General features: G+C 46.4%; 4 protein-coding genes across 5 annotated transcripts; 2 read left to right on the top strand and 2 right to left on the bottom strand.

Moving 5' to 3' along the window:
* Window positions 1-11,791: 11,791 nt before the first annotated feature.
* On the bottom strand, window positions 11,792-64,397 carry GTF2E1 (general transcription factor IIE subunit 1). Of its 2 annotated transcripts, XM_037389717.1 has the most exons (6): window positions 64,286-64,317; window positions 61,101-61,191; window positions 56,580-57,057; window positions 21,728-21,929; window positions 16,687-16,934; window positions 11,792-13,458 (listed from the first exon to the last, which is right to left on the bottom strand). In XM_037389717.1, exons 3-6 carry the CDS (start codon window positions 57,025-57,027, stop codon window positions 13,028-13,030), a joined length of 1,329 nt encoding a protein of 442 aa, XP_037245614.1. In that variant the 5' UTR covers window positions 57,028-57,057; window positions 61,101-61,191; window positions 64,286-64,317; the 3' UTR covers window positions 11,792-13,027. The 2 variants fall into 2 exon arrangements, with proteins under 2 accessions (XP_037245614.1, XP_037245613.1); XM_037389716.1 differs by lacking the exon at window positions 61,101-61,191 and having other exon boundaries at window positions 64,286-64,397.
* Window positions 64,398-64,619: 222 nt separating this feature from the next.
* On the top strand, window positions 64,620-76,338 carry RABL3 (RAB, member of RAS oncogene family like 3). The gene is made up of 8 exons (XM_037389301.1): window positions 64,620-64,738; window positions 64,928-65,019; window positions 66,168-66,297; window positions 69,197-69,311; window positions 70,886-71,036; window positions 71,705-71,776; window positions 72,876-72,914; window positions 75,533-76,338. Exons 1-8 carry the CDS (start codon window positions 64,693-64,695, stop codon window positions 75,596-75,598), a joined length of 711 nt encoding a protein of 236 aa, XP_037245198.1. The 5' UTR covers window positions 64,620-64,692; the 3' UTR covers window positions 75,599-76,338.
* A 10,919-nt stretch (window positions 76,339-87,257) lies between these two features.
* HGD (homogentisate 1,2-dioxygenase) lies at window positions 87,258-113,574 on the top strand. Its single transcript, XM_037388326.1, has 14 exons — window positions 87,258-87,412; window positions 92,948-93,019; window positions 95,504-95,592; window positions 97,271-97,376; window positions 101,290-101,349; window positions 101,827-101,918; window positions 102,520-102,554; window positions 103,748-103,827; window positions 103,962-104,061; window positions 107,083-107,207; window positions 107,787-107,891; window positions 109,061-109,187; window positions 112,447-112,628; window positions 113,226-113,574. The coding sequence occupies exons 1-14, from the start codon at window positions 87,398-87,400 to the stop codon at window positions 113,355-113,357; spliced, it is 1,320 nt and encodes a 439-aa protein (XP_037244223.1). The 5' UTR covers window positions 87,258-87,397; the 3' UTR covers window positions 113,358-113,574.
* A 3,274-nt stretch (window positions 113,575-116,848) lies between these two features.
* NDUFB4 (NADH:ubiquinone oxidoreductase subunit B4) lies at window positions 116,849-119,297 on the bottom strand. The gene is made up of 3 exons (XM_037388327.1): window positions 119,046-119,297; window positions 118,687-118,833; window positions 116,849-117,000 (listed from the first exon to the last, which is right to left on the bottom strand). Exons 1-3 carry the CDS (start codon window positions 119,244-119,246, stop codon window positions 116,941-116,943), a joined length of 408 nt encoding a protein of 135 aa, XP_037244224.1. The 5' UTR covers window positions 119,247-119,297; the 3' UTR covers window positions 116,849-116,940.
* Between the last annotated feature and the right edge of the window lie 13,355 nt (window positions 119,298-132,652).

Raw genomic sequence — 132,652 nt, 5'->3', positions numbered from 1 at the left:
CTCCCCACCTGGCTGTGCTCAGAGGACAATTCGATTACACGGCCGCTTCCCTTTCATTGTGATCCAATTTACGGGGGAATTAATGGGGGCAGAGGAAGAGGCCCAAGGGATGAAAAAGCCAGGGCAACTGGCAGCTCCCAGCCTTCCTGAAAAACGCAACGCTTGCCAGGACGACTGTGTTGGAGGGGAGGGGGCTGCTGCAGCGGGGGGAGGCAGGTGCAGACGCCAGCCTTGTTTACAGCGGGGATTTTGCAGGGGTGCAGCTGAAGTCTGCCGTTCAGTGTCCCCCCCGGGCGGCTGCCACCAGCACAGGCTGGGGAAAAATCACAGCTGAAGCTTCTCGGTGGCTGCACGAGGAAGGCAGTCTGCGATAGCAGCGGGGTGTCTGGCTCGCTTGCCTGTGCAGCTCCGGGGCTCACGCAACGCCTTTGCCGATTTCCCGTTCCACGGCTCCCCTGGGCTTACAGCATCACCGTCCCCACGGAGCAGCCGGCAGCAGCCCACTCCCCCACTGGCGGTGCCACCCTGATGGGTGACCGAGCGTACCACGGTGCCCGTACCCCGGTGGGACAGCGGGTTGGCAGGCACTGTCATGAGACACTCATACTTGGAAATACAGTAAAATCCCGGCCTCATTTGTCCGGGCTGTGGGTTTGCTGTGCTGCAGGTAGAGACGTGGGAGCTGGCTCCTGCAGCGCTGTCGAAAGCCCAGGCTGGTGGTAGGCCGGGTGCCCTGCTCTGCAAGGCCAGCCCAAGCTGCCAGTACCAGCTGCAGTCCGGAAGCGCTCCGGAAACTTTGCTCAGCATGGAGCCACAGCGATTGAACCGACTGAACCGTGGGGCCAGGGAGCTCTGCACAGGACACACCTGAGGACCCTTTGGGAGATGATGACCTGTGCAAAGCCAGATGGACTCCAGAGGCATCTGGTCTGGTGGCATTCCTGCTGCTCCAGAGCATCCCCCAGGTATCTCTGTGCCACGCTGCCTCACGCCGTGGGAGCAGTGCTGGGTGGTGGCACTGGGACAGGCCTGTGCTAACAGGGAACTGGGGGATGCAGGGGCCAGTGGGAACAAGAGGAACAGGGAAGAATTATTCCCAGGTCCACACTGCCCCTCTGCAGAGCCCCCGTGGCACCTTTGTGCTTTGCTCTCTGTTATGTTCCATGTTATTGAAGGTTTTCTGCTCACCTGAGTAGCTGAGCCCTTGGATGATCTCCAGGATCTTGGAGAGCACAGAGTTGATTGCACATATCCATCTTCCAGTGTGCAGACTGAGGAAGGATGGAGGAGACATGGTGTCCCAGGGAAGCTATAGCTCAGGTAGGTGCATTGGTTACATCCTTAAATTTACAACGCCGGTGCCTTGGGTGCTGGCATGGCACGGTGGTATTTTTTGCAGCTAAATCCTCTTTGAAAGTTCACATCTATTCAAACTGTTGAGATGTGCTTGAATCCCTCGGCTCATGTCAGCTCCCTTCTGTGTGGGGGATAATCTCTCCAGATGGCGGATCACACGACAGATGAGCAACTTCATTGTCATTTCTCTCCAGAACTGGAGAAGACTCAGATCAATGGAGAGGTTCTGAAGAAGCTTCCTTCATAAGGACTTGTCCTGGGCACCAGGGCAGCGATGGCACAGCCAAGGACCAAAGGAAAGGGCTAATTCCCTCCTGGGGCTCTGGGGGTAGAAAACAGAGTCTAGTACGGAGCAAAAAAAAATGGGGCAAAAACATTTCTGGAGTTTAGAGGGGCAGGAAGAAGATGATTCCATAAGTCAAAGCAGCTAGGTCACCAACCCACGAAACTGAGATGGTTAGAAAAGTCCAAATGGTAGCCTGGATGAGGAAGAAAATGACACTAAGCACCTGCCTGAATTACGTACCTTTCACATGCTGACTATCATAGCTGCACAAAGGTGTAACTCTGCTTCTCGGAGGAGTAGTAGTGAGCTAAAAGTCACTTGCACTGGGAAGAAGCCAAGGACCTACAATTGTACAGTGCAGTGGTGGGACTCTGTGTGTTACAGCCTAATGGGACGCCAAAGCCTGCCTGTATCTGATGAATGAATTAGCTGTTACTCCTTAATTTCCGTGCCGGTCGCCTTCCATCCCGCTTTCACCTGGGGCCGCCTCCTGCGCATGCACGGTGCGGATCCAGCCTTGCCAGTGGGGCCCGTGGGCTGAGTTAGCTCAGGGGGCTGAGAACAGACGCTCTTTTGAAGCAGGTCCAAATAATACCCTGCTGCTTTGTTTTAATTACTGTTGCTTGAATTATGACATGAGGGCTCCCGGACGGGGTCAGCTTTACTGTGCCGTCGCTGTCTCTCACGGTCCCACAACAGCTACCCAGCGCGGCTCCTTGCAGACCTGACCTTGACCTTGACCTTGGCTGTACCTCCTCGGCCCAGCCTTTCCCCACTGATGATGTGGTAGCCACAGCAAGCACAACGTGGTTTTATCTAAAATGCAGGGGGGGTCTGTACTCCCAGTAACGCTCAAGCAACCTCTGATGACAATTTGGCACCTAGTGCTGGTGTAGCACAACCAGGAGGTGTTAATGGTGTGTGTTAACGAAGCAGGGCTTCTGCGGAGGTTTTATTTAGGTGGTGATGGCACGAGGACGGTGACCCACTGAAAGGAAGGGGAAGTGCGCTAGGAAAGGGAGAAGGAGCTGGAGAAACGAAATGTCACTGACTTCAAAGATGAAGGATTCTCTTTATAGTCTGAAAGAGGCTGAATAAAGTGACTGGCATTGTTTAGCTACATAGGATTTTCTGCTTGTGTCAGATTATTTTAAACGTCAGTTTGATTAGCCTGATTGCTCTTGATTTGTCCCTAAGAAATGCATTACATTAGTTTAGCTTTATATTGAGAAGATACTTTGAATTATACGCTTACACAGACATTTATTGATGTGATTTCCTTTCTCCCAACAGATGTGTTAGCTTTGCCCACAGCGCTTGAAGTTTAGTTTTAGGCGTAGAGCTCACAGCTGGTTCCGGCTGCGGCAAAGCTGCCCTCTCCACAAACACCTGGAGCACCTGCTCACGAGGAGGCTCCAGCCATCCCCTCCACTTGGTACAAGAGAAAGCCGGTAACACTGCACCCAGCTGTGCCGCAGGCACCTGAGGGGCAGGGCCAATTCGCACGTCAGGGTAAACCCCTGAAAATAGGAAAAGCACCCCTTTTGCTAATGTTTTTAAGGAGAAGGAGTTCCCAGGAGAGGAAGGAGGAGGAAGGCTTGGTGCACCCTCGTTGAAAGCACCACCAAAGGTGAGATTCTACGGCCCAGGAATGTAGCCAGCATTAAACCCCGTTGCACTAAGGTGTATGATTAACAACACGTTGTTCCACCTCCACTTCGCAGTTGTGAAAAATGGATTTACTCACTGAAGCCTTCCTGGTGAGCTCCCCCACCCATGGCACCAGGACAGAGATCACTCCTCATCCTCAGCCATACATTCTGGAATGTTCCTTCTGATAAAAGGGACCTGGGGACTCAAACAAGCATTTTAAGGATACCCTTGCCAGATTTTGTGCATGTCGTATCAGTGACCGGTCAAGGCATCTCTTAGGATGCTGCTGGAATCTGGCTGCGAAAGAGCTGCAGCTCTTTGCTCCTGTGCCTCGTGCACGGGGCCCAGCCCTGGAGAGGGACAAGCACACAGCAAATCCCCACCATGAAATAACCCACAGACCGACCTCCTCCTCAGGCGGAAAGCAGCTCGGGAAGGAGCACCCTGTTGGGTGCCCCCGGAATCGCTGAAGGACAAGGTCAGGAAGTTTCAGGGTTGGCCTTGGCACCAACAGGGCAAAGCCAGGTTATTAAATCCCATGGCCAGAAATGAGCAACCTCTGGCCACCTCCTACAGCCCAGCCGTGCTGGGAGCGCTCCCTCGCATCATCAGCTTCTCGGTCCTGCCAGGTGAGGGAAACATTTCCAAGATTTCATTTAATACCTGTATTTAATCCATTAGTTCTCCCTGCAGACTGCCTGAAGGCTGGGCTGCGATTAAGGACGAGATAAGTGCCCTGCTTATTGCTCTCCTGATACTTCACTTTCCTCTCCACTTCCACGGGCAGTTTTCACCCCGCAGTTGTGCAGTGCCTTGGTAGGGCGCGTGGGCCCCGCTGCCCTGTCCTCTTGCCATGGGTTGATGAGGAGAGATCCCCCCAGCTCCAGCAATGCAGTTCCCACCCTCCCATGCCTGCAGCAGGGTAAGATGCTCCACTCATAGAGAGGGAACTCTGTGCACTGCTGGGCAGGAATGGGAGGAGAGCCAGGAGTAAACCCCTTGCTCCAAGCATCCATACCTCCGAGCAGACATCTGTACCATCAGGAGTGGCCAGGATGGATTCACCAAGGGGAAGTCAGGCTGCACCAACTCGATAACCTTCTGTGAAGATGGGACTGGCCTGGCAAATGAGGGTTGAACTGTGGAAATTGTCTACCTGGACCTCACGAAAGGCTTTGATGTTGCCTCCCGTAAGATCCTCATATGGAAGCTGATGGAGTACAGGCCGGATGAGCAGGGAGTGAAGTGGACTGAAAAGCGGCTGAAGGGCTGGGCCCAGAGGGTGGTTATCATCTAGGTCTAGCAGGAGGCCAGTAACTAGTGGTGCACCCCAGGGGTCAGTTCTGGGTCCAGTCCTGTTGAACATCTTCATTAACGATCTGGATGATGGGGCAGAGTGTGCCCTCAGCACATTTGCTGATGATGCCAAAGCGGGAGGAGTGGCTGATACACCAGAGGGTCCAGAGGGACCTCAACAAGTTGGAGAAGTGGGCTGACAGGAACCTCATGCAGTTCAACAAGGGCAAGGGCAAAGTCCTGCACCTGGGGGCGGAACAACCCCATGCACCGATATACGCTGGGGGCCACCCAGCTGGAAAGCAGCTTTGCAGAAAAGGACCTGAGGGGTCCCTGTGGACACCAGGTTGAACATGAGCTGGCAACGTGCCCTTGCCACAAGGCAGACTGATGGTATCCTGGGCTGCGTTAGGTAAAGTATTGCCAGCAGGTCAAGGGAGGTGGTCTTCCAAGCCACACTTGGAGTCCTGTGGCTGGTTCTGGGCTGCCCTGTGCAAGAGAGAGATGGACATACTGGACAGAGTCCAACAAAGGGCTACAAAGGTGAGGCAGGGACTGGAGCAGCTCTCCTAGGAGGAAAGGCTGAAAGCTGGGGCTGTTCAGCCTGGAGCAGAGAAGGCTCAGTGGGGGAACTTATTAATGTATATGAACACCTGCAGGAAAGGTGTGAAGAGGATGGAGCCAGGCTGCTCTCCAGTGACAGGAACTGAGGCAACGGGCACAACACGGAACACAAAAGGCTCCAGCTGAACATCGGGAAATGCTTTTTTATTCTGAGGGTGACCAAGCCCTGGCACAGGGTACCCAGGGAGGCTGGGGAGTCTCCATCCTTGGAGATATTCAAAAGGCATCTGGACATGGCCCAGGTGCAGCTTGCTCAAGGTGGCCCTACTTGAGCAGGGGGTTGAACCAGATGACTCGCACAGTTCCCTTCCAACCTCAGCTATTCTGTGATTTTGTGTAGTTACAGCCCTTGTTGTCAGGAAAAGTTATCAGCAAGATGGACAAAGAGTCACCTGCAACCATCTGTTCTCCTTGATTCCTCGCCATTAAGCTATAGGTTTGGGTATCATCTGTTTCATTCTCCCAGTTTAAAGGGAAAATTGGGTGGGTTTTTTTCATATTTTCACTCTTCAAAATACAAGGGGAGGGCTGGGGGAAGTGGCCAGGCTAGGAAGGAATGGGAGTAACCACCTCCCGCAGACCGTGCCCCGTGTACAGCTCTTCCCACTGATGCGCTGCGTGAATCCTGCAGCGCAGCCACGGCTCCTGGGAAGACCCGAGTGGACAAACAGCACCAGCATCTGCGGCCCGCCAGCTCCCTGCGCTGCTGCAGCTGTCGCTGCTACAGCACAGAGTGCACCAGTCCCACTGAACGTTTGGCTCCCAGGGCTAAAAAAGGCTGGATTTCCCATTCAGAGTGATCCATCAGTGGCTGTGAGGCCAGAGCGGTTCCCGTTTCTGCTTCCTTGTTACATCCCCAGGTGCCAAAGGGTGTTTCATATGGGACAGGGAAATGTTCTGGTTCACCTCCCCTTTCTAGTCAACAAACATGATAAATAACACTTCGGTAATGCTGTTCACCTCCTGTTCGTTGGTTTCGACCACCTGAACAAATGTGCTTCCCCGCACAGTGTTCACCAGGCTTGGGTTTGGTATTTCTGATGGTTCGGCTCACACCTTTCCCGGGGCAGGCTCCATTAGCATGGGAATGGGCACTCCCGCAAGGGGCTCGTTAGTACAGTGCCAGGCCAGAGCCCTTTAGTTCATGGCAGCACCTGGTCCATCAATGCACCAAAGATGCTGGTGCCCACTGCATGAGGAGCAAAAAAATGCAGGTAAAAAACCCCAAACCCAACATGGAAAGGGCTGAACACATGGCGTCCTGACACCCGTCCGACTGGAAGAGTCCATGTCTGCAGCCGATGGAGATAAGCTCTTTTATTCCGAACTCTAGGCAGGCTGCAGCGTGACTGTCCCGATAACAAAACCTGCCACTATTTGTTGCTCTTGGCAATAGTTCCTACCTAAACCGTACAACATCCCTTACCTGTTAGCATTCCCAATGGGAGATGCTTTGGGGGGCTGGGCAGCACCCTGCATGACTTTATGTGCTTGTTTCTCATACACAGACACAACACGCGCTCAGATGAAACGTTCAGAGACAGCGGCACTTCTGAATGCAGCACCAAACACATTTTTGCAACTCACTGCTGCGAGGCGTTCTTGCACCAAGAGGTAGGAGTCAGATCATTCCAACGGACCCGCAGGCTCCTGCTGGCGCTGGTTGCTAACGTGGGACCTTCCTGATGCCTTTGTGTAACTTCCAAGGGGTTGGCACACTCGGAGAGTATTACCCTTCCCGACGGGCTCTGCGGCAGGGGAATACACCAGGATAAAGGCACTGCAAGCCAAGTCCCTTTGCAGCACGTTGTATGTGTCTTTGCTTGGATATGGCACCCGTGTGGTCCGGGAGAGTATGCGGAAGGGACATTTCTCCCAAGATGTGTCATTTCCTAAAGGCCATATTTCCTTCTAACCCCACTTCCCTCTACTCTTCCCTGTTGTAATGGGGATAGTTTTCATCTCCTGACATCACCAGAAGGGCTGGGAGATGCTGAAAGCTCTTCTTGGAAGGAAGCATTGTAAGGCAAAGGGAGAGCAATCGTGGTGACAGCACAGGGAGAGCAGATACACATCCCTAAAAAGATTTCACAGCCTCATCTGCATTAAAAAAAAGGTTTTGTTTTTGTTTTTTTTTTCTAGAAGCAGCAGGAAAACATGACAAACTCAGCAACTCAAAATATTCTCATGGGATAAAAAGAAAAAGGGTTAAAAAAAGAAAAAGATCAAATCCAGTCCTACCAAATCACATCTGGTTCAAGCAGCAAAGATCACGTGTAAGAAAGTGACCAGCCTGGGGCTGGTGCCAGTTCCCTCCCTGCTGCAGGGAATTAGGGATCCTGGGAGGCATTGCCCCGAGCCCAGCCAAGGCCTCATTTCTGGAGAAGGCACAAACGTGCCGTTCATGAAACCTCTGCCAGGACATGGTGTGGCCTGAGGCAGCCATGGCCCAGACCAGCATGGTGGAACTCAGCACCACAGTGCCACCAGCCCCAGGAGTGGACGGGGCACAAGCCAGAGCTGCTTGGGGGTGGTGGTGGTGGTGGTGGTGGTGGTGATGGCGGTGGTAGTGATGGTGGTGATGGCAGTGGTGGTGGTGGTTAAAAGACTAAAACTTCATTTTAAATTGACACCTGCGTGCAGTCACAGAGGGGTTGAGTTTATGAGTGCCCATCAGCACTGACTGGGAGAAGAATCACCAGCACCTTCGCAAAGAGCCGGTACGGACAACCTGACCACAATGACCCAACCTACCATTCCCCTCAGGGCTGGTTCAGACGCTGCGACCTAAGGGTACGCAGGTCAGCTGGCAGCAGCCACTCAGTGGGGTTTGGCAGGACTGTACCCCCATGATCTACGTTAACAGGGCACAGGAAAAGCACACACTCTGCTAAGAGAGCCCGGCAAATCTGGCATTGGATCAGGCAGGTTCCATTGTCAGAAGTGCAGAACAGAAGTGTTCAAGGCTCGGAGGATCCCTTTACCGGGTGGAACCGAGCCAGGCTTCTCAGCTCTACGCACAATTTTAGCTCACTGCAAAACTACCGCTGCTCACCCTCCTTTCAGCAAGGAACAGGATGGCAGAGGCTGGTGATATGGGTTCCAGGTGAAAAATAAGCAGGAGCAATATGTCAGGGCTTTAATCACATCTATCCGAGATGTGATTTTTCCTCCTTGCCAGACGTACCTCTTTTTGTACACAGACGTTAATGCTCATGGAACAGTATCTGATCAGCCTTAATTTCCAGCCTGGATCCCTGCCTGTTCCTGTGGCTGAGCAGCCCCAGGTCTCCTCCCGCCGCCGTGGCAGGATTTGTGCATTCATCGCTGCATGCAGCCGGGGCGATGCACGCAGGGTCTGTAACGCACTGCAGTGGAGCCGAGTGGCTGCTCATGCGGCTGGCGCTGCCTCCTCTCTGCCATCCCTGGCTGGTTCATTAGCATCAAACTGTTCAAAGGGATGGAAATTAAATTATATTTAGGTCACATATTTTAAGCAAAAATACCTATTATATTTAAAGCATCTTGTTCAGAGACTCTCTGCTGCTTCCAGGATGGTTGCACAAATACTCACTGTCCTTAATGTTTTTTAATGATACAGCAGGTGCTTCCAGAATCTGATTTTTGTTTAAATACAAATTAAGTTCATTCTCTCTCAATCTGATTAATGCTGGTAAATAAGAAACCACCTTCTGGCAGCTCATTTAGGTACCCCAAACAGTCAAAAGCCCAGATTTCCCTGGATAACTTTGAAAGAGGGAGAAAATAGCTCTGCCATAGAGATGGGGTTGTAGTCCTGGACAGCCTGGCGCTCTGCTCTGGGCTCCCTGCTAGGAGAGTGCAGGCAGGCGGGTGGGCAGGGGGACACAGAGGCAAGCAGGCAGACAGGGGGACATGGAGGCAGGCAGGCAGGGGGACAGGCTGGCAGGTGGACAGGGAGAAAGGGGAACAGGCAGGGGGGCATGGAAGCAGGCGGGCAGGCAGGGGACAGGCAGGCAGGGGGACAGGCAGGCAAGCAGGCAGCAGGTGGGCAGGCAGGCAGGCGGGCGGGCAGGTGGGGGGGGCAGGCAGGCAGCTTTCCAGGAGCACCAGCAGCCAGACATTGCTCCCCATGCTTTGGGCTGCCGCTCCTTTTCTCCATGACTCTGTGCAACCACATCTTAAATGGCTTCAAGCATCTGGCTACGCCTCCTATCAAGACTGGATGAGTGATGATCTCCTTGGACTTTATAAATATCGATCATTGTTCTGGAAGCAGCTCAGCAGACAGGAGCTACTCTTCAGCCCCAGCTCCTGTGCTCCTGGAGAAGAGGCTGTGGTGACTCACAGTCCATACACTTTAAACTGGAGTGTGTGGTGGTGCTTAGGGATCCTTGGCTGGCCATGCTCACTGCTCCAAAGCCTCCTGTGAACAAGCCAGGAACATGGTTACTTTGCCCACAGCTTCCAGTGGGATAAGGCACCACCGGCCCTAGCACAGTCCAGTGCAACTTCCTGCAGCGCTGCGTGACACCCCCCCTCCAAGGGACCAAGCCCACAGCCTCACTTGTTTATGCCAACACACGCCAGTGCAGCGGAATGGGGCTGCTGCTGCATCTCTGCAGCCTGTCTGGTGGAGCAGCCTGGACAGCCTGCTGGCTTGCCCTGCTCCTGAAACGCCCTTCCACCTGCTCATAAACTTTCCATTTCCATGAAGGCTTTGTCTTGCATTTGATCCCTGAGACAATTTCTTCCTATGGGGGCACAGCAGGAGAGAGAGCCAAGCGCAGCTGGCTGCTCCCCCCCAGCTGTCGGACGTGCCCGCAGCATGCGCTGGCACGGCAGGCATCACCCAGGCAGGGCTCCTTAGATGTCTCAGGGAGGAGGTGATACGATTTTCCTGCCCTTCCTCCAGGGGATCTTCAAATCCCTCGACTCTCACAGAGCAACACTGTTTCATCTGTTTGAAGGAGGCAGCAACCCAGGAAGAGTTGGATGGAGGAAGCAAAGTTTGGGGAGCTCAGCAGAAAAGATTAAAACATCCTGTTTTCCAGCGTTGATAGCTATCTTCCCCTCCATCAGCAGCTCTGCTGATCTGCTCTGTGCATCACTACCATGGCGTCCCTGACCCGCAATGGGCGCAGGGACAGAGGCACCCCTGACCTCCAGGAAGAGGAACATGAGCAGCTTGAGAAATGTGTTTTTCTTTCCAGCCTGAGCTGCAGTGCCCTGGCCTCAAGTGCACTTGCCAGCTGAAACGCACTTCAGGCTGAAAGCAGACGCAGAAACTGCTCTGAGTGGGGTTAGCGGATCACTCACCCAGGAAGGCTCCAGCATGAGGCCAGGCTCGCGGTGTCACTGGGTTGCTATCAGTGCCACATGTACGGCCCAGCAGCCAGAGGGAACAGCCAGGCCCTTCCTCAGAATCCCCGGCTTTCTCCCGTGCATTAGCACCAACCTGCTGGCCGTGGGTGGCTTTGCTCGCAGCAGCGGCCGCTCCTCATCTTCTGGCACACAGAGCCCTGCCTCAGCTGCAGGGGAAAAAAGGCCCTATCGATTGTACGTGCCGCTGTTCATTCAAGCAGCGCTTGTCGTGACAGGGCAGCAGCAGCTATAGCTGTCCTTCCCCTGGAACAGCGCAGAGCAGCCGTCCTTCCCGAGAGCCAGGAGCTGCTGGAGAGGGCAGGACACACGGATGGCGTCTGCTCGTGTACTCTGACCTCCCCAGTCCCGAGGGCCGCAAGCGGTGGGCGAGGAGGGGAGGCATGCCCTAAAATCTGCCATCCCTGGTGCGCAGAACGTACCTTACTGAAATGACAAAAATCACAACCGCGGTACAAACCACAGTTAAATGCGCTTACAAAGTAAAACCACTATTCATACGTGATTATACTGGACACAGATGCAGTATCAGCGCTCTTAAAGGAAACGCCAGTATTTCTTCACTTAAGCTTTAACAAACCTCCAGTTTGATTATGCAGACTTAAAACTCAGTATATACTGGTGAGTTACGAGCATGAGGAGCTGTGCGGTGTTCAGGGTTAATCCTCAGGTTCTGTCTTCGGCTCTTTGTAAATCTACCTGCTTTTCTCCAGTGTTAACCTTGAATTCAACCAGATGAAATCTAGGCGCAATTGGTCCCCTGCTTCTTTTCCATTAGCTGATGATTGAATCTGACTTAGCAGCTCCATGGCTTGACCTCTAGAAGACTGACACCAGATCTCGGAAGCCTGTCTACACAAGAGTACGATTTTAAGTAGCAATAGGATGTCTGTGAGAGCTCCACCGCCAGCCTATGCTTCCCTCAAGGAAGGAGGAAAGGAATGGAAGTGCTGATCAAAAAGGGCCTCCCCACAGTGCCAGGGTAATGGAACATCCTTCCTGGAAGTGCGGAGAGTCCAGGAGGCATTCAGGGAGGCTCTGGTGAGAAGAAACAACGAGCAGTGGGATTTCAAATAGTCCTTCCCTCAAAGGAAAGCCGCAAATTGTTTTTTTTCTTGAATGGAGTAAATCAATATGATAAGCAAACAACTCTCCAAAGCAGGCACATGACAAATTGGAAGATGACAAAGGGCAGAAATTTCTGTTTATTTATTCCTCTTTAAAATTACTTAAAAGGAAATGTAAAACACTATTTAAAAAAAAGAGGGGATTCAAAATATCGAGAAGCTGAAAATAAAACCACAAAGGAGGCATTACAAGGTTAGCAGAGCATAGAAAGCATAGTTAGTATAAAACAGATTTACAGTCTCAGTGAACAGCAAATTCATGGTGCCCATGTAAATGGAACAGCATGTGATCTGCCCCTACCCTCTGTCATGAAAAATTATTTTGTCATTTTGTTTTATTGTAGTACGGGATAGGAAAACACAACAATTTTAAAAAGCAACATTTTCAACTGGAAGAGAGAAACATTAAAAATATGATATTGCTCTGTAGGCACTGATAAATATTTTTCTATGGTGAAAGAGCGTGCCAAAGCAGAATTCAAAACTGCAGAATTCAAAATTGCATAATTCCTTAAAATGATATGGCCCTGGTGTGACTGCAAAGAACAACTAGCTATGCCATTTCTCTGGCACTGCCTGACCGCAGCCCTGCCCACTACGAACCATCTGCAACGCTGGAGTTCGGACAGGGCTAGGCAGACACAACAGGCAGCAATACTGGAAATCGAGAGCGTCCCCTGACAAGTCAGAGCGCTCTGACAGCTCAGAACCAGGAACGAAGAGCAGCTGTGTGTGCCTGCCAAGGCTTTCACTCGGCATCTTTCTAGTTACTTGAGGTGCTGAGACCTAGTAAGGAGCGAACAGGAGCATGAAAAGGTGGCTGCCCACAGGTCTGCTTAGAAATAGCTGCTCTGGTGGGCAGCGGTGCTGGTAGGGCAGCTGCAAGTGCTGCCCAAGCTCGCCATCGGCAGACGAGCGCTTCCCTCTCCCCTCGCTGAGCACAGGCAGCTGTAACGTGACTTAAGCCCTCCTCTGCAGAGCGCTCTCACCAGACTACGGAGCCCTTCTGTCCTCTGAGGGCAGGGATGTGGATTTCACTAGGATCTGCAAAAAAATCAGCTCCAAGCAATTGGGGGAGGGCACCCCAAAGCAGATTTTTACCTTGCAAGCATCCTCACTGCTGAGGCTTGTCCTCCCCTACCTGTTTTGGCACGCGCAGTGCCCGGCTCCCCCGCACTGGTGAGCACGATGCCTGAGATTAGCAGTCCCAAGCCCCAGGGTCCCTGCGCACAGGGGATGAAAGGTGCGTGTCAGTCTTCTGTTCTACTAGGGACACTCTGGCTTGAAAAAGTCAGTTTTTAAAAGACGCCACGGCAGGAAGCAGTTAATCAAACATGTCCTCAAACATGCGCTGCCCCATGGCTATGTAAACCTCTTTTTCCTCTGGCGTCATCTGGGCCACCAGCTCAGGGCGCTGGCTCACTTGGCTGTATGAGTGTGGACGCCCAGCCACTGTGACAGTGGGGTCTTCTGCCACCACCTCAAACTCTTCATCTTCATCCTCATCCTCCAGCCCGTATGTTGTGGTGGCCGTGGTGGGAGGGCGGGGAGGGGATTCCTCCTCTGACTCACTTGTCTCACTCTCGGAGTCACTAGCGTTGGCACCAGAGAGAGGAGCAGCACCTCCGACGGTGACTGTTGAAGCAGAAGGCGTCTTCTTCTCGTGGATAAGCAGGGCACGCATCACCTCCTCGTTATCATCCAGAGCTGCCCGGCCCTCCTCACGCTCCTGGAAGGCACCCAGATCCCGGCTCCCTGCAAACAGACAAAGGGAATGATTGCTTCCTCACAGAGATCTGCCTAATGGCCCTGAAGGCTTTCTGCACCCATATGAATTCCTGCCACAGAGCACGCCTGGCCAAGTCACACCCGCTCTCGATACCTCCTCTCCCTTAAAAGCCAGAGGTAGTCATGTTTCTTCTCATAACAGCAGAGCAAGTATTGACATGTCCTGGGAGTTGGGAGGTCTGGAGTCAGTGCAGCTCCCAGCTGGGAGCCTCAGCCAGGAGCACATCACAAGAGAAGACAAAAAACGTATGGGGAGCAGGCACCTGGAAATTAGCCCCTCGCGGGAGATGTCCAGCCCAGGTGCCCCCCAGCCGGGCTGATGCGCTTCCCTGGCTGTGGAGCAGACAGCAGCCCTGGGGACCTGCGTCTGCCCTTCCAGGCACCCACAGCCCATGCTGCCACTTGCCAGAGAGACAGCGAGTACCTCGGTGCTGTTCCACAGGTGACTGAGCACAGGCTGTTTCCTTTGTGTCCCTTTGCTTCCTCAGCCTGGAGGACTTGCGGTCAAGACCAAGACAACTGTGTTGTCGGTGGTTGTTGTCTGTGTGTTGCCAGCACAGACCATAAGTGCAGCCCCCAAACCAGGCTGAGCTCCCCACGTAAGGATTAAAATGGAGAAGCAGATGAATCCAGGCGGATGGGGAGTACATGGAAACTGTGTGTTACAGAACAACGTTCCAAGCAGGTGTCTCTGGTAAGCTCAGAGGTGCACCTACCAGGCAGGAAGGGAAAAAGCTCATTACAGGAGGAACGTGGCTGTGCTGTCGAGCAGGACCTACCTCATCAGGCGGATGCAGCGTACAGCTTGCAGCCAAGCTGCACAGCAGCTTAAACCAGCTCCGGCTCTCCAAGCTGAAACAGCCCAGCCAGCCACCCTGGCTCCCTACCCGACTTCTTATCTGCAGGGGACCGCGGGCTCCCTGCTGACGGACACGCGTGTCCTCTTTCAGGAAGCTTGGCAGCACAGTAGCTGGGAGGGTTTGACGTCTGCAGTTCATGGATTCAAAAGGTAAAATTCTGTTCAAAAAGGGGGCATTCTGCAGAAAACCTCTCCTAATCCTACATTGGATGAGAGGGCTGTGAGTCCACCCAGGACCAATAAAACCTGCGGCAGTATGGAAAGAAAGAAAAAAAAAAAACAAACCAAAACAAATAAAAAATAGAGAACCTTATGTAAAAACACAGCCTAAAAAGTAGGATAGATTCCTTGTGGCAAACTTTCCATCTTGCACCAAAAGACGTTGCCTATGAACAACTGCTGGAGCTGAGGTGACGGCATTCTGCCTTCATACATTAATGCCACTTCTCCAAGGCATGGACCCTCGTGGTTTCAGCTCCCCATCCAGGCACCTGGCACCCAAGCCTATCCTCCCGGGGTCAAAAATGCACTGGTTATTTTTTTCAACCCGAGATGAAAAAATGCTATGAAACAGGTAAACTAGGGAAGTAAGTTATGAGTTTAGCAGTAAAAGCCAAGGGAGTTTGTGGTCACTCCTTTCCTGCAGTAAAATAAAGGCCAAAAGACCCACCCTTAATGTCACTGGACTTGTGTTTTCCTTGTAAATAAAACTGTAGTAATGGGTGACAGCTACAACTACTAATATTAGCACACTGGCAAAATTCTTGAAAGGAAGAACAAAGGTGTTGTGTTGGCAGCCTTGTGCTCAGCTCGTTGCTTGTGCCTGTCGAGCCTCAGAGGCTACTGGAGAGCATCTCTGTGAAATAACATCGTAGCTCATTGCACGGAGAGCTGTGAAGTGACCACAGCCTGAGGGAGCTCCGCAAGGTCTGGCTTTGTGGCTCAGGAACGGGGCTGTGTCTTGCTTGCAAGCACTGTTCCTGCCACATCCAAGCAATGAATCTTTTCTGCCAACATTCACAAGTTTCTGTCCTCCCCGTTTATGTCCCCCAAGAACTACCGAAATGTGTGGCAGCAGCGATTTCAGGCTATTTCCACAAGTCCCCTCTTTGACCTTCAGTAGCGGCAGAGGTTAAGCAGCGATGCCATGGTGCCGTAAGGAGATACACTCCCCCTCCATGTCCTTTAGTGGCATTTGAGGAACATTTATCTGTGTAGACTGAAAGCCATGCTGAGGAGCCAATATAAAACTACAGGTGAACTGAATGTCTAGCAGAAAAATGGGGTGAGAACTCACCATGGCTGGTGAGTAACAACATCTGCTACAGACTACAGAGGAGGCTGTTTCAGTCACCTCACTTTCCTATTTGGAAAATGCTTTGGGATCTGTATGCTTGAAAGATGCTGCAGGTGAACAAGATCATTAGATATATTCTGACCGTGATTTCACATCTGTTTCTTCACTTCCACTCTACCTACATACTCCACTCCTCTCCTGATCACTGCACTGGTTCCAGGGTCTCACACTCACACGTGCGGTTCCCTTTGCCATCTGCTCTTCCGAGGGCATCAACAGTTTCAGTCTATAATCTTTAAATGACTTGGAAGATGGCATCTATTTATTCACTCTTCTAACAATCATAAAAGGTCTCTATTTTCTATTTGTAGTGTGTTAGCTTAAATAGCACATTTACCAAAGCAGAATATTTCTACTAGCGGTTACAAGATCTTGACTATGGTCTACAGACAGTCTGATACCAACACAAATGAAAATAAAAGCCAAGATAATGAGAAACGAACAGAAGACTCACCTGCCACGGTGACAGACCTTCCTTCCTACTCTACTTCCAGAAGCTTTATTTCTGACGCAGTCTTCTTATAAAACACATTTTGAAAAACAATTGGCAAGAAAAAGGCTGAGAGCAGAAAACCACTGCTGGTAAATCTGGTGGGCTTCAGTCACTGAATGATAATAAAAGTTATTTTTCATCAGTGACCTATCAGAGAGGCAGTTTTCTAGATAAAGCTGAAAGACCTTCACCTAGAAGCAATAAACTCTCAAGGTGGAAGATGTAACAGATAATTAACATTTTAGAAGCCCAGAAACGATTTTGCGGACAGCTCGGCTTTACTGACCTAGATTTTAATCCTGGATCTAATAAATCAGATTTTTTTACGTCTGCCTACACACAGGTGCTTTGCACAGCAGAGGGGAGCAGAGAAAATCTGGAGTGTTGGGAGCAGCAGCTGTACACACACAGGGGAACATGTTTTTGACAGCACTCTAAAAGCACCACATAAGCAGAGCAGTACTTCTGCCCTGTGCGTTTTCTTACCATCTTTGATTTCATCAGGGTCATACGCTCCCTGCACCGTGCTCTCCCGTAGCCAAATTGGCCTCTCTCTGGCTGGCTTTCCTTCACTTGCAGACCGGTTAAGATCTTCCTGGTCTTCCATGTTGATGACAACGTTCTGGGTATACAAGTCCTCGTATGATGGTCCCTTTGTAGACCATGCTTCCCGATGGTGTCCACCTGCAAGGCCAGCTGCTGTCCCCGAGCCAGTTCCAGCTGCACGCTCCTTGCTACATAAAAATTCAAAAAGAGAAAAACAGAGCGCTCAGAAGCCTTCCTTGGCCAGCCCTGCAACACTTCAGCTACGATTACTTATCTCCCATGATCTGCACCGAGAACTTGCACTCTCATTTCTAACATGTGGTGCCAGGAATTTCTTCACCAGCTTGCTGGTTTGGAGAACGTGGGGATCTCTAATGGCAAACCCCGCATGACTCCGTGGCAACATCCACAACAGACACTGAAAAGAAGAGGCAGCCCTAAAGCTGCTGGCGCACTCGTGTAAAAACAAACATCAAACCCCAGAACACCCTGAAATAAAAGCCACAGTAGCAAAACATAGTCGGGCAGTGATCTGGTATTTGGAAAAGCCTCTTATTTGGCCTTCACACAGCAACCATGTACCACTGGAAGAAAGCACTGAAGTTTAAACAAGTCCGATGGCAGGTCCAGAGACCCAGCATGCTCAGATGTGTGAACCACGATGAATCACAGGACTCGTGAAGGAGTTAACCCACCATGAAAAACACAGTTCAAACCTCTGCTTGAATCGTGAGTGACGATGGACACGATAAGCCGCGTCTCCTGCGTTACACAGGAGATATGTACTGCCCACAGGCACAGCCCTGGGAGGACTGGGGAGGCCAGGCAGAGGAGAAAGATGGGAGGGCACCTTCAAATCAGAGACCGGGGCAAAGGGCTTTGTGCGGTGATGGTGTGTGGGAGGAGGCAAGACAGAAGTGCTGTTACTCTGGAAAAGCTGGAGAAAGAAAGGCGATGACCGTCACCAAGTCACCAAGCCCTCCTTTGTTTCCTGAGAGGAGCTGCCACCAGCACATTCTCCAGGGCTCAGGGAACTGACGAAGAAAAGAAACATCCCTGCTTGGATCTGATGGGAAGAGGACATCAGGTGGAGTATTTTCTGCACAGTGATGGCAATGAGCCTAAAATACTCTGGTCTGTGCTGCTACATATGCATCGATCAGGGAAAGCAGCTGAACGGAAACTCACTACGTTCTGGGTGGGGAAAGCCAAATGTGACCGTTCCTCTACTTCAGGATCACATTTAATCTTCCCAGAGAGATGGATCCGCTGCAGCCTGCCCACCCTTAGCCACATCACTTCAGTCATCTGACAGCCAGTGGTACCTACGGATTTTCACAGCTAACAGTCCTCCCTGGATTCCTCTCGTCCAGAGCAAATCCATCAAGGATACTCGAAGTGTCCCTGTTCTGCTGCCAGCTGAGGCAGCAGGAGCTGCCAGTAAGCATGGCTCGGTCACCGCTTTCTGCCCAACAGCCCCTCCTCCAACGGAGCAGCTCAAAATCAGATTGCCGTTGGAGAAGACCTGAGTAATGCGCAACTTTTTTAATCAGCAAGGACTTAACCGCTACTTGATGAGCTAATTCTGCTGAATTTTTAGGGGCAAACAGTGAGGGGAAAATACATAGGGAGATGATCATCGCTCTTCCCCAGATCAAAAATATTGGTGTGTTCAGCTGCAGGTCGGATTGAGGGCTACTCGCAGCCTCCCAGCAGTGGCTTTGCTGGGGTCTGTTCGCAAAACACGTGACAGCATCCATGTTAGCGCGTGTCCACACACTAACTGGTTCTCTCCTGCAGCCAGCCCTGCCAGGAGAGCTTCACAGCAGCCTTGAATTTTGGGGCAGAAGATGCATGCACACGTATTGCTTATACAACCTAAGGAACCACACAGAGACCTTCTTCCCAGTGTGTTATTTCAAGTGCTGGTACCTTTCAGCTCTCCAAGACAGGCGTGTGTTCTGTGAAAAGCACCACTCTGCTTCCCACACAATAGAATTCTCTAACTAGCGTTTCCCTGACGATTTTATGTAATCCACTTTCCTCACACGATACACAATGCAGCTCTCCCTCCCCACGACTGCAGCGTGACAGCTAAACCCTCAGCAGCGCCAGGGACTGCCTAATAACGCTTTTGCACACAGGTCCCCGTAAGCATGCTTGAAATGGACTTTTTTTCCTACATAGTATCATTTAGCAGCAAAACACTTATTCCATGATGGCAGGAACATTTCAAAAATGAAAGTAACAAGCCTTAAGAGACACCTACAGTACCCATGACTTTAAGCCATCTACTGCAATGTCCTACACTTAGGTGGAACCATCTAGATGCTTTCTGACTACTTTCAGACCCCAGTGAGCTTTGCCAACGTGCATCAATTTCCTTCCTTGTTTGTGGAACTGCATCTTCAGCGACACTGTTGGTAGGAGCGAGCAACCCCTTGAGACTACGTGACTGGGGGAATACTCCTCAGGGCAAGAGGAGACCTTGCTGCTCAGCGACCCCGTTCCAAAGTACAGGATTGACCACCACAGATCTGGCGCTGGCAACAAACCAGTTGTGCGAGCTGCCTTACAAGCAGCACGGAGTAGGTGAAGGGAATGCACTCTTAAATTCTCCCTCTCTTAGATCCAGGATCTGCTTTCTCTCCCCTCGGTCCAGACTCCGCATGGCCATCCTGCAGTCGGCAGCTGCGGCAGGTCAGTGGCCCAGGTGTGGCATGTGGCTACATTTGCTCAGTTACCCGCCAGCTGGTTTACCTTGATGGAAATCCCTTAACGAGCAGTTAGCTGCCTTTAGAGGCAACATAAATAATCCTTGCCATAGGTGAGGTATGGACCACAGAAACCACACTGTGCAATGGGGAAACAGCTTGAAATTTTCATCTCAGTCCTGCTCAGACTATTAAGAAAAGGTCTCGCGTAATGGGGATAAGTCTTTTTGTGCCATGTTTGAAATAAAGCATTTTTTCACTGCTGCTCTTAAGAGCTTCAACTTCACAGCAGACAACCCATGGTCCTTGATAGCATGACCACAGAAAATTAATTCTGTGAAGATTTTTCTTCTATAAAATCATGCTATTTTGACATAAGAAAATGGAGGGGTTATTAAGGTCCATCTGTTTTAGAAAACCACAGAGAAGGGCTTAGGTAAAGCAGGTTTTTTTCAAAACCTGTGGGGCTAATTCATGTTCTGCCAAGATTAAGAAAATTAATGACCTCCTAGAAAGATATAAATGAAGATCAGCCCAGTTTCCCACAGCAGGTGAATGACAGTTATGCAATGTCAGTGTGGTCGCTTCATGCTGTAAGTCTCCTGAAAACACACGAAGCCGCCTGTGTTGGCGCCAACACCAGACACAGGCACTTCGTGACCTTTTCTGTTTGTTTCAGAATCACCAAATGTCAGTTTTGTCAATGCTTTCAGACACTCAAGAGTCCATAAAAATAGAGAGAATAAATAATCCAGGGTTTGGCACTTTCAAAAAAAATCTCACAGCGGTGCTTTCATGCAATTGGCTGCTTTGCATTAATAAGTGTTAATAAATAATTAAATCATTGTATGTGCTGAAGCAAGTTGTGTTCAAGTAACCATTTAAAAAGCCGCCTATTTATTTTGTCATTCCTTGCACAGAGTAATTAATCATTTACAATGTTTTTAAGTATTTAAGAGTCAAGTAAGTGGGTGCTGGTTTTAATCATGGGACTGCACTGGACTTCTGCTGTGATAATTTCTTGGGCACAGAAGGGGAAGACTGAGAAATTACCCTCTTTTTGGTGGGGTTATCCCAGTTCTACTACTCAAACTACAGAAAAGGGTTTTTAAAGCAAAGTCTAGCGATTCAACTTGGGCATAAAGGCTTCAAAGAATTCCCGTATCACCAAAGACATGTTGAGCGACCTTCGAAAAATCTCTTCCCCTCTCTATATTGCTTCTGTTTTTCCATCAGAACGATGAGGAAAATTAGCTACCTTCTTGGCTAGAAAAAGATTATAAATAGATGAAGAAATTTTTATTATATTAATTAGAAACTGTCTAGCATGAATATATGAGAAATATTCTCTCCCAAGGTTAGCCTGAGAGGAAAAAAAAAAAAAAAAAAAAAGGGTATCCTGCTTGCTCTGCCATTAAGTAAAGCCAGGCACCCCAAGGCTCTGTGGGAATGCTTCCCCTCATGGTACATCCCCCCCTCCATGCGTTTAATTTATTTATTTTAAACACAGAGAAGCGCATCACATTTCACCACAGCTGACAAAACTGACAGCTCCCCACATCTTTCTGCATTATTTAAACATCATCTGTTTTTCTACAGCTAGGAATGTTCTGAAAGAAAGTGTCATTTCCCATGGGTAGGAACATTTTTAAAGAGTTTTTGACGATAACATAGTCTCCTCCCAAAAAGAAGAGGTGTGTAACAAGTAGGAGAAAATCAGAAGAAAAAGGCACCCTTATTATAAGTAATGCCTTCAGACTAGAATGATGTTACATGTGGGTTTGAAACGCAAGGTATAGAACGCAGATAGCTTAGTTTCAAAAGCTGGATAGAAGCAAAAGGAATAGATGAAAGAAAGATAAGGGTCTGAGAGAAAGACGACAGTGTAGATGGCACCTTCATGAGAGCCTTGCCGAACGACTGCACTTTGCATTTCTTAAATACTGCGGCAAGGGCTTGGTATACCTACCCGCTGCAGCACAGCCAGCAGCAGGTAATTCGTGTACCCCACCCCATGGAAAACTACAGGCAGGAGGCTGACCAGAAGCATAGTCATCTGCCTTGTTTAGCAGAAACTGGTTATGGCCCTTTGTATCCTTCTAAACATACATTCCTTGGGGAATCTGTCAGTTGCTTGCACAGCTGGTGCTGGACAAGGAAGTCCTCAAGGCAGCCAGAGGCTGCACCAGGTCTGGGAAAGCCTCACAGAGCAGAGGGACCGACTGCAAGGAAGCAGCGCAGCGAGAGAAGAGCAGGCGCGTTCCCACCTCTGCTTCAGGGCAGGAATCTCTGTGGGTTCTGGCTCCAGGATCTCATAGGCTAGGTTAACGTCTTCTGTCTCACGAAGCAGCGCATAGATGGGCTCGATCTGCTCATTAAATCTTGCCACGAGTGTCCTTGCATCCTTTTTGGGCATGGCCGACTCATCTTCTTCCACTTCAGTCTCACAGAAAGTACAGCGGAAAGTTCCTAGAATGAGAAAAAGTTGCTAAGCACTGGAAGGAGAGCAGCAGGCCCGGCTCTTACACAGCCTTTCAAGAGCAGTGCTTTGCTCTCTCCTTAGCTCGATGCTAAAGAGCCTTTCTCCCCCTGACGATCCCTTCCCACACGCAGTGTACCTGGTTATTATTTAAGCAGACAACAAAGCAAGCATTTTGATGCCATCCAGTGATACCCAGGTGGGTACAGTTCCTCGCTCTGAAAAGCCCAGATGGGTTGCAGTACCTCTACTGAGACATCTCCTAATCTTACTCCCTCTTTCATGCTGCACATTTTAAATGTCAGCTACGACTGGGCTGTGATAAAAGGCTATACAATATACTCTTAGGAATTCACATATCGTCTGTTTTTCAGGTGCTTGTGCTGGCATCTCCCAGGCCACCTGAACAGGCTAATTTCACAATGAAACAGGGTATAGTTTTACACTGCACCAACCAGCCTGCAGTAACTGCTGCTGGTATAACCATTTTTATTCTGCAACTACTGGAGAGAGAGAGAAAAAAATAAAAAATAAAATAAGAGGCTTCTCATCATGTTTCAGGGCCCAAACATGCAAAACAGTCATTGCTGCAGAGCAGCAAATGCAAAAACTTATCCCACCTAACCTCCAACTTGACTTTTCCAAATTAAGAATGGCAAGATAAGAATTGTATGAATGGCAATTAAGAATAAGCTCATTTTACAGACTTCACCAGGATCTATAAAAACAGGTCAAACAGAAAGGCAACTGAAATGGTTGCATGGCAATGCAGTTACAAAAAACCTACTGAACTCCTCCACAGCAGGCTTATTCATTCTCACCGCTCCATCTGCAAGTAGGACCCTTGGGGCAGTGCACGCACAGTAGGACTTTACCATATGGTCCACTACGAGGGGAGCAACACGGTGTAATGACTTATCCTTGCAAGTGCTGGACTGAGAACATACCAGTGCCGCCTCAGAACGCTTACATCCAGAGTGATGCTCACAGGCTTCTCGACTTCCCTGCTCCCTGTGGGATTGTTTAATTTAACCGTTCTGTGACACCTCTACACATCTAGCATCATCTCTCAATACCCCAGCGTAGAAAGGAAAAGATCTTTTTACCAACGGGGAGCCTGAGAACAGGTCGTATCAGGGAAACAATAAGCTTATGTATAAAAATCGGAATTAGAATCAGTAATGAAGCCTACTGTATCACCGATGCTATGTACAAACACAGTCGAAAGAATGGGGTTTGCCCAGGGCACACAGGCACAACGTAATGAAGGCTTCTGGTATCTTGTTTTGCTGCTTACACAGACTTGCTAGTCTTGTCACTTCATTTTTCAGTGTATCTCCTTCTCTGCCTGTAATACAGTGATAAAACCAGACCTAACTTCTTCACTGATTGCTGTGAGGGCTAGACAATGCTTGCATGCTTCTTGGAGAGCCCTCAAAAGCACTGTTTATGGCAGAAATCAGATCTGTTGCCTCTCATCACAGCCTGTAAAGATGCAGTCCTCTACCCTGGCAAAAGTAGCTCTTGCTCATCGTTACTCATTAATTAATGTGTGTTGTATACGTGACCTGTAATACGTACACACTTCATGCAATAGACTCTTTAGGAAATCCGCCTTATCTACATGTAAAAGCCAGAGCACCCAACAACAGCAGTATGTAAAGGAAAGGATAAGTGGATAAAGTCTTCTTTTCTCCCATCCAAGCATGAAACAGTCTGCTTATTTTTTTTCAGGCTATAAAGATTGCCCCTACTGATTCAAAACCTGTACATTATATAAGCTGTCAGCCCAGCAAAATCTGAAGCCAAAGTTTGATCTCCTTATCCCACATCTGAGGCTATTGGCATGACATACTGGCAAACAAGTTGAATCCATTTAAAATAATTAGCACATCTCAGTTCCCATAATGGACTAAGTGAACAGACGCAGATTAATGAGGAAAACTCCCCTCTTTTTACACCCCCCAAAAGTCCTGTTACATGTTCCTGAGACAGCTCAGACTTTTCACACTTCGGTCTGTGAACCCCATGAGTATTTGCAAAAGATTAAGATCGTAGGGAGAATGGTTCCAATTCAGAGCACCAAAAAATCAGAAAGTAAATACAGCTCTAATGAAATGGAACTCCTAAAGCTATCATGGATTTGCTGCAACTTCCACCCCTCAGGGTTCTTAATAAGAAAAAAAAAAGTTAATAGATGAATTATGTAAAGAACCTGGGAATGACTGAAATGACAAGCTTCCTCCATTAATATGCTGGGTTTTTTTGAAGTGATGCAGCATTTCACAAGAGGCATATGTGATTAGAGAACCAGGAAGTTGCTTTGCCACAGCAGATGGCATTTATATGTTGCAAACCTCTTTCGTTAGACTGTAAGAGGTCACAAAATGTCACCAGAGCTTTTATGACATGGCACATCACATCAGCAGTGACACATGTTCCTTACAGATATGGACTCAATGTGACAAATGTGAAGTGGAGGCCATCCAAAGGCTCAGAATGGCAATGTTCCCACTGCACCGATGTATTTCCTTCTTCAGCCCTTACACAACTAATAGTTTTCCATTCAAATATGCTGCATAAACCAGGACAAGTGGACATCCTGGAGCAAACAGACATGAGGCTTGCCTGCATCTTGGAAATGCTAATGGAAAGTGCATCTATCCCCTCTTTCCACACATGCTCAGGCCCTCAGCAGACATCTCTGGGTACACGTTGAAAACCAGCCATCTGAAAGAGATCTCCTCATCTGCTCCCAGACTCTCCAGGGCAGGTACGCTGGTAATCTGGCTCCCCAGGGCACAATAAGATTAAAGCAGCTCAAGCTTTGAAGTATAGGGCCAGAATATTTCGAGATAATTCCTAATGACTTGATTTCACTTGAGAGAAGGATAAGGTCAACCACCCACACGCACTGCATGCATGATGTCCAAGCGTGCCTGCTGCATCTGGTACAATTAACACATTTAGCTGGCTACAGCCTCCTGAGTCCAAGCCCAGGTCCTGCTCACACCTTTTGCCAAGGGTTCAAGCTTCACCTCCGGCCCAACAAGGTGTCTTCCACTGTGCCCTTTGCGATACTGCCCCACACCCTCACTACTCTGATGCTTACAAACTCTTTTTCAACCTAAACTTACTCTCATTAATTTCAAACCATGCCCAAAAAATGCCCAAAACCACACCTCAGCACAGCTAGCTGCCATCTTGCTGTTAATCCTTCAGGTCTGTTTACAAACTGCTGTTATGCATCCCCCCCATCTTCATTTTGCAAGTCTCAATAAGCCCCGCGTTCTTCTTTGCCTTTTCAAACCAGCCACCCATTCCCCCGCCCATGCTAGCAGCCTCACTGGGCACTCTCTCCAGTTCGATCCCATCTTTCTGCTGTAAAGCTGGAAGTATACACAAGCATCCAGACGAGTTCTCCCCAAAGCCCAACACCATTAGTGCTTCTCTGATAGCCTTTGAGACCTTTTAAGATCGCAGGGTAACATCATGAAAGTGCTGCCTCAATTATCACAAAATCTCACGACACCCCCAGATCTTTTTTGCTCCTTCGTAGTTTCCAGTTGATGAACTCCAGGTTTATAGGAGACATTTGCATTAGATGCTAGGTGCATGACACTGTAACTTCATACTATAACCTTTCAGCACCTTTTTATTCCTCCAGCCTTCATCCTCATCATATACTTGATTCTTGACTGTTGTGGCACAAAACATTAAGCTAATTTATTTTCAAAATCTCCCACAACCTTCTTTTAGAAGTAGCATTATTGCCATTACGTGGAGAATGAGCTAAGGCACAGATGGCAATATTTCAGCAGGATCTGCTGATTTGAGCAGTACTTGATTTGAGATGCCTAAGAAATGCTTTTCTGAAACTTCTGTCTCAGAAAAGAACGTGCAGTATTTTTATCATTCTTCTTCCAGGCTCTAGAATCAGGCATCTCAAACGAGTTAGGTACAACTGCTCATGATAGCCTTTGCAAAGTTTTACTCAAAATTACTAGTCCAATGCCACACAGAAACCAGACCAGATCTGGAGGACCAGATCATGTTCCTGTGGCTACTACAGTAATTTTAAGTAATTCCCCGAGTCTCCCACTGCACCTTTTTCCTTCTTCTGCAGCAAGCCAGACAAAAAGTGCACTGTATGTGCACAGCTCTTCTCTCTCACTAAGCAAAGCACATGTTTTCTGGGGGGAAAAACCCCATTATGTCACAGAGAAAAAGTTACAGGATGAATAAGCAACTTGAATTTCAGCATCCCTAACTGTGAGTGCTTCATTTACTGTTGGAAAGAGAATATTAAGACCCTGAGGAAAGGATAGCAGTTGCTGACAGGAATCCGGACAAACGCCTCCTGCCACGTGCTGTTGTGCCAACAGCCACATGGTTCATCTGCAGCCACGACGCCCTCGGTTCTGCCGAGACCTCTGCCACTGGGCTCAACAAAGACGAGATGACAACCTGCTGTGCCGCAGGGGCAGCAGGACACCTTGCCTGCTTGCTTCCTGGCAACAGAGGGAGGATGAGAAGGAAACACCGTGGGTCCTGCTCCAGGTTCTTGAAAGCAATGTGCTTTGTGGGAACCTGCTACCCTACCTGCCAGCCCCAAGCCTGAGGTTTCCTACCCAGTGCTTCCCATCTGGTCCCACCCCAGTTCCAGGCTTCTCCCCGCTCTGATGGTCCTAGTCTCCTTGCTAGCGAGTCCTGCTTTCTCAGCCCCGGCTTCTATCACTTCTCCATCCACCCTTCTTTTCCTGGGCTGCTTTTTCCAGCCTCAGCCTCTCCCCACTCCCATGCCTCTCTGCCCCACGCTCTTTGATCAGCTAATCCTACTTCTTAATTTGAGCCTTCGTCATCAGATTAATTTCCTGTTTCAAGCCAGAGAGGCAGAAGATCTTTTCACAGCACAGGCCGTCATTCGGAACAATATAACACAGGCTAAGGAACAGACATTTCTCCAGTCTCCTCTTCCATTTTCTCATCAGCCCATTCTTCAATACAGCCAAACGGGGTTTTGATTAGATTTTCCTAAGCAATTTAAACTTAGTCAGATGCACAGAATGGGAAAAAGTCAGCATGAAGTAAGTGTCTGACAAAGTGAACAGAAGAAAAAACACAGAGCAATTCCTGTGCCCGCCCTCCATGAACGATCCAAGCTCATGTAATGGAAATACTTAGTAACCTAAGTAATAGGCACTGCTGTCAATACAAATTATAATTAACTGCCTGTCATTTCTCATCGATTTTCAAGATTTACAGGACTGTTTACAACAGCACCTAAAGGCATTTCTCTCCTGAATCATTAAAGACACAAAGAGTAGGCCGACTGGCTACAACAGGCTTGGATCATTAGTTACTGCAACATACTCCACATCAGGATATAAGGATACTCACCTACTAGAAGTACCAACCTGAGGGGTTAAAGTGAAGCAAAAAGAGTTGTAATTACCTTAATGGATTGAGCTCATAACAGCTAATTGTTAAAACTGTTGATTGTTAACTGGATTAATGATGATGCAGATTAGACTGTAAGAGCTGTTGATCTTTAGTGATTCCCAGACTCAAACAGACTTCTTAGCCCTCATTAAACTGTCCCTGTTAGCAGCCCAGCGTCTCCAGTGGCAAATGTGCTCCTGCCCCACCAAAAAGTCTCCTGTTGATTTTATCCAGTAGCCTTCCCTGGCCCCATCTCTCTTTTCTCCCAATACTGGAGACCTGTAGTCCCAAGTACATTTGTATTCACATTCAGTTTCCAAAACCCCAGTTGCTTTAGGGAGAAAATGGAGAAAGCCACCAATAAAATCTCTCCTGAACGCTGCAGCAATACCATTCTCTCTTGCAAGTAATTCAATGTTGCTACACATGCATTACGAGAGCACAGTGTTACATAAAATGTAATGCCACAGCTCATCTTCCTAAGACAGGTTTCATGGTCCACTGGATCTCTATCTCTTGAGGACACTCCACAGCCCAGGGCTGACTGCAGATACTCTATCCTGAAATGTGACACAGAAAGTGTATGGTTTTATATTAGTCCTGTTTGGGATGGACCAGAGCAGACACTGCTGTCACAGCTTCTCACAGTCAAAACCAAACACTGGACCACGTGTAGGAAATGTCAGCATTTTGGGAAGATTTGCTAACCCCACTTCTGGAATAAAACATCCAGCTTTGCCATTGAAACCTCGCATGCATCAGGTTTCATCCCAGCAGCCTGAAAAGGCTCGCTTCAACATTTCTGACTATAGGGAAGATAGGTGTATTGCAACTGAGATGAGTAACCTCAGTCAGGGATGGTGCCAGAGCAAAGCCAGAACACGCGGGTGATACCTGGAAGCAGGGAACTGGAAAGTATGTGGGATGGTGCTGCCCCAAGGAGCTGGGCAGCACAGTGGCTGCGGTTTGGGGCGCAGGACGCAGCACCCCTACGAATGGCGCTGCAACCAAGTGGTGACACTCACCAGGTGAGGTCTGTGCAGACAGGAACGTGGACTGCTAAATGCAGCATCTGCCCCCAAAACTGACAGCTCTCTTCATAGCAGGCTGAGAAAGTACAGCATCTCCTCTGTCCCTTCGCATGCTTTCCTGAAGAGGTACCACCAGGTACACACAATTAGGATTATGGGCAGGAAGGACACCAACAACCAAGGCTGCCATATGCATCCCATTATCAGATCCTAGACTGACATTTGCTAAAAGATAATGTGATATAAAAGATATCACAGTTCTGCCTCAGATGAGCGAGGAAGCGTGTGGAGTGCACGTTTATAAAATGTCAGGCACGGCAGTTCAACTTAAAATGGGGCTAGGAACAAATACTGTAACTAATACTGTTATCTGAAGAGAGACTTTAATCTCCATGAATTCTTCTGCAGTATCTGAATTCCTAAGAAAGTTCTGTTATCTACTGTTTACAAATGGGATCAAGACCCCAAAATGGAGGGAGGAGGGGCGGGGAAGTCTTTAAAATTTTATATGCCCCAAATCTAGATCCAGTTTCTCCCAGGTCTGTATGTACTCTAGCTTAAATCCTACCGAGTCAACAGCTATGAGATCAATACTTCTCAGTACCAGACCATAAGGTTTTAAGACAGGTTTCTGTGAATTAGAGAACGAGCAAGGGCCATTCACCTGCAAACTGCTTGTTTTCACGGACCTATTCAATAAGAAACAGGACTGTACAGTAGAGGCAGCAGGATAAAATCCAGGTCCTTGGGACAGCACTCAGCTGTGTAGCCCACGTGTAACAGGTTTGGGAAGGAGTCTTACATACTTCTGCCCTCCAAATCAGCCTTCAAAAAAGGTTTATTCTATGAATTCATTAAGTGCAAAACCCAGTATTTGATCATACAATTCAACACCATTTCATAACCCGTGCACATCAAGATACAGCTCTGGCTTTTGAGTACCTGATTTTGAGCCTTAATAATGCCTCTTAAATGTTTTTCTTGTTTAATGCAGATTCAGAGTATTCAACTGCCCACCAGGTATTAAACAGAGTAAACATTTCATTTGGGATTAATGTCAATCAGTTTCTTTTTAAAGGTTCTATTATTGTAATATAGACATAGCAGACACAGCATTTAAGGGCACTTATGCAGTAGCACTATTTCTGATTCAGATGAGGTAATTCTGCCAGAAAAGTGTTCAAGAAGGTTCAAAACTGCAACTCACCAACATATGAAAAATGATCAAAACAATTTGTTTAAAAAATAAAAACAAGATGGCAACTTACAACAGCAACAACAAAAAGATAAAGGCATACTCTTAAACACACAGCAGGATTAGCAAGAGATGAAAGAAAGGTATTTTATAATTGCCATTAACCAGTGTCTCACTATAATCAGAAGGAAATTTCACTTAGCCAGTGCATATGTTCATGTATTATTTATTCTCCTTGACAGCAGTGTGTAAATGTATAAAAATTGAGGGACTGGCAGTCCTGGAAACAGAAGGTCTCTCTGTTAAGCTGAAGAGCGGATTTTACTCAGGCAGTTACATTATCTTAGGCATAATTTGGAAAAATGGTGGTGCTGGAATGTTATTACAGATGGCCAAGAAGAGTGTCCAGCACTTGTTCTGGACTCTCTTGGCAGAAAATGAACCCTGCTGGCAACAATAAAAGTAGGAATTGCTGAGATAAGACACGCTTCAACACCTTTGAATACATATGGACAGCATTTTTCTTCCCTGAAAATCTCCAGCATTTAGGGACAGGGAAACAGAAGGTTTCAGAGGCTCGTTCCAGCCTCTCCTCCTGTTTCAGGCAATAGCAAACATAAAATCCTTCCCATGCCTGAGATCCATTTCTTAAACTACACCAGCACTTCTGATTTTCTGGAAGAGATCTCTTCTTCCATGCTTGCTGCCACTGCCCAATCCCTTCAGTAACAGATTCCCTGAGGAGAGAGATGTACCACTCTGGCACACCTACTATGCTACTTGTAGTCAAAAAGGGATCCCAATTCAATAGGTGGAGGCTCAGAAATGCCAACAGCTGAAACCCTTTCTTTTCAAATTCTCCTCAGAGTTAACATGTAGCAAGAAAAAATCCCTACTGCATGAGATTCCTCCACAAAGCTACTAGGGCCGCCAACAGAGAACAATACAGATTAATAAAAAGATTTAAAAATATCATTTTCTCTCCATTATAATAAACTCCAGTTAAAAAGAAGGGTACCCAAGGGAATATGCCATGGATGCCAAGGTTTTGCATTTCACACAAATCTGCTCATGTACATACAAGAAATCTATTAAAAAACAAAGAGCAAGAAAGAAATCCTTAAGCCACGGTCCCGAGGCAGTATCTGAAAGGCTGACAGGGCCAGTGTCAGAAGCATGTGTTTCCATACCGGCGCCTCAAGCAGTGGCCAGCCTCGGGATGGCAACAGCTGACAATGGCACGAAGGAAGAAGCAAGGCAGCGAGCTCCAAGCCAGGGCGTTGTTCCCAGCTTTATTTTCAATGGCACCACACAATGGGCCAACATCAAGAGGACAAGCTGCTTTTCGGTCCACTTTTTCCTTTTTGTTTTCCAAAAGGCTTTGAAAGCCTTTCACAACGAACAGAGCAGGTTTTTCAGATGCTGGTTACTTAAAAACAAAGACTACAACCAGCATAGACATCATGTCAACCTTCTTGCTGAAGGTCTGGAATAGCTCATGGGCAATACTCGCCAGCTGTTTAGTGGCGTACGAGATGATGCTCCTAGCCTGCAGTTTTTGAAAGATGCCCCAGCAATGCAAAAATATGCAATAATATGTGATAAGCACAAGTATTGCTCTTCAGCTGACTTTTTGCAATTCGCTTGTTGCTGGACATACAAAGAATACATGTTAGCATTTTCTACTCGGCTAACCTGTGTTCGCAGCTACACAAAAAACATAATAGATCCCCTCCTGAAACTTATGCGTGTACGCTTTGCCTGGAAGTGGCACCTTTAAACTGCTGCCTTACATAGTATTCTAATAAATCTATTGATTCTTTTCGTATTTCTCACATTTTATCACATGAAGCCTCGCTTGTTACCTGCCATCAAGAAAACTGGAATATCCATGTATTCTTTTTTGTACCGCCCTTCTACCCTCTCCATCCATGTAAAGCTATCAGAGCAATGGGAGCAGCACAGAAAGCTGGGGCATCACTTTGCAGCTGAGGCCATGGCTGGCAAGACAGACCCCGTTTTCTCATTAAATAGAAGAGAAAGCAAATGGAAACAGCAGCTCCTCAGGACCAAGCTGAGCTCCAAACAGCAGGATGGTGCCAGAATTGCCATGGAGAGAAACAAGCTGGCGGTTTCTAAGTCAGAATTGCACAGATGCCAGCAGGTAACCTGGAGCACAAAGGGAATTTAACACAGGCTAGGCCTACAACAATGTTGGGAAAAGAAATTGGGGCAGGGAATAACAGGGCAGCAGGTGAAATGTGCGGGAGAAATTGCTGAGGCTGCTCAAATGCTGGCCCACAACACTGAGCAGGGTCTCTTGTGAAGCCAGGAACGAGGTCTGGGTAGCTCTGTCCCAGCTGCCTCAGAGAAAAAAAAGCAACTGGGGAGATTTATTTTTTACCTTACCAGAGAATGACCTTATCTATCCCTTTTCTTCTGACTTGTGCAATGGGAACCACATAGGCCTAATAGGCGAGAGGGACTAAAACAACAGCATGGCCTAGTGGGACCCTCACAAGTGCCATGGGCAAATGTTAAAACCCAGAATTTCTGCCAACAACCCTTCAGCGACTGAATTCCCGGCACTCTCACCTCTACTGCCTGCATGGAAAGGAGGTGTTGTTTTCAATTACTGCTCTTTTTAGAGGAAAAACGTCTTCTACAGCTAAGGGCAATTTTTGCCTTGAGTACTGCAGTCTCCCATCACAGGTTTCATGGTAAAACTGAGTAATGCTCACCGACGGAGCCAGGCACCTCCGCACTGCAGGGTTTGCACAGAACCTTGTCTTAGCAGCATCCAACCACTTACAAAGATTTAAAGAGCAAGCCAGCCCATGTGCACGTAACTTTCTTTAAACTGTGCTTTCACTCCAGCAACTTGCATGCCAAAAGAAGCAGTTTGGAAGGGCAAGGGCAATGCAATAAACCGGATCCTGAGATTCTTTCTATATTAAAAAACCAAGTAAGACAGGGCAATTCAGGTCATAGAGATACAAAATACCAAGAGTCCATTCTTCCTGCAGGGCCACAAAGGAGAACTGGTCAGAAACAAAGCCAGCAAGACTAGCTTTCCCATTCAGCCTGACCTACACATAACAAGAAATAAGCCAGTAATTTATTTCCACGCTCATCATTTGCAACACTAGCAATACAAAAGGACTTGTTCATATCTGGTGTATTTTAACAGTGTTCCTGACCTGAAGAATACTGCTGTTGCAGATAACCTACTAGTGATTTGCCTTCTTACTCAAGGAACTGTTAAGGAGGGACACTGATGAAGCTTATAGTAATGACAGACAAAAGCAATAAAAAGCCTCCTTGACATCTGCAAATTTTGAGAGTCCAGAGAGACCACCTCTCTTTATGTCACTCTACCTTATTTCTGCATTAATTTCTTCTTACTGCTAACGTCTCAAATTAGATCACCTGAAAAATAAGAGTTGAAGCTTAATTCAGCCTTGCCTTGTCTCCCACTCACTGCTACATACAGAGCCCTCAGATTATTTTGCATAGCAAGTATCTCTTTAACACCCTAAAACAGCACTACCATTTAAAAAAGTAAGTATAAAAGACAAGAAGAGCTGTTAAAAAACGTGAAGAAATATCCAACTTCATCCCACCTTTTGTATTTTACATTGTATGTTTGTGGAGAACACGCTATTTAGGTTAGACCGTATGGACCTGACAAAGTATTTAATGTATCACCAGAAACATCTTTCAAAACAAAACCCACAATAATAACATAAATTACACCATAGCAAAACAAAATGTATCTTCGAACATCAGACTGGACATACACTGAGATGCCATGACAGCCTGGACAACAGAAGCTGAAGACACAAAATAAGAAATTCAGTTTAACAAATGTTACTAGGTTAACAAAATAACTGACAGGTTACCTAAGAGGACTTAGCGATTGAAATTTACTGTTGATTTTCGTTACAAAACAATAATGAAAAGGTACTCCCTATTTTATTTCTTAATATGATCAAACAAAAAACCTACTAATTATTACACCATTTCATTAACCTCTCAAGTCAAACAGGGAAAAAAAAAAAGCAAAGGTTACATGGATAAACTACCCTTCAGGCTGCTAAACATCAAAACTCTGGAGCTGTACCTCTGGTACTGCCTTTCACCTTAATGTGATGAGTCAGTTTTTGCCTCATCTGTTTTGTGAGTGTATAGAGAGTGGTTGTGAAGTGTTTTGAGCACAGCAAGTACCAAGTCCTTTCCTCTGACACACACCACAAACCCAAACCAGGCACATCCATGGATAACGTTTTATGCTATCCATACAGATAGTGCTCGTAAAGTTCCTATAAACCTCTTAAATGTTTTTATTTCTGATCATCTACAATTCCACCAAGCAAATCAAGAAGAAAGTGACCGAGTTTTTCCCAGTTGTTTTGTAGGAGCTAGGCATACCTGCAGACACAGAAAAGAGCATGAATACATTAAAAAAAACCACAAAACCAAAGCCTAAAAACATTCATGTTTTTCTCTTTATATAGTCTTTTTTCCATCAGAAACTTCTCGTATCTTCAAAAGCAAGCGCTCCTCCGATACCTCACTTTACAGAGCTGCTTCTCTGCTCTTCCTTCCCTTTTCCCAGGGGGAACAGTGGCTTCACTGATCATGTGCCACAACAGCTCCTGATTAATTCTGATAGACAACCAGCAGTTAGCTGGCACATCATCATCATCGCCCTAGGATGAACAATAATCTGCCTCGCCATCTGCTCCCAGATTTATTTTTAACCTGTCATCGCTCCCTCCAGTGCAGTGAGCGTGGCAGGAACCGCACACGGTCCCCTGGAAGTGCTGTGCTGTAAGGCGGTGGCGGGGGGCAAGGGGAGAACGTCCAGTTGTGTGCCCCTGAGCATCATGGTGGATAGGAAACAGATGGATAAATGCAGGATCAAAGAAAAATTGCTTCTTCACCATAGGGGTAGGCAACTGCCTGCTCTCCTCCAGCAGACAGAGCATGCCTGCTGTTTTTTCAGTTCTTTGGGCAAGTTTGGTAACATTAAATGGTCAAAGTTAGTAGGAGAAGTAGGGTGATGTATACTGACCATTTACAGAGGCCCATGCAAAATTTCAACGTAAAAGCTTTTTTGATCACTTTGGTTCACCTCTGAAAGTTAGAACTATACAGCGTTCACAGACAGACACTGCCCCGAGCAAGCTGTGCTGTTGTGCCGGTTAGTCTCAGCCTATGTCATCCTTTGCGTTGTGTGGACTTGACTCATTAATTTCCTTCGAAGAGGTGCACCAAGATGTTCTAGCAGCGCGGGAAGCCAGCTGGAAGCCCCGGGAAGGACATAAACACAGGCTTAATAAAGTGGTAAGGCAGTAAGGAGGTTCATTTTGTAACCACATGGCCATGCTCACTGCCTTCGTGCTCACTTTCAGGTACAGCAGTACAGTCCAGGAGGTGACAATTACAGTGTCACTGTAGCTATGCCACTGCTGGGCATGACGTACGTGGATACTGATGTCGTGTTGTAATAAAGACTTAGAATGAAATCAGGTGGAGCCCAAAGCTTTGCATGGCTGGTAAGATGAGCTACGCATCTTTGATATACTGTCACAGGATCTGACGGTGATTACCCCACAGAAAGTGGAACTGTTGAAAGCAATCTCCAGGATATGAAGAATTGTCAAGATCTCAGAATGATGAACACAAAGGGCAAAAAGAGAAGCTCTGAGTGATCTGAGAAAGAGCAGAAACACAGAGGGACCTTAACAGGTCTCCAGTCCAGCCTCCTCCTCAAACCAGGGCAATCAGACCTGCCTGCTCCCGACTTTATCCAGCCATGTCTTGAAACCTTCCAAGGGTGGAGACTGTACAACTTCCCTGGGCGACCTGCTGCACTTGCCTGACCATCCTCATGGTGAAAAGGTCTTACATCACGTTGGAGCCTCTCATTTCAATTTATACCTGTCAACTCTTTTCCTCCCACCGGGCACTGCTGTGAAGATCCTGGCTTCCTGGTAATCTCTTGTAAGGGCTGAAGGACAACTATTGGATGTGATGCAGTCTGACGCTAGGCTGTCCTGCAAAACATCCTCACAAGCAAACCAGAGAGAGAGGCTAAAGGTGAACTGACAATAAGGAGGATGCACGACTGAAAAATCTGCTCAGTGAGTAGGTCAGTATCAGCTGGGATAGCCCTGTGAAGTGAGGCCCTGATAACAGGTAATATTTTCCAGTGACTGGCAGATAACCAAGTTCTGTGAATTTAGTTCACAGTTTAGAGGGCAGGAGGAGTTACAAACACTTGGGGAGGCAGGACTGCAAATCCAAATGGAGAAATGATTGGAATAAGTATCATGAAATTCAGTAGACAAAGGTAGAAAATAATGCACTTGAGTTAAAAAAACAAACAAGGGGTGGGTGAGCGGCCAAAAGAGGATAACTGTTCCAGCAGCAGACTGCAAGCAACTCAGGTTTGTAACAGAGGAAAAAACCAGGAACCAACAGCGTTGTACCACAAACAACGTAAAAGAAAATCCAGCTGCAACATATATTAATAACTATGCTGTGCAAAGCCTGAGACAATAGTACGTTAACCTGCTTTATTCTGCCCTATGAATATCTGCTGACAAACTGGGTGCAGCTTCAGATCCCATACTTGAAGATACAGACTAACTGTAATAATTCCAAAGAAACAAAATGACACAACTTAACACATTTCATTAGAGAAAAATAGGAAGACAGACTTGTTTGGTTTTAAGAAAGTGGTGGTAGGGAACAGCAAATTTTGGTTATTTAGTATGTTACGGTAATGAAAATGGTGACAAACTGTTCTTCAATTTCACACATACACACAAAAGATTACTCACAGCTTTAACTTGGGGTAGAAAAAAAAGCTTTAGGTTAAGGTATTAAGAAAAACCAAGGATGAGAAGCCTGGAATATACTAGCCACGGAGGTTAAATTTATCCTGCTTCAGAACAGGATGATGGGCTATCTCTTCTAGCCCTGCACTGTATCTGAAAATAGCCTTCAGCATATTCTGAAATGCAGGTGTCTTAAATTGCATACTCATTCCCTACTTCGAACCTACTTTTCAAAGCAGAAACAAACATAACATTTTTAAAGCTGCAAACATAAAATTGTGAATTGAGTATGACAAATTCAAACAGAACTTCCCTTCCACCACTGATGACTGTTTAGTAAGTGATTGCTAACACCAGTTTTCCTTGGAAAATTTGATTCTGCATCATCGCTCTCGTTCTCAAACCCTTCCTCTCTTGTTTCTCTTGTACCTTTTAGCCAACAGAATGCCAATTTTAGAATATAAATTTCCCACTATGCTTGTGCTGAAAGCCAGTAAACCAGGGGGACAGTAATTTAAGGGTACCAAACTGCACACCACTTCTGGAGCCCTGTACTCCCCACTGAAACTAACCCATCAGCGGTACAAAAGCAGTGTCCAGAAAGAACTGGTTCGATACGCAAACTCCATGCAACAGCGTGCATACAGACAGAAACTACGGCTCTTTTAGAAGACACTGGAATCACTGCAAATGATCAGCTCAACTGCCCTTTTGCAAGCAGAGCAGTGATTTACGAGCTGTGAGGTACACTTGTCCCTTGCTGCAGTAAGGAACAACGCAGGCTGCCCAGTCTGAGTGGTTGCGTACTGTCGGGATCCTAACCAGGAGGCTACTGCCTGGAGTCAGCGACCCACGCAGCCGCCGGCCTGGGCAGCAGCTCTGTGATGTGCTGCCCTGTGCTGCACACACACCCTGGCCGCAGGATAAACCTGAAAATCAGATGTCAAAGTTAATCATATCAGAGGACCCCAAGGCAGCTCTCGCACTGGCAATTACACCACCATGTCTTTATCTTAAAGTGAAGCAGCATACTGTCATGCAAACTTTCTGTTGCTCAGCAGAAGTCAGTAAAATTTTCATCAAAGAAGCTCCTGTAAGAACACTGAAGACCATCATGCTGGCAAACCTCTCCATGCATGGGGTTCTGAATATTGTCGTGCACCCAACTGGAGGTGTGTCCCATGCTGCACAACATGGGATTCCCAGCATCAGAGGGGTTGTAAGATCATCCATTCCCCCTTTCTTTCTTGTTAGTTCCAATAAATGATACTTTAATCAATATCTCACAGAGTCTGAATGCTTTTCTTACTTGGATCATAGCAAACACTTGTACCAGTGCCTTACACATATGGCTGACACAGACCATCTGCTAACCTGTTTAAGTGAAAGTCACAGCAGTGTTTTTTACTTTAACACAATATTTCACGTCTGACTTGGCACTGAACATCTCATGATGCTCTTGTCCTGTTTTCCCCATCTTCAACAGACGCAGGCTGAGGAGTGTAAAATTGCAGACTGATTTTTACAAGAAATTCTTGAACCTCACGTTCTTTCCTATTGCTCCTAGCATGCTCACTTCCAAGGTATGCTGTCAGGTGCACACTCACCCTTCTAGCTAGCATGAACTTGCTGATCTGAAAGTGGGTGGAAGACAGCTTAATCCAGTTTGAATTCATTTAAGTGACTGCCACTAAAAAAAACCCAAACCAGTAACATTCTTGGTCCTTTGCACTTCTAAGCAATTTCGGGAGTGAAGACAAAACATTTACAGATGAGGAATGTTACTAAAAGCTACCTTCACACTCAGGACACTGACCAGAATCCGAGACATTTGTCATGTCAGTTTGCTATAGGTGGTTTTAACAAATCAAAATAAAGCACAGTAGAATAATAATGATTACCATAAAACCCATTTTAAGATCAAATATTTGTTTTTATAAATAAAAATGTTTTTTAAAGACTAGTTTTACTAATGAAAACTAAAACTTAGTAATTTTTTTTTTTTATGATAGTTCAATGTTTCTCCTGGATTGGCCTGTTCTACACAAGAGTTTACCATATACCAGACAGTATGTGAGCAAAATTTGAACATGTGCCAGTCTTCCAGAGTCACAGAATGAAACTGGCATTTATATGGTGCACACGACAGGTAGAGAGGGCTCTTCCCACTGGACTTCAGACACTTAACTCAGACAAGAACAGAGGGGCTACTAGTCCGAACACAGGGGCTCCCTTGACTGGCAGCGCAGAGAGCAGCTCTGTTACAGACCACTTCTGCCTCGGTGTCCATGTCTGGTCTATAAATGCTTTAAGTTAGAAAAGATGAATACCCTGTCCAGTGTCAAGGCCCACTTGAGAGGAATCCCTCGCTCTCCTTTATCAAATTGTATTATTGCAATACTTTTTAAGGACCTGCAAACACACTTTTAAACAAAACCAACAGTGAGGCTAATTTTGGCTTCCTTACGAAGTCTTCAAAAGAGTAGAGAAGTTAGCCGCATCAGTTTCCAGAACTGCATTTTATTTTAGCAATAATAACTAATGAAGAGTGCCACCCTACATTTGGCATTTTGCAACACAGGCAGATGAAATGTTTTACAGTTTCAAACTATGACTTGAGAAGGAAAATAACAACATCGCAGCCTTTCAGGTTTTCTCTGAGGAGATTTTGGAAGTCTGAACTCAGAGTCTCTTCATGGGTTTGTCACCAAGTTATTTCCAATTAGGAACACATCATATACATATCCATGCAACTTAGGTTTACATATTTATCTAACTTTGCCAGACCTCGCTGTAACATTGTCAGTTATCGCCATTAGAGAAGAACATTGACAAAATTATTAGTTCTTTTTAATAAATTAATTTTGCTGCCTCTAAGTGCCAGCATATTTTAACATTATACATGAAAATACAGTCTAATGCAAGCGTACACTGTCTGATACCGCATAAAAGGCAGTCAACTTTTGCAGAGAAACAACATATCGCATTTCTTCTGAGAAGAAAGGGCATTTGTATGTTGTGTCAGATGCATACATACAGAAGAAATAAAGCTGTCAATCTACCTTAACATTGCTAATTTACTGGTGTTTGAGTATCGGTTATTCACTCTGTTTCAATCAAAGCCAGAAAGCTCCAGTACTGTTCTGTTCAGATCTTTCATGTCCATCACTGCAGTAACTTCTAGATTCTGATGTCAATAAATTTTCTTCTCTGCTATTCCTTGCCTCCTGGAATATATGCATTTTTGAAAAATCTAACAGAAACAGCAATCCCAGAACTTATCTATTCTTGTATTAAACATACTTTTTTTTTTTTACAAAGCAAGTTTCCATCACAAATTTCTCTTCCCACTCAGATCAAAGGTCTTTCCTTATTTACACAATCCAGGATACTCTCTATGACTTTTTTATCAGCTTTCCTTTTTACGAAAAAAACACCTTCCCTACATATTTTCAAATTCATTTTGCCTCATTCACAACAATCTAGGGAATGAAGCAATTTGTTCTGGTTCCCTTTGAGCACACAGGGACCAAGGGGTATTTTGCCTTACAGCTAGAACTAAAGGCGGTGAACAGAGAATAAAAACAAAAGCAAAACCCCAAAGCGCATAACCTCACTCTGCTGGCATCTGCAAAAAGATGAGCTTTTAACGGGAAGTAGACACAAAAGCAATCACCCCAATCCCAAACGAGAGTATTCTCAATTCTCCTTGGGCACAAGATGAAGAACAACACTACAAAGTTAGTGGTACCTTCCCTGTGCTCCAAGGACTACCTTTCAGCTAGTGCGTCATGTAGAAGTCACAGCCATCTCCATTTAATCTGTTCATTGTCTGCCCAATGCACATCCAAATAGATTCACAAAAACACGGTGATACAGGTCAAAGATGCAAGAGAAACCTCTCTCCACTTCACAACACAGTATTCGATGTTTAAAGGATTTACTTCAGGGTCAAGGAAAGCCAAACAAAAGATTTTAGAGGAAGCAAGAAGAAACATTCGGATTTTTGACAAAAGCAGTCAGGAAGAGATCAAGGTACTTCATTAAAATCCACCCAAGTCTTCTAAAGAGCACAAAACAGTGCTTATCAAATCTATAAACAAATCCAGAGTCTGATTTAACCCTTAAGTAACAAAATTATAATGTTCTGGATTAAAAAAAAGGGAAAAATTCCAAGACAAAGATCCTGACACTGGACAAGAGACTGGCAGTTATCTTTGGAAGGGAGGAACTTTGAAGGTCCAGATCACTGGTCTCAAAACTTTTCTGATTGCACACCCCATCAGTAAAAAATTTTGAGCACACACCCCCACTATGAGGATATTTACTTATAAATTACATACATGTACTACTGTAATAGTATGTTATGTACATTATAAAACATACACAGAAATAGGATGAGACAAAGATGAAAAAATGGTTTATGAGTTTTTTACTAATGGTACAAAACACGTTTTCTTCATACACACCCCCAACAATGGTTTGTTTTTCATGCACCCCACCTGGGAGACTGCTGCAGATGTACAGCCACCTCTCCTTCCCGTTCCCAAGGACATCATCTGCTCCCTTGCAGCACAGTAAGGAACAAAGGAACAGCATTCAACTGGAGCTAACACGAGAAAAACAACTATGGCGGCAGCGAGCCCTGCGACAGGCATTCAGGATCTGGGGAAGAGTGGAGGAGGACGGAGACTCATGGCTTATTTTGTTAGGGATTACACTTCATAACACACTCAAGGAAAACTGGGTGCTGGTGGAGGCACGGAAAAAAATTTACTTGTATCGAGCAAACTGAGCAGGAATGTCAGTCATTACAGAACGAAAAAAAAATGAGTGTAATCCTAAGCTTTGGAGAAGCTAAAGGATAACAGGAGAAATGGGAAGCAATCTATTTGGATTGAAGGAAGGAAGTCCAGTTGTTTCGTATGCTCTGTCAGCAAACTAAAGAAACACAGTCTTGATAAATTCATCAGAAAATGACTGCATAACTGGTGGAGAACAACACTTTAGATACAAGTAATGGTTCACTGTCAGCCTTAGAGGGCATTTCCAGGTCTATTCTGGTTCACTTCTATGTCATACTCTCCACTAAAGACTTTGATTGTAGAACTGTATATGCATATGCAATGCACTAATGAAACAAAATTGGAAAAGGTGGCAAATCCTTGGTAGAAGACACAATTGGAATGAAAAACTGTCTTCATAAACTACAGAAATTGTCAGCAGTCAACAAGACTGACGTAAGTCAAAAGACTTACTAAGCTTACTAAGTCCAAAGCATCATGCTTTTTATACTACTCACCCAAACTAGCATTTTACTTTCTACACTGCCTACAGAAGACCATTGTGAGCCTTATAAAAGCACCTTTGGATCTGCAGAATAGGTATGAAAACAGTATGTCATATCACTGTTCAGACATTGCAATATTGGGGCACTTACAAGGACCTACACAGGCAAGATCAAAGTGAATGCCTATGCTTGAGACTGTACCACTAGGGATATTCTCAAACAAGGTAACTTCTGAGTAAGATACCAATTCCAAAGCTTTAACTGCCATAACCTGAAAAGAAAAAGCATATCACAAAATATATTAAAGGATTTTGCATCACAGCTGACAGCAGTTCTTAAATGAAGAGTCATCACAAGTTGAGGAATCAATGTTTTGACACTGAGAAATTGTATAGCATATCTGTAGTAAGCAAACACTGCCATTACATTAAAGAAAGTGACTTTATATAGCCTTAAGAAAAAAATCCCAGCAAAAGCATCTTGGAAATTCTTTGTCACACAAATTCTGATGCAGGCAGTGATCTGAGAAGGAAAAAAAAAACCCCAAACCACATAAGTGAATTCACAGACACAGACTTCCAAAACCGATTTCCTGTCTCTCAGCGTTCAGAAGCTTACAGGGTCTTAATGCTCCTTTCAAAACTGATTATAAACAAACATACAGACATTAATTGCAAATCTCTCAGCTCTCACAGAGAGTTTCAAATAGAAGGCCCGCTGTGCTGTTTACTTGCTTTTCCTTTCTCTCTCCTTAAGTACGCATTCATGCTTGGTACCGCAAATGCTTGTATTGGAGCAAGCAGAACTGGCGTGACTCCAAGGTAAATTGCCGTTTTGCTGTTACAAATGCATTGTGCACAGATTTAACTTGTATTTTACCAGATTTGATTTAAGCGAGCTAAAAAATTAAAATTCAAATAAAAAGGGGTTAAGAGAAACAAACCCTTACTTCCTTTCCTTCACAGGTGGAAGAGCAGCAGTGCAGCAAGGAACTTGAATTTCTGATATAATTCATCACCTTTACTCTGAAGAGGAAGAAGCATGAAAGATTCATTTTTGCCAGAGATCATAAAGTCGCTTCAAATCCAAGAGAAGAGAGAAAAACAGAAGAACCTCAGAAATTTGTAAACACTTGTTTGTAATTTTGCCTTCTAGTTAAACATAATACAAAGATGGAATTTTGGAACAGTGCTGAAGACTAGCAGAGACTCACTGGTACTTCTGAGGCATCAGTCCTACTCACATGGGACACAGAGGCCCAGAGTTGCACAGAACTGGAGACCTGCAAAAAATACTTGGTAAGAAAACTTCTGTTTCTAACTTCTGTCAGTCTAACCAGACAAATCAAGCAAGTGCAAAGGTGTTATACATTTTCCATTTTGAAGATGGAGAACCCAAGTATCAAGTCATAAAGTGAGTCATAAGTCATAAATATGGGTATGTGGTACAAGGGGCATCTCTGGAGCTCCTGCCCAGTATGTCAACCTGCAGATTTCTGCTGTAGTATCTAAATGAGTCATCCAAGGAATATTAGGAGAATCCAAAAGGTGCATGCTGATGTGAGCACGGGTCAAGCTGAGGCTTAGCCACATCTTCCCTGGTTACACAACTGAAGCTGTTCGTCCCCATGTTACACTATCCACTGCGGTCTTGACAACACACAAGGTGGCAAATCCTCAACGCTGGAATTCCTGAATATATACTACAGATTCAGATGATGATTAGGATTACATTTTGGAAGCAAGTACTAATGGCTGAGGAGCGCAGCAGCCTTCATTGCTTGAAAGCAGCACGTTTCTGTCTGCTTTACAATTTACTGATTTTGTGGGTCATTAACCTTCAGCTCCAGGGAGGTTAAGATGAAACACCAAAGCACTTACCAGTGGCAAGACTCTTGGCCAAGAGGAAGGACTACAGGCAGGACTGAGGAACTCATTCCTCAGCAAAAACATTCCAGTCTGGACACCCAATGTTCAGTTATCACATAAAAATATTTGGGGGATAGCAAGCAGGTCGACTGTATTGAGCACACACAAATCTGCTCAAGTTAAATACTTTAAAATCCCCCAAAGAGCCAAGTCAAGCACAGAACCAGCCCAAAGTTTTAGCTGATACAACATCACATACAGGAAGTGGAGATGATTTCCTCTTTTCTGACAATTTTAAGATTTTACATCAATATTTTTATATGCACACATGGATCAGCCAATTTAATTATGTCTGTTACTACCTTCTCATATGAAAAAAAAACATGTTGGGTTTTTTTTTTGTTTTTAAAAATGATGTGGTCTGTTCCCAACAATAATCACATATTCCTGTGATCTTGTTCACAAAGCAAGAACCACTGAGACTGCCATCTCTCCATTTCAGCTTGAGTGAGGCATCACAAATCACCTAATCCTTTGTCTTTCATGGTCAAGTTACATCCTTGTCCTCCACTCACTGCAAGATCCTACATGTACTTCTTTTCAGGTTTGAGGGTAGAAAGCAAACCCTTTTTTCATCAGTTTCACCAGCTCAGTGCAATTATTATGGAAATTAAAAAGCAGGCCTCTCTTCTCTCAAATCCAGTGAATTACATACAGAAGTTACTAATCTCTTTGCAACTTAGAACTACAGTATTCAGGCATTCCCATAATCACAGACATCAGAGTTTATATACTCAAGTTGTGCAGTTTAACTACTAAATGCATTTATCTACTTGTCAACAAGACTGTTTTCAGGAGCAGAATCGTTTAGCCCTTTTTCTCAGCCTGAACTCAGTAAACTGGATCATACTGTTTCAGACTAACAGCAAAGGTAATCCAGAAAAGACAGCCTGCCTTAGCTCCACTTGTAAGCACAACCAAAGAACTTATATTAGCGACAGTTAAGTCCCCAGGAACAAGCAGGAAAGTAAGAATAAAACTATATAAACAGCCCAGGAGAAAGAAAATTTTTGACTGCAAAGAGGGAAAATTCTTCCATGATGCAATTTTAGACTGGCATTTGCAGAGCGGTTTTGTGTTATTGAGCTTTCTCCTGTTCTGCCAAAGCAGCTGCCTATTTCCTTTCTACACCCAAATTTCCTTTAATCATCGAAGACAGGATGCTGTGTTCTGACGAAATGCCTTTCCTGGCCATCCCTGGTGGAGGGAATTAAAAGCCTTGCCAATCTTTTGAAATGCAAATCTTCACCAAGTAGGTTTCATGCCTCTTGCTATTCTTGCCTCTCCCTGAAGGGCACCTTAGGTGGAACAGTGAACAGTGGACTGTTTGCTTATCTTCTAAAATGATTATTGTCTTGCACTTGCAATCCTCTAATCCCTCCATTTTCCTCTTCCTCTTTCCTCCTCCCCAAATCTCACATTTTTCAAGCAAAAAGCTTTTTACCTCTAGATGGCAAAAAAGCTTGATCCTCCAGCAGCAAAATCATTAATTCTCTTATCTGCATAGCCACTAGGGCTCACTAGAATTTCTTTCTTCAAGTACTATTTCTGGTACCTGTTGAACCTTAACAGAATAAACATTCAGCCCAAATGGTTTTTTTTCGTGTTAACAACAGAAAAATTCTTTCTCTGTCCCTTTTTTGGAGAGCATGGGCAGGGGAATAGCATTTTAATTAAAAAGGAGGAGTACAATTAGAACGAGTAAGAAGCACACAGACCATAATCTAATGTATGGCAGGAGAAAAGAAGGTACTGAACCTCCCTTCAAGGGAGCAAGAAACTGTCAATTTAAAGACTCCTAGCATAGTTTTGGGGGTTTTAGATCAATTTCAGCCCATGGCTGTGGGGGATGATGCAGAGAGAGACATAATCACCTCTAAAAGTGAAAGATAAAAGTTTTGTGCACCAGGACAAAGTTATCCAGATAAAATCTTTTATGCTGCAAAATATTCTCTTGAAGTCAGTTATGAGGACTGTATTGAATCACTAGAATGGTTGAAGCAAGACTGAAAAATACAGTGAAAACACATATTTAGGAACAACTCTATACTGATGGATGTGGAGTTGAGAGGTTTTTTCCTTTCTCTTTTAGGAACAAAAATTAAGAATTTTACACTATTCGACAACGATAGGTTAGTATCATTAAGAACTTACAGATTCTAACATCAAACTTTCAAATTCAGACAGAAATTTTAATTTTCATAGCCGATAATTGATTAGCAGCACTCTTAACAATACAAACCTTATTTTTTGCTTTATTTCGTAATGGAACTCTGGAACAAAAAAGCAAGCAATGAATGTATTACCTACATGCATTCCGCATTGCGCCCATTCCTCAGAAAACACAGTGAGAAACACAACAAACTTGCTTGTGGAACATTTTTGTCCCTTCAAATATTTTAAATACAAATCTGTTCAGCACTGGTGTATACAGTGGGTTCTCCATTTCAGTTGTGCAAGTTCTAGATGTACACCAGGCTGTCTGCACTTCTGATTAAAGAAGGCAATGCCAACCAATATACAGTCTGTGGGCAAGGAAGGACGCTCCAGGAGAATTTGCACTTGTGTTATTCCTGCTGTCTTTTTTCAAGAGTCTCTTTGCTGCAAACATGTGTATTGGGCCACATTTAAGTAGAACCATCCAAGTATAGACCCCTTGTGTTGGCTGCCTTGTAGGCCATGTGCCCAGGTTCAGAAAAAGCATTTCTGAGACAATATTCCAAATCATACACCAAAGCTTTTTGAAATGTGCAATGGCTTCAGACACAGCATAAGACCAGAAGGCTAACAGAAGCAAAGAACATTTGCTTCTCTTTATAATCCACTCAAATCCTTGGACAAGCCTCCCAAATGCTGTGCCTCCATTTCTCCATACAGTCCTTACCTTTGGTCTGTATTACAGTCTCCTTACAGTCTCCATACTGACATTACCTTTACCTACAACTCTGACATGCACACAGCTTCCCAGCAGTTGGTCACTCTTTGGAAAAACAGCTGTGGAATTTCTTGCCCCAAAATGTCACACAAGATGGAAGGAACCAGCAACCTTTTATCAAAATGAACTTCACTATTGCTTTGAATTTAAGATTGCTGTTGGTACCCTCAAACCCACCCACCACGTTTAAGAACCAGACTGAATCTGGCAAGGACACAAATAGTTCTTATTCTTGGAAATGAAGAAAAAAAAAAAAAAAGGCAGATTTTGTGCACTGGCAGGGCACATGTGGATGGCAACAGCAAAAAGTATGTTTGGCATGTAGGAGGATGGCATTACTGCCAGCTGTCGAGCATTTCCATTAGGGAGCCTGCTGCAGTTTCACTTGGCATGCTCCTGCAAGCAACTTCATCCTCACAATACTCAGCTATTGTGAAAGCTGGCTAGCAGCAACCATCCTCGCTGGAGCCCCTGCAGCACAATTGAGCAGCCGACTACAGAAACCCCAAGTTTCTCACTCATTCATACGATTGATATTTCTTGGTAAGCTGGGAAACCAGTCTGAACTGACATGGTATCAGAAAGAACAGCTTGAACGTTGCCAAAGGGGAAACTGTTAACTTTTCAGACAATGTAACAGATTAGTCGAAAGGATATTTGTCCAAACTCACAGATCAAGGTTCAAATGTATACCTTTTGTGTACAGAATTAAGTGGCAATAGGAACCAACTTGGAGCTTTTCAACACGTGATAATGTACATTGTATGTGGAAAGCTAAATGCAAAAGAATATCCCTCCCTCCCCCCAAAAAAAGAAAAGCCAAGAAAAAAACCCACTCCACAAAACCAACCCACAAAAAAAAATTCCTGAAACAAAAATGCACGCCCCACCTGCAAGAATGACCCACACCAACCTACAAGCACTTTACCAGACCGGCAAGAGAAAGATTCTTCCCTTGTTTTCCCACCCCTCAGAAGTAAGAGATTTCACTCTTCTGCCACAATCACTTTTCATCAGGTTATTCTCAAATTAAAAAAAAAAAATCAAAGAATAGAAAATTACTTCACTAGACATAGTGAAAGTTAGGCCCACCTGAGAAGGCACCTTCCTTTAACAAGAAGCAGCTGAACTTGGAACACTTTTACCTTGCAAGGTATAATAGAACATCTTAGCTTGCAAGTTGTTACAATTTCTACTATGTCTGTACAGGACCTACTTTTCACCCTCAAAAAAATACTATAAATCTCCAAACACTCAAACCGAGTTAAGTCAGAACTCCTCTAACCATGTAACTGCTTCAGCAAATCACTCTGGGCACCTTCCATTTGCTCTAGAGCTTGTGTACACGTTAGTAACGTTCTCTAGACTCCTACCATCTACTTGTTTAAATTGCATGTTGGTCAGGGCTCCCAAAAAACTCCTTCAGAGGGGCAGGAAGTTTCTGCTGTGTGCCTCCACACAGCAGACAGACACACACATCTCTGGTGCAGAAAAAAAAAATGATAAAATAATAATCCTTAAGTAAAATACTTCCTCTTGAAGAAATACCTGATGGCCACAGATACTCTGCCTTTCCACTTCATCCTCTAGAGCTTGTAAAAAGTTGCAGTAAAGCTGACCAAATCTGCCTAATGAACCATTTCATGGTAAAGCCCCTGTTACCACCAATTGTCGTTGGTAATTGTGTTGTTGCCTAACACATTTCACTGTTACCTCACATGACTTACCATGTTTGACCATTGTAACGATAGTATTACTATGCCATCTCACCACTTGTCAGACAACACCGACAATACATCAATGCCAGGCCTGACCCGCAGCATGTGCTGAAAGACTTATTTCATACAGGATGGACACGCTTGGGCCTCTAACTTCTGACTTCACACCATGCTGTTATTACTCTGATCTTAATTTGAAAAACAAAAATACACTAGCTTTTTCTGGCCAAGGATCAAGTACATCTACACAAAGACAGTCCAGGGGCCTAGTCAGCAGTTTAAAATACATTTCTCTAGAGCCCTGTATGGGATACAAGCTAATAACCTGCTGTGGCCCCTGGCAGAGCTCGTCAGCGGACAGTGGGGCACGCAAGGTGCTCTAAGGGCACAGCAGTGCTGTAACTCTTGTTAATAGCTATATTATGTATAGTTGTGGAATAGCCACTTGATCACAGCCTGCAATCTATATGTAGAACTGCCTACGTATATATTTCTTGGGCATTGTTTAGGTAGCAAGCTCCAGCAAATTCAAAAGGTATCAACCAAATTTGCTTCTGCATTTCGCAACAACAACATTAATCTACATTTTATGGTACAGTCTCCCATTCCTGCTGACCTGGGTTTGCAATTAGAGAAGGGGAGCAATTTAACATTTGATGTCTTAAAAAGAAGAAGAAAAAAAAAGTACCACCACCTTCAGAACCACTTTGTATTATGTAGAGGAACACAGAGTTGCTCATTCATCTCAGTGTGCTGACCATTTTTAGCCTATCTAAATTAAAAATACTCTAACAGACTATTTGAGCGTTCAAAGACATTTCTCTGGGAAAGGTAAATTAAACATTCAAAAAATGGACTGCATGAGACACATCAAATTATTGATCGTTCAAAAGTGCCAGATGATTTAATACATACTCAACATAAAATTGGAAAAAGAAGAGAGGAATCCTTCCCTCTTCCCAGTAAGAGCTATTTCTGTTACAGCTCATATGCACAACTCCAAGCTCAGAGTTCTTTCTTCTGTCCTGCTGTGGATAGATTAAGCCAGACAGTAAGCAGAGAAAGAGGGAATATCCAAAAGAAGCTCATTAGTAATTATAGAAACTTTTTTTTTTAAAAACTTTAACCAAGAAGACTATGCCAAAATACCAAGTCAACACACTCCACCCTCGAATTGCATCCAACAGCAGAGAGACTACAACACAGGGTTCTCCAGGAGCTCCTGATCTGACTTACAGATACCCGTGCCTCAAAGGATGACACACTTTGCAGATGGTATTACCAAGGATGCAGTTTCAAAAGAACAGCAAGTTAGCGGAGTGAGATAGGAATGCTGCAGTCCAGCGTTCATCACGGCAAATGGCTTGGCGATATTCACAGATTTTACAGAGATGTTCTTGCTGTTATCTATTTCAATTTGCAAAGCCAAGAGAAAACTTAGTGATAACCTTTACTTGAAGGGCAATTATTTCCTGCATTTCTACTAATAAAGTGTCCTTTGCAGATAAAAGATGTATCAATACTGTAAGTCAAGGCATGCACTTATCAGATATATTTTTTTTTTTTAAATCTAAGAGACACAGCACACCAGCCAGAGGTCAATGTGGAATACAGGGAAGTGACCAGCCAGCACTCTACAGGCAACAGCTTTTCTGAATTATTGCAGTGACTCGTGATCCTCCGCTCTGATGTTCTACATGGCACAAGCTCTAACACTACTTTCACCTATTTCTCCACCAAGCTGAGAGATCTGTGGTTATTAGACTAGACTGTTACCTTTCAGACAGGGTGTCCAACCTGCACGGAATGAGTTCAAGTTACAGATTTAACCTACACATCCCCTTTTAAGTAATTAAAGAGTATCCTTACTTTTAGAAAAACATGCATTAATTCTGATGGGTTTTTCTCAGTTTTCCCTTCTCTGTGGCTCCAGGCCTTATCAAGCTGAGGCAGAGTAAAGCTGACAGGAATACTCTTGGAGCTTTTGCCAGAAATTTGAATAGAAACAGAGAAACTAAGCAGAGCATGGGCAGTTTCCTTCTGCTGGTGTTTGCCAAAAGCTCTCAGTGGCAGCACAGACAAACAAAATGGGCCTGTAAAGTCAAGAAAAAACACACTGATGGGTTTACATACACTTGGAAAGCTAACAACAATTAAAAAAAAAATCTTCACAGAACTTGAAGCTGTTCAAACCAGAACTGCTCTGAATCCCTTCTTTTTCAAGGGATGTCTCTGGTATGCCAATTTACAAAAAGACTTTTTAAGTCCTGATTTTGGCTGGTAAAAAGCTGTAAATTGTTGTAGAAGCGATATCATACAGCACATGCATGGCAGTACATGGTAGACAAAGCTATCCAGAATGTCTGTTCTGACAATCATTGAATCTGATAAAGGATAAGAATAAGCAGCATAAAGATCAACTAGGATTGACTACATAGTGTGAATATATAGAATAAATAGCTCTAAGGGATTTATTTTTTCTAATGGCTGGAAGGGATAGATCACAAAAAGAGGTGTACCAGAAACAGAGGTAAGACCTCCACAAGAAAAGGCAAGGCAAAAAAACAGGGAGAAGGGGAACCATAAGAAAAAAAAAAAAAAAGGAAAAAAAAGAAAATAGACAGGACAGGCTCAAAAGTAATTTGAATCAGATGAGGAAGATTTTAAGCTAGTGTAGAACTTGCCTGAGGAAGTAGAAGTTCAAAACATGAGGACAGATGTGTTCTGAATAGCTCGCTTGGGATGAAGTGAGAAACTGGGCAGTCAGAAGAAAAAGGCAGTAGCTCTAGAAGTCAACACATAAGACCAAAGCAAAAAAATCAAAGAGTAGTCAAATTTCTAATCTCAGTAACAGGGCCCAAACCATACAAACGCCCAGCCGCATCCAGGCTGCCTGAAAGTGATATAAGGTGCCTTGTGACAGGCACAGAAAACCAGCCTCTGAACACACTACATGCAATTCTGTTATGAAGTACACAAATTACTTGTGAGAGGCTGACAGTAAACCAAACCGGGTTAAAATGAAATTCAACATCTTCCCTTCCCTTCTATAAAACCGATATTGCCACCTTCAATCTCTTTCCAAATTACATTTCATATCAGCACACAGAATAAGAAGGGGATCCAGATAGGCAGTATGTCACTATTACAGTGCATCTTCAGGAACAGTATGATAGCCATATCCGAAGTCATTCAACAAACCAAGAGCAAACTGTGGGAGGGCAAAGAGTAGACAAGTAATTAGCTGCTATGATTTCGAATAACAACAAAAGACTCTAGTGATTACAACTGCAATTAAGAACATCCCAACATCATCTTCCTGATTCATGTCACCCACTTATCTTCCATCCTTTTCTTTCCACTATTATTCTCCTCTTATCTAACTGAATGTTATGGTGAAGACACTTAATGTACATAAGAGAGACCAACTGTAATTACAATTTACCAATAAGATCAAGATTTTTCTTCACAGCAGCAAAAATGGAAGAAACACAAGACTGGATAAAAATTATCTTGCATAGGTAGAAAAGAACAGAGGAAAAACTACTTCACCTAGCCTTATATTTTCATCCTAACATTGAATTCACCTGCTACGCTGCCGAGTAACCTGATACAGTTTGGTATTGGGAATACCTAAGGAAATCTAGGGCTGAATAAGTGTGATGCGCTGCAGGATGTTATTTCTGTCACTCCTGCTCTTCAACCCCACTCTCCCTTTTGCAGTTTCTAGTCACATACTTTCTTTCAAATTGACCTTGAATTTGACAGTCAACTCCAACTCTACACTAGATTTACAAATATGATTAGGGTATGAGAACAGGATACATCAGAGAGACCTTCCCCAACCAGATCCAATTAATCAGGCTACAGAACACATATCCATGTGCATAATTTCCAGTTTTGTGACATTCAATAAATTAATCAACTCAAGCCCGTACGCACAGAGAAAAGAAGGCAGCTCCCTCTACTGGGTGAGACAACGCAGCTCCTCCTGTGCTTTCCCCACATGCCACAGAACAGACTTGTGTGTATTTAATTCTCCAAGATTATTTTTTTTTTTTAAGTCCAATCCACAAGATGGCATAGAGTAATTTATATTGCTCTGCAATTTCAGGAATTGGCCTACAGAAACCATATTTCTGTAGTTTCTACATTTAAAAGCACAGAGAAGAAAATTCTTTCCACAGGTCTACGTAAGAGGTGAAACACTTGAAAACCGGTGTCCCTTATGTCAGTGTCCACTGCCAGCCTAGGTCTGGGAATAGGCAGAGTTCAGCAGTGTTATTCACAGTATGCATTTAACATCTCGCTTTTTTTTACTGCTGCTCAATTAAACTCTTGTACATCACTGCCCCAAGAGATAGCCCTTACCTTGTTTAAGGCCGCAGCTTTCCATCTGCATGTGGCTTCATCACAACAGCAGCTGCAATGCAATTGCTAGCATGCAGAACAGAGTACGAAATATCAGAGCACAGGTACAAGTGAAAGGCGATGATGTGTATTTCAAGAAATGTCTGCTCAGCCCACAACAACCCAGCCTGTGCTAAACCCCACCAAAGGCACCGCCAGGTCAATAGCACACTGCAAATCTGCAACCTCTTCAATCAGAAAGTTCGCCTTTGCTACGCTACAAGCTTCCATAGCAAACTTTCACAAAATAAAAGCAGGCTGGGTCCAGGCTGCACGCCTCTAAAAGCAGAAGTTACTTACACTGTTTCTTTGGAGACAACAGTAAAAACTGCCACTGAGGAGAAAGTGTGGTATCTGGAGATCTGTTCAAGCTCTTCATTCAGGACAGATCGGGGTAAGATTCATAACCCAGGCACACCATGCTAAGAGGGGGCAGGCACCCACTGGTCATACAGCCAAGAGACTCCTCCAACAGCACACATGTTTCTTTTCACTTCTCAAAAGATCCCTTTGCGATTTGGAGCTGCAGCAAAACTCTGGGGTTTTTTGTCACCTTTTCACCATCTGACAGTTTCTTCAATATTACATGATTCCTGTCCTTGAACTTCTTACAAGTACCAGACAATACTTGTTCAACCTCTGACAGCACAGCAAGTTTCTGGAGCTTTTTTGGGTTGAGATGTTTAATGGCAGAAAAAGGGACAGAGAAAAATCGTATAATACTTCTAAAAACAGAGAGATCGCACTCTCAAACTAACATTTATGCCATTTAAAATCACCTTAGTGGCAAACTTGCTACTCTGTTCAAAAATATTTTTCCAAATTAACTGGATGAACAGCAACCAAAGCACATCTATTACACACCCTTCTTACTATCAATTATTTTCTCTCAGTAGATACATTTCCACCTTACAAAAACACCAACAATCACATCTCCTGAGGAAAAAAATGAACATGGAAGTTTATTTCAGAATTATTCACAAATCAAGCAAAGCGCTAAAAAACCCTCCATTTGACAGCTGGTAACCTGTACGAAACAGATCTCTGCTAAAGCCGAGAGACAGACACAGGTGCTGTGCTAAAAATGAAAGAGCACTACAGATTGAACTTACGGACAGCTCTTCACAAGCCCTCTTAATTCACAATAGAATGCAACAGAGTGGCTACAGTCATAGAGAGATTCTGGAAACCTCCTAACCATCACTAATAAGGAAGTGCAAGAGCAATAACCTCCTCTTCTAGCCCTTTTGTTCTACAACATTTGCTCAGTTCGCATTTAAGTGGTAACTAGGGAAGAGGAAAATGAAGCAGAAGAAAACACAGGACATCTAAAGCATCCCCATCTCCGAGTGACAAGGACAAAAACCAGACAGTGAAACTGGATGTCTTTTAACAACAAATTGCCAATTTAAGTGCAGCTTGGTCTAGACTAGTGCAGAGGATGTCTTCCATGCTCTACCTGCTCCATGGACTACAACTGTGGCCCTGCAGGCCCTTTAACTCACAAAATTTTATCAATTTGAGCTGCTCCTAGACTGCAGCCAGGTCAACCATGACGCAAATCCATGTGGCTTTCAGCTACCCTTCAGCAGTGGTACTGCCAGAAGTTTCAAAGAGTGGGAGAGGTTTACGTATAGCACTGATAGGGGCTAAAGACATCCTTGGAAAAGGGATGCTACCGGCTGTCTAATAAACCTTGTTCTTCTACATGCCTTGTCCTCACAAGCTCCCTCTGTGAGAGGCCCAAAGGAGTCTCCATTCTTTTCCAATACAGAATTGTGCAGACAACACAATCCACTGTAAGATAAAGCAGTCATTCTCACTAAAAAAGCAAACAAAATTGCCCACGTATTTACTCAGAATGGAAACAAGCAGCTATCTCATGATTTGGAGACAGTGTGAGACCATCTTACACAGTAACTGGAGAGCCCTATCCAAACTGGTATTCCTTGTAAAAGCTCTTGAGAAACTACTGTATCATCATGCATTGTTGAGAGGAAGCTATCATTGACTTAGAAGTCATATAAGGAGAAATAGAATATACATAAATTCTAGACAGGTATGTTCTTACTGAAAGTAAGTGAAGGTAAACTGGCTATCTTGTTCTTTGCCTTTACACTGACAGAAACCAACTGCTGGGAATTGCTGGGGAAACAGCAGTCAACCTTTCCTTCCATCAGCAAAGCTGCAAAACACACTGTGTGCCAGCGAGTGATTTTGCACTGTGGAGACAGCCAGTGCCTGTACTGCACACAAACATTTGGTTGACCTCATCAGTTCCTGGAGCACATGCCTTGCTGTTCAGAGCTGAATCCCAGCACTATTGTGTCCTGCACCTCCTCAACAGCCACATCTTTGCTCTTGGAACTCAACACCCACACAGGCTGCGAGGATTCACCTGCAAAGTGGTACAGGTCCCTCTGGGATTAGTTTCTCACACTCCCCACTGCATTTGTTCTCTGTGCTGGTTCCCCACTCTCTCCTTACTGAAGGAAACTGCAAAAGCACTAATTCCCATTGAGCCCAACACCCACGACTGCAGCTGCCACAGATGATCATTACTGTAGAGACTACGTATAGTTTCCACACACAGCGGTGAGTATAGAAGATCTGTGCTGGTTTTGGTGCTCCATCAGGGAGCAACTTTTACTCAGAGAGCTGTGCTGGATTACAGCAACGACTGTTACTTGACCTAGTAGAATCTGCTTCTCTAGTACTCAATACAATTGTCACAGTTGTTCAAATAAAAGGAGTTTCACAGCTTTTGATCTTTGGAGGCAGGAAAGAGGGCAAATGATAGGCTGAACATTTGTTGGGTGTTTGCCCTTCTCCAAAGCAGATCAGGTACCAGTACCCTAGACGGATACCACTAAATAGTGGTACCAATACCACTAAACAGTGAATTTTTAGTTTCTTATTATAACTGACACAAAGCAACACACTTCAATACCTCTAAGAGCTCTTCTTACTTTTCCATGAAAATAAAAAAGGAAAGGTCAGATCAGGACAAAGAATTCAAAAGGAAAAATTTAAAAGTAAAGAAACTAATTCAGAAGGTGGAACCCTAACACCCAACCCCTGCTCCTTGCCTTCCCCCCAAAATAATCCCAGATTAGACTATCAAAATGGGTTCTCATCAGGTGCAGATGTTCTTCCTTTTGTTCCCTAGCACAGAAGCACAAAGTACTTGGGCTGCCCCTGTAGGCAATGACACCCAGAAAAAAAATCTTGTTTCATATGCACGAGACAAGACATGCACCTCAACTGAGACACACACTTCAAAAAGAACCTTGTTTACTCCAACCACAGACAAGCCTGTAATTAATTTCCTCTAACTTTTGTGAGACTGCCTTACACTGAGGAGACAAGGGTGTGCAGTATAATGAACTGGCTAGAAGAAAATTAAATAGTAACAACTCACTCCTTGCATGACCATGTCTAAATTAAAAAATTTTTGCATACCAAAGTCAACTACACATATGCCCTCTCTGCAAACTACCGCTAAGTCATACAGCTTACAGGCAAGAAAAGGTTATACTGAAAAAAACATCAGCTTCCAACAAGGACAGACTGCCTTATTCACCCTTGAATTTATTGCAGTAAGACCTCCACCTCTCTACTGCTTGTCACTCAAGCATTTTACCAACATTGCTGTTTGTCTGTACAGACTTTATAAGTCTGTATACATTATTTTTGTATCTTGCTCAAACATTTACCACCCACAGAAACAGAGTGCCCTCTAGCTCTGGCTGAACTCAAGAGAATTTTGTAAGATGCTGTTTTAAAGTCCAGCACTTACAGACAAAGGAGACAGCAAGAGCATTCCGTTATCTGTACTCTTACCTGTCCTGGGGTCAAAGAGCTGGTTGGCCTCCAAGTCTGTGAAAGTGCTGAAGCAAATGGGACATTTAAAAGAGGCGCGATTGGTCGAGTCTCTTTCATCCGTCTCAATCCTCCTCCTCATGTGGTCCAGCTTGTACTTCACCACATTAACCAGAAGGCGGTAGTTAATGAAGTAGTAGTTATGACGGGTGGTTTTCCCATCTGGAGCTGTCTCTACCCTCATCCTGCATTTGATGAACTTGTCACCCTTGAGGGTATTGAGGACAGCCCGCAACTGCTTCCTATCAAACTTCAGGAGCTCTAACATGTCCTCTTCCTTCACGCAGGGGTTCCTGATGAGAATGTCCAGAGCCAAAGCATGTTCAATGCCATAAAAGCCACGCACCACATATTTGGCAAGGCGTTTGAGAGCTGCTGGGACCTCAGTGAGGACGTCTGGGTCAGTCATAGCAGATTCAGATCTCAAGCTTCATGTACACTGCAATGAAAGACGACAGATGGACTCTTAGCTAGTCTTCTAACTCCAGAAGTTTTAATTTATCTCATTTAGAGCTAAAAGAAAAAAAGGAAGGGGTGTTTTCCATTTCTCTTTCCCAAGCCTTGCACTGTCTCCTTAGGTATTAATAATGCCAGTGCTACAGAAATAGAATTAGAAGACTGTACCTCCCATTCAAAACAAAATGGTGGAAAACTTAAAAAAAAGCACACAAGAGATTGGTACCATAACATACAGATTTCATTTCTACTCAGTCACAGCCAACAGAGCTGGAATAAGAAAACTATCTTGAAGCTGAGCTCCAGTAGACAGCTTCATGATCAGCTGAGACTTGTAACTTGGGAGAAGCAGAAAGAGGCTAAGGCAAGAAAGGTCCTAAGACAGCCCGTGAGTGGAGTTGTCTTACGGCCCCAGCTGGTGTCACCTGACCACACTGTAAGTAGCCCTGCCTGCTTCTACTCCTCAGATCTGGGGGTATCGCTGGGCAGAGATACCATGCGAGGACAGCTTGCTAGTACAGATTGATGTGCATTCAAGCAAAAGCTCCCAGCTGCACAACGTTCTGATGCGTTCTGATAAACAGACCTTAGACAACAGTCTGCAGCATGAAAACTGTTAGCACTACCAACTCCTACAACACAGGCTGCTTCAGCCTGGATCTTAGATGAGCAAATAGGTCTTTCCAAAGGATGGATACTTCATTTAAAGTGTCTCACATTCAGGCCTTAGAAGCCCATGGATACTATAGCACAATAAAGGAAGTAAAAATCAGGACTTGGTGAGCATTAAGAGACAATATGTTTAAAAAGAAAAAGAATATTGCATGAAGCATCCTTTGAGTTACTTATCACAATGTACCATGCTGTCTGACCAGACAATAATTTCTACAGAAATACTGTATTTTCACTTTATTTTTCTTCACCTTAACATCAAATGGCACAAATGCTTGTTAACAATTACCAACCATCATGAAATCACACAACGCTTCTGTGACATACATGGGACATATAGGATGATACCATGCAAGGAATTCCTCATGTTGTCACCCCCACCACAGACACAGCCAGAAATCAAACCCCAGCAGACAACTAACAGCACTGACTCTTCTGAAGCAGCTGGTTTTGTTCAGTGGAGAGAAAAAGGGAAGCGACTCTGTAAGACACAGAGCAAACCCTTACTGTCATTTCACAGGGTGGTTTTGAGCATTTTCTCTCCACACTTTCAAGTCTATACATCTGTTGGCAGTAACAAAATTCCCTTCCACTCATAATGCACTGGGATTTCTATGTATGAAAGGTTCAAGATAATCATGGCGTATTATAGGTGCTTTTGAAATACCTATTCAGGGGGTTATACTTCCAGTTAACTTCAAATAAAACTCTGAATAGTCTTTTTCAATATGAGACTTCTATGCTAGTTTAAGATATGAATAACCATTTATTAAGAAAAAGGTTCCTTCAATTGAAGAAAAAGTGCACACCTTAATTTGTTTGTCACTGCTAAGCAATTTTATCTGTGAATGAATATCATAAATAGTAAAACTCTGCCAATTTCAATTTTCTCTTCCATTAGATGTTTCACATACTGTATATGTACCTCCTCAGCACTCAAGTCTCAAATAAAGGATAGAGAAGAGTGACAGCAGAAGAAAGGATCTGGATGGGTATCCTATTTTCTTCATTGCTATCATAAAACCTGTAATATCCTTTCTGACAAAACACCATTACAGAACTTTTCTATACCCCCCACCCCAAACACCCCACTGAAATCACGAAGCTCTACATTAAACGAAGCAGCTGATGACTCACTTCCATCAGCTAAGACCACTCAAAAATCCGTGATCATTTATCGCAGTAGACTGCTTGGAAATCTATTTTATTTTAATTTTTTTGGTATGAGAAACACTGCCCTCTCAAAAAACTGTAAGTAACACTACTCACTGAAGCTTTGGTTCCCTCCAACCCCTACCCTCCTCTGCAACTGAGGTATGTTCCTCTCAAGGGTTACAGCCAGCGCAACTGCAAAGCAATTAGGCTGTGGACAGTGGAGCTTAACAGGAGGTAAATTAAGATTGTCCTGTCTTTTCTGCCTATGGGTAAGAAAAAACCCCACCTTAACTCTTTCCTTTTAAAACACTTCCTTGGTTGAGCTTTTCTTTTTCTCGTAGGGCTCGATGGTATTCACAGTGCTCAAATTGAAAAGAACTGAGCCACATCTGTTGACTGCTGCTGTGCAGGCTCAGGATAGCTTACAGAAAACAGTGCCTGGATGCCCAGCCCTAGCTTCCCTTCAAGGAAATTTAATAGAATATGTTTATCACAGCATGAATTAGCCATGAAACAAGTACTTCTCGAGTTAGTCAGCTTTCTTTTATATGGCAGATGCATTATGATTTATCTCACACAAAGGACAGTTTTAGAGAGCTTTGCGTTACAGGTGAAAGCATTAGCAATAAAGGATGCCCCATTGTGAGTTAGCCATACAGTATATTTGAATCTCTAAGTCAGACCCAACCTGAATACTGTCACAGGACATTGTCCTTGAAAATCCATTTCATTCTGTTGGTGTTTTTACAGTCTTTCACTTACTTAAAGATAAATCTTGCTTTTGACTGGATCTGTCAGCAACATACTGATGCTATAAAACAATGTCAATGCAGAAGCAAGCCAGAAGCTTTCATTTATTCAAATTGATCTTTACATTATATACTGTGCTTAAACTCTGAATGAGATTTAATCAATTTTAAATAAAACCTGGCACCACAGAAGAGATTTAAAAAGTCGGATTTTGAAAGGCAAAAGGTTTTTAAGTGCTGATCTAAAAAAAAACCCCAACTAACGAAGCAAAAAAACCCTTCTCTCCACACCAGTTCACTGTCCCCTGAAAATTCCTTCCAGAAAAGCTTGGTGATGCAACTAATCCACGGATTAAATTCTAAATCCTGCAGAAGACAGCCTTTGTGTGAGCCAACTGACTGACTTGTGTCAGTTTTTAAAGAAATAAAGGAATAAATAAAGCCACCAAAGATCACCCTTCATCAAGCTTTGCTACAAGTTAACAATGCTGAACACAAGGAATTTGCCTCTAAAAACAAACATGGAGACACATTCAGCAAACACCAGTTTTTATATTACATTGAGGCCTAATGCCAAACTGCTCAAAAGCTTGAACAAGATCGGTATGGTTGGATGAAGAACATATTCTACATCATTCTGGAAAACGACGTTCTCACGTAAGCTACGACAGAGAGCAATGGCACAAGAGTGAGCACATACCACTGCCAGAACTCACCAGGCCAGGGCCTAACAAACTGCTTCTCTGGGACAAGCTGACACCCAGCCCACAAAGAATCTCAGCCTACAGCATATGAGCTGCAAATCCTTGCTACCTGTCACCGTACCACCAGGCAAGACCGACAGTGACCCAGCTCAGAAGCTGCAGTCCAGTGCCACGAGTATCAGTTTAAAATCCAAAAGCAAGGAACCTTACCATTGCATCCTTGAACAGTGATTTCACCTTTCCTCCAAGCAGTAAGTCAAGCCTGAATTAATTACATGTGCAAAGAAGTATGATAACATCTCCTAACAAGGTTTTAATGAACGTGAATCTTTCATAATCACGTCTGTACTGACCTAAATAATGTATGAACACCATGGACATGGTCAGGGGGAAAAAAATCAACCAGAAACAAAAAAGGAAGCAGACTGCTCTTCAGACTCATTTGGGTAGAGAAACCCTTTATAACACCCCAGATCTCTTCTGGGGGAAAACTTGGGAGTTGTAGGGTTGGCTGGGAACCTACACCTATCAGACATACTTGGAAAGGTGCTTCCCATTTTTCCCCACATCTAACTTAAATTGTTAGCATTCTTTTTCATTAAATCTTTGAGACCAGATTTTGCTGATTTGTTTGGAAAACCTTTCTGCGGGTTCTGCCATCAGATTTAAAAAGACAAAAAAAATTATTTGCTTATACCACTGACATTTTCTTCAGAAAAATCAAAATCAGATTATGAGTCCCTCACCTGTAAACATGGCAAGTACAACAAGCTTCTGGGAGCCAGTGTGTACCATATCCCACTCCAGCAGTCACTTGCGAGCAGCAGATCCTTCGCTCTAATTAAATTAAAATTATTTCAGAAGATTATGAGGTTAAGCTGAGAGGGGCAATTTTGAATCTTCCTGAGTACAGGCAGGGAAGGCACAAATTTCAGAACTACAGTGGGAAAACATGCCATCAAGATTTTACATGTCTGTATGAAGTAACCTCAGACACTACTCTATCTTTCCAAAAAATGGCAAAGAACCTTCCATTTTCCAGTCTGCTTTTTGTCACTGTTCTCCGTAGTAAGTGGATAATCTGTGCAACACATCGCTACTATCCAGAACTGCCTTTATCCCACATCACTTGCAAACCCAAAGTCTTCTGGTATTTTATCAGAAGCTTATTGAATTCCATTCCCTAGAGACTTCAGGAGCATTGCTGCTCAGCCTTCCTCCTCCACTACATCTTGATGAGAAATCGTGTATCTTAATTTCAAGACCTACCCTGAAGCATTAAAGGAGAAGAGAAGAATCTGCTTTCACTCAAATCCTACCTTCTTGTTGGCATTCCATAAACTGAAACCAAGAGTTCACAGGTATCAAAGGGGTTTCTTCACTAAAGATGAAAATTTGTGCTACAGCTGCACACAGAAAGGCTGAACAGCCTGCCTGAAATTAGGACATTTTCACCTAATTTCTTTCACAAGTAAAATATATGGAACCCCACATGATAAGGATGCAAGGTCTGACCATGCAAGGCAGAAATTGGAACAATACAGGCTTGGGATGTAATTCTCAATCACATTCATAATCCAAGTCCAACATAACAGCAAGATGTCAGTAAATTAAAGGACTACCTACGCGCATGTACACAAACAGATGTAATATTGAGAAGTACTTCAAATGCACATCAGCATTAACAAACTATTAACAGTTATAGCTGCAGGGGAAAAAAACTTGGAGTGCACTATTTATGGAAGGCCAAATGTAGCAACTAGAATAGTGCAGGTACAGTTTCCTGTCACAAATTATACCCTCCATCCCACAGAGAAGTCTTTTTCCTTCTCAGTCTTCAGCCACAACCCCTGCCATCATGTGCTAATTCTGACAGTTGCCTATTCATTTAGCAAGGTAAATCAAGTTGATAAAAGTGAAAAACAAACATGTCAAAAAAAAAGTAGCATATTTTAGAGGGAAGCAAGAGGGAAAACTTCAAGAACCGAATCATTTATGTTACTAGACTAGAGCCTACACAAAACAAAGAGAAGAAAGAATGGCTAGGGATACAGAAACATGAGCTTTCCCCACGTGGTGGCAAAGACACTATTGAGATGACTCAATTGTAATGTGAAGCCACTAGCACATTTTAACCACGGACATCAGAAACTCTTAAAATTTATACTTAAATCTGAACATATACCAGCAGAAGAACATCATTTTGGAGACATCTCAGCACTGGCTCTCATGTAATGAAGTGGTAAGGTTTTGGGGCTTTCTTAAAGGACAAAAAGAGCATTCCTGATGAATATCAAGCCTAAGAAGTCATGACTACACTGAAGTACAGGGGGCTTAGCCCCAGCATCCCTTTTAAGTTTCCGATGGGAAGAAAGCAGAAATTGTTTTCCATACCCTGGATTCAATGAGACCTAGAACACCACACTTATGTGAGTGGTATTGTCTAACTGTCAAGAATTTCAGAAAGACAAAAATTTATGAAAGTATTAGGTTCAGAAAAGTTCTAGTGCATCAGGGTGTAGCAAACTAGTCTATATACTAAGGATGTAAGCAATAAAGAAGCAGAGAAACTAAGTAACAAGATATCAGGCTAGCTTTAATTCATGTAGTTTCTTGTTCAGAAGAATTCCCTAAAGCATCCTGTGTGAAAGCAAGCTATAAATCTTAAAGGAAGCAGAAGGTAGGAATGAGATTCGCACATCATCCCTTACAGCTGCCAGAAGGGTATTTGCTCCTCTCCCAAGGACATGGCTTTGCCCTCTCCCATGCCAGCTCTCACACTCACAAGACCTTCCTGTGCACCAATTTGCATGACTAAAAGGTAGAAAAATACCCTTTCTCCCCCCCTCCCTCCTTCTACTAGTTTTTTTTGACAGTTTAATCAGCTAGTAGGAAAGTGTGATGAGCAACAGAATCAGCAGATCTAAGAGGATGCCAGTGCAGAAGAGATGAAAGAAGAGCCTCCTCCTTTCATGGCTGAAAAACATTAAGCCAGCTGTATTTCATGAAAATGCACCTTAATGTGCACTGCTGAACACTCTCTGCAAAATGCCCTTCTTCCTTATTCATTCTGAGCCACTTGTAAAAATACAAGTTTGGCAGCTGTACTCATTTAACAGCTTGGTGCCATTAGATGTGATGTTCATCTGCCCCTCAGGGAACCAGCAAGCTCATGAAGCCAGAAGAAAACTAATGCACAAAAAAAAATAATAAAGATCTTCCTGAGCTAGAGAACTGAATGGTAACCTGGCAAAAAGCAACGAGCTAGGTTTGTTATACTGTTAGTTACTCCTCAGATTCTTGCATCTTCCCTCAAATTACAAGTTGCACAGCCTCCCTAGGCTACAGCAGCAGACTACGTTATGGCCAAGTGAAGGAGGGAACCCCTCCTGCTACCTGCACAGCTCCCTATTCCCTGCCCACGTTTATGTGTTGAGTCTGAAACATCCGAATGTGTAGGCTCCTGCAGGACAAGAGACTTGAGGGCTCAGCAGGTCCTCCTAAAAAAACGCCAACGAAAACACAAAGAACCCCCCCAAACCACGCAAGAGGAGAGGCAGGCGGTGGGAGGGAGCTGAAAGTGGTGCGAGGGCCCGGGGCAGAGGCCCACCCGGACAACGTGCGGGGAGCACCGACCCCGTGCCGGCGTGCTCAGGCCCCCAGAGGCGCCCAAAACAAGGGGGGGGCGGAGCGCCGGAGCGGGGGCTCTGAGGGCCTCGGGCACCCCCGGCGGCGGGACTCCCCCAGGCGGAAGGGGGGAGGGGGGCCTCCCGGCCAGCTTCCTCTGGCGGCACCGCGTCTGAGTCCCCCGCCAGGGACGGCTATGGGACAGCGGGGGGGACCCCGGGGGGACCCTGGCGCCTGGCGCGGCCCGCTCGGTGCCTCAGGGCGGGCCGGGCCGCCGCCGCCGCCCGCCAGGGCCGGCACTGACCTGCCGCCGCTTCCAGCTCTCCCCGCTCCGGGCAGCGCTTCCGGCGGCTCCGCGCGGGCACGTCACGGCCGCGCGCCCTGGTGGCGTCACCGGGGCGCCAGGCGCCTTGCCCAATGGCTCCCCGCGTGCCGCGCATGCGCGATTCCGCCCCCACGGCCTGCCCGGCACGCGTTCCCCTCTGCGGCTGAGCGGTGAGCGACAGGAAAGCAGCCAATCAGCTCCTTCATAGACCTCTTAGCGTTCCCGCCCTCATGCGAATGAAGCCAGTCAGAAGTGACAGTGGCGCCGGCTACTCGGGCAGGCAACCAATAGGCTGAGTGCGGCGGAAGGAACGAGCGCTGCGATTGGCGGCTCCGGGACGGGGGGTGGGTGTGTGTGTCTCTGGTGTTGTTGCTAGGTAGAGTAAGATGGCGGCTTTGGACAGGGTCAAGGTGCTGGTGTTGGGCGACTCTGGTGAGTGTATGCCCGCTGCGCCGCGGAGCCGGGCGGGGACCCACTCACCCGGCCCCTCCGCCTAGGCGGGAGCCGCGGGGCCTGTCTGCCGCCAGGCCCTGGCCCCGCCGTTAGCTGCCGCCCGCCGGCTGCCGGCCTTGCGGCCTGCCTGGCGGGGGCCCAGGGCTCCTTCTGTCTGTGCGCTTGCAGGTGTCGGCAAGTCTTCGCTTGTGCATCTCCTGTGCCAGAACCAGGTGCTGGGAAACCCGTCCTGGACCGTGGGCTGCTCGGTGGACGTTCGAGTAGGTGATGTGCCCGACGGCAGGGTACCCTAGCCTGAAGTGTAAGGGAAGGCAAGGGCCTTGACTTCATTTTTTTTTTTTTCATTCCATTACTTACTGTCCCAGATAAAGTTTTTTTTCAGTGTTTTGGTTTGCTGAGGGCTTCATCTTTCGAGGCAAATGTTATTAAGAGCCAAGTGCTTGCCTGAGCAAATTTTGACCTTCCAAGGCTGTGGGAATCAGACGTGTTTGTCATTCGTAGCACATCTCCTCGCTGCGGTGGCCAGCGCTGTGTTCCAGGGCCCGAAGCAGCCAGGTTCAGTCAGAAGGCACGCCACTGAAACCACGCTGCCCTGAGAAACACCTCATGCACAGCTAAATTGTCAGCCAAACGTGGCGGGGAAAAACAATTTGCTTGTTTAGTTTGAGGGTGCTGGCCGTGGCTGTAGGGTTGCTGCTCCTCCTGCCTGCTCGTTGCAGGACCTACTGTCAGCAGAATGAGGAATTTCATCTAGCAGGTTTTTTTGGCCCAAGCTACAGTCCTCATGGGATAGTTATAAATGCTTTTTTCCTTTATCACTCTTTGCTATATTCTCCTTGAAATGCATTGTCATAGGTTAGGAATATACTTCCAAAATTTGGGGAAAGAAACGTGGTTTTCTGTTTGACTGTGGAGCAAAACTCTAGCAGATCCAGGGGCAAAACTTGTTGATCGATTAATTCAGTCAAGATGTCTATGAGAATTTGGAGAGGAAAAAGGTGTAGTCAAAATCTGATGTGGTCACCTGGGTTAATATTCTTGTAGTACTACCGTGTGGGTTTTAAGAACTGTAAGAAGTCACAACCTTATTTTTTCATCTTGCTTTAGCAACATGCTTCTTCTAAACGTGTCATGAGGCATTAGGTTTGTTAATACTGAGGTGGAAAGGATACTTACTCTCGGCTGACTCACCAAGCTCCATCTCACATGTAAGAGCTGTGGTATCCAGTGGCCACTGCTTGACTCATTCCATCTCTTCTACTTGAGAGATTTGAAATGGTGTCAGCATGAGAATTTACAGATTTCTGTCCAAGTATAATAATCCTTTCAGTTGAGTGTCTTAAGTGTTGTGTAGATTAACTCCTGTGAGCTAGTGATGTGTTTACATATGATGCGAATTTTTCATCAGATACATGACTACAAAGAAGGGACTCCAGAAGAGAAGACCTACTACATTGAGCTGTGGGATGTTGGAGGTTCAGTGGGTAGTGCCACTAGTGTGAAAAGCACACGAGCAGTATTTTATAACTTGCTGAATGGTAAGTTTGATTGCTGTAAATCTGGTTTTATCAGTTTCAGTTATGAGCTGTCTCTTGGTTCTGGGGCCAGATCCCTTTAGGTCTGGCTGAGGGCTATATTGTTTGCTTTTCTGATTCCGGTACATTTACACAGGAAAAAAACCTGATAGCATTCATAGGCAGTATTTTATGATTTCAGTTTTGAACTGGAAAGCTCTTTTAGGCAAACCTGTGCAGATTAGCTTGATCAGCCTTTCATTTCAGTCTTGTGCAGCTGGCACAACAGGGAGTCTTTGAAGTTGCAGTGTTGTCCCTTCCAGCTACACTGGCAGACATAAATGTTGCCTTCACCTTTCCAGGCCTGATATACATGCAGAAATATGAGTTATATTTTCTTATCTATTCAGTTCCAAAACCTACAGCAGGAAAATATTTATTTGAATTTATATGAAGTTTGATAGTTATGTTTTACCCTGGCAAATTTAAAGCTCCCATAAAATTGCAATGTGTTGGTAACCATCTTGCCTCTGCTCATTTAATTTGCCAAATTATTTTTAAGAATTGAATCTTGCAACTTGCTGTATATAGAAAGTAGTATTATGCCTTCTGTTGAGGTACTGACTTAAAGGCCTAGCAGTTCATCTGTACCACTAATAAGAGCAAATAAGAGATTACAAACTAAACAGTGCGGAATTTCCGTTGTTACTTTTTGGCACCCGAGGATAGTTCACTAAAAACTGATGTATAGCAGATTAACAACTGCTTCAGAAAATCTGTCTCAAATGTTCTGTTGGATTCTCTTTTCTTGTTCCAAGTCATTTGAGGGCCTTTCAATAATATGTTAAGCCATACAATAAACATTTTTGCTCTGTGATTATTTAAGTAGTGATTTCTTTCTCCTTTCCCAGGAGGAAAACTGTGTAGGTACCTCTTGCTTATATTGTTAATGTAAATAAGGTTTGAGTTGTGTTGTGTCCTCAAAGCAAGCCTCTTTGGTGTATGAAAAACATTGATCTCTTTTTGACACTACATCCACAGTATGCCAGTGAGTGTGGGTCAGACTTGGAAATATCCTAGGACAGCCCATTAGGAGATGAGATCTTGAACTTATGTGTCTGAATTATAATTGATGATGTTATTAGAGTTATTTATCTCCACTGCCCAAAAGGTATTATTAGGCAGCTCACATATGAAGACTGTTGACTTTGGTAGTTAGCCTTGGCTCTGGTTTCTTTCATTAGATTAATTCCTTCATTAGAGCTTGTCTTGCAAATTGCCTCTGTTTGACCTGATTTAAGAAGAGAAGATGAATGAAGAATTAAGAAGAGAAGAAGAATTCTTTCTGTCTGACTGCTTGTGCTTTCTGGGCTTGCCATGGTCTGAAAAGCTGAGATCAAAAGGCAGTTAGTGTTTGGTGGTGGCAGCATCTGTGCAGGCTGTCAGGAACACCTGGTTGTTGACAAGGTTGGGTATGGTTTGCTTTTGGTTTGGCATCTGGTGTGTGGACTGTGAGAGTCTGGGACAGTGACTAGGCAGCAGGGCCGTGGCTCGCAGACCTTAATGTGGGAGGAACATTTCCTTGAGTAGTCACGGGTGCTGCCTGCTCTTTTTTGATGTCGACAGAGTCTTTTTCTGCTGGTGCAACTAACTGTGTAGGTTTTCGGTGAAGCAGATAAGCAAACTGACCAATCAAAGACATGACTGAGGATGAGTGTCTGGAGGTGGAGAGTGTTTCTCGCAGATTATGCAGCAGTGCCTCTGAACGTGTTGCTATAGGCCAAGTTATGTTGCAGCAGGCTTTTTCTCCCTACTCCGGGGGTGGACTCGCAGTTGAGTTACCTTTTTATGCTGTTACTGCGATAAATGCTTTGAAATAGGGCTATGGTTGTGATATGCTGGCAACTCTCATAGGAGAGACTGTGCACAGTCCTGTGAGGTAGTGGAAAATGTTTGTGGAAATGTGGTTTTTTCATAGCGTATACAGTGGGTGGCACCTCTGGGAGTTAAGATGAGAGAATATAAATTAATAATTTCCTCCACCTATAGGCTGTGCAGCGTGTTGAGAATGAATGCTGATGAAGATAAGCGGTATCATTACATTTTGCCCTTGAATTAGTGATGTTTTGAGGTCTGGAGGAGGTGGGAATGTCCCACAGGCTGCAGGAGGTGTGAATAAATAGAAGAAATTAGCTAGGAGCTGGTAATTGAATTAGGAACTGTGGTTATCAGAAGTGGGCGTCTGTTAATAGTACAGCTAGGAAGTTTGGCTGGCTATTTTTCTATCTCGGAATTTACATTTTCAAGGATCATGGTAATGAAAAATGCTAGAAGCTTAATCTTAAATACATGAAATCTTGCTGATTCACGTTTCTACCAGACACTTGAACTGTGAAAATTTGTATCAGTCTGTTTTCCCTTTGGATACCTCCCCAAGTATGTAGCATTAGTTGTTGAAAATGGAGGAAAGCTACAGCGCTCTCTAAACTCTCTGAAACAAAGAAACAGCTTTTAGACTCTTAGGTGGTGTGACAAAAAGAGCGTTAAGTTTACCAATTAGGTAAAACAGAGGAAGGCTACATTCTCTGCTGCAGGAATAGAGAGTTTCAGTATCTGAGGCCTAGACAGAGCAGCATCAGGGAATGCCTGCAAGCCACTTGCGGATTAAACCCTGAGGTGGCTGTTCGTTTCCTCCTTTCATGAGATTTTTCTCTTAGCTCTTATCCTATTCCTGATAAGCAGCTTTAAAAAACCTGTTACATCCTGATATTTTCAGCTTTACTCATTCACTGTAACTGAACCGGTTATACATCCCTTTCTTCGTTCTCAGATATCTGGGAACTTGCAGATGTCGTTTTGGTAAGATAAGGGGAAAAAATGTGTATCATTAAATAGCATCTTGCTGTCTTCTCTTTCACTTTAGGGATAATTTTAGTGCATGACTTAACTAACAAGAAATCATCCCAGAATTTGTATCGCTGGTCTTTGGAAGCACTCAACAGAGATGTTGCTCCAACAGGAGTTCTCGTGACAAATGGGTGAGAGAAAAAACACACATGCAGGGTTAAGATACAGTAAATCCAAGCTGTTATGGAAGTCTTTGTTCATCCCTTAGGCTACTTGAAATCCACATGAAATTAGATGTGGCTAGACTTTTAAGAAAGAAAGAAAAAAAGCGCAGGATATCAAAGGAAATCACTGCTGTTCTTGTTTTACACTGCAAATCAGGCCATTCTGCCAGTAGATTCCCAAACTGTATGGCAGAGACCTTGCTTTAAGGGAAAAGATGTTTACTGCATCCTTCATTTGTGTGAGGCCTCTGTGAGAGTGGGTCCAGTCCCTGATACCTGAAGACTTGTGTGTCTGTATTGGGATGTGCAAAGCCCTTGCACAAGAAGTGTCATGGGATGGCATGTCTCTGTTCCAAAAGGCTTTCCCTCCATGCACCAAGGCTGAGGAAGTTCACTTAATTTTATTTTTTTTTGGGGGGTGGGATGGCTGATGGAGGAATTATTTCAGGAGTGTGGCTAAAAAAAAGCACAGAAAACTCTGCTTAAACAGCATGTTCAGAATTGTCTTTCCAACATGGTGTCAAGTATTTCCTCCTATACCTCCATGCTCCTGTTATACATGTAGTCAAGGAGGTTTTAAGATCATTGATAAAACCTCACACATGAGCAGGGAAGCAATCATAAAGGGTAGCTTTTTGTGGGAAGAATATCAGTTGTTTCCCTACCTATGCTGGTATGCAGGTCTTTCTACAGAAACTTGGGAGAAGAGAAAGAGGATTTGCATTATATAACTGCAAATTTCTCCAGTTTTTCCAGGTGCAGGGTCTTCATAATTGTTTTAATCTTCAAAAGCTTAGCTTCTGTCAGGGACAGATGCTCAGCCACCAACAATTGCTTGGTTGAGTTGTTGCTGTTCGTTGTAAAATTACTTTCTAGAAAGCTTCTTTTAGGTAAAAATGAAAGACAAGTGATTATCCTAGCTGAGGAGAATGATTGGAGCTTGGATTTGTGATGACATTTAATTTTATTGTTTATTTTATAAAGGCTATCTTTGATGATTATTCATATCTGAATCAAAGCTTGTTGGAATTCAGCTTATGGTGGCTGCCTTTATTTGAATGTAGAAGAATTAATAACTTGACACCACACAACTGTTACTGCAGCCCTCTTTAACGTGGAAAGGGGTAGTGTTTCAGTGTTGCAACTTATTTCGTTGTCCCTCCTTTAACAGTCTATGTATGTAGAAACTTAGATGTTCAGCAATGCCAGCTGCCTGATATGTCTCTGGTGGCTGCATATGCTTGGTACAATACTGGCATTCCTGTTTCTTTCCTGCTTGTGTTAGCATTTTTTCTGCAGTTCATTTATGCTGAGAAGAAATCCAAATCGTGGTTTCTTTTCTCTTTCCTTTTAATTCCTGTGTAGTGACTTAGATGCAGAAGCCCTGCCTTAATTGATAGATGCAGCACATCCTTTCTTAGATAAATAATGACCCATAAATAAATTACCATTATTTGAAAAAGAGGGGGAGCTGTTGGCATCCCTGTGCCCACTTACATGACCATGGCTGTATTCAAGACTGTATTTGTTTCCCTCACCAGTGACTATGACCGTGAACAGTTTGCTGATAACCAAATTCCACTGCTGGTAATAGGAACTAAGCTGGATCAGATCCCAGAAACTAAGCGGAATGAAGTTTTGACCAGAACAGCTTTCTTGGCTGAGGACTTCAATGCTGAAGAGATAAATCTGGTTAGTATCCTTGTCACCGCTGTTGTTTTTATTTTATATGGGAGTGAGTCCAAATTTTAGTAAGTAAAGATGTGACAAAAACTGGGCTTTTGGAGATTTTCTCAATAATGCTGGAGTCATCACATTTTGGTTGGCTGTCCCCCTTGCTTGATGAAATGACCGTCCTTGTTTCACTACAGAGAGGTGTATGGGGTGTTAGATAAGGTCACTGCAGCTTGGAATTGATGGTTGGGAATTCAGTTTTCCCTGTTCTTAGTTCTGACACTATCCTTGAATGAAACATCAGGATCACTTTATTTTTATTTATATATATTTAATGTGTATATATATGTATAAAAATATACCTGTGCTGCGTAAGTGTTTGTATGTGTGTGTGTGTAATCTCATGTGTAGCCTGTACAAATTATTAGTTGACTGTATAGCTGGTAGCAGAAGGAAGACGTGGAGCGCACAGGGGGTTACTTAGAATTTTCTGGTGAATTCACAGAACAAAAGTTGGCCTTTTCTCTTGAAGGACTGTGAGGCAGAAAGCAGCAGATAGACTGTATTTTCCCTAGCTGATTGCAGGTCCGTGTGTCAGGGGAAAGGGTAGGTTGATTTCCATGTTTACAGCTTCCTTGCATTGATTTCCTTGTGCTTGGTTTGTTGTTGTTGTTTGTGTCTTCTAGGATTGTACCAATCCTCGTTACCTGGCTGCAGGTTCATCCAACGCTGTCAAACTAAGCAGGTTTTTTGATAAAGTAAGTCAAGTCAAGGAAATTATGTTTTATTGTTCTGTGTATTGAATGCTGTCTGTGATTTGAACATGGAACAACATTTAGCTGCCTCTTTCACGTTCTGCTTTTTGAGTTGGTTGAAGCCAGGCATGGAGGTGCCAAAGACTGGTCTGCTCCTGGAAACTCCAGAAAATAGCTGATCTGCTTGAAGAGTTGATTCTTGATCTGCATAGAGCAATGAAAAAGAGCTCAGAAATGTCCAGAGACACTGCATATATTTTTGGAGCCTTCTGGCAGGCCAGAAGGTTTGCAGTGTGCTGAGGTAGTAATGCGGGAAGTTACAAGGCTGTGGTTAGCTCTGTTGATCGTGGTTAAAGAAAACTTTAGGACTTAAGAGATTTGGTATGTACTCTCCCTCCCTGCAAAAGACATCTTGTGCAAAACCATCAAGTCCTACTGTGAAAATGATAGAAGGAATGCTCTGGTTTAAGCACCCCCTGGATAAAGATACCATAGCAGAGCAGATCACCTCCTGTAACACGTCATGCTTTAGAGGAAGCTTGACCTGGATTTTCTTTGGAGGAGAGTTTAGATTGTACAAATGATACAAATCACTTTTTATTTTTTAGATTGACAGTACTGCCTCCATAGGTACCCCTCAGCACAGACAGTGTTGTGCATCACTCTCAGAGCATGAGTCAGGCTACCTATTCTCAAGCATCACCTGTGCCCAGGGGCTACTCAGAACCACTGGAGGTGTTATGCACCTGCAGAATGAGATTTTTTTCTAGTGCTCAGAACCACTGCATCTGCAGAAAGAGATGGGAATAACTGATGAGTAAGGAGACACCCAAACCATCACCTCCATTACTAAAGAGGGCTAACTAAATGATGTGTGTCTAAGTTCAGAATAACACAGCTTTACTAAGAATGGCTGGAGGTGGCAACTCCTTCTATGTGTACTAGAGCATTGCACTTAAAGCAATAGGCCTGGAGCAGGGAACATGACTTCAGACCTTGTCCCAGTTAGCCATGAGTTTCGGTGCTCACATGTGAAGTTTTGATTGGAATCTGAGGTTATGCTTATGTTGTGCCAGCTAAGATCATTCTCTGTTTTTCCCAGGTCATAGAGAAGAGATACTTCTTAAGAGATGGCAATCAGGTTTGTAATTTTTCCTCCTTTTTTGTTTTCTTTCTCCCTTTGTAATGTGAACTGCTGACAGAGTCCTCTAGAACATGGGTTTCATGTGACTTAAATGGTAATCTATGCTGGTAATTGGGTTTTGAAATCTGTGGGAGCACAGCTGTTTTGGATAGACAGAAAAATGGCTGACTTTTCTCAGCTAAAGTATTTGTAATGTGATTGGCAGTGAAATAATTAAGTATGCTAACATAGCAGAAGTTGCAAGAGTGAGATAAAATGGGCAGATATGATCTCTGTCAGATCTGTCAGCTTCAGGCTGCTTGGTTGCAGATTTAGGCCAGAGATGCTGTCCTGAAGGTCAATGGAAAGGCTTTTTTTTCCACAGCTGGAACTAGCATTTTATGTTTTGTACAGGTAATTTTCATAGAACCAGTGGAGCCACAAGGAGAACAGCAGTAAGATACCATTCCTAATGGCTGAGTTAACTGTTTTCAGTACAGGTGGTGAAGAAGCAGTGAAATGACTCTTCTGGTTTGGGCAGGCCACTTCAGCTCTTTGTGCCCCCCACCCCGCCGTGCACAGTCTGCCATGCGGGGAGCAGTGAGTTTCCATTTACCGTACCTGTGAGGTGCTTGCAAATTACCATGAACAGCACCTCCGAAATACAATCAAATGTATCGTTAGATGTAGCTGTGCTGAAAGCCCCTTAGGGATGGGGAGGGGGGGGGGAATAGTCACAAATTACAAAATGCTTACTTTCTTTGAGCATTTTTCTATGCCTTTTAAAAACAAAAATTGCTTTTTCCTCTTTCAGTTCTGCATGCTGCCTTTTTTCCTCCCCTCTCCCCTTCTCCCCACATTCTAGTGAAAGGGAGTCTCCCTTTCATGGGGATAACAGCCTAATGCAGAAATCTGCTTGTGTGCTGGTTGTCTTTGAGTGATGTAAGATTTTTATTTTTCTGATTTGATCGGTTTTAGTGGCTAGCCAGGGATTAACTTTATGTTGCTTATGGCCACGTGCCAAAGATTACAGCCTGCTGATGACTATTTTCATTTGCCTCACTGACGATAGCTGAGAAGCTTAAAACAAATCTTAAGTAGTGGACAGTCATTTTTAAAGAGACAAAATCCACATTGGAACTGGAGATTTCAATATAACCTCTTAAAGTTGTTAGTTGAAATGATCTACCGAATGTAAATCTTATGAACGTGTTTGTGGGTTTTCTACAATAGGTCACTTCGATCATTCGTGTTTTGAGGTATTTCTGTTATAGACTTCTTCAGGATGAAAAGAATGATAAGTTTCAAATTGTTTGTAGCCATGATTTCGATAAGATCTCTGATAAATAATTATTACTTTTAATTAGTGACTTTGATATAAAAAAATACAGAAACAGATAACATTTTATCTATGGTGTCCTGCTACTTTTTAGGTCTAATGATTGCATTTTTCCGTTTTGAATTCCCAAAGCAGTTTTCATGAGATGAACCTTTGTGCAAAATCTGCCTGATTTTTCCCTTAGAAATGATTGCTTCTCAGAGATGAATAAAACAATTCCTGAATGAATACCTTGCATATCTGTTTGAGTTTTGGGCCTGAAAACCCTAACTAAATCTAAATTGTGGGGGGTTTAGTGGACTTTTATTTTGGGTAATAGCTTTTTCAGTTTACCAATGAAGCAGTCTGCTCTGTATTGTAAATTACATTTTCCTCCCATCCCATCCTTACATGCCCATGTTCTCCTGGCATGATTTGTAGTGCTCATTTGACACCTTCCACCGTGTATTTCCTATGAGAGTGTGAAATTGTTTTGGGAGCATGTGCTCACTGGGTCTGCTGTTTCTGCTTGTGTGTAGTTAGGTACCTAAAAGTTACTCTGGACTGAAATCGGAGAGTTTCATGATGCCAATAGGACAAACATGGTACACAGTATTAGAAAGCAGTGCATCCCTTTCTTTTAAGGGATTCAAGGGTGCACTGGATTGCAAATCTGTTTGAAATACTGTTAAGCCAGAGAAGCTTCCAATGGTTTCAGGTAGATTTTCTTTGTAAGCACTCCTTGTCACGGTGTGAGCAGTATCTACAGATTGGCTACAAAAGCAGGAGTGCTAATCCTTTGCATTGTTGCAGCCATTTCTATTCTGATGGTTTTCTTAGTTTTCAGCAGTTGATAAAACTGTGCTTTCAACTACCAGTGAATTGCTGTTGTCTCAGGTTAGAAGGCATAAAGTCCTAAAAGCTCTTTAATAGGACTTATTATTACTATTTTGTAGTTTTAAAAATGAATGGAGGAGAAATTCTGGTATGCATTTGAATCTGGGGGGAAATATGGACTTTGAAATCTGCAATTAACTGGTTTAGGATTTGCCCAAGAAATTAAGGCTTTCATTGTAACCCTTGCCAAAAAGCCTTAAGGAGCTCCATAGAACAAATGAGCCATACTCAAGTTTTGCAGCTTGTTTAATTAATGGTGCTGCTCCTCTAGCAGTAAGCTTGAAGCATTTTAGTCCTGATTCTGGCGACGGTGTGGAAGAGGAAGGCATTGTTGCAGCTGGTTTGGTAACAGGCTCTCAAATGTGGGCTAAAGGGAGCTCCTGCTGATTCTGACATTACAACTTACCTTTTCTGTCTCTAGATTCCTGGCTTCTCTGAAAGGAAAAGGTTTGGAGGAGGGACACTGAAGAGCCTTCATTATGACTGAACGCTGAATAAGTGGAAGATGACTTCTCCAAGTTCCTAACAACATTTCCATTCCAACTGGTTGCTTAAAGATAATAATGCTTATGTCAAGCAGAGTAAAATGATACTACGGCTCGGTAGACTGCTGAAGTTACTTCTGCTGGAAAAGACTTGGGGAAGAATTTCCAAAAATCTAATCTGAAGCCTGGTGCTTCTTGGGGTTGCAGGCCATCTGGATACATGGGGGCATCTGGGGAAAGTGTACAAGAAGTTGAATTCCTCTCACGCTGCTGTGGGAACCTTTATCATACACAGCAAGTATATGTGACATCTGTGTCTCCATTTTGGAAAACTTATGGACAGTCTTTGTAATGAATTACATTTATCTTACCTCTAAAGGAAAGATGACACTGAGTGGGATTCTCATTTACAGTAAAGTGAACAAACCAAGTGAGTGAAATGTAAGGATGGGTGAGGAATGGTCTGGAAAATAATAAATGTCTTCATTAAATGAATGGTGGTGTCTCACCTGAAACACACTGCTCAGCCTGATTCAAAAGGGATAAAAGAAATAAACAAGAGATGAAAAAGGATTTGAAGCCTTAAAAAGAAAATTGTGAGTAGAAAACAAGTGGTATTCTACTGCTTAAATTAAAATTGTTTACTCTGGAGAGGACAAAGTGAATCAGGTACTCCTGTTTATTTTTTCGTAATTGAGTGTGGTCTTGTTCTTAATACTGAATTAAAAGGCAGTGCATTGAAAGCTGGTAGAAAAAGTGCATTTTTATACAGTGCTTATTCAGAACAAATATGACATGGTCTTACTGAGCCTGAGGGCTTAGTGGGTTCAGAAAACATGAAATGTGAGAACATCCTCTGAATTAGAATAGGCAGAAATTTAAAAGGGTTTTAAAGCACTGTAGAAAGTAGGAACTGAGCATGATTAGAAGGAAAGTTCTGTGATAGGGATGTTTCCTTTTCATATTTAGTACTAAGGATAAAAGGAGACTTGACCTGATCCACTGTGCAAGCTGTTGTCTTCCTAAATAGCCAAAGCTTTGCATAGTTTCTCACCTCCCCGGAGTTGTATGGAGTGGTAAAAGCCTGATTTATGGCAGCTTCTTCTTTCCCCTCCTTCCTCACAGTCACCTCTAATGGTTAAGCCTCTGGCAAAGGCTAACTAAGAGCTGCAGTTAGATATAAATACAGATTAATAATAAATAGGGGTAGAAGAAAGTAAAACGCTGGTGTGAAACTGACAGCAAGCAGTGTTTCGCAGTCTCCAGGTTACGCCTGCCTGCAGCTCTCCTTTAACAGCTGCTTAGAAATAAATGCAAAACTGCCTCTTGCCACTAATCAGGCACAAAAATGACAGTGAGAGGTGCACCAGTCAAAGGTATTATTTTCCTTAGGCCGTTTCCAGAAAGGTCTTGGAGCATTTGCAAAGGTGAGTGCAGTAAGTTTTCAGATGCCTGTGTGAAATAGGTTATTACTTAACATTCAGTTTACAACCAGGGAAAATAAGGTACCAAAACATTCATAGCAGCATGACAGTGACAGCACCAGTGTCTCTCTCTGCTCCTGTGACAGTGAAAGCTGGAATTACTTTCTCCAGGTCAGGTGCCGCCTTAGGGTAACCAGACCTGGGCTCCCTCGGGTTACTAAGGAACTGCAGAGCAGAACACACAAGCTAGGGCTATTTCTTCTTCACCTGATGGCTTCTTTAGGAGAATTGGAAGTGTTCCAGAATAAGGAAGGCCATTTAGTTTAAGATGCTGCCTTAAGAACGGTTGCACAGATCTTTGATTTGGAGGAAGCAACTTTCCAAAGTAGCCCTCTTCAAATAATCAAAAAAAAAAAAAAAAAAAAAGGAACGTTGCTCAGCATGCTGTAGGGTGGCCTGAGCCCTGATTGCAGCACACCTGTGTTCGTGTGTTTCACCTCAGGCTCCACAAACAAACAGCAAAGCCTTTGTATGAGAAACCCGGTTCATGCTCCAGGAATAGGAGGGAATGCACAAGTCCTGGGCATCAGTGGTACTGAAGGTTGACAATCAGGATTTGGGAGCAAAGTAGAGCTATTGTGGTAGGAGGGGAGAAGATAGAGAATAGTACTGAGGAAATGTAGAGCTTGTGGGCAAGTGGTGGTAGCAGATTGAAAGAGAAGTGTGGTTGAGGCTGCAGCTCCTGTTTGAGGCTCAGCTAAGTCTGCCTGGGCTCACTCATCCGGCTGGGAGCCGTAAAACTCCTCCCTGGACACCTCCATCCACTCTTGAACAGACCTGTGTGGTTGACAAGCGACTTCATGGTCAGTCTCGCTGTCCAATTTGCAAAATGAAGGAGGCTCCGCTGGCAGCATGGCTTTTATGTATCTGTTTATCAAATTGTGTTTTTTTCAGTACACAGGGTTTTAAAGAGTAAAGTCTGGATGTTTAACTTGAAGAAAATGAGGATCAGGGTTGTTCCAAGATGTTTGTGTCATCACAATATTTATTCTGATATCACCACCCTTAACTCTGTCCTGCCAATCTTAACTTCGGCAGTTAGTTTTAATTCACTGAAATCCTTTAGACACCTGTCATTTGGTTATCATTGTAAAGGGTAAAGGCTAAATTTCTATGCTGTCTCCATCAATAGCCCTGAAAAATGATTGCAGACCCATCTCGCCATGATTGCAGTGTTTTAGCCTTCGTGGTCACAGATTAGAATAAATTACTGTGTAAAACACGTGGTTTTTTCCATGTATTTTTACCTACTTTTCTTCTCTTATTTCATCAGGGCCAAGTTAAGGATAGTAGCATATTCCAGTTATTTTTAAATACAATCCTGAAGTTTTGTGGGTTTCCCATGCTTGGGATTTGGATAATTACACTATCCCTGTTTCATGGTTTTTACATTTAGGTGACAGACACACACTGCAGCTCTCTTGAAGTAGCTCCATATGATTTTTGTTTGGAGTGATAGCTTCTGTTTTCCTGAATGTAATGCAGAGCCAGAATGGACTGATAATTATATATTAGACAAACCATGGAAATTTGTAGAAGTTGTTGCAGGCACCGTTAGCCTACTGACTAGGTGTAGTGTGGGATTAGGTGCATCTTTCTCTTTATTTTAATGGGAGGTAGTGGCTCGGTACGCAAGTGCCACCAGTTTAGCACTGTACCTTGGTGGTACCCATATTGTTTCTGTTTATAGAGCAAGAATGTCTCACACCTGCTGTGGCCATATATCAAATGTCAGAATCCAGTGGGCGCTGCAGAATGACCACCCCAGTTCTTTTTGTTACTGACTTTACGCTTACTCGCTACCCTACCCCTTCCGTGCTTCTGCTTTACTTCTGTCTTAAAGTGTCTAAAGATCAGTCTTTAAATTGTCACTTAAAAAAAAAAAAAAAAAAAAAAAGCTGTGTTGATCTTTCTCCCAAATATTCATTGTCCAGCCAAACCCTTTTTGTTTTTTTGATCACGGGTTTAAGTGTAGTGGTTGTTTTACACCTGTGTTAATGTTGTGTCATGAATCCAACATCTTTGCTATTTTAATACAGATAGGTCTCCAGTCCAGATTAAGTATCTTATTTGTTTAGATCTCAGCAGGTAACCGCCATTAGGTATAGTTTTTCCTTTTAGGACAAAGTGATGTGTAATGAAGTCGTGTATGTTGATGACATTACACTTCATTTCAAAGGAGGTGCCAGCTTCTTGTCGGACCCAGGAGTATGTCAGCAGCTGGAGTCAGTGGTGTTGCTGTTTGCACCTTGGAGAAGGTTCTTGGGGCTGTGACGCCAGACGACTCTGTGTCACACTTCGTTCCTCTTGTGTTTCACCTTTCCTTTCCCTGTGTCCCCCGTCCCCCCATGCCCTTTATGGCCCTTCTGTCTGTGTTGCCTCTGTCCACCCACACCCCATTCTCTGTGCCTCCAGCGCCCTTTCTCCCAGTTTCTATTCCTCTTTCTCTCCCCACTTTCCGTGCCCTACCTGTCTGATCGCTCTGTCTCCGGGGGTCACAAAGACCCCTCTCATTGTTCCCCCTTTCTTCCTCTGTTTCTGTTTCTCTCCACCATGCTTTGTCTCTCTGGCTGTACCACTCGAGTTCTCCCTGTTCCTCTCTCTGCCTGTCGCTGCCTCTCTGTTTCCCTACATCTCTCCTTCCGTCTGTCTCTCTGGTGCCTGTCACAGGCACACAGATCTCACATCCAAGCACTTTTATGCAGTTCCTTTAAACTGGAGCTACTCAATCTTTCTGTTGACTTCTCAGGCAGAACTGTAAGCCGGGGTGCTGCGTACCACAAGGGCCAGTGAGGGCTCACGCGGCTACCTTTGAGATGTGTTGGGCTACCCATGTGTGCACGGGTGAAATGTATAGCTAATAAACAATGAGCCTCTCCTCTTCCCAAGGGACTCGGCAGAGCTTTCTTGTTGATTTATGACCCGTTTGATGACTGAGGGGAATAGTCAGAAGCTTGAATATGTCCTAAATGTGGAAAAAACCCCAAATCTGCCCCTCTTGATTTCCATGCAGAAAAGTAGGAGACCCATGTGTACAATAACCTTAAATTCTTGAGTATACGTTTTTGTTTTCCTAGCAACAGGATCGCCTGCTCCTTGCAGCAATCTTTAGCAAAGGTGACGCTGGCTTTAAGCATGTGAAACCTATCCAGTAACGGGGTTTCAGTACAACCTTCATACAAATTTGCATTATTGATAACAGTATTTGCAGAAGCAGCTGCAATATGCTCCATTTATCACAGATGAGGTACAAACTGCTGCATTGTAGCCTGCAGCCAACGGATTTTTTGGTGAGGTGTAGTGAAGTTGGGGCTTGAATTCTCATTCCTCAGCTGATAAGGAGGCGACAGACTTTGACTGGTCGAAAACCTGCCTCTGCTTTTCAGCAAAGGGAGCTTAGTCCTTTTATTTCTTCTGTTAGTCAGCTCTTCCCATTAGAAGTCATGTTCCTGTCTCCCTTTCCTTACGAGGACACCATTTGCTTTGATTCCTTTACAGGGCTGAGCAAGTCTGTGGCTTAGTGCACTAGTTCTCTTTGACAAAAAGCCGTTATCGTTATCGATGAACCTGTCACTGGCTGGCGACGTGCCAGAAAGTGCTTGGAGGAAAGCTCTGCTGAAGCTGTGCCTTACTGCAGGACTGGCATTAGGTCCTCAGGCCGACACTGGGTTTGGAAAAAGCATCACATAGGTGTCAGGTAGAAGAGGGGATGGAGAATAAAATCGGTCCCAATCCTCTTTTTATTTCAGATGTGCAATCAATGGCAGAGCTGCCCTGCCTAGCGAGGGCCTGACAGGAGGCCAGAAGTATTGTCCTCAGTGTCACCCACTTGGGCTGCTGTGGGGTTATTCTCACATCTGATCAGTAAATGGGGAACACATGTTTCTTTATGGAACATGAGAACCTAATGAAGAAGTTCAGATTCTTCTTTCGCTATCCATGGGTGTATGAGCAGCGTAAGGGTTTCCAGCTGTGCAGGCAAAGCTGCAATAAACCATGGTTTCTCGGGACCCGAGTCTAAAAGGATCTTGAAATTAGATGTAGTTACCTAATAGTGAGAGTGATGATGCCCGAAACAGTTATTGCAAAAAAAGCAGATTTGTCATTGTTTGGGGTTTTTCAGGGTAGAATTAGTAGCTTTCTGAAAGACGAGCTTTAGCACAGCTTTGAGGAAAAGTCCCCCAGCGTGTTTGTAAGGAATTTGGTTTAGGTGATCAGCTATCTGTGGCCGCAAAGAGACTGTGAAATCTGGCTTTGGCAGTTCAGCTGCTTAGCCAGCCCTGCTGCAAATACTATTAAGTACAGAGATGTGTTTTCTTCTTCCTGCTTTGGCATTACATCGCTGAGATACAGCTTGTTGTGCCCCTTGGGCTTATCACTGCGCAGAAACTCTGGTTCCATACCTACTGGAATTGCACAGGGATGTTCCTTCTTGGCATACCACCACGGGCTTCTCTCACAAAGACATCGAATACAAGACAAGCTCATAAATGAAAACACGCTTTTTCTTGACTAGATCAACCGAATAAAAGTCTGGGCTGTGCGGGCAATCCAACTGTGAAAGTTCAGTCATTTCTTCAAACTAGGAGGACCATGAAGTGAAATAGCGTACGATTGACTCATGAACAGCCACGTTCCCTTTGACCCGAAAGTTAACGTTTACAAAGTGGAAATGTACTGCTGCCTTTGGGTTAAAGATTTATCAAAGGACAAGGAGGCCCAGTAGCTTGGAAAGCTAGGACTAAGTCCACAGTTTGTATCTTGCTGTCTGATGCCATCTTCTCTTCCCCAGGCTTGTTCTGCCGTGGCTTACATGGGCCTGATGAATGTCCTACCCTTGATGAATAAAAGTTCAGACCACAAAATTCAGTGACTGTCCAAAATTAGCACCCGCTTTAGCCGTTGCAACAGAGTGGGAAGGACAGAACAGGGCAAGGTGACTAAATTTTCTACTGATTCCTAGGAGTGCTTCTTCTAGCCTGAAGACAGAAGCATCACAGCAAGGTGAGCAGGTGGCATCTCCAGCCTCTGTTCATGCAGCATCTGCTTTTTGGTGACAAGGAGTGTGTGTTCTCCACTGCAGACAGTTTCTATGATCTTTCCTGCACAAATAAATGGTAATAATTAACTTGTCTGGCATCTGCTGCTGAATGATCCCAGAAAAATGACAAGGACATATTTCATAAGAGTCACACTACAAAAAAGTACATGTTATTAAAAAGAGCCTTTTTTGCCACAAAGCTGTTGGCAGTGATAAAAAAGTATATTATTGCTTTATTTTCTCATATTATGATGAAAAGTTCAAAAAAGAGATTAAATCCTCTGGTAGCATGTACACGGTACACCAGCAGGTAAACAGAGGCAGCTGCTCTAGAGAGCTCCTGTCCCATTTGGCAGCATGCGAAGGGTTAACACCCAGAAGAAATGCAAGTTGGGGAAGCTGAGATTACAGAGACAGGAGTGAATGGATATATTAATAAATATGTACACCGATAAATACATTTAAGCTGGATGAAGAGAGGCTGGAGAAGAGGTTGGTACTTTGAGAAACAAGATACGTCACTGTGAAAAGCAACAGGCCATTGCAACAGCAGGTCCGTGGCCACATCAGAAAGGATCTATCCCTCTCTGTTACCTCTTAAATATGTTGTGCGTGGGACGGAGGAGCTTTACTGTTGGGACTGGCCAACCACCTGCTACAAGAAGTGGTGGTGAGCCATGATCCAGTAGTTATACTCATCATAGCAGCACTGGGAGACTGCAATATCCATGCTAGAAAGCGCTGCGCTAAGCATGGAGGGGTTTGTGAAGGTATCGGCCCCGCTCGAAAGTGTATACCCTGATAGACAAGTATTAAGGTAAAGGGACAGGGAAGAATAGGAAGAATATATAGCTTTGCCTTTGCCACGTGGCATGAAATACACATTGCAAAAGAAAATGCTGGTGGGGAGCATCGGGACGCAAAGGGATTGCTGTCCCATGTCTCTCACGTTTCTCGCAGAGACCTGGGTCACTCACCCACGCAGTGCCCCGCTACCTGAACCTGCAAGTGATCCAGCAGGAAACAAGAAGCCTTTCAATGCCCACACTATGAATTTCAGTTGAGTTCCCTTTGTCTATCGGGTCAAATATTGCTGCCTCATCTTCTGTTGGAAAGGCTTTTTCCATTCTGCTCCTCATCTTCCGTTCACCACTGAGATAGATGTTGAACACCAGCTGTTGACTTTTCTAGCAAGTCCCTTGGCACGGTCTCTTACCCTGACTCTGAGATGAGCTCCTTGTGCATCTCCATCTCACCCTGACTCTGAGAAGAGCTCCTTGTGCATCTCCATCTCACCCTGACGCTGAGATGAGCACCTTGCACATCTCCATCATGATGCCTGTGAGAAGAGTTCATATCTAAAAAGCTGCTGGTGCGCAGCTTATACAGTTGCATATACATCATGTGGCAGCAAACAGTTGCATTGATATCCTATGCTTTTGTACATATCTCTTTTAGGTCATTACGCATTTCAGCTGGGATCTCCTTGGAGTAAAGGCCACGTAAAGCTATGTGCTGGCCAGATGTCATAAACCCAGAAAGATCATTGAGAAGACACCAAACGCTTTCTATGCTTGTTCTTCCATGCTTAATTCATTGTGTTTATGAATGATGTTTATGTGGTAACAATTCACTGTTTTTCTGAATCGTATTTACATGATAATGAAGACAGTTGCTAAATTATTAATGAAGTACGTCTATACTTAATGTTTCCTAAGATCTATAGTTAAGAGCTGCTGCAACTAACTAAAGGGGTTGTTTAAGCTGAATCACTGAGGCTGGGAAGCTCTGGAGATCTACTCCAACCCCCTGCTCAAGCAGGGTCAGCTGGAGCAGGTTGCCCAGGATGACGTCCAGTTGTGTTTTGAGTACCTCCACAGCTGGAGAACACACAGCCTCTCTGGGCAACCTGTTCCAGTGTTTGACCACTTACTATTCACATTTAAGGGCAAAAAGGAAAGTCCACCAAACTACAGGCCAGTCGGCCTCGCCCTCCATCCCCGAGGAGGGGTGCTCCATCACTCCAAGGCAACTAATCCTGGAAACTGCTTCCAGATGCGTGAAGGACATTAAGATGATTGGGAGTAGTCGACATGGATTTATGATTTCTCTCTGAAATGGGATGGGCTAGGTCAGAAACACCACAGGAGCGTTAAGAAATCTTTTCTGTATTCCACAGAATCTGGAGGTCAATAAATCAAGTGTCACTTCCAACAGTATCTCATTAAATGATGTTTGTCCCTGCACAGAATGGAAAAGCAAGGGTCAGCACCCTAGTAAGCTCTAAAACATTTACACAGCCATCAAGTGAGTAAAGTGATAATACCTCGTCCTTTCTCAGGAAACAAGAGCAAGCAAGAAGCAGGTCTCCCCATAATTAAAAAGCAAAACCTTTATTTTTACCTGTCCCACAAGAAGAAAACAAGAGAAGAGAGCCTGTGAAGAACTGTGAACAAGGTGAAATGCAGGTTCTCAAAGGGGAATATCCGCTAAAATGTAATATTATCGCTCCTGCTGCGTGGCTCAGCAGAAGGAGATTTTGGAAACCCCTGAAACTTTGCAACTTCGGCTTGCAAACCTGTAGCCAAATGTGTAATTCTTCACTGTCAGAAAATAAGTGAGATGAACTCTTTACTGTTAAATATTGTCTGGTAGGAAAGGATTCTCAAGGGTAGGTGGCAGGTGCCAGGTACTTTATTTCTTTGGCAGTGATGAATCACTGCTCGGGGTGAGAACACCTTCACGGGCTCTGCCTGGAGCTGGAGAATTCCTTGCAGCTGATGCGGGTTTTTATGGCAAAGCTGGAAGAGGCCAGGATACGGAGAGAGCCTTCCTGGGCGAGTGAGAAGATGGCAAGCGGTAACGGAGACCTGAAGATGACTCACAGCTTGGAGATCACTCAGTCTGTTCTTCTGGAGCCTAACGCAAGGGGGTCCAGGTTACGGTTCAAGACTTTTGGGTACCGCTGTAAGAAAATGATGGAAGTTCCCGCTTGTACCCATCCTCACCCCACCCACATTGTACCGGGGCTGAATTTTGATCTGTTTTAGAGAAAATACTACCTGATGCTGTACAGCCAGGTTAGCCGAGTCTGTTCCTGGTGACCATGTGATAAAACCATCGGCGTCATGAAACCAGGGGAGCCCAGCTCAGCCCCCGGACTGGCCCTGTGCTGGGGGAGCTGGAGGCAGTGGGTCAGGGTGGCTCTCAAGCAAGTCCCTGTGGAGTTCAGGAAAGGATAAGATGCTTTCTTAGGCCATCTCTTCACAACACACGTGCTTGTGGGTTGTGAGGCATCAGCTGCAGCCCGTGCTGCCCATAAATAAGCCTTGCTGCTTTCTAGACAAGCCTTCAACTGCAGCCCTCTGCGTCCAGTCCCCAGTAATTCCCCCGCACACCATGTCTCCAGCGCTCTGCCTGGGCTTGCTGTCTTGCTGTTTTCTCAGGACAAAACCACATGCAGCAGCGATGACAGAAGTGGCTCAGAACATCTTGGACATGTGGACAAGCAAAGGAAGAAACAGCAGCAGCAGGCAAGGTGCCGCCGGGCTGTGGTGCTCCTGTTCCAGGGAGCAAGTGGTGCAGGGGAAGATCCCGTGCCCGGCTTTGGGGCTACCAAACCAGCTCCCCACACCAACCACAGGGGCCAGCCAGGCTGGCTGGGGGCTGCAGCCCACACGGGGAGGAACCAGGGCAGAGATGGCTCCGGGGAACCAGCCAGCAGCTCCCAATACCTGCTGAGAGGTTACCAGGAAGACGGAGCCTGGCTCTTCACAGTGGCGCGTGGTGGGAGGAGGCGATACAGCTGGCATCGGCTGACACAAGGGAAGTTCAAGCTTTTTGGTGGTGAGGGCGATCGAGCAGTGGAACAAACTGCCCAGCGAGGCTGTGCGGTCTCCATCCCTGGAAGTCTTCAAGACAAGGCTGGATAAGGTCCTGCGCGGCCCAGCCAGACCTCAGAGCCGACCCTGCTTTGAGCAGGGAGTTGGACTAGGGACCTTCTAAAGTCCTTTCCAACCTCAAATATTTTCTGATCCTGTGATCCTAAGACCAGAAGGGACAGCTGAGGAACACTAGCTCTGTGTCCCCCACCCGTAACCACATCCTGGTCATACACCCCACCTCCTCCCTCGTAGCCACTCACCTGTCTTGCCAGACCTTGAAAGGTGGCAGCTCCCGGTGGCCCTGACGCTGCTCCGGTGGTGTGAGGAGGTGCTGGTTTTTAGAGGCAAACCCATGAACTGTCCCTCCTGCAGCCCGAGCTCTCGCTCAGTAACTGCTTTCAGGAGGGAAGGCTCCAGGATGCTCCAGGATGCTCCAGGATCCTCTAGGAGCGGGGAGACGTTAACTTCACTGGATTCCATTTGTGTTTGAATTCCAGTGTGTGCCTCCTAGAGCGTTCCTCCTGGCAGGACTTAATAGTAGAGCAGGTCACAGAAAGGGAAAAAAAAATATTGCTTGCAAATTATTTTTTTTTCTTTTGAGGACAGATGAAAATTCAAAGGAAAACAAAATCAAATAAAAAAATTGATTTTTTTTTTCCTTGCAACTTCTGGAAATGCAGAACTACCTTCATTAGTATTCTGTAGCTAAATGCTTGCTGCTGCTCCTTCTTCAGCAACAGCTGTCTTGTAAAATACTAATATTTCAGAATTTATAAGTTCCTCTCACTACTTCTAATCACAGGAATACAAAACCCTCCCCTACTTTTGGCCCCAAAACGCTGCGTAATGTTGCCACATGGTGTTTCACAAATACTGCTACCCTCACCAGGACGGTGATGTGATCCTTTCCACCCCCACCATAACACAGCATAACTAACAACTTTTGGTACACGTTTAGAGGACGGTATCTAAAAATTTCTAGAGGTTTAACTTTTGAAAGAAGCTTATAAAACCGTTGCAAAAGTGGTTTTTCTTTGTTCTTAAACACCTTGTTCTTTTTTTGCCACGCCATGGGTGGGGAATACAGCCCCATTTTTAAGATCTAAAGAGGAACAGTGGCAGTGAGGGAACCCAGTCCCCCTCACCCCCTGCTTATCATCTTCAAACGGATCCCGGGCTGGTCCTGCGCCGAAGGGCTGGTGCTTGGTTAAACACAGACTGGGCTGAGCAAACAGGTTGAAAACTCCTGTGGACTTTCTCACTTGCAGCACTGTCACCCTGCCACCAGCCCAGCTCGGCCAGCCAGCTAGCAGGCTTCGCTCGCAGGCTGCTTCGGCCAGGGACCGGCCAGGGCTCTGTGGCTGCTCCAAGAGGAGGAAGACCAGGAGGAAGATGACCGGCCTTCAGGTAAGGAGTCGGTGTCTGCGACCCCCGGTGCTGGCTGCGGACACCCCTTCCCTGCCGACACTGGGTTTGGTGTCAGTGCGTGTGCACCTCCTGGTGTTCCAAGGTGTGTTTTTTTAAAGCTCTCTTGGGGTAAAGGATTTCGCCGCTTTTCATCTATGAACAGGCTTTTCTCTCCCTCTTCTCCTTCTTTGGAAACTATTCTTGGTCAGGCTGTCCCAGCACAGGACCTCTTCATCGCATGATTTGTCCTTCCCCCACCCTCCGCAAGCACCCCTCCTCCTGCCCCCGCTGCCAGGGGGGTGTTTCCCCCTCAGCCTATGAAATCTGGCTGGCAACATCTGCCCAGATGTTGCAACCCCAGCCACCATCTTCTGCGGCAGCCCAGGGGAGCAGCGGCTCCATTCCAGGGCAGTTTCTCAGCACCCCTCACATGGCACGCTGGCACATCGGGGTCCAGCCGTGCCCCCCTCTCCGAGCCCCAGAGGGGCAGCCAGCAGGAGCTTCCCCTGCCGCCGTTCCTGCAGCATGGGGGAGGCTGGGGAGAAGGGTGGGATGCGGTGGGGTTGGCGTTCATGTGTAGGAACACGAGACTTACAATCCTGGATCTCATCAGCATCTCGTCATTGCTGGGGGGCTGCCCCGGGGCCGTCAGGGTGCGTGAGTGGCAAGGGCTGGCCCCAGGACGTGGTGGGTCTCAAGGGTTTGTGCAGGACCATCATGCTTCTCCCCAGACTCTGGGGCTGTGGTTGTCACTAAGCCTTTTCCTGGCTCTGGATATACCCGAAAGACACATGGATGTGCTCCTTCACCACCTCCCGCCGTGTTTGTTATTTTACACCACGGTGTTACAGGTCTGCTGATCCATCTCTGACGAGTCCTGTCTCATACAGTGAAACGTCACCGTGCCTCTTCCTTGCCTGTCCCCGACACCCCTAGCTCTCACCATCCTCTTTCAGCAGTGGGGCAGCCTTGCCCCTGCACCACTCTGGGTGGGTGGGCACTGGTTTCTGCCACGGCTGTGACAGCATCTGCCATGTACAGCTGCAGCTCCGCTTTATGTAGTGAGGATATATCGAGCTGTAGCCCTATATATAGTACCAAAGACAGCATCTTCCATGTCCAGCTTCAACTCACTCCTAGCAGACCCTAACACCTTGTTGGCTGGTGTGACCGTGGCTGCAGGCTGAGCACGGCTCTGCCCAGAGCTGGCCAGAGGAACGAGCTGCTGTGCCAGCACCTCCTCTGAGGCATCATATACATCCACACCCCACTGTCACCTCTCCCCAGCCAACTTCCCTCGGCATCTTTCCCCCAAGACCATTGCTTCGCCCTTTCTCTCCGCTCCTCCTGGCATCCACCCTTCTCTTGCCTCCTCCACCAAGTTCCCCCATGCTGGAGCTGGGCAGGTCTCTTCAGGAAGGGTCTGGGACCTGGACCACCCCCAGCACTTTTGGAGCAGAAGGTCGGCAAGACGCCGGGGAGGCAGCAGCTCCTGCCAGGGATATTGGCCCCATGGCACCGTGGTGGCACCGGGCAGAGCTCCAGTTTGGGTGCTTTGGTTTTACCCCTCAGGGAGACTGTGGAGCCCCATGCAGGGGGTGAGACCTGCTCTGCTCACTGCCCAAATGCTCGTGTCCCTGTTCCTGCGGGTTTGTGTTAGACGCTGTGGTGCTGGCTGGACAGAGCCAGTACAAAGTGCCGTGCCTTTTGTGGGGTGATGAATATTGTTTTCCCGTGTCCTGCAGCACAAGCTGATAGAGAAATGTATTATGCAGTGTTTGAAGAAGGACCTTAATTATTTTGCAGTCTGTGTGTTCAGACTTCAAATGCGTTTCTCCCATGCCTGCTGTCTAATCCGGTGAACAAAAGGTTATAGTTTATAGGTCAGAGCACGACACCCATTGCGAGCACTCTGCTTTGCATCCCAGTTATTCCAATCAATGAGCTTTGCTGAATTTTTTATGCCGTGCTGAGCTTTTATCTCTCCCATTTTATTGAAAAACTACAAAACGAAAAACAAAGAGGAGTCAGATGAATTCCTAAGATCCTGTTTGCATATAAAGCTACAGGATCTCGAACAAAATAACAACAGTAATTAAAAGGAAAAGTGAAAACAAGGACCACAGAGAACTTTTTGTTCTACAAAGAAATCACTTGCCCAGTTACCAGAATAGTGCCCATTAACCCACCCAGCCTGGAGATGCCCAGAACATGGCTGGGGACTGTGGAGGCCAGGCAGAGACCTGGGGGGAGGCTGCGTGGGACTGAAAACACTGTGCCACTTCATGGAGAAGGGCTGGCTTCCATCCTGCCGGATCTCTGCCACCCAGGAAGGATGCTCTGGTGGAGGTGCTGGGTGGGCAGAAAGGGGTCATTTCCCCTGTCTTGGGGGCACCCTGTGCAATGCCAATGGAGAGGCAGGAGGTGGGCTCAGGGGGCTGGCAGGGAGAAGGGCTGTGATGTGCCTGGCACTTGCACCGCTGCTCCCAACAGGTCTGCACCGGCAGGGTCCCAGTGCGGTGCCCCAGAGCCCTGGCGCGTGATGCCTCCACACACACGGTGAGCTGGGTGACCCAGCTCTTTGTGGCAGCCCAAGTGGTGTTTGACACCGACCCCTAAGGGTGTGCCGGGGAGAGAATCCTCAGAGAGACTCAGGTCTGCTACAGGGAAAGACAAAATAAACGAAGCGAATGAGAAAAGCCACTCTGAACATCCAGGCAAAACCCTGGAGCCACACGCGGGGTGATAAATCACCGGGAGGATGATGTCTCCCCTCCCGTGGCTGCAGTCCTGCCAATGTCTTTGTTTTGGCCCTCGATGCAGTTACCTGAGGATTAATTGGGGTTTTTTCTTGGCAAGGAAGAATCAATTGACCAAACAATGATGCAGCAGCTTCTGCCCCCCCTCTCAGGGCAGCAGGGTGATGGCACCCTCTCCCAAACGCCACCTCTTCCCTGCCTCGGCTCCCCTGCCCCAGAGCACCCAGCCTCCTGCATCACTGGGTGGTGGCAGCAGCTCCGCAGCCCTCAGTGGTGCACAGCCCCTGATGGTGCACAGCCCCCGATGGTGCACAGCCCCCGGTGGTGCACAGCCCATGATTGTGCACAGCCCCTGGTGGTGCACAGCCCCCGGTGGTGCACAGCCAAGGAAGGCAGCAGATGCCGCCTGCACCGCTGCCCGGTGGTGAGCACTGCGCAGTGGCTGGCACCAGGTCCTCGCTGCTGAGCCGGGTTCCTTTCCGTCCCCTGGCCCAGCAGGCAGGAGCAAAGGGGCTTTTGGCGATGGGAACGGGCAGGCCAGCTATGTGGCTCACCAGCTTTTTCAGCCTGAAGGATGGACGATGGATTTCTCACAGCGAAAGTCTCCGTGCCGCCTTCCCCCCTGGCCCCAGCAGCGTGGCAAGGGGCTGCTGGGCAGCACATGCTGGTTACCACCAGACAAACCCACCCGAGGACCACGGACTGTCTCCTCCCAGTCCCCCACCAGCTTCAAGTCGAGCATCTTGCAGGTGATGCTCAGCAAAGCAGCCTGCACGTTGCGTTAACCCTCTCCTTGCTGTGCTAATAATGGCAGAACCTGCTGGGCCTTGCTGGCTGTGCCTCTAGAAAACGAGCCTGCCTCTCTCCTCCTCCTCTTCCTCCCTTCTTCGCCTTTTCATCTAGGCTGCCCCGCAGGCAAATGCTCCCACCACCTGTATGTGGCTGGTAGAGGAGGATGCAGTGCGGAAGGTCTCAGTTAATTCTGGAACTGCTGCAGTCCCATCAGATATTGCTGCATTTCCGTTTAAAAGAGGGGAGGGGAAAAAAAAAAAAGGGCAGGGAAAAAAAAAAAAAGAAATGCTCCAGTACAATACATTTGCCAAGGCTGCTTAGGTGACCTGCTGCTTTGCATATCAATATGCTTCTTGCAGGGGAAAGCAGAGTCCTGGTGATGCACTTTCGTTTGTAAGGAGAGAAATATCCTCCCCGAACTGATGGAAAGCGAGATGTTTTCAGGGCCAGGCTAAGCAGGGCTTCCAGCCAGCCTGGCTGCAACTGGGAAAGGAGTTTTCTTACAGATCCCTGGAAGGTGCCTGAGGAAACCACTGGGTTTCGCAGGCGGTTTTCGGTTTGCTCTGTGTGCTACGCTTGGAAATTTCTGGGAGGGGGGCTGCAAATTGCACAAGGATGAGAACGCCTGGGGGAAATAATCCAGGCACTCTAATAGTAAAATAAAGCAGGTATAGGGGCTTTGTCCCCCTGGCTTTGTGCCAGACCTCTGCCTCCCAGGTGCCGCACCGAGGGGGGTCCCTGCCACTTGCCGGGGTGTCTCGGCGCTGGAGCCCCCCGGCAGCTGTTGGGGTGCAGCCGCATGGCAGTGCCGCAGCCACCCCGGCACAGGCAGTGTGTGTGTCAGCCAAGCGCTGGCAATCCTGGGCTCTGCCATCCCAGCGCTGCTGGGTGAAGGCAGGTGACAGAGGGGAGCATTAATATTTAACTCTCTCCCCAGGCCACGGAGCTGAACCACTGATCGCTGCCAAAACACCTCCGTGTTCACGCAGAGTTCAACAGGGTGGCTTCGTGCCTTTCTATAGGATCTGAAGGGACTGTATTTACATTTCTGTCAGTGCAAAGCAAAGGTTTCTGTTACACCGGCTTCCCTTGTGTGCCTCAGGGTTACCGTGGGGCTTTTCTCAGTGCCGCAAAGCCGGGAGCCACGTCCCCTGGGATCCCGTGGCTTTTAGCCACGCGCAGAGCATCGCAGCTCCAGGCAGGGCAGGCACGGGAGGGCAAGCAGCTCTGTTCCAGCCATGGGTCCCTCCGGTATACATCGCCCTAGAAAATCAGATTATTGACATTGCCCTAGAAAATCAGATTATTGTCCGGGAATGGATTAATTCTCACTTACCGCCACGGTGGACAGTTCACGCCCCACTGGGCGATGCTTATTTAGGGCAAATCAGTGATACAGTTTAAGTCCCAGGTGAGTTTCCCTTCCTCCCTCATCCCACCTACATCCTGACCTTTTTCTTGATGGTCATGGGGTTGTATCACAAGAACGTGAGAACCAAATGGCTCCCACTTTCGGCCCCTGAGCATGTGAGTGCATAAATTTGCAAGGCAGTCTGCAGATCTTGCAACATCCCTTATTCAAGTGAAGTCAGGTCCAATGTGGATGGTGCTAGCATGCCTCCGGAATGCTGGTGCTCACCTCTTCCTGTACATCACCCTGTTGTTCTTGATACAGTCTGACTGGATATGTGATATTTTGCTTATTTCTCAAGTGCCTTCATGCTGCAGAGTGTGGTCAGAATAGATGTGCAGACTTGGCAGGAGAGCAGATCCCATCCGTGCTTCCCAGGCCACAAGTTAGCTACTGAAGTGAACCTAGAAACTGTGGAAATGGCCTGTGGCAATATGCAAGTAGATGACTTGAGAAATTCTTAATGCACACAAAGAGCCTGGAAAAACACACGGGGAAGTGATGACTGGGTGGTTTGGAGAGGTTTAGCTTGTGTTTTCAAATCGCTGATGAGCTGTGTGGTTTGTTTTACAGTACATGTCAGGATTTGGAAATGAACATGTTTCTGAGGATCCACGCTGCCCCGGAGCTTTACCAGAGGGACAGGTACCGAGTTTTTTTAAAGTGATTTATTAAAATTACATGCAATGGAGTGAATATCTGTTCCTGGGGCTTCTTTTCATCTTAACGTGTTTCCTTCCTCTCTGCCACCATGAAAGTCTCCAGGATCCTTCTTCATGCAGGACTGGAATAATAAGACATTGGCAAAAATCAGAGTTAAAGATTTCTGTTCATACGTTCTATTTTTAAGTTACTTGCGAGCTTCCAAGTTTCACCTTGAGGTTAAGACTTGCTTAAATGACCTCTGCTCAACAGCAGGGCTTTTTTCCAAAAGGAGTCTGTGATACAAGTGGCACGGAAAAGGAAGCCACCGGCTCTGGAATAAACCAGAGCAGAAGTTTGAAGCTTGGCAGAGAGATGTGCTCGTGCAGAAGAAGCAGCTTTGGGAATTTCTGTAGGAATTGGGTTTGTCAAAGCTGGTTTATAAGCCTTGGGCAGGAGAGCAGCTTCTTTGCAGGGAGGGGACATGAATGCCTGTAGTATATAAACAAACAGATCCATTCTTAAACGTTTTATGAACATGTTTTATGAAAATAAATCATGTGTCATTCTGTTTGAAAGAAAGGAATGGTGACCCATGTGACACTAGCCACTTGGTCTGCAAAGGCAAGAACTGAAGGGTTCAAGTGTTCTCATCTCTCCTGCCCTGGTCTCCGGTACACCAGCGCACATTTCGAGGCTGACTGTGCCCTCTGTTGGATCTCTGGAAATCCCTCGTGCTCGGATGGCAGCATCTGATGCTCAGTCAATGACATCTCTTGGAGCAACTCATCATCCTCTGTGCAAAGAGCCCAGTAGAATTAAAGTCAAACTGGGAGCTCTACACTTTGCTTTTCCTGAGTTCTCTGGATCTCCCCAGCTCTGACGTTTTACACATTGTGTGCTGGTGTGGCTGGTAACACACAACACAAGGGCGTGTTAAATGCATATATATGTCCCCCGGGTCTGCATTGCAGCCTATGGTGTGCCCACAAAAAAGACAGAGTGCTGTGCTGGGTCAGACTGGTGGCTCAGCTGGTGCAGTGCCTTGTTTCTGAGACTGGCTATAGCAGATGCTTGGAGAAAAAATGTAAGAAAGAGGCACCTGAAAACTGGGAGATTGGTAGTGGTGGCTGCTGGTCTGAACAGGCAGTGAGCTGTGCTCCTCGTGATGTCCCCGGGCAGCACCGCTTTCCAGAGGAGGAGGAGGAGGAGGAGGACCCCTCCAGCTCCTGACTGAGGTGCCCTCATCTGCACAGAGGTCGGCCTCGGTGTCCAAAGGGTTAACAGAAAAATCCGAAAACGAGTTAGACACAAAAAAATCTCCAGTCCCAGAGGTGGATCCTTTCCCCTCTGCAGTATTTATAAGACTGGCATCTGCAGTAGTGCTGGCTAAGATAAAAATGACAAGGGCTATTGATCCCCCTGCTTCACTGCATACTCATACGGACACGATGGAGTTTCAAGGCTGGAAGCTACGTGGGTTGTGAGAGCTTTACCTCTTCCCTCTGCCCACCTGTCAGGGCAGCCTTTGATGCCGTATGGATGGCTGAGTGGCTCGGCCGCAGCAGGGTAACAGGATGCTAAACTAGACCTTGCAGGAGGGAGATGGGATAGCAAATGGCGTATGACTGTCCCACCGGGATATTTCCTGCAGTTCTTGGATGCCTTTGCTTCTTGCTGATCTCAAACAAATAGACGCTGGCCTACTTAGATCAAAATGTTTCGTTTCTGTTCTCTGAAAAGGAGGAATCTGTCCTTCAGTCGTGAACTCACAAGGGCTGCTAAACCTGTGCTAGTGGTACCCACGGCTCTGCGAAGGGGAAGGTGTCCCCTCTGTGCTCCGCAGGAGGACTGGCACTGTGCAGAAACCCTGAGACACAGCAAAGGCTCCCACACAGGTCACCCTGCTCTCAGGCAGCAAACAGCACGGGCAGGAGGAAGGAGCAAGCCACCCAAATGCCTGCTCCATCACCCCTCCCCTGGGCAGAGGGCAGGAGGAGAAGGGGGCCCTTAGCGCGCAGGAGCGGAGAAGCAAAGGTGCAGCTGCTGGGAGTCTGTCCTCTGGAAAGCCAGCTAGACACGAGGCTCTGGGGCAACCCCTCTGAATGCTTGCTCCTCAGAAAAATCTGGGCATGATAACAGTCTGCTTTGCAATCTGTAAGCACTGGGAATAACCCCCTTTTCCCTGACGCTCCCGTTGCTGGTGCTATGAGCACTGCCCTCTTGCAGCTTGTTCCATGGCTGTGCCGATTCCTCAGGGCACTCGTGTGGGAAAGGGGCTGGGGGGCTGGGTGGTACCCGTGGGGCACCCAGCATCATGGGAGCAAGAAGATACAGCTTCCAGGGCTGATGCACAGCCTCAGGAGCAGAGTCCACCCCATGGCATCGGGGTGCTGGGCACCCATCACTGTGCTCTGTCTGGGGCTCCACAGTTAAATCCCACGCTGCCACTCCTCACTCCTTATTTTTCCTTCTCCTCCCATTCAGAACAACCCTCAGGTTTGCCCGTACGGCCTGTACGCTGAGCAGCTCTCGGGCTCTGCCTTCACCTGTCCCCGGCCCACCAACAAGCGAAGGTACTGTGACCCCCAGCAGCGGGCGGGTGATGGGGGGCGCTTGGGGCATGCAGCAGAGAACGATGGAGGAGCTGCCTCTGGGCCACCAGTGCCTTCTGCCAGCTGAAAAAGCTCCTGGGAGAGAGACAAGGGCAGAAAACCATGGGAGAGGGAAGGCTTCAGTGGGGTGAGTGGGTTACAAAAATGCTGAGAAAGGAGGTGTTGGGGTGGGAAAGAAAGTGGTTTTCTGAGCAAGGCGAGGAAGGGGAGGTGATATTCATGGGGGCCAGATGGTCCTGAGTGGGCTGTGTGTGCTGTGCAAAACAATCTCAGGGTCTCAGCCTGAGCGCCTCAGCGCTGCTGCGACTGGCACTGGTAAGCACCTGATGGACAGTGTCAAAACCAAGCCTCTGAGCAGGAGCCCTTCCTCTTCCTCAGGATGCTCCTGCGCATGGGCTCGGGCTGGTGAGGCGCTAGCTTGGGCTGTACCAGTCCTGGGACTGGCCAGGGGCTCAGAGCAGAGCCAGGCACCCAGCACCCTGCCTACCACCCCGTGCTGCCAGCACTGCTGGGGACGGCTTGTTCCAGCCAGCAGCAAGCGTCCTGGAGCTCTGTCCCAGGCGTCATGCTCCATCCATGACCAGACTGCAGAAGATGCATTTCTCATTTCACTTCTCCCACGGTGGCTTTTCTGTCCCTTCTGTTGTTCGTTCAAATGAAAGGCAAATGCATCATCCAAGCTGCCTAGCAGAGCTCTGCTCTCGGGGCTGGTGCCAGCTCGCGGTGTGCGTGGGAAAGGGATGAATCATTGTTTGCTGCACAAAGACGTCCTTGATGGAAATTTTCCAGCTCTCAAGGGAGAGCTCCCTCCTCCCCTCTCCCACCTACCCAAACTGCAACCACCCCTGTTAACACATCAAAGGCACTGGCAGCCCTGCCTGTCTCAGGCTTTCCCCATCACCTCTGCTCACCTGCCTGATTAAAAGCCCAGTTTCAGGCTTGGCTGCACCTGTGCATGGTGTGCGGATGCTGTTCGCAGCTGCTGGAGCAGCAGGGGCTGCAGCCAGGGACACGGCAGGCAGCCAGGAAGGAGAGTGACAGTCCCAGGTGGCAATGGAGGCATGGAAGGCCTCCTACAGCATCCCACATAAAACTCTGGCCTTCGCTGCATGGGCTTGCTGGTGGTCCTATGGGCGTGGCCAGCCAGGCATAGGATGCTTCTTGCAGTAGCGCATCCAGATTCAGATACTGGACGGGACCTTCTGGCTCCTGAAGGTTCCTCTGTACGTACAGTTAGATACTGCGCTCATCCCGTGTCCGGCCGGCTTTGTAGCTGTGGTTAAATAGGTTTTTATTTCACTTCAGAGGTGGCTGTATTGCAGTGACAGATAAAGCTGTATCTTTATTTTTTATATACATATATATAGGTGTGTGTGAGAATGTAAATGTATGTATAGGTAAACACACATATAGGCATTTACCTATATAGAACAGCATATATTTATAATTAGAGCCTATAACAAAAAGCCATCTCTCTGGCAGTCTCTGCCTATGAGCTAGTGTTTGGTATTTAATACTTCTGGCCCAGTTGCCACCATCATAAATGTTATTAATGCCTTCAGGAGCTCAATCAGCCGGCAGCCACCCAGAGGGTTTAACCTCTTCTCCAGGCTAATCCAGGACTTTTCTTTCTTTGTAGCTGGCTGTATCGGATCCTACCTTCAGTCTGCCACAAACCCTTCAAGCCTCTCGAGGAAGGCCATTTGACACACAACTGGGATGAAGTTGAGCCTGACCCCAACCAGGTAACCATGCTGGAAAGAGCTCTGGTCCTGCCAGGATGACAGCCCAGCGATTAAGCTAACAGGGGTGCAAAGGTGCTGAGCTGTAAGAGGTCTGAGAAGAGCCGTAGGGAGCTGGGGGGCTGGCCAACACAGGGGCTGGGGTCCTGGGTGCCACCCGTTGCTCCTCACCTTTGGTTCACCCAAGGAAAGACAGACCTTGAGGTGATGCTTGTTGCTTCCCACCCTGATGGATGCTTGTGCTGCTTCCCAGTGTCACAGGGTTTGACTTGTGCTTTCTATCATCTCCCCTGGAGGCTCCTGTTGGCCACCTCTCAGGCCGCTTTCTCTTCTTCTCCAGTGTCCCCCATCAAAGGCTCATCATGCCCGGGCCCGGCAGGCAGAGCAGCAGCATGTCTCTGCCATCCACCCCCTCCTTCCCTGCGCTTCTGGAGAGGCTGCTGGCTGCCAGCCCATTTCTCCGCAGCCCTTGTGGGAAATCAGGCTTCATTCTGGAGAGTCATGCAGAGACATGGCATTTGTCTTCCTCTGTTACAGCCTTGCCATCATCTTTAATCATGATTTCTTCCCTGCCAGCCCCAGAACATTTGGCTTTGCTAAGCTGAGTATCTCCTCCTGCCATTCTCCTCTCAACATCATCTCATGGCCATCAGTTTTCACTCTGCTCAGGTTCTGTCCTTTGATGCATCATCATTAGCTAATTTCCAGCCTCCCAGCGGCCTCCCCATTTGTCTAAATACTTTCCCAGTTCTGCTGGAATATGTTTTCCAGCCACTGACAAAGGAGTGGTGACCGGCTCATATTTACGTGCCTTTGGTGCTCCTTCTCAGATGAAGATCCATTGACTTCTGTGACCACTTCATCCCTCTCTGATGCTCTTTTGCAGCCCACATCTACTGTTGTGGTTATTTACGGTCACAGTAATTCCATGATGCCTGGCTTTCCAGCATCTCAAGCCATTTACATGCTGCACATCTTTTACTTAAGGGAACAGCCACAAAGCTCCTGCCCACTCTCTCTCACCGCTCTCCATGGCAATCACCAAACCCAGAGGGATCATTTCCTAGCAGTAAGTGGGACCCATCTTCCTGCTTTCCCTCTCATCCTCTCTGAAGCAGAGCCAGGGACCAGGTTCAGTTTGTTGGAAAAGACCGACACTTCCCTGCGGCGCTTTGCGTTTCGCCCAGCTCACTTAGGGAGCTTTCCCAATCATCATCCATCTAAAAGGATGGCCATATGGAGGCACCTTATGCAAAGCCCTTTGAAGTCAATGGGAAAAAATATCCTTTAACCTTGCCCAAAGACAACGACAGAATTATAAAAGGCGTAGGGGACAAAACAGAAAAGGGGACAAAGGTGATGAAGAAATATGGGTAGCATCTGTGCAAGAAATGCAGGAACAAAGGAAAGCTCTCCAGCCTGGAATAGAGATGACCAAGGGAAGCTATGATTAAAAGGCAGGGAGAAAACAAATACCAATTATCAAACGTCACATTAAATTAAAAATAAAAAGCGTCAGCGGTGGAGCTTCTTGCAAAAGGATGCAGGTGGATTCAAAAAGGGATCGGACAAACCTTGGGAAGATAAAACCCCATAAAATAATAGTAAGCACAGAGGTGCCATATCTCAGGAGGCTCACGGATGCTGCAGCAAGGAAACAACACTAAAAGCCCCCCCCATTTTAAGCACCTGGTGCTGGCTGCCACTGGCTGTCTTGGAATTCTGGCTCAGGGCGCTCCTTCTCTTCTTGCGCTGGTGACACCCAAGTGCAGCAGAGACACGGTGGACAAACGGCGCAGAGCCAGGCAGTGGCTTTGCAGTCTGCAAACATTTCAGAGGAGAGGGGCCAGACACCATTTTCAGTTGCAACCAACAGGCTGGATGACACACGCACTTACTGCTCCCCTTGTCCCACGGGAATGACAGCTGTGGAGGTGCCCACAGGGACCGAAGTGAAAATGGAGCTGTTCTGCAGGGACTGCACTATACTTAGTACTTCGTCTGTAGACTTACTGTCATCTTCTGTATTCCTCAGCCAGAAAAATTGCTTCTATTTAGACCATCTTTATACCTGACATTATTCCTTTTCTTTCCCCTGTTCTCCCTCCCCACCGCCTCTCTCCCCCTCGTTTTCGGGGTCTTCTCTCTTTGTCCCTCTGCGTGTCCTTTTTGTCCGTATTTCCCAACGGTTTCTACCCACTGGGTCCCAATTCCCAACCCCAAAGGCTTAAAACAGTTCTTGGAGGAACAGCTCACTCTGAGCCACCACCGCTGGCCCTCACAGATGCCCCGAAATGAACGGGACCTGGGGGAGGTCCCGCTGCTGGGGGTGGCAGCAGGCTCTGCAGCACCTTCTGACCATGCTTTGCTTTGGCTCTGGTTCACGTCTGGAAGGCTGTCTTGGAAGCCAAAGGGGAAAAAAAGCTTTAAAGAGGGCTGAAAGCAAACCCTGAGGCTCACTGGCTCATCTGTGAGGTGCCAATGTCTCGCAAGGGTCACAGCTGATCTGCTGGCGGGTGCATTTGGTGTCTCCATCCAGAACACACAGGTTCTCCAGCAGCCTCCTCCCCTCCACCCAGCAGTGTGACCCTCAGCAGGCACTGGCACGGAGCTGCCCGGGTCTCCCAGGGAGGAAAACATGCCTCTGCCAGGCAGCGAGCGGGATGGGGGGCGGAAGGGAGGAGGGATGGATCCAACCCCGGTGACCCAGGGCTGCCACGAGGCTGTGGTGGTGGGATGCCCTGGGGGAGCAGATGGCTTTGGAGAGCAGAGCAGAGGGGGCCAAGCTGCGGGGCCAAGCCTGGGGTGCAGCCGATTAATTAGCGACGAGCCCCTGCTTCGTTCAGCGCTGCTGGCGATGCACTGGCTGGGTGCAGCCGCCTGCTTTCTCCCAAGGCCGGCTCTCTGGAGAGCCTGACAAGTTGCCTGGGCACCCACATTTTGATTTGGTGTTGGAAAACTGCAACACGGCTTGGGGGAATTGAATAACTTTGTATCCCTTTCCAATTTAGCCAAAATTTCACATAGTTCACAATTTTGGGGAGCAGCAGGCACAGACACAGAGTCCCATAAACTTTGTTTTCTCAGGGCAGCAGCCTAAAAACATGTTGAGAACCCGCAGGTCAGGTAGCTAAAAGCCAGAAAATGTTTTTGTGGGTTCCCAGAGTCACAGCGCTTTCTTCTGGGGTCAAGCGCATCGATGCAGGGGATACATCTGGCAGCTGCCGTGTCAGCATCCTCCTGATTTGGGGGGGTTGGGTTGGCCTGCACTGAACCCCCCCAGCGAGGAGCTCTCAGCTGCAGCACCTTGTTCCCAAGAGCTGCAAAGACCCTTAACACAATATTAGCAGTAATAAATACTTTGGACATTTCTAGCACCTTCTGCCTGAGGATCTCCACAGGCTTTTTAAGAAGTAATTAGCGCTGCTCGCAGCTCCCACTCACGCAGGTAGAGATTTTTCTGCTTCAGATGTGGAGAAAATGAGGTGGAGCAAACAGAAGCGTTAAGCTCAGGTCATGGAGGGAGTGAGTCATCCAGCACGGAGCGGAGCACAGGGCTGTGACGATTTGGCTGTGCAAAGACAGCTGAACTGAATTTCTTTGCTGTCAGTAGTGTTGTTAGTAATAGAGGGAGAGACAGCTTTTAAATAGGATTATTTTTTTTAACCTTTGCACCACACAGACCTGCCAATTATTTTACAAAATTATGATTAAAAAGGAAAAGAAGTGCCATAAATCAAAAGAAACCTGTAAACCAAATTAAGCAAGGCAAGGAGGAAAGAGAAAGCTACCTCAGCTAGCAGAGGGCAGGGAAGCCGGCGGGGGGACACACGGGGGTCTGCTTTCTTTGGAATTGCCACCTTTTGTGTTATAACCACTGGCATCCCTTTCTTGCTTTTCGTTTGCTGGAATCTAGCTGCGATGGAAACCTTTCGAGATCCCCAAAGCCCCTCAGAATAAGCTGGACTTTGTGAGCGTAAGTCAGGGGCCAGGGCACCCTCCACTGCTGCTGCCCCTGGGTGGTGGGGGGGCACGTGGGATGCTCAGCGTCGGGCTAACAGCAGTTTTGCCACTGCTGGGCTTGCAGAGCGTCTGTGGGAGGGGGGAGAGGCTCCCAGATATCCACCAACTGACAGTGGACTTGATTTTCTTCATTGCCTTTGAAGGAACTCTTAAAAAAAAAAACCAAAACCAAACACACAAACCCCAACCTGCAGCTCTCCCCAGTTCCCAGGCTGGAAAACACCAGCTTACATGGATTTTTAAGAAATCCTTCATCTATTAAAGGAAAGTCAAGATGTCTGGCAAAAAGCCATACATGGGAAGGCTGGTAGTGGTGTGGGAAGCAAGGAGAGAGGGTGAGCCCAGCACGGGGGTGGGATCAGGGGAGAAAAGGGGGCTGCCCCCTGCCCCGTGCCCACCACTCACTCCTGATGCGTTGGCTTTCCCGCAGGGATTGCACACCTTGTGCGGTGCCGGCGAGCCCAGAGCACGCAACGGCATTGCCGTGCATGTCTTCGTCTGCAATACCTCCATGCTCAACAGGTCAGTGACTGCTGCTCCGCAGGCTCGGGTGCCCATGGCTGGCTGCCCACACGTGTACAGTGTCACTGTCTTTATGTCCCTGTGTCCATATGTTGGGTGGTGCTCATGGTGTCCATGGCAGGCTGTGCTCCATGGCCAAGCACGGGGGGAGTGGGGATGCAGCCTCCAAGAGGAAGGAGCTGGACATGGGGGTGCAACAAGAGGGGATGTGTTGGATCCAGGTGCTCTTGGCTCAGGGACCAGAGCTGCTCCTTGGAGGTCACCATGCACACAGCCTCTGACAGGCATTGCTACCCCTGCAGCGGCTCATGGGGGAAGCCAGCCCTGCTCCCTAGTTTACAACGTCTGATGCAACCATGGCCACAACAGCAGAGACCTGGCAGAGGTCAGAGGACGTCCTGCTTCCCGGCCAGGCATATTGAACCTCCCTCTGCACCAGCCAGTATATTGCATTCACTGACCTGCAAATAGCATTTCTGGTGCTAAAGGGGAGACCTCTGCCACGTCATTCTCCAGCTCAAAACCCCCAGCCGTGGTCGTGGCATGTGTAAGTGCCTGGGGCTTACAGCATCTTGACCTTCCAGTTCTCCTTTTTCTTTAGATGCCTTTATAATTCAGATGGCGACTTCCTGATTGGTGAGTTGATGCTTTGGCTTGTCCTTTCCCCCACAAGGGTCTACCTGGGTTGCCACCTGCTGCCTCTTTGTTCTTCCAAAGCCTTGGGCCCAACAGCCAAGATTTGGAGGAGAGGGTGGGCTTCACCCTCGTGCCATCCCGATGTGGTGGTCTGGCACCAGCTGGGCTGCTGGGTGGGTTGCACTGCTCCTGCGCAGCTCAGGGAGTGCCCCTCTGAGCCAGACCTCAGCTTTGGCTTTGAGCAGTGACACAGCTCCCTTGGTGCGGTGCTCAGCGATCGCTTCCCCGTGCTCCCCTGACCGGTATGAGGCACACCACAGGCGGAGGTTTTCTGGAAAACATAAGCCTCAAGATTTCTGAACAGCTTACAGCTAGATGCCTTCGTTGCTGCAGTCCAAGAGTATTTGGGATGGAAGCTTAACTCCCGTGCTCCACCAGCCTCAGGCAACCAGGCTGCCACACTGAGCATCGAGGTTGGCACATAAAGTACATATATGCCAAAAAATATTCTGAGCGATATCGTAAGTCTGATATTTGCTTGTGTCTTGGTTGACCGAGGGACAGAAATGCCTTCAGGTCACCAACAGAAACATTTTCCCCATCAAATAGCTATTAAATTGTTCTCACTCACCTCCCTCACTACTGTGAAGTAAAAGTGCTAGGGCAGGTGTTGTAAATCTGCTAGGTTTTTAAGTCAAAATGTGAGCTCCCCTGCACAAGGACAGTCATGGAAAACTGCGGACGTTAGTGAAGCATTGCTTCCACCCTCAGCAGTAGGGAGAATTAGTTATTCCCAGCCATCTCATGCCACCACAGTTATGACAAGGATGGGCATGTGCACCATTTTATCGTGAAGGTCATGAGACAGACACGTATGGCCAAAACCACAGCAAGTCCCATTTATTTGGGCTGTGGCACAAACGCTCCATCAAGGGACCAGGAGGTGATGGATGGCCAAGCCTCAAGCAGGTACCTGTGTGACGTGGAGGCCACGGGGCTGGTCTGGAAACTCTGCATCCAGCATGGGCATCTCTGCCGCAGGCTCCGCACAGGCGAGGGAGCCCGGTCCCGCTGTGAAGCAGGGTCAGAACAGGCCCGGTGCTCTGCCTTGGAGCCTGGGTGCTCTGGGGGGACAGAGAAGGTGGCAATCACCACGTTACTTCAGCTCCTCTGCCTGTATTTTGTTTCCACAGTGCCCCAGCAAGGGAAACTGCTCATTACAACTGAGTTTGGGAAAATGCTAGTGGAGCCCAATGAAATCTGTGTCATCCAGGTAAGCTGACTGCGCCTTGCCTGTGGCTCAGAGCCTGATGTTGAAGCAAGCCAGCTTCTGCATTCAGCTGTTCAAGGTCTGTCAGCAAACCTCCCGATCCTGGGAGGATCCTAGTATCTTCCTTTATTTTCCAGCAAGGAATGCGTTTCAGCGTGGAGGTGTTTGGAGAGACCCGAGGTTACCTCCTGGAGGTGTACGGGGCACACTTCGAGCTGCCTGACCTGGGACCCATCGGTAACAATCTCCCATCAGACTTACAGTGAAATTCATAGGGACAGGCAAGAACTGCAAGTCCCAACCCACCTTTTGATACCCTATGTAATACATCCTCCCACGCACGCCCTCCTTCACGAAGATGCTTTCTATCCCAGCACTGTTACTCCCCAGCAGAGCAAGCATCCCCCCCAAAAAATGTGACAACCCAGTCGTTCTGAGATTCCCCTGGCGCTGGAGACTGTTTCTCTCCCATCCTCTTTCCCACTTTCTCTCTACCCTTCTGGTCTGGGAGTCCCCGTCTGCTGGCTCTGAACATGTTCCTACCAAAAGAAACTCAAAAGGCAGTCATCGCTGAGGCCTCTTACAAACAGACATGGCATACGCTGGAGTGATAGGAGGGAATTTACCGAGTGAAGGGAAAGGCAGATTTCAGAGGCAGCAGATACTCTTGGAGCCAAATTTTAGATTTAGTCAGGTGTGTTTCTTCCCCCCACCTCTGTTGACAGAGGCACCTAGAGCTCTAGAATATAGAGTGCCTTAGTGTCAGAAGCTATTCCCCTCGGAGAATTAGAAATCAAGAAAATAAGCAGCAGAGGCACAGGACTCAGACCAGCACCACATTTGCACCTCTGTGTTGTGCCCCAGATCCACTTTCAGCCAGCACAGGTGTAGCTCTTGTGACCCACAGACCCTCTGCCAGCTGCCCCTGGGCTGGGCAATGACAGGTAGCAAAGGCACGGCCTCTGGCTGCCGCAGCAAAGGTACGGCAAGGGTGCATGGCACCTGAAGCCCCACCATCCCCGCTGTGATTTCCCAGGTAGCTTTCTGGAGGTTCTCAGCTCCAGTTATTTCATCTTCCTTACCCCTGGAATGCTGGCCTCCAAACTTTTCTTGCTGCAAAAAAAAACCAAACACCTGGCTGCTGCTGCTAAGATTGTCACAGGGAGGGAAGGTGGAACTTGCCCCATAACAGCTAAAGTAGCTGTTGTAGTCAGAGTCCAACTCAGTCAGCCTCACACAGGGCACCAGTTGTTGCAGCACAAACTAGTAGGCTGCAACACTGTCTGTGCTGTAGCTCCTTCCTCCAGAGATCAGACCACACTGCTACCCACCCACCCACCCACCCACCCACCCACCCACCCACCCACCCACCCACCCACCCACCCACCCACCACCACCAACCAACCAACCAACCAACCAACCAACCAACCACCAACCAACCAACCAACCAACCAACCAACCAACCAACCAACCAACCAACCAACCAACCAACCAACCACCAACCAACCAACCAACCAACCAACCAACCAACCAACCAACCAACCAACCACCAACCAACCAACCAACCAACCAACCAACCAACCAACCAACCAACCAACCACCAACCAACCAACCAACCAACCAACCAACCAACCAACCAACCAACCAACCAACCAACCAACCAACCCACCCTCTCCCACACTCCTCAGGGCTATTTAACCACTTAGTGGGGACGAGCTACAGCTGCACATCATCCAGGTCCATCAACCCACTGCCTTCGAGGCAAGGCCACAGCTGCATGTTACCAATGTTAATCAACCGACCGCCTTCATTCCTCTACAAGTCACCACAAACCCCATACCAATAGTTCTCTGCTTTTGGACCAGTGTTTTGAGATGAGTTGGTTTTTTTTTTCATTTTAGGTTCTTTTCCACACTAGACTGGGCTTAACTTCTAGCTCTCAGTGAGATCTAAAAGGCTGGCCCTGCCTGAAGCAACCTAACTAGGTGTTACCGCTCAGTAACAAGCTTGGCGTGGCCCATCCGCATTCAGGGGGCCTTTGCAAACATCTCATGGCCACCGTGACAGTGAAGATGGTCATTTGTACAGTGGGGAACTGACCCAATTTGCAGCTGTTTCATGGAACCTGCCTCAAGCATCTCTCCTGTATGACGTGTCGGGCACATCTCTTTCCACATCTAGCCCACCGTGGGTTTTCAGCAGCTTTCCTCTCAGCCAGCTGAGGTTACCCACCTTCACCCAGTTCTCGTGCTCCGTGCCTGCTCCACTTGATGACTGATGTTGCTCCAGCCTGTTTGTAACAAGTTTTCCCATTAGCTGGTTTTTCAGACACTGTTGGCATGGGTTTGTGTGGTGGATTCTCCCCGCGCCACCCCACCACCCCCCCCCGCCACCCCGCCCAGTCCAGAAGGCAGGAATCTATTATAAGGTTTATTTTCTGGAGAAAAGAAAATGAGTGCACTTGCCTGTAAACTTTTTCAGGAGGTGGCAATTATAAGAGCTCCTCTTCTCACCACCTACCTGCCTTCCCCTCAGAGACCAAGATCCTTTGTATTTCGGTCTTACTTTATTCTGACTTCACTTTTCCCTTGAAAAATGACAGCTGGAGGAAAGCACTGACTGTTAAACCTTCGCAGCAGGTAGTAATGTCTGCATTTTTATCTAAGAAATTCAAACCCACTTTGTAACAATAATACTAATGAGAAGAAGAAGAATGCTTTGGCACCCATATGGTGCTTTGCACTTTGAAAATGCACTCCTCACACTAACCAACTGCTCAGTGTGCCCAGAGTCTGTAGGTAGCACTATCTCTTATTTTATTACTCTTTTTGCAAGCATTCAGAAGTTTATTTGGACCCCTCATTACATGCCTCTAACTTCTGCATGGCTGTGTCCAACCAGCAGGGTGTCTGGGAACAGAGAGCCACTCACCCTCCATTTTTTGATTAATTCCTAGTTGTTGCATGACTTTAATCGAGGATGACATGCTAATCATGTTCAGCAGGCAACGAGGGGAGACCTGTCTTAGTCACATAAGGGGAGCATGGACTTAAACGCTAGGATGTACTACAATTACCTACTCATACGAGCACGAGAAGTACATGACCATGTCAGGTTTCGCTGTGGGCCAAGAAGCAGTGAGGTCATTCAAACTGCAGAAAGGCACCCACAAAGCCAGAAAGTTGCAGCAGCCTCTCGCTGTGCTAGCAGGTGGCCCAAGAGCTCTGGCATTTCTCTTTTTTTTTTTTTTTTTCACAGGAGCCAACGGCCTGGCCAACCCACGGGACTTCTTGGTGCCCGTCGCATGGTTTGAGGACCGCCAAGTGCCGGGGGGCTACACGGTGATCAGCAAGTACCAGGGCAAGCTGTTTTCAGCCCAGCAGGTGAGGATGCTCTGGGAGAAGAGGGAACACTGGAGCACAGTGACTGCCGGTAAATGACCTGGGATGTGCAACTCAGTCACATGCACGTAGTCTTGGGAGGTCCTGCTGGGTTAAGCAGAGCAGGACTGAGCCCCTGCTTTCTTGCTTCCTTCATCTTCAAAAAAAATGTTTGTGAAGACTTGGTTGCCCAAAGACTCAACCATGGTCTTTGCCTCAGTGTTTCCGTGTGTTTGTAGTGGCAGAGTAGAAAAGAGGAGCTGGGGCTGCTATGGAAAGCCAGTGCTTCCTCACCGAGAGCCCACGTGGCAGCCAGCTGGCCTGGTTCAGGTGCTGCCTGGACACTCAGAAGCCCTTAGAGACCAAGCCCCAGGGGAGGGCTGAGGCTCACGGAATGGAAATGCTGAGGAAAATCACATCCTTGCGATGTCGGGCTGTACCTGAAGGCTTCGTGCTCCAGGCTGCAGCCACAACTCTCCCCACCACTAACCCATTTTGAATTTGGGAAAAAGCATCGCCCTGCATATGTGCAGCAAGTTGGCAGGCCGTGTACAGTAACCCTCCACCTCTCTGCTTTGGTAGGATTTCTCCCCCTTCAACGTTGTAGCCTGGCATGGGAACTACACACCGTACAAGTACCATCTGGAAAAATTCATGGTCATTAATTCCGTTGCTTTTGACCACGCGGTAAGTTCTGAAGCTGGGTAAAGCAAAGCGATGCTTCGTGGATAAATCACCTCGAGCTCCAAGGGCTCAGCACTCGTTAAAAAACACGTTGTGCTCTAAGAAACAGTCTGAAATCTCTTGCACTGCTTTCCCTGGACCCAAACCAAGCCCTTGTAGAGAAAGACCACCTCTTTTGTGGTAGAAAGACGTAACTGGAGGTTGATCGGCTTCTTAAACAGCTTTAAGCAGCTTAGCATAGAATTTCTGCACCCTGGAGAAGGGCTGAATGCTGAAGCCAACACACAACATGCAACTCAGCAAAAAGACTTTTGCTTCAAATTCTTGCCTCGGTTTCTTTCTTGCAGTTGCACAGCCTCCTTCCCCTGCTGCCTCCGAGCCCAGCACTGAAATTCATTTCAAGAGCTGGCAGCTTTCATTGCAATAATTTCTAGATCTCACGGAAAATAAAGCCCAAACTAATGTGAGCAGCTCTTCTAAAAAGGAAACCAGCCCCGTGGGAGAGGCGCCCACAGCGATGCCATCTCTCAGTGCTGCTTCTGTAAGTGGGTGTGCAAGGAGACTGGAGCATTTCTAGTGAGAAAACCAACAGAAAGCATTGTTTAAACTCCAGAAAAACCTGCCAGGAGAAGGATGGTTTTGAGATCAAAGCCCAGAAATCACTTTAGTGGACTAGAGGCTTCAAAAATCCTTGCAGCAAGCCACAATTTATCTGAAATTTGTTCTCCCTGTTTGTAAACTAACAGGGCGGTGAGGCTAAATGGCTCCAGCAGGATGTTCCTGTCCTCTGTAACCAGCTAAGGAAGAGCTATGGTCTTGTGGTAGGAGGAGTGCTGGAGACTGCTTCTGGAATTACAGCACCCTGCCTTGCGCGGCTGCCCCCACCCATGCCTCCAGCGCCGAGGGTGTTGTGCTTGGGGCAGCGAGGGCTCTCCAAAGCTGCTCGTAGGAAGAGCCACACATTCCCATGTCTTCCCCCCATGTTCAGCATGGGATCGAGATGCTGGGTGCTGTCATACAGGGTCACAAATCTCATCCGCACCATGCGGTGCAGGTGGTAGAAGTGTTTAGGCAAGGGAGAGGCTGTGTCGGTCAGGTTTACCGGCTGGCTGACCAGAGCGGACAGCTCTGAGCCCTGCTCTCCTTCATGCTTTTTGCTTTTCTTTTTTCAGGATCCTTCTATCTTCACCGTCCTGACAGCCAAGTCGACCCGTCCTGGAGTGGCACTCGCTGACTTTGTCATATTCCCCCCGCGATGGGGGGTGGCTAACAACACCTTCCGGCCACCATACTACCACCGTATGTCTGCTCCTCCTTGGTTCTTCCTGAGTACAGGGCTGCAGAAAGAAAACAAGCCCCGTTTCTTTGAGAGCAGGCGCAGGGAAGAAGCAGTCTGACAGGCTGCCTTTGGCACAGTTGCAGTCAGCTGCTCGGAGCCAGTCAGTCCTCCCTGGAAAATGAACAAATCCAAAGATGTTCCTATTTAGAGCATCTCAGAAAAACTTAGGGCTGAGGACTGGCTGCGTCTGCATAGATGGATGTGCCTGTACTCAAGGGGCTCCCACAGAGACGGGGTGCATATTGAACTTGGCATTGCACAAGTGTGTCAGAAATTGTCCTGTCATCCATGAGCTCCTTAATAGCTCACTAGAGTATATAGACAAAGAACAGGAGAAAGGAAGACATGATACCACAAGTGGTGAGAAGCGCAGAGGTGTGTCAAGCTGCCCAAGGCCACTCGTAGGGCAAGATCAGAGTTACAGCAAAGGAGAGCTGGCTCTCCTGAGCCCTCCTTCATCTCCCACACAGTGATGGAAGTACCCCTGGCATGTAAGGAGCCAGAGATCAGGAACTGGGCTCCTTCTCAGGCAGAGAGTTGGTTGAGGGTTTTGGAATTTGGCTGCCATCACCAGAGCTAATTTCTTTTGGGTAGTTTTTGGTTTCGTCTTGGCAGAGCATGGCCATGTGTTGAAATGAATGGCTGCTAGAAATCCAATTCCCCAGATGGGACTGTCCTTCAGGGTGGGGATGGGGCACCCTGCCCTGCGAGACCGAGGGGGGACTCTCACCCATCCTGCACCCCTTTTGGCAACAGCTAAAAGGCCCCATCTCAGAAGCTATTGAGGTTGCACTGTGGTCACTTTGAAGTGCTGAGAGGCTTTCTGCACACTTACTAACCACAGTTTAATAGCCAGCTCCTCCTGTTACTCAGACATATCTCCAAGCATCTTGGGGGCTGGCAGAATCAGTGGCACTTGCAAGCACAGCAGGCAGCTATGCAGCCATCTGGGTAAATCCCACCAGCAAAGTCCTGGCCTGTCATCCTGCTTTCATTTGCAATAATGAATCCCACATGGAAATGGGTCTCCTGACTGGCTGGGATAGTGCCAAGTCACTTTTTTTAGACCCTAAAAGGTGAGACGCAGTCCTAGTTAACCACAATTACTTTGCTGCCCATCATCAGAGCTGTGCTAATGTCCCATGGATGCGTCGTGAGCCCTAACGAACATGAAGTTGTTCAACCTTGCTTCGTTCGTGGTAGCAGACAGCTGAAATAACTCTCATTCTTTTGTCCATGCTGTGATTCTAAGCGCACCCATACAGCTACCCCAGCTACTCACCCCACCACAGTACCTCAGCCATAGGCTTGAACACTGGGTTCATGATGAGCCACTTGGTTGTCTGCTCATCCCACGCACGGAGGGCAGAGCCTGAGTGGGTAAGGCAGGCACCGCAACGGCCAGTTATCAAGGCACTGGGGACATTGGTTCCCTCTGAAATTAGTACCATGATGAGAATCTTGTTCTGGGGCAGTAGCACAGGTTCAGTGCTCTGAACTCTTCTCTCTCCAAATATTTCACAAGAGGCCCATTTTTTTTGCCAGCAACCCCCTGTTGCCTCCTCTTCTCAGGTGCAGTGGAAAGCCTGTGTTCAGAGAATTTTGTGCACTCAGAGCCACGGTTTTCATCTTGCACTAACTTTGCCCCATGTATAAATATAACAACGGTGGCCCAAAAATATTTGCCTTAGATACCACAACAATTTTACACACAAAGGTGGCTGTGCAGCTGATAAATACCAACTTCTCTTGGTCACCTTTCTACATCCTTGGAGGCTCTGAATTACTCCTAGGGTCTTTGGACCACAGGTTGGAAAATGTCTGATGCAGTTTTTATACTGTGGGCATATACTGCCCCATGTCTGAGACAGTACTTGTATGCTTCTTACCGTGCTGGGACTGGGTATCTAACGGCCACTCAGGGATTTTAACTTCACAACATCCTGCCTGTAGAAGACAACGCTATTTCACCGACAGGGAATGGAGGCACACCTAAGTCGCTGAGGGTCACACAGGCCATCTGTGAGCAAGTAAGAAACCGGTCTCAGCTCAGGTCTTAAGTCCCAGCTTGGTTTCCTACTCACCCGCCCCACTCTCCCTCCGTGCCGCTGTGAGCCCTGCTGCGGCAGCGCTGGCCACCCAGCCCTTCGGGTCTGCACAGTCCAAATGAGCCAAGCGCAGCACAGAGCGGGGTCAATGAAAAGCCCATAACAATCCAGTCTTACACGAGACACTGGCAGCCTGGGATGAAAATTAATGGAAGTTTGCATAGGTATATAGGCCAACCCTGCTTTGAGCTAAATTAGTATTGTTGTTAAACATTTCAGACCCTGGATTGTACTTAACGAAGACTGAACTAGTGGTTAAAAAGGGCTATATATAACACAGCCACAGAAGCCTGTCCTGGTTTTGCAAAAACTGACCACTAAGCAGAAAGTTGCCGTGTTATTTAGATGAATCACATCAGGTGTCCTAAAGCTGAGCGACTGGGCCGGCAGTTGTTACAGTACTTACAGGGAGCATAACTCAGTAAGCAGTGAGTGATTAGACACAGCCATCCTTAATTAAGTTAGTGGTGTACTACTCCGTTGGTTTCAAAGGGTCTACTTGAAGTATTCTTCCTCAGGGAAGGACAGGATTTGGCTCCTTGTCTTTGGGCACACAGTGGCTCTTGAGAAATAGGTGGATAATGGGTGAAACAAAAGCATAAGCACCTGACTGCACTGGAGGTGATAGAAGAATATCGAACAAAATGATTTGATGCTTATAACCTGAGACAGCAGACCAGGCTCTCCCACCAGACTGTTGGCCAGGCATTTTGTGCCTGTACCGTGGAGATGATGATGGAAAACTCCCTTTCCAGTGCTTTAAGATCTCTGATCCAAGTCTGTAAATATCAGGTTCCACCACGCAGCCCGTAGGCAGGTGTAGCACTTAAGCAGCTCGAGGCAGTAGGAAAAGCACAGGTCTGCCAGCATCGATGCACCATCGGTAGGGAGCTCTGTTTCTGAATCCAGATAATTAAGAGTGGAATAAAACCTGTACAGCTTTCCAAGCCACGCCTGCAGGATCCCCAGCATCCTCTCACGATACCTGGCTTAGAAACCTCTGCTCTACTGTCTGGCCCAGCTTAGCTTGTGGGTTTCAAGGAGCTCACGGCCCAGCTGCGATGCCTCCAGGCCACTCTGCCTTGCAACCTCTTCTCTATGCCTCCTGCAGGGAACTGCATGAGCGAGTTCATGGGGCTCATCAAAGGCCACTATGAAGCAAAGGAGGAAGGTTTCCAGCCCGGAGGGGCCAGCTTGCACAGCATGATGACTCCGCACGGGCCAGATGCCGACTGTTTTGAGAAGGCGAGCAAAGCCAAGCTGGAGCCTGAGAGGGTTGCGGAAGGGACCATGGTAAGGAGCCAAGGGAGCTAGAGGATTTTGAATACAGCATGGCACAGTGCCGCCTTCAAAGCACAGCCTGGCTTCTTGCTGGCAACTTGGAAAAGTACTCAGACCAAACTGCTGCAGCACTCACCTCCCGCACTGCTCAGCTCCCAGGAGCTGCCTTGGAGACATGTGATGCCAGGCAGCTTTGATCATCTGCCCACACAAATTGTTGCCTGAGCAGGAAGCTGGGAATTTTCATGCTGATTAATTTAATTTTGGTCTTAGCCTATGGACAAAGAAGAAAAACCTCTGAGTGTCCTCCTTTCTCCACCCCCTAAAATCTAATGATGATCACCAACAGAACCTTGAACTAGAGCTTTTGGAACAACTTGGCTTTCCTGGGGCTGCAGGGAGCACAGAGTCACTCTTGAGACCTGGTTAATACCAGCGTCGCGATGCCAGCTCTGAAGAGCTTTCTGCCCCTGGGTTAATCAGCCAGGAGGCAGAATTTGGCAGTGCTGGACCACACATACAAAGTCCTGTTGCAGTGGAGCAGGGCCACCTTGCCTGGATTTAAACCTTTTCTCCTTTGCCCTAACCTATCTTCCCTCTTCCCAACAGGCATTCATGTTCGAATCGTCCCTCAGCCTCGCCGTCACCAAATGGGGCCTCCAGACCTCCAACCGCCTAGATAAAAACTACTACAAGTGCTGGGAACCTCTGAAAAGCCATTTCAATCCTAAGTGCAAGTAAAGAGAAGTATTTGTTGTTTGCAATACGTGAGTGAAGGCAGGGAAATCCAGCATACCGACGTGTGGTGCCGCACTCAGCTCCGGCAACGCGGAGTGCTCGAGCACAGAACGGCATTTCCAGCAGCCACCAAGCCACGAAAATCCCCACTGCATTTGGCAATGCCGTTTAAAACCACCATTATTCTTACCAATTAAAGCTTTCCTGGTGACACACTGAAGCTGAAGTGCTTGCGCGGCTCTCACCACATGTAGGTGGTGTGAATGCTGTACCTGGTGTGGACATGAGGTGACAGCCAGCCCCCCGCTCACAGCGCCTCCTGAAAATACCACCCCAAATGTGTCTGCCAGAGGGAGAAGACAGGGATCCCCAAAGCATTTTGTGCTCTCTGTAGGGGGAGAGCTTTACAAACAGAGCTGAAGGATCTACCAGACCTAAGCCTCCTATTCGAGCAGGCCGCTCCAGCCTGCTGTTCTGTGGAGGATTGCCAAGGAAAGACTTGGTGGTCAGGAAAGTAGACCGTAAATCAGAAAAGATTGGAGAATCCACAGTGCTTCACTGCTAAGTGATGGAAAGGTTCCTTTCCAACCCCATGCTCTGGCTATCCTTCAACATCGACTCCTCATGTCAGCACTTGACAAATTCCCTCCCTAGTTCAGCGCTAATTCGCAGCACAGCAAATGTGGAAGGGCTCATCTAGCCAGTCCAGGCATTTGCTCCTGGGAAGGTACCTGGAAGAAAGCTCAAATGCAGACAATGTCATGGAAGACATCAAAATGCACTGGAGTCTGCAAACCTCACCCCCAGGCAGTGAGCTCCATAGGGTAGAGGCAGAAAGCGAGGATCCAGGTTGGGTGGGAACCAGGAGCACAGCCCAGGCCCCCCGGCCCTCAGGCCTGACTTCAGCACATACCCATGAGAAAGATACTAAGCTTGGTGCCATCGGGATCTGTGCTTCGCACTTCCCAAGAGAAACAATCCCTATTATTCCAAAAGAGAAGGAAATGGAGAGCTGCAACACCTAAGTTCAGTCTGTTACATCCATCATCAGTTTTGGATCTGTATCAGATCCTTGCGGGGGGGGGGGGGCGGGGGGGTGTTGGAAACCATGAGCTTTGAGCAAAGTGTTACATTATCACATCTGCAGGGAGATGTTTACTATAAAATAGCCAGCTTAGAAAAGGATGTTCCAGAGAATCAATTTGCCAGAGAAGCTGATTTAAACAGACTGATCTGGGGATAAATGAGGTCTAAACATTTCACAGGCAGAGGGGAAAAGCTTGTTTTCTGTTTGGGACCAAATTTATCATCCAGTGACCTGCAGGCTTGAGTTTCTCTTGCTATAGCCTCATCACTGAAGGCACACACGGCTGGTAACACATCAGTCAAGGGTAAAATTCCACGAGGCGCATTCATGCTCCTCTCTTCACCCTACATTTCCTCAAGGGAAACTCCCCATTCCTTCCTCTACGCACCCAGCACCACCCCCCCACGCCACCAACCCCACCTCCAGCAGCACAGCACGCTCATTCCTTCCAAGAAAACAGCAAGGAGAGTTCTGCAAAATATCAAGAGAAAGTAGGGCAGCCTTTCCCTGAGCACCACGCTCAAATCTGCAGGGACGCAGCATCAGACACTCATCTGCAAAGGGCTGTGGCAGGTACCACAAGCATCGGTCCGAGGCTGGCTTAAGAAACCAGAGGCACCGCGCTCGTCTGCAGCCCATCCCCAACCGCTGGCTCAGCTGGCCTGAAACAAATACAGCTGTGAGGCAGAATTTACGTGTGTGGCAACCCAAGTTCCAATTAGCTGAGGAAATGGGTCCTGGGAGATCAAATTACTTTGTGGCAGCAGGAAGATAGTTAATTTAGCATGCTCAGACAAGCAATTATTTCTTTCCCTAAATACCACTTTCCCCATGCACTGTTGCCTCTCTGCACTGACCCACAGCCGTATCGTGTAATATCATTTGTGACAGCCTTTTAGAAGCTGTTCTGCAGAGAGAATGATCTGGGTTTGCTTTAGTTCAGCTAGCAGAACAAGCTGCAGCGGCAGGTGCAGGAGCGGTCCTAGGAGCACATATGGGATTGCAAAAGCAGGCCATGGCTTTGCACAGCTGCTGCACGCAGCGCTGGTACCCAGCTCCCCACAGCCTGAACATTTCATGACCCAGCCATGAAGGAGAAGAGCTACAAAAAGAAACTGTAAAATAAATAAATAAATAATGTATCAGGAAACACATTTTTACTGAGGGTTACCAAAGAGGTTGTGGAGTCTTGATCGTTGGAGATACTCAAAAGGCCCTGGGGACATCATCCTGGACAACGCGCTCCAGGTAGCCCTGCTTGAGCAGTCGGACCAGATGACCCCCCAAGGTCACTTTCAACCTCAGCCATTCTGTGATGATGTGAAAAAAACTCATCGACTCACTGATGGAGAGGGACTTCACATGGACTGTATTATTGCCCTTATCAAGGAGGAAAGGGATGGGGCAGTGCTGCTTTTGCTGACTTCGCACAGGCCGCTTTACCAGCAGGCAGAGGGAAGTTTTCCAATTTTACATCAAACTGAGGTTTCAGCATTGACCTCAACATTTGGGAAGAAACCGCTCCCATACGAAGGCTGAAGAATGAGGGGGTTTGGATCATGAAGGCACTTACAGGCCATGTGAAAATTCAAGCCCATATTAAAAATCTTTTCCTTGCACTCCCATTTCAGCACTTTGACAGTAACAGATCCAGAGCTCTATATACCAGTTAACCTGGGCAGAAAAGACTTGTTTCTTATAAGCATAAGCAGAGAAGGCACCTTTGCAGAGACAAGGTTGTTAGGCTTGGCGGGTTTTGTGGTGTTTTGTTTTTTTTTTAAATCACAGCCCATTTGCAAGGATGAAATGGAATTCTCCTACACTGTAAAGGAAGCAGCATCAAAAATAATCATCCTTATCTTTTTACTTCTTGTCTCCCACTCACAAGAATCACAGAATGAGCGGAAAGGCTAGTCACCTATAGCATGACAATGTTAGGCTCACTATTTCCAGGTGTGGTATAATTTTATCCAGAATTTTATTGTAATAAACACATGGTTCAGGCTTGTATTTTATTAGGGAAAATAAAAATTAACTCAACTTACTGAGAACAGGCAAGAAGACTTCTAAAGTTATTAAAAACGTATCACAGAACTTGCTTATATCCAATTAGGGCAAACTACATAGTCAAACCAACAACAACAGGAAGAAATACCTAGTAAGCAATGAATAGTTCTTTAGGAAACTGTTTGGGCTTGCTTAACATTTTAGGCTGCTACTAATTTTAAATTTCAGCCTGTGTTGCTCTGACAGCAGCAACTTCCATGCTTTAAAAGGAGCCTCTGTGTGTAGACCAAAGGAGTACACTGGTTGAGTTCAGAACATTCTCTCTGTATCAATCTGCATTAGATACAAAGATCCTGCATTTTTGCACTTTCCATAATTGTTAAAGACACAAGACAACCAATAAGCAATTAAGATTTATTCTAATCAAGGAGAAATGTCAGCATACAATATATCTTATTTATATCCCATGAACAGCACTGCAGTTCCAGGAGCTTAAAATACACTGAACGGTCGCTCATATTTACCCTCTCGGATAAGCTTCTCTTTACGATCCTGTGGAAGAAAGAGAACATTCATCATTATCCTATCAGAGAAGTTTCAATCAGCCTCGGATAAGAGAAAACCCATTTAGTATTATAGCATAGACTACAGGAAGACAGCACCACATATGATCTTAAGGGTCTTTTCCTACCTAAATGTTTCCATAAGCAAACTCTGGTAACACCTGTTATGGTTAACAAAAGAACAAGGCATTTAGATTCACCTACCAGCCACAGAAAATGTGCTCAGATTGACCTCTGCACATCTAGCCACTCTCACAGGCCAACAGAGACCAATTCCTGTGATGCGTTTTTCACTACATTAGTTGTGTCGCAGTTAATTTATACATTTAGTTTCTGCTTCCTCCTTCTGGCTGAAGAATCCAGCTTAGAGATCCAATTATGGAGAAATAACTCGCCTTAATGTGCCTGTGTTCACTTTCAGCCCATTTGTATCTCACTCTGCAGTCATGTACCTTTCTGACAAGTACTGTTACAGTACAGAGACTGAGACATTGCAGATATTGCCCCAATTCCTTCTGCTGGATAAAACCACATTTGCTTAAGACTCAGCAATTTGTCTCTTGCTTTCCCAGAACACAGCAAACACCCCTCAGGAAAAAAAAAAAAAAAGTATAATAGCTATTGAGCTTCATATACTACCAGAAAACCAAGAAAAATCCCCCAAACATCAGTAAGGGAACTAGAATAAAGGAAAACAAGTTGTTCTGGAGACTACATTAAAGACTTCAGCTTAAATATTCCCAGGCAAGGATGTCTAGGTTCCACTCACGCAGGTTTATTTTCAAGAACTCACATGCTAAGCCACACTTCATGGTTTCACATGTAAAACAAAACCAGTATGACAAAATACTGCTGAGATGCCGAAGTGTCAAAAACATTTATATCAACATGCTTGGCATGTTTCCCAAAACCTGTATTTTCAATTCATCCCAGCAAGCGTTCCCTACAACTACTCTTCATTTTAACTGATGTTTGTGCTTCTCAGTTTATGACTTGATCTAAAAATGCTACTTTTGTGCATAAGAGGGAAATAAGTGTTTTACAATAGCCACAAATTCACTAGTAAAAGCAACCACTGTCTGCCAGTAACCTAGCATGTTCTTACCTATGTATATAGCTGAGGTTTTTCAGAATGATCTATTACTCAGGTTCCGACACCCACATTTCAGGAGTTAGAACAGAAGCAAGATAAACCTTCCAGAATCTCTGAGATCAGACACTGCAATTGGCACAAAGTACTCCTCCCCTTTTGCTTCATGAGATTAGGGAAACGGTCAAGCAATTCACAGAGATGTCGCTAGCTCTGTCATCCATAAGCTCCCTATTTATTTATTTTAGAAAGCTTAGTTACTGCACCTCAACAACTGAAAGTAAGTCTGTTATGACTGATTTACACTGCCAGTGCTACAGAGAGCTTTATTACAGTAAAATACACTGATCAGAGAAACTGCGACTGGCCATACCGAAGGGCACAATACAGGGCTCTTCACGCAACTGGACTTTGCAACCAGTTAATGAGGCTTTTGAGACAGCAGGCTCAGTATCAGCCTTCCCTCCTTACTTTAACGGTATAAACATTCTTAGGTGCAAAAGGCTCCCACCAATTAAGCCTCCAGGCCAACGGACATTTTACAATCTGGCGGTCGCTGACCTTCAGTCTCGGCAGCTGACTTACCCTGTCAAATTTGAAGACAGCGGACCAGAAGAGGATGGGGACTATCGCCCAAACAACTCCTAGAAAGGATGTCTTGGGGGTCGGGCGGAAAGTCGGGTAGATGTTGTATGTCCTGGCATAGGACCACCGGAGCAAGGCAGGATTTTCCTGGGTTGGAAAGAAAACGGCTGTGAGGGGCCAGGGGCCCAGCGCCGCTCACCCTTTGCCCCCGCCGCCGTGCTGGGGCCTACAGAGCCCGCCGCTGCCTCCCGGCCAAGGTCACGGGCAGGCCAGCGCCTTCCCCGCCCGGACCTACGCCCGGGCCCGGCTGCGGGACGCCGGGTGAGGCGGCCAAGCCCCCCGCCCCCCGCCCCACTCACGATAACGGCCGGTGGGTTAGGGTTGTTCAGCTGCAGCTGGTACTGCCGCTTGAGCCTGGCGCGGATAGCCAAGCGCTCGGCCTCGGCACGGCGTTTCTCCGGAGACACGTCGTAGGTGGCGTGATCGAGCTCGGCTGGCAGCGAGACGTAGCGGCTGGGCCGGTACGGCTCAGCGGCCGGGGGGTCCTGTCCCGCCGCCATCTTAGCGCCCCGTCCGCCGCGGGAGGCGGGAGGCGGGACTGGCCGCGCGCCGCCGGAAGAAGCCCCGCCCCCGCGGGCCCGCGCGCCGCCGCCGCGCCCCCTGCCGGCCCGCCGGCGGCACGAGCCCCCTCCCGCCCGGCGGCAGCTCGGCTGAGGAGAGGGGGCGCAGGCGCGGCCGCTCCCTGCCTGGCCAGAGCTCCAGAGGGTGGCGTGGCCCGTCCCCTGCCCCCTCCAGGGGGGACCGGGACCTCCAGGGCAGAGCTGAGGCGGCAGGGACGCGGGGCGGGTGAAGGGGCTGCCCACCTAGGGGAGAACGGGGCGGCCGTGGCTTCCCGGCCCTTCCCCAGCCCTGCATCACGCACATTTAGGCAAGACACTCAGTCTTACAGAAGTGGTTCATCGCAGGTGGGCTAGAAGCTGCCAAATCCTGCCGTTACTGGCTTTCAGCTGCAAATCCTCTCTGAGATTCCCTAAGCAAGGCCCGGGTGGGTTGGGTAAGCCGCCAGGTAACCTTCAGGATTATTGTGCTGTGACTCGCTGCCCTGATAACCTTTATTGACAGGTTCACAAATCACCCTTGCTGATGAACAGGGGGCAAAGAAAGCAAGCCCTGGCCTGAAGGTTTTGGCTTTAGGAAGTTTCTGTCTCGTCGATATGAACAGCTCTGTTGTCCAGAGATGCAAAAAATACATGCAAGTTGCCTTTCCGGAAACAAACCTACCAGTACACAAGTTTTCTGCTGGTTTTTTTTTTCTTCTTTAGGGTATGCAAAGCAATGATAGTTGTGCTCGTTGAGCTGAGTGAGTTAATGGCTGTGTATCTGTAATTATGGCCTCATTTACACTGGGGTAACTACAGACTCGGGTAATGTTGGATGAGGGATTACAGTTTACTCCTAAACACACACAAAATAATATTGCTGACTTTATTTAAGATGCTGTGCTTTGGCACTGCAATAATAAAGCAGAAGCTTGGCTTCACATCTTTATGATTTCGTTCTTATACCTAAGCACTTGGAAAACAAATAGTCTCCTTTTGGTCTGAGCAGCTAATTAGGAGCTGAGGCTTTGTGACTTGCTTCCAGCAGGATGAAATACAAGTTGGATATTCCGGCAGTTTGTGCACCTTGAGCACACCCCCACAGCAGGAGGTACTTCTCCCTCTCTCCAGTACAAGCCTGCAGTCCTCTCAGAAACTTTCTCCCAGCATTTCTCCAGCTTTTCCACCCTCGTTTTCTTCACAAACACATGGCTGCAAATCCAAGTGAAAACCAAGCTGTTTCTTTCACAGTCAGCTCCCAAAGAAGTACTTACATGCCCTGTTTCTTTGTTTCCCAGGGCTTTCAGCTTGGGACAGTGGCTCCTCTTGCATGGAACAATTTAATCCCTTTACTTTCCGATTTCATGACCATCAGATTTCATGAGCTCTCTCTCCAGCCCCGCGATTGTCTTTCTCCGTAGATGGCTTGTGGAGAGCTACCTGAGCAGCGCGCTACATATACCAGCAGCACTGCCATGTGGCACTCCTGTGGTACTTTCATCTCCGAGGGTTCCCAAAGACTTGGCAGCCTGTGTTTCCCTGCCTGTGCACAGCCTGCTTCTTTAAAAGCTGTTCCTCCCTGCTCTCTCTTATTTCTTAATAAATGACACACGCAGCCTTGAAACAGAGAGATTCTTGGCAGGAACAGGGGTGCAAGGTTGGATTAGCGTTCTGGGAAAAGAGAGCACGCTGTGGGAAATGGTGGGTCTTTTTCCCCTCTCTGCCGCGTCACCGAGTGGAATGGAAAAATCCTGTCCCTGCAGATCTCCCAAAGGACTTTTAAAACAGCCACATGCTTTTCCCCCAATCTGCTGGCTCCTGAGATCTGTCTGTAATGGTGTGGGACAGCTGCTGTGGGCAGGAGCAAAGATGGTCTTGTGGTGAAGTCACTTGGCAAAGGCAGCGGGTTCAGCTTCAGCTCCCAGCCCTGTTGCTGACTCTTTGTGATCTTATCTGTGCAGGTCCAAGCTGTGCCTTCTCCCTCTACCCGGAGTTCACAGTTGCGAGTGTGCAAGCTTGGCATGCAAACAGTGCCAAAATTAATTCTACTGGGAGAAAAACAGAAGGTGCAAAGCTGCATTTCCATTAACAATATAATGTATTAGAATGTAATGTATTAGAAAATTGAGAAGCCAGCCGCTATGCTGAAAACACCTTTGCATTTCATCTCTAATCACTAACTCATCCTCCCTCCCAAAGGATCAAGTTCCCCACAGGGAGTCTTTTCTGAGAGATAGCACTTGTTTCATGGGGTAAGAAAATAACTAAATCCCTGCCAGAGAAGTGTATTCTCTGACACTCAAGCCTGTGCATTGCAGTTTGTGGTTTAGCACTCCTCTGGAGGTGATTTTGTGCATTTGCTTCATTTCATAACAGCCATGTCTCTAACTTTAAAACACCATCCTTTAGCAAAAGCCCGAGACACCAATAGCAAGTGTCTAAACCTTGCATAAAGCAATGCAGGACAAAGACAGAAATACTGCAGTTAAAGCACTTGACTGAAATCAGTGATTGTTGGGTTTTTTCCTACTGACAGGAACTGCTGCACACAGTGAGAAATGCTGCGGTGACAAACTGGACTCCTGTGAAGACCTCTTACACCATCTACTCCTTCTGGGCCACCCTATGGCAGACTCCGAACACAACCAGGCTGCTACTGCAAACCACCTTTGAAACAAAAGATTTTGCAAGAACGAATGAGACCCTTCTTCCCTTGTTTTTGCCAACCAGATCATGAAGCTCATTTCATTCACCTCCTGACTGCTATTGTTGACCTAAGACAAGCAGCAGGAATATGAAACAGGCACTAATGAGAGTGGGGCCACTCTCAGTAGGATAACACAGGCTTAAACTAGAATATTGCTGGTCGTAAAACCACGTCCTTGTGGGCTCAGACACCAAGACCTGAAAGGTAAGACCCCAAGTGTTTTTCTTCTTTTTAATCAGAACTGATGATTATTGAAGTTTGAGGTTGGCAGTATTGAATTAAATTGACAATTCTCATATGAAAATGCCTTTGAAGTTTACATCATCTGTTTTCTTTGTGAGTAGCAGTAACCAAAATGGAAAGAACCAGTCAAGAAAATTAATCTTTGTCCAGAACCCTGTGGAGGGTTGACCTTGACTGGCTGCCAGACACCCACCCAGCTGCCCTCTTGCTCCTCTTCCTCAAAAAGACTGAAGGAGAAAAAGACATGGAAAAGCCCATGAGTTGAGATGAGTACAATTATTAAGAAAAGCAAAAGCTGCATACAGAAACAAAGCAAAAAGAGGAATTCATTCACTACATCCCATCAGCAGGCAGATGTCCAGCTACTTTTGGGGAAGCAGGGCCTCAGTATACATAGCGGTTGCTTGGAAAGACATATGACATCACTACAAATGTCCTGCCATCATCCTCCTTCCCCTCAGCTGTTATTTCTGAACATGACATCATATGGTATGGGTTAACCCTTTGGTTGGTTGGGTCAGCTGTCCCAGTTATTCTCCCTCCCAAACTCTTGCCTATCTCCAGCCTACAGACCTTTAAAGTTGGTGGCGGGGCGCTGGAGAGAGAACCTCGATGCTGTGCAAGCATTGCTCAGCAATAGCCAAAACACTGATGTGTTACCAATGCAATAGCCACAGAGCCACTGAGGCAAGGCACAGCTCCATATGGGCTGCTGTGAAGAAGGTTAACTCCAGCCCATCCAGACCCAGTACAAAGTCATCTTGAATATTGTCCTACACACTGCTGAATTTCTGAGAGCATTCTCATCCAAATTAGTCTGAAATCAGTATGACAGTCTGAAAACTGTATGACAGACTCTTTGGTTGAAGCTGCAAGAAACATCCACCTTGAATTTAAAGTAACCCAAGGTACTGACCTTCAGTTTAGACCTGTGAGAATTTGTTGGTGACTTTTCAGTCATGCTCCAAAATACACACAGACTGGATTTGTTCAACAGTATACGCAAAGTCACATCTTTTCAGAGTGACCAGACTAAAAGACTCTGTGCTTCAAGTGAATGAAAGAAAAATTAACTTGATTCACAGATCTGTCTATCTATTTCTGAGGTGATCGTGCATGACACTTTCAGAAGATACAGGTTAAATGTGCTGTCATCTCAAAAAATACTTGTGTCTGTCAAACTTGTTCTGAGTACTTGCGGTTGCCCTGTTTGCATCAGCTGTCAGGCTGGGCCAACATGTTACTGGGCTCTGTTTTGAATTCTCACTGACCTTTTGCAAAGAAAGCAAGCTGCAAAACAGGGGAGAAGCTGACAAGATCACTCATATCACAAGAAGGTTCCTGAACAGAGGTCCTTTACTTCTAATTTCCATCTGTAATCAGCAAGAAGGGTCATTTGGCTCCTGCTCCCGTTCCATACAAGTGAATGAATACTGCTGTGTGTGCCACTGACCTTCTTCTGAGGGGAACTGGTATCAGACATCCATCTGCATGGATACATCCATGGTAAAAAGCATAGTAAATACAGAAGGGGAGCAGTGCAGAAATTATTAGTACACACATAGTTTATCTGGGCTCAGAACAAGTGTGTCTAATTGCAGTATGTAGCTGTGTTAATAAATTGTCCAGATAAATGTAATTCATTCTGCGTTAAGAACTGAAGTCCCCAGTATGTTTATCTTACAGTTGTTTAAAGGAAGCCTGGCATGCAAAAGAAGGAGTTAACATGGTTAGGGGAATTATGAATAGTTCAATCGTTATTACAACCAACAGGCCACCCATAAATGTGTATCAAATGTTGAGCTCAGCAGGAGTTAGTTGCAAAACTAGGACACTTAATGAGTCATAAAGTGCCAGGAATAATGAGAGACGGCATTAAACAAACCATTTCTGCCTCTCCTGGGCTTGTCCAGAGATGGTGACAAGAAGCCCTCTGCTGTTTCAGCTTTTCCTGCCAAAATAAAATTTTTGACTCACGCTGAATTATAGCTGCGGCTGAGCTGCCCAAGCCAGGGAGCTGATGCCGCCTGGAAGGGTCTGGTACGAGAGAGAGAAGCTGGCAGCAGGCATCTCTTCTCCACTCCTTTGCAGGTCATTGATTGTAGTATAAGCTCTCCCTCTGCTTCCAGCTCCTCACAGGAGAGGCTATTAATAGTCACATAATGTTGAAGAGCGGGAGAGGAAGAGGGCTTAGAATAACGTATGGTGGGAATTAGAAAGCTGAATGTCTGAGGGCAACCCTGTTATTGGCTAACTGTTGGAATTGCTTCACCAGCCAAGGGCTAACACTATTCGTAGGCTTCCCCTCATGATGGCTGTCAGGAACTGGAGTACCCCAGCAAGCTGTCATTGCCCCAGCCAGCCTCCACGGGACCCTCCATTACCCACTGGCAAGCAGCACTGATGCTCAGTCCCTTGGCCTTAGCTCTTGCCTGAGCTGGGTCAAGTGTGCGTTGTGGCTAGCCTTGAAGAGCAGTGGCTGAAGTGCCTGGTTTGTCCTCAGACCTTTCTTGTCACTTTGGCCTTGCCTGGACATCATTGGACTGTGGCTGATCATGGTTATTGCCACTGGACCTGCCCTGATCACGTTGTTTGGCTCCCAGCTTGCCTTCTCCATGGAGCAGCCCAGTCTTGCTGTCCCTGGACTGCACCGTCACTCATGGAGCAGTGCTCAGCCTCATGACCGTAGGGAGTGTGTGTGGCACCAAGGGTGGACTCAAACTGACACCAGTAAGAATTGAAAAAGCAGTTGCTAACAAGAGTCAGTGAGAGGAAATAAGTGTTGCAGGAAATGTTTCACCCAGGGTAAGGGAAGACGTCTTTTCTGGCCTACTGCTCCTGACACAGATCACCACCAGCAGCTGACGTTTGTTTTCTCCCTATTTCTCCCCAGGTGTTTTGTTCTGCCCATGAAAGAAAGGACAGATCTGCCTCATTCAGCTGAAGTATTGGAGAAATAGCGGTGCCCACTGTGAACTCTGCCTGCATGTCTCTGACACCACGGAGGGAGTTTTGGATGGTGAGTTCTCCTACCCTAAAACACGTCTGAGAGGCTGTGAGCCATCCCCTGGAGATCCTGTCTTTCCCTGTGGGCTGTGGAACGAGTCTAGTTTAGCCCAGATACTTCCCAGCCCCTGGACTGTCCAATGTGTGACAAAGTGCTGTGGCTTATGTAGCTGGAGGCCAAATGTTACACAGCCTTTATTGTACCTGGAGGATGCTCCTGTAAGTTCTGCCCAGGCCCACAGGTGAAACCCTGGACTTGCTGACAGCAAAGGAAAAACCCCCCAAAAATGGCTCTGGCCCACAAAAGCATCAGATTCCCTGTCACACCTTACTTGAAGTTACCTCATGGGTTTAGCTGAATTTCCCTTCACAAACAAAATCAGAGTGTGCGGTAAAGGCTACTGTGCAAAGATCCAACCAAAAAAGGCCAGTGAGACTTTAACCTCCAACATATGTGGCTGTTTCTGCTCCTCAAGACAGAAATACAGTGCCTCAAGGGTTGGTTTCATGTCAGGGATTTCCATGTCCTGGTGGGGACCACTCATAAACATGATCTTGCAGAAAGCCTCACTTTGTGGGATTATCCGTTCCAAAACCTCTTCACAGCCTAAAATAATTTTTTAACTGGAAAAGGAGCAGGACTTTATAGACAATAACTCTTTAAGTCACAGATTTCTCCTTTGTACAAGAAGACACTGAAGCCCTGTGTGGGCTAAAAAACCTAGCCTGAAATCTGTGATAGATCAGCCTTGAAGGAGAGGCAGCTCCATTTTACAGCTACGTAGAAAAAGATACTGACTTTATTTTGCTTTATATATTTTGTTAGAAGTTTGCAGCTTAAATTTTAAAAGCAAGTCTTTGGGAACACACTGTGAAGCAGACCATCAGTGTGAATAAAATATGTTAGTGGGGACATGTTGAATTTAGTGTGACTGCTTGGCAATCTCTGTATTGCAACGGGGAAGTACTTAGTTGTGGCAATGCAGAGTGGGGTTTTTTTTGCTCAAGTAAAAGACAGAATACAAATGAGGCTGTTGCTGCAGAATGCCAGCCAGTGGAAAAGATACAGTGTCCAGCCTTGGTATTTCAATGTTTAAAAAAAAATGATGGCAATACTAAAACCTTTAACTTCTGACCTATACAGATATAATGGCAGTGCTTTCCTTGGACTCTTGTATCATTGTATAAATCAGGAACATTATCTGAATTAGAAATACCCCTTAGCATTGTAGAACCCTGTATCCATCAGGTTTCATCTGCCTTGTTGGGGAGACTGCATAAGGCAGCTGCCAGGGTTGAAAATTGCCTCCTAAATTAATGTCTCCATACTTCTCTAGATGAGCTCTTAGCAGAGAGGTTTGCTCTTTGGATAAACCACTTCTGTTTAGAGTGGCGTCCCACTAGTCAGCTGGTGTAATTGTGATTTGTAACCCCTGAAGGAAGGATTTCTGCCTCTGGTGTGATCCTTGCAGGACCCTTTAGACACTGGTTTCCTTGCTCTCCTACTGCCCCTCACTCCATCCTGTTGCACATATCTGCTTCCCTGCTACTTACCTGCAGATGTTTTCTGCCCTACCCAGCCCTCTCCTCCCACGCTCCACCACTGCTGAAGGGCTCTTTATTCCTTAAACCTGCTTTGACTTCCCTTGACTTCCTCTGCCTCCTACACTTGCTGCTCAGTCTTCTCCTTGCTCTCTCCTGGCCATATCTCACTCTCTTCAAAGCATCTTCACAAGAAGTTCCAGTCGTGGTGGAAGCCACTTGCAAAATGCTTAGCAGATGGCAACTGCCAGCCTTGTGGTGCTCTGTGCCCTGTTTCCTCTCATCCTCTCTGTGTCAAGCAACCTGTACGCAGCACATTGGGGGCAGGGGCGCTCGTGTTCTTCTGACTTTGCTTTCACCTACTTTAGAGCCCTACTTGGCCTGAAGCCAAGCGAAGTGCAAGCAGCCATCATACTGCTTGCTGGCTCTCCTCACCACATGAGGGCTGATCAAACTCGGTTTCTGCAACAAGCCTTTTAATTTTATAGACCAGTGCCATGGCAAAGGCTACGGAGAAGGGCCCATCCACCTCTGTACAAATGCCTTGCATGGTTGGTCCTTCCTTTTTTTGTGTGTCGTGGTACCCTCAGGAGTGAGTTTGTCTTTGCTCGGGCATAGGCATGGTATCACCACCTTCTGTTGTTGTGTTGGGTCTTGCTGCAAGCTGCTCCAGGGAGGCAGCTCCCTCTTGTTCATGACATGGTCCACCAGTCACTGCTGTGACCAGAGCTGCCCATGACATATGGTCACAGACTGAACAAGTCCAAGGGGAATTGCAAAGCGTAGTGCTGTTATGTCTGTATCAGGCTTTCACAGCTGGCTGGGATGCCTCTTCTGCTGGACCCATTAATAGGGAGGTTGCATTTCTCCATAATTTCCCTGGGGACTGAACACATCCCATCAGCTGAAGGAATAAGGGCAGTGAGTCACCTCTCAGCCTGCCTAATTTATTCCAAGGTAGTCCTTCCCAGTAGGGACTGAAAATGCCTGGGATACACCCATGGGAGAAGCTAATATGCCAAAATCTGTTTGTCTCAAATCCAAATGAAAATTTGAAATATGATAAATCACCCACTCTGCACAACAGTCACCAAAGTCAAAAGTGCTTTTTCTTTACAGTTGTACAACTCCTCCCCAGCACAGAGCAAGATCTCATTTCCCATCCCTTTGTTTTGCCCTGTGGGACTACCTCATTTCCTTGTTCCTTCCTTGTTTTACTTCACCGTAGCTTGGACAAAGCAGGAAAACTGAGCCCCTATTCTTAAAAATCTACTGTGTGTTTCTTAAGATCAGTGGAATTATGAAGCTTTGGTTTCCTTGTTCTTAGACATACATTTTGCAGATGGGTCACAGGGGCAAGATCTGTTCCTGACAGCAACGCTGTCCTCTTGTCAGGCAATGATGGAAAAGGTCTTTCTGGCCTGCAGAGCAGTCTCAGAGCAGAGTTACCTCTGGCTGTACCCTCCCACCTCTGATAGCAGTCAAGCAAATCACTTCAGTTGACAGCTTATGGGCTTTTATCATATTTTCTCACAGCACAACCTCTTCCAAATACCAGCATCTCTATCTGTCTTGTCTGAGTGGATGTGTATTGCACCTGGCACCAGCTCTAGCAAACAATGGGTGAACCTGTCCAGTGGCTACATCTAGATTTGTGAAAAGATTTGGGACAAGTTCTTCTGACTTGCTGATCGTGCAGCGTACCGCTCATACATACTTCTTGATGCTTTGTGCGTGATGCACAGATGTGCAACTGCAAGATGCAATACTGTGGTGAGAGGTCTCTTCCCTGGGACCTTTTGGAGGGAGGAGCTGTCACTCAGTGCCTTATCTTGACCTTGTTCAGAAGCAAAGTGCAAAAGTATTTCTTGGGCCTAGAGTCTAGACAGCTACAGCTTTGACCAATATTGAGTTTAAGCAGTTTCCTACAGAGGGTATTGGCCTTTGCCTATGGCCCTAAGGAGACCTTGGCGCACAGCATGCAGCCCAGCTTCCTGCAGGGAGATGTTCCTAGCAGTTTAGAGCTGATAATGTTGTTTGCATTGGCTTGTCCTTGCCTGATACCTTGTTCATGGAGGAAAGGAACAGTCAGGGATTGGGTGAGATCTCCTTTGGACAGAATATTAGTTGATCAGAGCATAGATATGCCGAGGTGACTTCTAGCAAAGGCTTGCTTTCTTGCTTAAGAGTTGCTTGTTGTTTGTGCTCTGTGGCAGTGAGAGACCAGGATGTGACATGGAAAAGGTGATCATTAGTCCAGGCACAGGAGAAGTGACTCACCAGCTCCACAGCTGGAATTGCCTTTATGATACTGCTTGTCACTCTCCTGCTTTTATGGCCTGACCCTGTCTCAGGAATTGAGGTCTTTTGATCTACTCCAGCACTTCTGTAGAAATCATCAGTCTTTCCTAGCAGTGAGAGGTACCACTGAAAGCATAGTGGGTTAATGATGATGGTGATAAATATACCAAGAAAAACAGTGTGACAAAATTGCCCTCAGCAACCACTTTCACAGATTTTCTGTTTTGATGTAACATTTCTGTTTGGTTTAGCAGAAACAGAAGCACCCTCCCTCCATTTTATTAAAAAAAAAATCTGTTTGTTTATTCTTTGCCTCCTTTCCTCTTCCTTATACCAGTTGCTAAGGAAAACAGAGGAGAAAACAAGAGGGGAAAGTGAGGGGGATAAAGGAGAAGATGACAATTCAGGTTGTGTGTTTTTGAATTATTTTTTTCAACCAAACCCAGAAATACCATCATGATAAAAATATGAGAAAAATCCTTTCAGCAAAATCTGTCAGTTCTCCATGCTTCCTCAAATCAATTTCTGCTGCATTGTGTGTCCGTGAGTGTAGCAAAGGCAGACTAGCATAAGGAACCCAGAAAATGTTGGCTTCTGACAACATCCCTGGTTCAGTTTTAGAACTGCAGAAAAGCAATGGTAAACAGCAAATCCTATTTATTTTCTTAAAAATTATCCATAACTGGTGCTTTACTTGACAAAGTAACTTCAGGTTGCTCCTTTCTGCGCTTTTGACCAAAGCCTCCTGAGACTCTACGTACACTGGTCTGGTAGGTGTGCTGCAGTCTGGCCACGTTTGCTGGAGCGTGCTTGAGTCCAGCTCCGAGAGGATTATTATTGATGCGAAACTTCAGCTGCCTTTCCTGAGACTAAATCAGTGAAGCTCTGCAGAAAGCAGGAGGTGAATAGCAGTGATGCAGCAAAACTGTTTCCTAGAAAAGGAGATATTTTGTACAGGGCTTCACACTGCCCTGCAGAGACCATAAGAGAGTCAAAACAAGCTCTGTACTCCTATAGGTGTTATCAAACAACTTGTAGGAAAACTATTCTTCTTTATTAAACTCTAGAATACTTTTCCATTGGGTAGTCAACAATTATGCACAGCTGGATGGGGAAGGAGGTTTGAGTAATGCAGTCCCAAACTAATAAAATAGTAGAGGGGTTCAAAAAGGAAAGGATCTTTTATGTAATTCAAAACTTAATACATATTTTCAAGATGTGTCTCGGCTGCGGCAGTAAAAGTAATAAAAATCAATACTAATTCCGACCAGTAAGCTGGATTTCAGCCCAAAATAAAATTCCTAGAGGGAAAAAAAAAGGTTTATAATAGTAGCACTGACCAGACTGGAGCTGTCAAAATACCTTGCCAGCTGATGAAGAGGTCAAAATTAATTCTTAGGGCTGCTTTGAGAGGCTCATGCACAATATGCCGTGCTATGAAAGGGTGAGTAGGAGCTCTGTGCCATTTCTTTGAGGCAGAAGAGCTGTTGATGGGGCAGGGCTCTGCAGCCCTGCTGCCTGCTGGAGAATGCCAAGAGGCTTTGTACACGATGAGGGATTTACCATTAACCTGCGTGATGGGCTTTGCCCGTGATGTGCAGCCCAGCCCATGTGCCCCATTGCCGTTATCAGTGGGACAGTCAGGTTCAATGATGTCTGTCATTCTTACTCATTAAGCTAATGTGACTGATGAGCATTTACAGTGATGACTATACATCTCCTTTGTGGGGAGTGCTCATTTATCCTTCATCACCACCAGCTGCAGCCTAGTGGATTGTGTCTAACAGCAAGCAGTGGAAGACCTGATTTTGTTCTTGGCGTTCTTGCTGACCTTGGGAAATCTCTCCCCCTGCCTACTTCAATTTCCTTGCTTGTACAGTGATAATAATATTTTTTAACCATTTTTGTCGATGGCTTGGGGAATTATAAGCTGACCACATCCCATATGCTGATTTCTTACTGGAGATCGCATGTTTGGTTTTCCAAGGAACCCAGGAGTATGGCTGGAGCATCACGGTTGCTACATAACCATCTTGAGGTTTGAGCCTACTGTCACAAGGGAGGTGTAGCCCAGTGTCTAAGAGCTGAATCAAAAATCTATCCATGGGAAGCTCGGTAAAGAATCCCCTCTGGTCATTGCAAAAGAACGATTAGAGCAGATCCTCCCAGGCTAAAACTCTGGGTAGAAAGAGAATTTGACATCTGAGTTATCTACATCTTTAATGCACGAGATCAGGAGACAGTCCAGCTTTTTCTGAGTTCCTAATTCAGAAGTTTTGCCCAGGGACATTTCAGATTACTCACGTTGCCTAATATTTGAAAATACATATAGAGGCATTTATAGCACCAGTCACTTTCATCCAAGATCAATGCAGTGGGACTGCAGTGCTGCCAGAACAAAGTCTCTCAGTACCATCTATATTGTGCCATTGGCAGAGAAGACTAAAAGCCATTTGGCAAGTGGAGGATATAGGTTTAAAAGGGGACAGAGCAAATGGGTTTAGTTGCCTCATGTTGGGCAGGAGATATCAAAAGGAATGACAGGTCACATCACAGGGGGTTTACCATGATGATGACAGGTTCTCATTGCTACTGTTTCTGGTGATGGGACTACAGCTCACAGGCTGGAGATGAACATGGAGGAGCAGTAGTGGCTGTATCACACTGTGGACATCTGCCCACTGTGTCCTCAGGGCCCTGCTTTGGGCTTTTGCAGTGCTTTTGCAGCCCACAGTTTTAGCGACGAAATCTTGTGCATTCTTTGGGAGCAACTCCACTAATCTCCTGGGAAAGCACCCCTCAGTTATGTTAAGCTCCTCTTCTCTGGTGATAATTGCCTTTCCCTTTCTGAGTCTCCAGGGCTGGCTGCTTGGCAGGTCCACAGCCTCGGAGCCATCTGGTGCATGTAGAGAGATAACTTGTCAGGGAGAGAGGACAAAACCAGATGTTTAAGATACCCATAAAAAGCCTGCTGATGCCTGATGGTGAGCCTTCATGAAATGCTGACTTGTGTACATTTCTGCTTACAAAAAGCAGAGCCTTTCAATTGCCTGGTATTTTTGGAATCCTGATCATTTGCATGGGAATACAATCTTGGTTGCTTGGGAAAACTGTATGTCCTAAGTCACTGCTTGCAGACTCCTAACCTTCTCCAGCACAACAGGCTCCGGTACCTGGCACTTGGACAGAGCAATATTTTAGAGTGTCTTTTATTTTTGCTTTTACCATTGGATTGCTGAATTCCAGTTCATATCCATATTATCTGCAAAAATGAAAACAGTGTTTACTATTGTTCTTCCTTATTATTGACTGCTTTGGTAAGATCATGTTTGCCTATTTTGCATGGACTTTTGTTCATATGGACGGAAAATAAAAGTTATTTATAACTCCATACATATTTGTATCTAAACAATTGTATTCATCATGATGAAAATTAGTAGTAACTAAGGATAAACAAAATCTTATTTCATCAAACTAAACCAAAAAGTTTCACTAATTCAGTTTTTTTGTTTCTTCTGACTTCCAATATTTAAAAACAAAGTTTTGTTATTCTAATCACCAAGCCAAA

Source organism: Falco rusticolus, chromosome 5 (assembly GCF_015220075.1).
Source record: "Falco rusticolus isolate bFalRus1 chromosome 5, bFalRus1.pri, whole genome shotgun sequence".
NCBI lineage: Eukaryota > Metazoa > Chordata > Aves > Falconiformes > Falconidae > Falco > Falco rusticolus.
The sequence above is the reverse complement of the archived record's forward strand: the minus strand, read 5'-3'. Positions and strand labels throughout refer to the sequence as shown.

Coding starts and splice junctions, on each gene's coding strand:
- RABL3 (XM_037389301.1), top strand. CDS start 64,693: ATGGCGGCTTTGGACAGGGTCAAGGTGCTGGTGTTGGGCGACTCTG. Junction 66,298..69,196: donor ATTTTATAACTTGCTGAATG/GTAAGTTTGATT, acceptor CTTTCACTTTAG/GGATAATTTTAGTGCATGAC. Junction 69,312..70,885: donor GGAGTTCTCGTGACAAATGG/GTGAGAGAAAAA, acceptor TTCCCTCACCAG/TGACTATGACCGTGAACAGT.
- HGD (XM_037388326.1), top strand. Junction 95,593..97,270: donor CGGCCCACCAACAAGCGAAG/GTACTGTGACCC, acceptor CTTTCTTTGTAG/CTGGCTGTATCGGATCCTAC. Junction 103,828..103,961: donor ATGAAATCTGTGTCATCCAG/GTAAGCTGACTG, acceptor TTTATTTTCCAG/CAAGGAATGCGTTTCAGCGT.
- GTF2E1 (XM_037389716.1), bottom strand. CDS start 57,027: ATGACTGACCCAGACGTCCTCACTGAGGTCCCAGCAGCTCTCAAACGC. Junction 21,930..56,579: donor GCTCTTTGACCCCAGGACAG/GTAAGAGTACAG, acceptor TTCTCATTCTAG/GAACTTTCCGCTGTACTTTC. Junction 13,459..16,686: donor CCCTGATGAAATCAAAGATG/GTAAGAAAACGC, acceptor GTCTGTTTGCAG/GGAGCCGGGATCTGGGTGCC.
- NDUFB4 (XM_037388327.1), bottom strand. CDS start 119,246: ATGGCGGCGGGACAGGACCCCCCGGCCGCTGAGCCGTACCGGCCCAGC. Junction 118,834..119,045: donor CTAACCCACCGGCCGTTATC/GTGAGTGGGGCG, acceptor TTTCCAACCCAG/GAAAATCCTGCCTTGCTCCG. Junction 117,001..118,686: donor CTGTCTTCAAATTTGACAGG/GTAAGTCAGCTG, acceptor TTTCTTCCACAG/GATCGTAAAGAGAAGCTTAT.